At 38.3% G+C, this 144,179-nt stretch overlaps 1 protein-coding gene across 4 annotated transcripts; it reads right to left on the bottom strand.

Annotated features, from left to right (window-relative positions):
- Positions 1–38,049: 38,049 nt before the first annotated feature.
- On the bottom strand, positions 38,050–108,212 carry BARD1 (BRCA1 associated RING domain 1). Of its 4 annotated transcripts, XM_060106955.1 has the most exons (11): positions 107,926–108,148; positions 96,772–96,828; positions 92,771–92,919; positions 84,316–85,277; positions 75,311–75,391; positions 73,658–73,830; positions 59,197–59,305; positions 53,086–53,218; positions 52,416–52,508; positions 41,569–41,666; positions 38,050–40,514 (listed from the first exon to the last, which is right to left on the bottom strand). In XM_060106955.1, the coding sequence occupies exons 1-11, from the start codon at positions 108,066–108,068 to the stop codon at positions 40,182–40,184; spliced, it is 2,331 nt and encodes a 776-aa protein (XP_059962938.1). In that variant the 5' UTR covers positions 108,069–108,148; the 3' UTR covers positions 38,050–40,181. The 4 variants fall into 4 exon arrangements, with proteins under 4 accessions (XP_059962938.1, XP_059962941.1, XP_059962939.1 ...); XM_060106958.1 differs by lacking the exons at positions 92,771–92,919; positions 96,772–96,828 and having other exon boundaries at positions 107,926–108,212; XM_060106956.1 differs by lacking the exons at positions 92,771–92,919; positions 107,926–108,148.
- Positions 108,213–144,179: the final 35,967 nt, after the last annotated feature.

Here is a 144,179-nt window from a genome sequence, read left to right as displayed (position 1 = left end):
AAAATGCACATGCCACATGGGAGAGGAGCAAAAACACTCTTCCATTAATATTATGGCAGAAGTAAGGTGGGGGTGTTAATAAGGTTAACTTCCTTTTTTTTTTTTTTTTTTGCAAAAGGCACAAAGAGAAGAGAAAAAAACTAGAATAAAGACCAAGGTGGTTTTAACTGAAGTGCCATCAGGGGCAGTTGATTTAAAAATGAACAAGCAATGATAACGAAAACAAAACCACAAAAGTGGCTCACAACCTTAGCTGCATATGGGAATCATGTAGGGGACTTTTAAAAATCCTGTTGCCCAGAACACACCCTAGATCTATTACCTCAATGTCTTTAAGCACAAGAAGCAAGAATCATGTTATTTTTTTTGAATTTTATTTATTTTTTTATACAGCAAGTTATTAGTTATCCATTTTATACATATTAATGTATATACGTCAATCCCAATCTCCCAATTCATCCCACCACCACCACTCCCCCCTGCCACTTTCCCCTCTTGGTGTCCATATGTTTGTTCTCTACATCTGTGTCTCTATTTCTGCCCTGCAAACTGGTTCATCTGTACCATTTTTCTAGAGAACCATCTTATTTTTAAAAGCTCACTGGGTGATTCCTATAGGTAGCCAAGTTTCAGAAGCACTGAGCTGTGAGATACGAGACATCCAAGAAAAACAAAGAAGGAGCAAAGAGGCAAAGAAAAACAAATCACTGAATTCAGCAAATTTGTCCTGTCCCTTTCACGGGGATAACCTACGTGCTCTAGTTGCTGCTGTTTACTTGACAACATAAACTCATCAAGCTATCTCAGTATTTTAGTCCTCATTTTTCACAGCACCAAGCATGCTGTTGACATTCTATAAATGCTAAATAAAAACAATGGTTTGCTGTCAGGTTGTTTTATTTTAATAGTTGTCATTACTGTAAAGCTGGGTATCAGGGGAGAGGTTTTGTTCAGCAAGTTCCAATTATTTGAACACCGCAGTGCTAGTCAAATCAGAGTTTACCACAGACCCCAGGGCAGTGAATGTACAAGTGGAATGTCAACAGAAGCGGTTCTTGGAGTGTCACCTTATTTTTCCCACAACTGCATGGCTCCATTGGCTTTCCAGAAAATCTGGGTCTCTCTCCTCTCCTATCTTGCAGGCACCCTCTAACCCTCCTCAATGCTAACACATGCTGTGACCTGAACGAATAATCCAGCGGCCCAAAGAAATCGTCCTCTGGCTCTTCTCCCTCCTAACAAGACTTTTCTAAGATCACCTGCTCTGAACATTTTGGGTAGTTGTTGTAAAAGGAACACTCTGAAGTATGCAAGGTCTGGGGAACCCTCCAGGTGTTGATAAGGAAAAAACAATTAAGGATCAAAGCCTTAAGAAAATTACATTTCCAGTGTCCTACCAAATGACCTTTAATTGGGAGTAGTTTAGAATTATTCCCCATCTAGGCTCTCATGTGTCTATCTAGAATCTTTACATTACAAAATCCAACCTTCTGCTTTGTTTTAATAATGTCTTTAGGCTTCCACTGCGAATTTCTTCAATACACAAAGATATTAATTGGCGAACAAGAAATGTATTTGAAGGACTTCCAGGGAGAGAGTTATCACTAGCATACCTGTGTGCAAGAACACTAAAGGAAGTTCTTCAATTTGAAATAAAAGGATATCTCATGGAAATGCAAATGTACATAATGGAATGAAGAGAGCTAGACACAGTTAATGTGTAGATAATATATGACTTGTATTTTCCAAATTTTTGACTTATTAAAAATAATAATAATAAATTGTGGGATTTATAACACATCAAAAAATATAATGAAACAATGATAGCAAAAGGGACAATAGAGAGAAATGGACATAACTCTGTTTAAGACTCTTACATATGAAGAACTATAATATTATTTTAAGTTAGACTCTGATAAGTTAAAAATAGGTATTATAAATTCTATAATAGGGAGACTGGTTCAAGATGGAAGAGTAGAAGGATGTGCTCTCACTAGCCCTTGGGAGAGCACTGGAATCACAACTGACTGCTGAACAATCATGGACAGGAAGACACTGGAACTCACCAAAAAAGATACCCCACATCCAAAGACAAAGGAGAAGCCACAGTGAGATGGTAGGAGGGACACAATCACAACAAAATCAAATCCCATAACTGCTGGACGGGTAACTCACAAACTGAAGAACACTTACACCACAGAAGTCCACCCACTGGAGTGAAGGTTCTGAGTCCCACGTCAGGCTTCCCAAGCTGGGGGTCTGGCAACGGGAGGAGGAATTCCTAGAGAATCAGACTTTGGAGGCTAGCAGGATTTAATTGCAGAACTTCAACAGGACTGTGGGAAACAGAGACTCCACTCTTGGAGGGCACACACAAAGTAGTGTGTGCATCGGGACCCAGGGGAAGGAGCAGTGACCCCACAGGAGACTGAATCAGACCTACCTGCTAGTGTTGGAAGGTCTCCTGCAGAGGCGGGGGGTGGCTGTGTCTCATATTGAGGACAAGGACACTGGCAGCAGGAATTCTGGGAAGTACTCTTTGGTGTGAGCCCTCCCAGAGTCCGCCATTGGCTCCACCAAAGAGCCGGAGCAGGCTCCAATGCTGGGTTGCCTCAGGCCAAACAACCAACAGGGAAGGAACTCAGCCCCACCCATCAGCAGACAAGGGGATTAAAGTTTTACTGAGCTCTGCCCACCAGAGCAACACCCGGCTCTACCCACCACCAGTACCTCCCATCAGGAAACTTGCACAAGCCTCTTCGATAGCCTCATCCACCAGAGGGCAGACAGCAGAAGCAAGAAGAACTACAGTCCTGCACCTTGTGTAACAAAAACCACATTCACAGAAAGATAGACAATATGAAAAGGCAGAGGGCTATGTACCAGATGAAGGAACAAGATAAAATCCCAGAAAAACAACTAAATGAAGTGGATATAGGCAACCTTCCAGAAAAAGAATTCAGAATAATGATACTGAAGATGATCCAGGACCTTGGAAAAGCAATGGAGGCAAAGATCGAGAAGATGCAAGAAATGTTTAACAAAGACCTAGAAGAATTAAAGAACAAACAAACAGAGATGAACAATACAGTAACTGAAATGAAAAATACACTAGAGGACAGGTTTTTTTAAGAGCAATTGGTGGGACTTCCCTGGCGGTCCAGTGGTTAAAACTCTGTGATTCCACTGCAGGGGGCTCGGGTTCAACCCCTGGCTGAGGAATTAAGATCCCACATGCCATTCAGGTGTAGCCAAAAAGAGAGAGAGAGAGAGAGAGAGAGATTGGTGGAAAATGGCTTCAAATATGAAGAAAAATAAAGCAGAATTCCTACCTTACAACTTAGAGAGGAACTCCACATGAATTCAAGATATAAGTATAAAAAAAACTAGGAAGCTAATGAAAGAAAATATTGGGGAATAGTTGTGATATAGTGGTGAGGAAAGGCTAAAACCCCACATACCAAAAGGTTAGAAAATGTGATGAATTTAAGTATATCAAAATGAAGAATTTCTGCTCAATGCAGGACAGATTATAAACTTGAAAAACATAATTGAAATATTTAAAGTTGATAACAAAAAAACATACAAAAAATACACTAGAAGGAACCAATAGCAGAACAACTGAGGCAGAAGAATGGATAAGTGACCTGGAAGGCAGAGTGGTGGAATTCAATGTTGTGGAACAAAATAATCAAAAAAGAATGAAAAGAAATGAAGATAGCCTAAGAGACTTTTGGGACAACATTAAATACAACAACATTTACATTATAGGGGTCCCAGAAGGAGAAGAGAGAGAGAAAGCCCCCAAGAAAATATTTGAAGAGATTATAGTCAAATTGCCCTAACATGGGAAAGGAAATAGCCACCAAAGTCCACGAAGTGCAGAGAGTACCATACAGGATAAACATGAGGAGAAACATAGTAATCAAGTTGGCAAAAATTAAAGACAAAGAAAAATTACTGAAAGCAGCAAGGGAAAAATGACAAATAACATTGAAGGGAATCCCCATAAGGCTAACAGCTGATTTCTCAGCAGAAATTCTACAAGCCAGAAGGGGGTGGCATGACATATTTAAAGTGATGAAAGGGAAGAACCTAAAACCAAGATTACTCTACTCATCAAGGATCTCATTCAGATTTGATGTAGAGCTCGAAAGCTTTACACACAAGCAAAAGCTAAGAGAACTCAGCACCACCAAACCAGCTCTACAACAAATGCTATAGGAACTTCTCTAAGTGGGAAACACAAGAAAAGAAAAGGACCTACAAAAACAAACCCAAAACAATTAAGAAAATGATAATAGGAACATACATATTGATAATTACCTTAAACGTGAATGGATTAAATGCCCCAACCAAAAGACACAGGCTTGCTGAATGGATACAAAAACAAGACCCATATATATGCTGTCTACAAGAGACCCACTTCAGACCTAGGGACACATACAGACTAAAAGTGAGGGGATGGAAAAAGATATTCCATGCAAATGGAAATCAATAGAAAGATGGAGTAGCAATACACATATCAGAGAAAACAGACTTTAAAGTAAAGAATGTTACAAGAGACAAGGAAGGACACTACATAATGATCAAGGGATCAATCCAAGACAAAGATATAACAATTATAAATATATATACATCTAACATAGGAGCACCTCAATACATAAGGCAACTGCTAACAGCTACAAAATAGGAAATCAACAGTAACACAAAAATAGTGGGGGATTTTAACACCTCGCTTACACCAATGGACAGATCATCCAGACAGAAAATTAATAAGGAAACACAAGCTTTAAATGAAACAATAGATCAGATAGATTTAATTGATATTTATAGGACATTCCATCGAAAAACAGCAGATTACACTTTCTTCTCAAGTGCACACAGAACATTCTCCAGGATAGATCACATCATGGGTCACAAATCAAGCCTCAGTAAATTTAAGAAAACTGAAATTATATCAAGCATCTTTTCTGACCATGATGCTATGAGATTAGAAATCAATTACAGTGAAAAAAAATGTAAAAAACACAAACACATAGAGGCTAAACAATACATTACTAAATAACCAAGAGATCACTGAAGAAATCAAAGAGAAAATCAAAAAATACCTAGAGACAGATGACAATGAAAACACGACAATCCAAAACCTATGGGATGCAGCAAAAGCAGTTCTCAGAGGGAAGTTTATAGCAATACAATCCTACCTCAAGAAACAACAAACATCTCAAACAATCTAACCTTATACCTAAAGGAACTAGAGAAAGAAGAACAAACAAAACCCAAAGTTAGTAGAAGGAAAGAAATCATAAAGATCAGAGAAGAAATGAAATAGAAACAAAGAAAACAATAGCAAAGATCAATAAAACTAAAAGCTGGTTCTCTGAGAAGATAAAACAAAACTGATAAACCATTAGCCAGATTCATCAAGAAAAAGAGGGAGAGGACTCAAATCAATAAAATTAGAAATGAAAAGGGAGAAGTTATAACAGACACTGCAGAAATTCAAAGCATCCTAAGAGACTACTACAAGCAACTCTATACCAATAAAATGGACAACCTGGAAGAAATGGACAAATTCTCAGAAAGGCATAACCTTCCAAGACTGAACCAGGAAGAAATAGAAAATATGAACAGACCAATCACAAGTAATGAAATTGAAACTGTGATTAAAAATCTTCCAACAAACAAAAGTCCAGGACCAGATGGCTTCACAGGTGAATTCTATGAAACATTTAGAGAAGAGCTAACACTCATCCTTCGCCAACTCTTCCAAAAAATTGCAGAGGAAGGAACACTCCCAAACTCTTTCTATGAGGCCACCATCACCCTGATTCCAAAACCAGACAAAGATACTACAAAAAAAGAAAATTACAGACCAATATCACTGATGAATAGAGATGCAAAAAACCTCAACAAAATACTAGCAAACAGAATCCAACAACACATTAAAAGGATCATACACCATGATCAAGTGGGATTTATCCCAGGGATGCAAGTATTCTTCAATATACATAAATCAATGAATGTGATACACCATATTAACAAATTAAAGAATAAAAACCATATGATCATCTCAATAGATGCAGAGAAACTTTTGACAAAATTCAACACCCATTTATGATTAAAAACTCTCCAGAAAGTGGGCATAGAGGGAACCTACCTTAATATAATAAAGGCCATATATGACAAACCCACAGCAAACATCATTCTCAATGGTGAAAAACTGAAAGCATTTCCTCTAAGATCACAAACAAGACAAGGATGGTGTGATGAATTGGGAGATTGGGATTGACATATATACACTAATATGTATAAAATGGATAACTAATAAGAACCTGCTGTATTAAAATAAATAAATAAAATATTCAACAATTCAAAAATAAATAAGTAAATACATTCTATAATAGCCATTAAAGATTCAGCAGACATAAATCTAAAAAGTGAAATACTATTAATTTAAATAATTTATAATTTATATACTCACATAACATAAATTTATATATGAAGAAATGTCCAAAGAGTCCAGCAGGATATTATATTATTTGTCTGAATTTGTTACTTTTTGTGATATCTGTCAGGTCCACAAAAACTGAATAATTTTTTTGTGTGATTTCTTTTCTCTTTCTAAATATATACTTATTTTTAACTGTAGTTTTGAATTTAGAGTTTTGTACTATTTTTTTCTTAAAAAGCGCTCTCAGGGACTTCCCTGGTGAGGCAGTGGTTAAGAATCCCCCTGCCAATGCAGGGGACACAGGTCCGAGCCCTGGTCCAGGAGGATCCCACATGCTGCGGAGCAGCTAAGCCTGTGCACCACAACTGCTGAGCCTGCACTCTAGAGCCCGTGAGCCACAACTACTGAGCCCGTGTGCCACAACTACTGAAGCCCGTGTGCCTAGAAGCCTGTGTTCTGCAACAGCAGAAGCCACCACAATAAGAAGCCTACGCACCACAACAAAGAGTAGTCCCTGCTCGCAGCAAGTAGAGAAAGCTCACGCGCAGCAACGAAGACACAATGCAGCCAAAAATTAAATAGATAAATAAATTTGTAAAAAAGAGCTCTCAGAAATACTTAATCTTTGGCCCACACACGATCTTTAAGCAAGATGCTGCCCGAGGGCTTGTAAGAACAGAGATGGCTCTCGATCAAGCTTTCAGAACAGGCTGCATGACTGTTTTTGTGCCTGCTTGCTAATAGAAGTTTTTATATGTGACAGAATTGGGCCCAAGACTTGTTTCCAATATAATATACTACCTGGTAAGGAGATTGTTGGGGAGGAGACTAAAGCAGAGTAACCATATAATTTATCATCCAAGCAGGGCACTTTTAAGAGTGCTAAACTACTAAACTGAATGGGACACTAGAGTAACAGGCACTAGCGGAATCTGGTCCAAACAAACTGAACCAATAGCCCCTCACCTTCTTTTATCTACTGGATGCCACAGATAGCTTCCAAAAGGACTTTTGACAGATCAAGTGGGCTTAGGTCAGTTCACGACAGTTTGAGTGTATATATGTATGTGTAAATACAGATAAATGTACATATACTTATGTATGCATATGTGTATATACAGGTATATATGTATATATGCATATGCATCTATACGTGCATACATGTATGCATACGTGTATATATGTATACACATATACCTGTGTATATACACATGTATATATGCGGGGTTTTTTTAGTAACGATCATCATTTCAGATACTTAGTCTCTTTGGGAACAATTTAAGATGTGTTTTTAATGTCACTTTGTACTCAAAATACACAGCTATCCAAGAACAAAATGAGGGACTTTTTTAAGGGTGAATAATTCTGCTACTTGCGTTATTTGTCTTCCTTATGGAGTCAAGTTCTTCATTATGAGGGACAGTAAGAAAACCCCAGATGTCAATGCTTTCTCAGAACCCCATTAAGGCAGAGGTGAGAGTGCAGAATATTTAAAGGGCTCTGAAGGCAGGAGCTACACTAAGTGTTTCTGGGTGTCTGCTCTCTATGTATCTGGTCCCCAAACCTCCCTCTTTATATGTAACTATCCTTAAAAGAAATATGCTACAGGAGCTGTATGAAGTTCCTGTCATTATAATCTCATGAAATAAGTAAATATGACTAGAATTCTCACAGTCTTCTATTTTGGTCTGACTCCCTGAGACTCTAGAATTTGAAGCCAAACAACTGTGTAAAAAATCATCAGATTTTTGCCATGTTGTTTTGTTTTTGAAAATCTCAAATATTTCCAACTGATGCTCTTTGTCTATTTCCTATTTGGAAAGAAACCTACCATCTCACATTTCCCAAAACAGTCGCCAATAGGCTTTCACCAGAAGAGGTTCTGAGCACATGTCAGTCAATACCCAAGTTTTCAAATTCAAGGTGATGGCAGAGTTTTTAGGAGAAAATACACTTGGTGTGACTTCACACTCGAGTGACTTCAGTTTCTCATTTGATAGCACATTAAAGACAGTGAAAAGTGAAGATGGGCAACACAGAGAAAATAAAACACCTACTCTTGGTGCCCATGATTAAATCAACATTTAGATTAAGAACAGTTTTTAGAAAACAGATTCTTCTGCCTATGACTTTAATTTTAAAAAATTCAAAAACAGTGCACTTTTAATAGAAGTTGGAATATAGTCAGCAGAATTGTATGATTTTTTTAGAGGCTTTAGTAAAAAGGGTATTGTGTTTATTTCCTGTTTTATTTCTAATGTTGTTTGCACTAAGTGTAGCTGTTGTCATTGTCCCCAATTTCATCAACAACAAATTTGAAGGAAATTTCTTATGGATTGAATGAATTAATTAAAAGGACTGTAGAAGTTTAGGGAATTATAAACTGATGATTTGCTTGGCCAGTCAGTGCAGAATCTGGATTTTGACTCAAAGTCCCCACTCCACAAGGTCCCTTCATGCTGTTTCATTCTCTCTCCTGCTCTTCTTGTCTTTTCTCTTTATTTTCCTCTTTTTTTTTTTTTTTGGTCTTTATTTCCTTTATCTTGGGTACACACAATTAAGATAATTAGGCTCTCCTCATGGCCCACCGTCATCACTAGCTATTCACTTTGTTTCATTTTATTTTATTACATATCTGCTTTGTCTCTGTTCCCATTCTATTCCCTTTCTCGCCTCTAGTCACCTACTTTACTGTATTTAAAATATACCCCTAATATACCATCTTTATGTATATTAGATAAACAGGTACCCTTAAAATACTTTTGCATTTTATAAAATTTCATAAATAATATTAGATTTAAATCTTAGTATTTATTAAATTTTTCTGGTTACACTTTTCTTGAGTTCTAACCCACAATGTTGTTAATCTAGTTAATTAATTGTGATGGTAGTATAATATTGCACCGTGTGGTTTTACTACAGTTTGAGTCTGATTCCCCTAAAGACCATCATGTATCAAGGACCAAATTTTGCCCAATAAAAATGCAGCTGTGAGCTTCGTCAAACACATTCCTTCATGGGTCTGGGCCAGTTTTTCTGAGGTATATACACTGGAATGGGCTTGTGGGGTCTACAAGTACATCTGTATTTAATGTCACTAAGCACAGGCAGGACATTCCCCAATTGACTGTATGTGATGCTTCCCTTGAACAGGGCCTCCCCACTCTCATCATGACTTCCTCAATTTTGATGTTTGTCAAAGTAGTGTTATTCATAAATTTAAGTTGCATCTCTCTATTTACTGAAAAAAAGTGAACATCTTTTCATATACTTCTTAGCCATTTGGTTTCCCTTTCTCTGAATTACCTATTCACTGTCTTTGCCCAATTTTTGATTGGGTTTCCTTCCTTTTCCTTGTTAATTTGCAGACATTTCCTCTATGTTCTAGGTTTTAATCTCTTCTTATATTTTAGAAATTGAAAATGTCTTCTTTCAATCTACCATCATATTTTAACTTCATTATGGTAAACTTTGTTAAACAAAAAAAGTTGATTTATGATAAAAGTCAAACATGAAGTTTTACCTGATGGTTAATGCTATGAGGAATCTGATTTTTTCAAAATTCCTTCCATAATCCCAAGTCATAAAGATGTTCTCATATGTTTTGTTTTATTAACTTTAAAATTTTATCTTTACAGCTAAGGTAACTTTCAACAAAATGAAAAGGCTACCTACTGAACAGGAGAAGATATTTACAAATGATATATCCAATGGATTAATGTCCAAAATATACAAAAACTCATGCAACTCAACACTAGAAAAAATAAACAAACAACCTGATTAAAAACTGGCCAGAGGATCTGATTTTTTTTTTTTTTCAGTACGCGGGCCTCTCACTGTTGTGGCCTCTCCTGTTGCGGAGCACAGGCTCCGGACACGCAGGTTCAGGGGCCATGACTCACGGGCCCAGCCGCTCCGCGGCATGTGGGATCTTTCCGGACTGGGGCATGAAGCCATGTCCCCTGCATCGGCAGGCAGACTCTCAACCACTGCGCCACCAGGGAAGCCCTGAATATTTTTTTAAAAAGACATACAGATGGCCAACAGGCACATGTAAAGATGCTCAATATCGCTAATCATCAGGGAAATACAAATCATAACCACAATGAGATATCACTGCACACTTGTCAGAATGGCTATTATCAAAAAGATAACAAATAACAGGTGTTGGCAAGGATCTGGAGAAAAGGGAACACTCAGGCACTATTGGTGGGAATGTAAATTGGAAAGCCACTATGGAAAGCAGTATGGAGGTTCCTCAAAATATTAAAAATAGAACTACCATATGATCCAGCAATTCCACTCTTGGGTATTTATCCTAAGAAAATAAAAACACTAATTAGAAAAGATATATGCACCCCTATGTTCACTGCAGCATGATTTACAATAACCAAGATATGGAAGCAACCTAAGTGCCCATCAATAGGTGAATGGATAAAGATGTGTGTATACACACACACATACGTGCACGCATGCGCACTATGGAATATTACCCAGCCATAAAAAAAGAATGAAATCTTGTTGTTTTAGACAACATGGTTGGACCTAGAGGGTATTATGCTAAGTGAAATAATTCAGACAGACAAATACTGGATAATTTCACTTATATGTGGAATCTAAAAAACAAATGAACAATCATAACAAAACAGAAACAGAGTTATAGATACATGGAATAAACAGGTGGTTGCCAGAAGGGAGTGAGGTAGGAAGAAGAAAGAAATAGGTGAAATTAAAAATAGGAAATTAAGAGGTACAAACTTCCAGGTGCAAAATAAATGAGTCACAGATATGAAATGTACAGTGTGGGGAACACAGTCAACAATTATGTAATTATGTAATATCTTTGTATGGTGACATAATTAGACATATTGTGGTGATCATTTTGAAACCTATAGACATATGGAATCACTATGTTATGCACCAGGAATTAACATGGTGTTGTATGTCAATTATATTTCAAAAACAAACTTGAAGAAAAGGAGATCAGATTTGTGGTTACCAGAGGCAGGGGGTAGGAGGAGGGGAATTAGATGAAGGCAGTCAAAAGTTACAGACGCCCAGTTATAAGATAAATAAGTACTATGGAGGTAACATATAATATGATAAATACAATTAAAACTGCTCTATGTTATATATTAAAGTTGTCAAAAGAGTAAATCCTAAGAGTTCTCATCACAAGAAAAAATTGTTTTCTATTTCTTTAATTTTGTATCTCTGTGAGATGATGGATGTTCACTAAACTTATTGTGATAATCATTTCATGATGTATGTGAGCCAAATCATTATGCTGTATACCTTAAACTTATACAGTGCTGTATGTCAATTATATCTCAATAAAAATGGAAGAAAAAAATAAATACATTGAAAACAAAAACAAAAACAAAAAAGCTGGTGATTTCAATAATAAGGATTGGAAAAAAAATTATCTTTACCAGTTTAAATCTTTAACTCATCTGAGGTTCATATGGTATTAAGTAGTAATCCAATTTTATTTTTTCTCTCTATAGGAGAGTTTCTCCAAGATCATCTATTAATAATCCACCCTATACCTACTGTCATATACCAAATACCCATATATATGTGGATCTAACCCTGGGATCTTTACACTCTTCCATTAGTCAATTCTCTTTTCCTGAACCAGTGCCATCTTGTTTTTATTTCTTTGCACTAGATCCCAAGGGTTAATAGGACATAGTCCTCAATTTTGTTCTTAAAAAGAGTTTGTTTATTCGTAGGCTTATTTTTCCATATAAATTTTAGAAAGCCAGCTTCTCAAATTTCATAAAAGAGTCCTCTAGGAATTCTAATAAGAATTGCATTGAATTTAAGATTAATTTGGGGAGAAACTAGGTCTTCACTATATCATATAATCTCATCTTTGAATACATTATATCTATTGACTTATTTGTCTTCTTTTACTAACTTTACAAGCTTAAAAAAATTTTTTTACTGAAGATGTTGTGCATTCTGTTAGTTTTATTCCTCAGTATTTCAGAGTTTCTGTTGCTCTTATGAAAGGTATTTTGTTTTCTTATATTTTCTACTTAGTTTTTATTCTCTTTTGCAGAAGAAAGTTATTGACTTTTGTATGTGAAACTTGTATCCATCATTATTTACTTAGATATTTTCTCCCTTCCCTTTTTTTTTCTTTCTGAGATTAATATTAAAGAAGTGTTGGGAGTTTCCCTGGTGGTGCAGTGGTTGAGGATCTGCTTGCCAATGCAGGGGACACGGGTTCGAGCCCTGGTCTGGGAAGATCCCACATGCTGCAGAGCAACTAGGCCCGTGAGCCACAACTACTGAGCCTGCGCGTCTGGAGCCTGTGCTCCGCAACAAGAGAGGCCGCGATAGTGAGAGGCCCGTGCACCGCGATGAAGAGTGGCCCCCGCTTGCCACAGCTAGAGAAAGCCCTCGCACAGAAATGAAGACCCAACACAGCCAAAAGTAAATAAATTAATTAATTAAATAAATAAATAACTGTACCATTTAAAAAAAAAAAAAAGAAGTGTTGGCATTTCTACATCTAGCCTTCATATCTCTTTTCTTTCATTCTTTCCATTTTTTTAAAAACCTTTTCTGATGCCTTAAAACAAAGTCCCTCAATGGGATCTTCTAACTGACTATTTCCTACTTCGATTGCATTTTCTCTTCACTTCATCTCATTCATCGAGTTATTTCAACAGCTTTAATGTTAACTGAGGACCACTGATTCACCCTCACTGATGCCACATGGTGTAAAAGAATCACCTGGGTGAGCTCTGACCTAATCCCTGATGCACAAGATTGTGAGATATAATAAAATTTTTTCTTAAAGATGCCACTAATTTTGGCCCGGTTCACTACACAACTGATAACCAGATCGTCATGAGATGGTGGTAAGAGAGGATGCAGCTTTGAGAGACAGATGAATCAAATCCCAGTCTAGATTTTGAAAAGAAAACAAAAATAATCTAAAACTGGTTTAATCTAGGCTTTAAAATGAAAATAAAAGCTGCCCAGATTGGTCCCAGTGCAGAAGGTCTTTTCCCTGCTCTTACCTCTTAGTGGTGTCGTGGGAGTCCCGGCCTAGTAGAAATGTCGAGCTCTCAGGGGGCTTTCATATGACTAGATTCATCTGTGTGGACCGCTGTGGGGGCACTTCTATTCATAGTGCTGTGGCCTGTTTATTAACTGAAGTAGCTCACCTCATTATGAATACATCAAAATGTGCTTGTGTTTGCTCTTTGGATTCTCAGAGTGATTTTTAAAACAGCATTTTTATACACTGAGAGCCTCTAATGAGGAAACTATCAATTCCAAAAAACATTAGGCTTCAAAAGGAACAGCTAAACTATCCTTTCTGCTGTTAGTTTACAGCCCATGCATAGGGGTTGAACAATAGATTGTCATTCATCTAAAGAAGACAACCTACCACAGATCTTGAAAAAACATGTATTTGCCTTTAATTTGCCTCAAGTATGTAAAATTCAAAGGTCACTTGCCCAAGAGAGAAAACACTGAGTGGCTGTGTGAGGGGAGAAGAGTTGTTAGATATAATAAACCCAGTGTACCATGTGGAAAGTTGTTTTTTTTGTTCTTGTCTTTGTTTTTCCTACTTAGCCTCAGTTTCCTCACCCATAAAAGGAGGATAATACTACTCATTCTCAGGGCCAATGTGAGAATTTAGTGAGAATTTATATCTAAATTGCCTGAGAAGCACTCAATAAATGGTAGCTGTCACTTTTATTGTTATCATCATCATTATCATTAAAAAGGGAGGAATGAACCTCAGTAATTCAGAGCAGGGTTAAAACCTAGAGAGATCATGGAATGAAAGCATTTTGTCAAGATGTCACTCCAAAACCAGTGAAGCTTTAGATTAGCTAGAAAACCAGCAGAAGCACCACAATTAAGTCACTTGGGGATGCTGGACCAGAACCCAAAAAGTCAGTTTAGACAGAGTATTCAAATGGAATCAAGGGAATGAAGACCTTATGTAGAAAGAAAAATTTTGACCCATGTAGCCCATCCCACTCTCTATGCCATTTTTAAAGGGCAATATGCCTTGATCAATTCCCATCATAATGTTCAAGAGCAGGGAAGTCTTCTGGTGAAGGGCAACAAGGATAAAATAGGAGAGGAAGATGTCATCAAGAATTCCTCTTGGAAAGGGCCATCACTATGTGGAAAGAATACTTTGATAGGGTAGCAGACACCGTCGGTGTACAGCCTACATCTGCCTGGGTCCCTCATTCTGTTTCTTTGCGCACCTTCACCCCAGCTTCCACGTGCACTTGCCTCTCAAGGCCCATGGTAGTACCTCTTCTTTGAGGGACTGCACTTAGGCTCCTGGAGTCCTTTGCCTGCACATACAGAGAGCCTCAAAAACATGAGAATTTATTACCCTTAGGTTGGCCCTTGGCCAATGACCGATGGTGCCTGCACATGGAAGCCCAGTCTTCTTGCCTTAAGTCACAAACTATGAGGTGTAATTTGTATCACACAGCATCATGTCAAGGGTAAGGTTTCGCCTGAGGTTACACCTTTGCTTGACTTCTTCCTGTTCTATGTTCTGCTTCCTTCACTTCTTCTCCAATTTCTCCTGGGAGCATCTGAAATAAATCACTTGCACTTGACTTCTCATCTGAGGGTTTGCTTCTGAGAACCCAACCTAAGACAGTGAGTCACTTCAGTGTTGGCTGCAACAAGAAAAGGATGCATAGGTAACAAAAGGCAATCTGCCCTCTGAAACTGGCAGAGCCTATTAATTGGAGAGCCCTTTGTTTCAGTGGATTTGAGAATTTAAATTTTGCTGAGACAGAGCTGGTATTTGTGTGATAGAACCACTCCCCCACATACACACATATTCAACTTATCTCCTCTGTAAAATATCAAGTAATGTCTATGTCACACACTAAGAAGTTCACACACATGAGTGGATTCTTTTGAAGAACTGACCATGTGCTGAGTTCCTCATTAGGAAAGGCAAAAAACAAATGCCGAAATTGCTCTTGTGAACCTATACAGGTCCAGAGATTTAGGGTACATTTCACTCTGGTTACACATATAAAATACAAGATTTTAAGTTGTAACAAACAGATGGAATGGAAAAACAACAGCAATATATTAGTCTTATCCTAATCTATTTGTTCTCCTCTTTCCTTAACACTTTAGTTATATAAAATGCTTAACTCATCTGTGCCAAATTTCTCATTCTGTTATCAAAAGTCGAACATAATTATAACATTTGCTTCCCTCCTTCCTTCAGTGATCAAACACTACTCTTCACCCTCTCAACTCCTCAGCAGCTCTTTTCCCACCTTTCCCTGTCTCCTTCCTCTGGGTGTCCTCCCACCTTCCTATAATAGAAGAGTGATGTCATCTTGAAGGAACACGCAGTCTCTATTTTCAAGGGCTCTGTCATCATTGCAGCCGTCTGACATCCTGTCATTGTCCATCTCTGTCAGTTAATACAGAAACACAAAACTTCAGTGACATTATGCAAATGTGTCACCTTCCCTGGAGAAATTCTGCCTGGATGCCATTGTCTAGGTATAACTGAAATAACACTTTGTCTAATTAGACAGCTGTAACCTACTCTACTGTGTCAGAAAAACAAATAAAAATTATCTTGACCTCATTTGCTAAGGGAATCTACAATTTCTACCATGGAGTAGCCTTCTAGACCAAAGCTCCCACAAGGAGAAAACGCTTTAGCAATCCATAATCCATGTCATCTGGGAAGAGCCCTCGATAGAAGTCGAATTTAAAACTCACTGAGTAAAATTTCTTCTCCTGGGATCCAACAGGCAATGTAGGCTTTTCAGGATCCATACCACACCCAAACTGAAGGGGTAATCACTCCATTTTAATCATGTTCTCCTCTCCTTCAGGTTCATCAGGCCAATGCAAGTAACCTAGATGCACTAACCTTTCAAGACACTAAAGCATATAAACTCTTGTTATTTAAGCATCTTAATCGACTCGCTCACCGACAATTGCTTCTCATGACCATTTTAGCCATCGACATCCTTAGTCTTCCCTTTCACTCAACAAATAGTCCTTAACTGTGTTCACACACTCAGTAAGTCCTGGGAAAAACACAGCACTCAATCACCAACGGCCTGTTGTCAATGAGCTTGGAATCCAGAAGGGGAACTAAGAAATATATACACACAAAATCAATGAGAGATTGTGCATTGTTTTGAAAACCCAGAAGTACTTCAAGAAGGTAACATTTATAAGCAAATATAGAAAAGAAGGTTACAGTGATTTTCTAGTTGCAGCTGTAACAAATGACCACAAGGTTAGTGGCTTAACACAAAACAAATATTGTCTCATAGTAAATATTTCTGGAAGTCAGCAATCTACCGTAAGTATTAGAGAGCTAAAATCAAGTTTGTCGATAGGACTGGTTTCTTTTTGAGGCTCCAGAGGAGAATCCAGTCCTTGCCTCTTCCAGCTTTTACAGGCTACCTTGGCACTTTTTAACTCGTAGTAGCATCATTCCAATCTCTGCTTCTGTCTTCACATCACCTTCTCCCAATGTGATCTGCCGTGTCTCTCTTATAAGGACCCTGTGCATATATGGGGCACACCTGGATAATACAGAATGATCTTCCCAACCCAAAATTCTTAACTAAACCACATCTGCCAAGTTCCCTTTTCCATATAAGGTAACATATTCACAGGTTTCAGAGATCAGGATGTGGATATCTTTGGGGCAGGGGAGACATTACTCAGCCTACCACAAAAGTGTTCCAGGCCACAGAAGTTTTCCCGACGAAAGGCATGGAAGCAGGTGGGGATACCACCACTGGAAGAATGGTGAGGTAAGGGTTTATGCAATGGAGGTAGGAAATCTCCATTTAAGTGGTAGGACAAAATGCTACTAAGGAGGCTGAAAACTAAAGATAACTAGAAGAAATCAAAAGTGTAGAACAGAAGAGTGTTTTTAAAAATCAATATGACAGTATTGTACAGAATGATTTGGAATAGGAGTCTCAAATATAAATGGTCTAGGGGCCAATCAGTTACCTTAAGTGAATGAAATGCTCACAGTGTAAAGAGAACCCAGCTGTGGGAGGAAAGGAGACCACAGACTCCCTTCTAAAAAGGTCAGCACTGGGCAGCCCGAGCCAGTTGCGGCCCTGATGGATGCAGACCCAGTGGTGTCATAGCATCAGATCTTTCAAAAGAAGTGAGAAATCAGGATTTTATATAACTTCTCTCAATTTGTAAATATTAATAACTATTCAGAAAATTTTTTTTCAAAAACATTGTAATACTGAAACAAAGCATGTCTGTGAACTTGACACACCCACAGCTGGCAGTCTGCAGCCCCTGAATGAGAAGGCAAGAGGAGTCATTCAGTGCTCAGGGCCCATCTCTGCTCTGTACATGGAAGTGTGACTGGGATTAGGAACAAGGTCATAACCTTAAACCCTAAATTGTCCCTTTGCTGATTTCCACATGTCAAAATATTATCCACCACCATTATCTAGTTGGGGAAACAGAATGTAGACATGAGAAGATAATTAACTCCAAAAGTTCAGATATGCTAAGTGTCAGTGAGTATTATATCAAATGTTGCTTCAGAAATCAGAAGGACACTGGTGGTTTGGCCTGACAGAAAGACTTTTGGATAGAATATTTCCTCAAGTCTGATCTCAGTTATTTGATTCCAGTCATTACATGCTCAATCAAATATCTTCATTCCTAGAGCAGTTGTACTTGTGGCCTAATCAATAGCCAATCCCATCTCTGACTTCTTGCTAACAAAGTCTTGATTCTGCGCAAGAATCTGTATCCTCATCTTTAGTGGAAGCTGGGCCCCTCCCCAGATCTGTGGGGAAATCTTGTTTAGTATAAGTCTATCACGGCAATTCCATTCCTCTCCCAAGTGACTGGTTTCAGAATTGGTCCAACAATTCAGTTCTGACCACTGAGATGAGAAAGCAATTCTGTTGATGTAACTTGTAGGGGAGTCTTCTCTGCTCTTACAAAGGCACAGACACTCTTCTAAACACGGGAGATTGCTGTGTGATGTCTGGAGCTGCTGCAGACATCTTGTATCTATGCTGGGGCAAGCATGAAGTAAGATCCATCATGCTGAAAGTGGTATGGCCAAAAGATGAACCAGTATCATTGGTGATATTCGCTGCTAAAGTTAAACATGGGAACACCACAAAAGATGACATGTGGCTGGCTGGTTCAAGAACCATAAGGAAGGAAATCCACAAACACTTATAGCAATGGTTAAAATCAGGCCTTTTCAACACCAAAGCCAGATGGGTGGGAAGAAAAACATGAAAAGTAAGAAAGAAGAAAACAGATGAACACAGTAAAGGGTCAAGGGAGCAATTAAGAGCAGAGCTGACTGTAGAGATTCCAGGTGTAATAATACAGTGACAGCAGGAAGATACCAAGCAGGGCAGCAGGGGAAAGGGACAAGCTACACCCACTTCGGACCCTGCGGCCTTCACTAAGAGCATGGGTGTCCGGCCAGCCAAGCAATCTAGAGAGTGTTTAGTAAAAAAGAAATAATTTTTAAAGAAAAATTTCAATAACTGCATAAAAAACCTTAAATGGTACCACTCTGAAACCCTACTACACAGTAACAAAACTTGGGGGCAGGGAATGGGCAGTTTAATTTCTACTCATTTAGTAGCAAACTTAATTTTATCAACTCAAACTGAAATAACTGAGATTATAGGGGCTAATATGTGCAATATGATAAGTTAAATGATAAGGAAGTAAGAGCAAAACAATGGGGTGTATAAGTAAATGCACAAAGCAAAAGAAGCAAAAGAATGAAGACAGAAGCAGAAAAGGCTATAGTCATCCTAAGAGAGGAAACATGAGATTGTTATGCAATTTAAATAGAATAATGCAATTAGAAAAGAATTATCAATAAAATATAACTCTATGGAAGTATGACCTAAAGATCAGAAAACAAAAGCTAGTTAAACTTATGAAAATTATGAAAACTATGAAAATTAAGGCAATTATGGTCAAGTAGAGCTAATAAATTAGCTGTTAGAAACAATTTGAACATCTTGACATTTTTTGAATGAATCTCAGTAAAAAAGTAGAGAGTAATTCTCTATTCCTGCTTTTTGATAAATAAATACAAATTAATTTTTAGTAATAAATGTATTATTTCTGAGTCATATGTATTTTCTGAAGGTGCTGATATTGTTGGAAAACCCAATATAGCTTTAAGAAACTACATGTATTTTAAGAGGGAGAGTCAGCAAACTATACCTGTTAAACAATGTTCCAAATTCAAATATATTTATTAATATTTATAAACATTATTAATATTTAATACTGTTTCACAGGTTGGAATGAAATCCATTTCTTTTTTACATCTTTATTGGAGTATAATTGCTTTACAATGGTGTGTTACTTTCTGCTTTATAACAAAGTGAATCAGCTATACATATACGCATATCTCCTATCTCTTCCCTCTTGTGTCTCCCTCCCTCCCACCCTCCCTATCCCACCCCTCTAGGTGGTCACAAAGCATGGAGCTGATCTCCCTGTGCCATACAGCTGCTTCCCACTAACTATTTTACATTTGGTAGTATATATATGTCCATGCCACTCTCTTGCTTCATCCCAGCTTACCTTTCCCCCTCCCTGTGTCCTCAAGCCCACTCTGTACATCTGCGTCTTTATTCCTGTCCTGTCCCTAGGTTGTTCAGAACCATTTTCTTTTTTTTTTTAGATTCCATACATATTTGTTAGCATAGGGCATTTGCTTTTCTCTTTCTGACTTACTTCACTCTGTATGACAGTCTCTAGGTCCATCCACCTCACTACAAATAACTCAGTTTCATTTCCTTTTATGGCTGAGTAATATTCCATTGTATATATGTGCCACACCTTCTTTATCCATTCATCTGTCCATGGACACTAGGACAAGGTTGCTTCCATGTCCTGGCTATTGTAAATAGAGCTGCAATGAACATTGTGGTACATGACTCTTTTGGAATTATGATTTTCTCAGGGTATATGCCCAGTAGTGGGATTGCTGGGTCATACGGTAGTTCTATTTTTAGTTTTTTGAGGAACCTCTATACTGTTCTCCATAGTGGCTGTATCAATTTACATTCCCACCAACAGTGCAAGAGGGTTCCCTTTTCTCCACACCTCTCCAGCATTTGTTGTTTGTAAATTTTCTGATGATGCCCATTCTAACTGGTGTGAGGTGATACCTCATTGTAGTTTTGATTTGCATTTCTCTAATGATTAGTGATGTTGAGCATCCTTTCATGTGCTTCTTGGCCATCTGTATATCTTCTTTGGAGAAATGTCTATTTAGGTCTTCTGCCCATTTTTGGATTCGGTTGTTGTTTTTTTGATACTGAACTCTTAAATACCAATGTTTCGGGTGTCTCATAAAATATAGACTTATACATGTATATGTTTTTTTATAATGTAAAAATTATATTCGTGTCCCCAGATGTTTTTTAAAGTATAGCTAACTTACAGTGTTGTGTTAGTTTCAAGTATACAGCAAAGTGATTCAGTTATACCTATATATGTATATCCTATATATAAATATAGGATATACATGTATGTGTTTTATACTAATTGTGTACATTAGTGGTACTCAACACTTTTTTTTCAGCTTTAACATATGTAATGGACAATGTTAACAAGTTCCTTTCCCTTGGTTACACAGATTTTGCTGACACAAAGAAAGAAATAGCTGGGACCTCTGGATGTAATGCAGAGTTATAATTCACATTTTTATTCATACTTTCTTTATCCTTACGGACTTCCTTACTGGTAAGACTAAATAATAATAATAATTGCAACTTATTAGGATTTAAATGATTCATAATCTCTCACATATTATCAGTACATAAGTAGCAGCTGCATTTCAAGGACATTTCCCACTTAGCTAATGAATTATAACTCAACCCCTTTCCTCCCATATCAGAAAGAACGTAAGAGAGAGAGTCTTGGGTATATCTTAATTTTTAACAAAAGGTAACTAACTCATTTATAAACTTTGGTACTCTTATTAGTAACAAACGACCTATACCTGGGTTCACAACACATTTTTATCACAGGTGTGTAAGTGTGGCTTGACATCATTTTGGGGAACGGTTAGCCTGTTAAATGCAAACTAAAGTGTTTGTAAAGAAAAAATTCAATTTCATATGCTGTGTCTGCAGAGGGAAAAAAAAAGACATAGTAATTCTGGATCATTATAGAGCACGCATTTGGAGAACAGGGTCAGTGTATATTAATAATTTTTATTAATCTATCTCCCAAGGTCACAGCCTTCATTCTACCTATGGACCAAAGTTTAATGAAAATATGAAATGTTATTATAAAAGAAACAGCATAAGAAAATTCATCATCATGCAGATCCTATGCAGATTTTCTAAATCTCATTATGACCTTAATATGCAATTTCTAATGTTCCTTGTGCCTGGTGATATGATGGTGAGGGGGGAGCAGCAGGGAAGAAGTGGCTTAAAGTATTTAGGAGTCTGAGTTGATAGTAAAGCTCAGTATGAGTCAACAGTGGCAGGAGGCAATCAAAAACTCTCACACATTCTTTATTAGAAACATAATATTCAGAATGAGTTCCCTGCCTCACAGACTATGCCTAGATTAATATGTGCTATTTGGACCTCACCTTCTTGAATGGGATGTGAAAAAGAAGAGAAAATTAAAAGAAGAGTGACTGGGATGGGTTTGAAATCCTGTATAAAAGAACTGCCTTGGGCTTCCCTGGTGGCGCAGTGGTGGAGTCTGCCTGCCGATGCAGGGGACACGGGTTCGTGCCCCAGTCCGGGAAGATCCCACATGTCGCGGAGCGGCTGGGCCCGTGAGCCATGGCCACTGAGCCTGCACGTCTGGAGCCTGTGCTCCGCAACGGGAGAGGCCCGTGTACTGCAAAAAACAAAACAAAACAAAAAAACCCCAAAAGAACTTCCTCGAGGACACGCTAGGTAAGATAAGCCAGTCACAAAAAATTTATGATTCCACTTCTATGAGGGTCTTAGAGGAATCAAATTCATTGTGACAGGGACTCAGGGGAAGGTGGCATGTGGAGTTGCCATTTTATTTTATTTTATTTTTTGCCCACACTGCACGGCTTGTGGGATCTGAGTTCCCTGACCAGGAATTGAACCTGGGTCACGAAGTGAAAGCCCGGAATCCTAATCACTAGGCCACAGGGAACTCTGGAGCTGTCATTTTTAATGGGTATAGAGTTTCAGTTTTGTATGATGAAAAAGAGCTCTGGAGATTGGTTGCACAACAATGTGAATGTACTTAATACTATGGAACAGTTGACTTAAAAATAGTTAAGATGGTAAATGTTATGTGCTTTTTACCACAATTAAAAGCTTAAAAGAAAATCTGCTGAAAGAACAAAGATTGTTTAATCAGGAAAAGAGAAAGACTCGGGGTCAAAAGATAGAAGAGGTCAAATCTATTAATGAAGAGTCACTACACTACATGGGAAAAAAAGAAAAAGAAAACACAACTTATTCTTGTGACCTTAAGAAAAAGCCAGCACCAACTGGTACTAGCTACTGGGCTACAAATTTTAGCTCAACATACATAAGAACAATTCAACAGTCAGAATGTAGGACAGAAAGATAGAATAAATGATTGATACCTATGATTCATGATATTAGTGACCCTGAATAATTCATGCCCCAGGAACCAGTTAGGAGCAGTGATGTAGTATAAAGAGCATTGGGGAAGGAGTCAGATGATCTAAGTGTATGTAAGTCCACCTTTGTTACTAAATAGCTGTTACTATCTTAACATACTTTAATGTACCTTAATGTCCTTATCTGTAAATTAAGGTCTTGGAAAGGACTTCCAAGTCAAATGGCAACTGAGGTGGGCATTTAACTCCACACAACACCGATTTCTACTCAAATAATCAAAAGAGGAAAAAAAATTGTGTAGCTATGTCAGAAACGAGGAGATGTGGGGCAGATATAGTGCACATAGGTCAGACCAGAAGCAGACACCAAGATGCTATCTGCAACTCTTACCAGTGAGAGAGCATCTAAAGAGTAGAAAGGATCTTGGAGCATCATGTTACAAACCTGATTATCAATATAATTTAGAGGAGTCAGAAATCAATTCATGGCTGAGCCTGGGGAGAGATGAAAAACATCCCTTTGAATCACTTTGACACTGCAGAGCATCAACTGATCAGCTGTTCTAGACTGTGGTCTGACTTTGTCTCCTCTCTTTATTGAACCCCATTCAAAAGATAGTAAAGGATAAAAGTCCTCTAAGACTAGATGGAGGCCTTCAGCAGATGGGTTGTTTCAACATATTTCTAGAAGAGAAAAAGCAGATGGAATAGTGCTGACAAATGAGATAAAATTGTGGAAGCTGTAGTTTAGAGTTCAAACAAAGTAGGATTCAGGGAAGTAGAGAGATAATCAAGTCTCCAACTTAAGACCGAGAACAGGTAAGACAAAGGACAGGAGGGGAGAGGGAGCAGACAATAGGGTAGGTGATTGCCGGTCTGTGTGCACCACAGAGAAGTTGATTCACTGCCCACTCTACTTCCCCATCCCACACTTGCACGTAGAGTATAGGTAACTGGTATTTACCTCCAAGGGAAAAAAGTAAAAGCTGAGAAAATTCCTAGACAATTTTTTTTGAGATAGGATAACTAAGGTAGCTAGTGAGTGTGTTCGTGCCCTCCTGATTCTGACACTTGGCAATAATAGATTGCTCCCTCAGCACCCCCTTTGAAGACAAAAAAGGGAAGAAGTTCTTCTTCTCTTAGTTCTTCTCCATGTGGAGGAGAACTAAGACACAAGGAGGTTGCGCAACCAATAACAACTGCCTATCATGTGAGTGACCCATACTGAATGGTCCAACCCAGTCAAAGCTACAGATGTCTGCAGTCCCAGCTGATACCAGGTAGAACAGAACCATCCAGGTGAGTCCAATCAAGCCAGAGGTTCATGAAATATAACTTTTAAGCCACTAAGTCTTGTTATACAGTAATATATAACTGACACACACACCCTCCCATGTTAGATTGATGATAAATATACAATTTGTTTTCACCTGACTTAGACTTAAAATATTTGTTGTCTTTTTAAAATAATGACTCTTAAACTTGTTAAATCATCAGGAAAAGACAATTTCTCCTCATGAATCAAAAACTATGTCTTATCTTTAAGTCCATACTGTCTTGACCAGCCAATAACTTTGCCTGCCTGGATCAAGTACATCCATCAGCAAATTTCTTCCCTTGATAGAATAAACCCTGAATTTAGAAAGGCTAGTATGGTGTTAAAAGACTCTTAAATTATAATTTCTTATATCTATAAAGGACCTAACAATTTACACTCACATTATTACTTGATGTGCAAAGCAACCCCATGGGATAGCCAAAGATGATTATTCTTGTGGTACAGGTCAAAAAAAGGAGACTGTGAAAAGCCTTGTCCGAGTTGACAGTTAGTAAATGGCGCAATGGGGACTCAATCCAGGACATGCCTGGTTTAATGCACTCGCTACTGTATCATGCTGTTTCCAAACACACAATATACATTAACTTGAGGGATTGACAGCAGAACATACAACTGTTGACTTAAAAAGGAAAGTGTACATTTATTTTATGTTGTATTAGAAATTATAGAATATTGTAAAGGACAGGGACATAACGTGTGGTTATTGCCAAGAAGAGCCTTTGCAAAAACAGCACCTCAGCAGAACATATATTTCCTCCCCATGTGTCTTCTGATTCACATCTGCTTAGCTTACTCAGAAAAAATAAATTTTTTACTACCACCCCTTCTGAGGAAGCAATCTTGCTACAAAAGAGCAAAATGCATGCTATTCTGTACTCATAAATCAAAAATATAGCTGGCTAAATTCTGATTTCAGAGTCACCATTGTTGGCAATGATATATAAGCCAAAGGAAACTTTCTTTTTAAAAAAAAAAAAAGGTTTCAGTGCTATGTTCTTAATATATAAAATAAATATAAATATTTGGTAAAATGTTATATTTGAACCCTGTTTCAGAAATACTTGAATTTGCCCTGATAGAGGCAGAAATTCTTGACATCTTAATTTCTAGATGTGAGAGTGCGCTCTGATGCAAGGGTGGCAGTTGCAGATCTTATTATCAGGAGATGGTGATTTAATTTCATAAATCCTTGACTTTTGTGAGGCAGAAATAGGTAGCAAAGCACCAAGAAATTGAGAAACACTGTACTGGCCCAATCATGCCTAGCAGTGATTTGAAATTAGGTAAAGTAGAATCCTTCAAGCCAGAGTATATCGACATAAATAACAGGAGATTCTGTGTGATTGCATCAGCTCTTATCTTTACAATGGCAAACACGGAGCAGCTGAAGCCAGCAAACTCCATCAATGCCACAATGAAATGGGCTTGACTCATAACTGCAGGACACAAATATGCCTATCTTCCTCCAAGGGCGATGACGACTCTTAAACACTAAAGACTCAGTTCTGGATTTTCTGGTAAGATCCCAAGACAGCCCAGCACTTAAATACTCCTCCAATTTTTTAAATGTTTCTTTTTCACTGGATGGGACAAATTTTGCCTCTTTTCTGCATTCTTTTGTTACTAGTACATTTTGCCTAACAAGCAAGAATCTTCTCTGAAATAGCCTATCTTATGAAAGGGTAAAAATGAACTTTATCGGACCGGAGGCGAAAGAAATGTATACAGGTCACTGTCCTCTCTCAAATGCAGGCATATTAAAATCACATTACCTTCATATTTTAAAGCACATAGAGGAAAAATATCATAGTTATCTTTTTCAGCCAGGCTGTTTCCCAGCATTACTATATAAGAAATTCACCATTAACAGTGAACCTGGGCATTATTCTTCATGGGTTATATTTCTATCTGTTCCATCCATCTTGGCACTCTTGAAGATTCCTTTATTTAACCCATTACATATATGGCTAAAGAAATGTATGTACCTGTTGTTTATCATCTTAGCTATTAAATATTGCCAATTGAATTATTTGAGTGAAACTCAGTATCATTAAAATTATTACCCTGTTTTATAGTTACAATTTCCTTGTTTTAAATCAACCTCAGAAATGTGCTTGGCACAACTGTATCTGCATTTACCCTCAGATGAACTTAAGCCTCGTCAAACGAAAAGACACCAAAATGTCATCTAAATATAATCTGATCATGTATCCACGGTTAAATTAACCTTTGATTATATAATTGCTTGAGCAATGGAGCCTCAGCATTGAAAGTCTTTATTTTTCATTACAGATCAATAAGGCTAATGAAATCAACCATTTGCAGGGCAAATGTCAATCCACTGGACCATGTTGGTAAGGAGACCTCCAATGTGAAAATGTCACTCTAGAAAAGAATACAGTGTGCAGTGGGCTGATGACAAATGGGCCCCTTCTGATGGCCGCAAAGCCCCAAGCCAACCATGTGGCTTCTATCACCACAGACCACCTCTTGTCCTTTAGAGCAAAGATGATGCTATCAGTTCATTATCTACTGAGTGGATGTTTTGTGGTTTGGGTTTGCTTTCCCCATGGGAGAGAAGATAGGTTGAAAAAAATCTACATTCATTACTGTCTGGACTACACTCATTTATGAGGTTGGCCAAGGACGATGATAAGGGGACAGGTAATTAATCTCTGTGGAGTTCAAGCCCAATAGAGAGGCTTTGTGATAACTCTGCCTAACCAATTAAGGTAACTTCTTAATATGTGAATGTGACCTTTATATATATATAAAATGGCATCTGTACACCATTCTTTTGCAAGGGTCAAGCTCATTTTTTTCTGTCTTAATATTTTAATGTTTGTAGCAGGAACAACCTTTCATTCCCTCTCTAACTTATTTCCCCCGGCTTCTGTGAGGTGTTGCTGCTCCTTACATTTGCTGCTGGCTATAGCTGCTACTGCTCCAACTCTTCCCTAGTTTTGTGGTAGTTTGTTCTTTCTGCTATGGCTTCTGGTACATAACACACACATGTAATCGCCATGTATAAATAAACATGCACACTCACATACCTATATTGGTTAGCTCCTGCTTCATTGCTAACAGTTCCGTTTTCTTTTGTTGTTAAGGGTCAACACTTTGCAGATGGGGTGATCATGTGACTTTCTGATCAGTGAGACAGAAGAAGCAGATTTTAGGGGTGGTTGACAGAGCTGGTAGCTCTCCGGCTCTCTCCTTCATCTAAAATGCAGATGAGATGGCCAAAGCTATAGTGAATGCCTTTAACAATGCTGTAAGGTGGAGAATGGGACCCACTGTACCAGCCTTGGACCACTTGCCTCTAGGTTTTTTTGTTACGTAAGGTAAAAAGAATTCCCTACCTCATTTAGACCGCTGCCTTTCAGATCCATGTGACTGATCTATTCCTAAGACAGATTCCATGTATAATTATTACTCTATTCATGCCAAGCACTTTATATGTATTAATTTAATCTTCATGACCCTTCAAGACATTTTTGTCCCCATTTTACAGATGATGAAACTGAGTGTCAGACATGAATCATTTAACTTTATAATTTAAAGTTAGTCCATTATTAACTACTACACTATGTCCTCTTTCACACTGCTTTTCCAAGTTCATCCTCTTTAGAGTTGTTGCTTCAGTGAGCTTAGGGACTGATTCTTTGCACTAAAAACTCTTCTGGAGCTACATGTGGGTTCCAAGATGCTGTGGAGGGCTGAGGTAGTAAATAGTTCACGCCCTTGAGTGAGATTATCTGGATTCAAGTCTCAGCAGGACTAAAGCTATCTGTAAGGCTTTGGCCAAAGTACTTAAACTTTCAAAGCCTGTTTTCTTATCTTTAAAATGGGACAAAAATTGTACCAAGGAAATAAAAGCCGTTAAGAATTATTTAACACTTGTAAACCAATGAAAATGATGTCTAATCATGGTAGGCATGCAACAAGAAAGCATTCACTGCTTTGATTACTCTATAGTCCTGACTTTTAAGGAGCTTATACAAATGAGGTCATGGTTTCTTTAGTAAGAGCCAAAAGACCACTGACTTTCACCAGTAACTGGAAGTAAAAGTTTTGGTAATTTTCTGATAGCTACACTGAGTCAATGTTGAATTAAAACCCAAATTCTGGAGAGAAAAAAAGAGAGAAAGAAAAAAAGCTAATAATTCATAAGGCAAAAAACCCCAAAAAGTAGTGTTTTATTTACTGAAGTGGGTGAACCTCTGATGGCTTTATAAAAGTAGACAATTCCAAGAATCCTGTGGAACCTTGTTTCCTCTTGGATGACAAAGCTAGAAAATCACTGGGGAGCATGGAAACAGACTTTTTGAGACTGAATGCCATTGAACAGTCAATGAGAGGTAAAAATACAGAGAAAGCAGGAGAATGGTGATATGGGGGGAATGGAAGTCTAGCTGAAGCCAAAAAAAAAAAAAAAAAGTAAACCAGAGACAATGCAATCAGTCTTCTGTTCAAGATGTAGATGTAGGGCAGAGATAGAGGCAGAGACCTTTCTATTAAGGAATAATGTATTTAAAATATCTGGTGGTAGAACTGGCAATAAGAAAATGCTCAAATATAAAGTGGAGAAAAATGGGGGAAAAAAAAAACCCTTAGGTCCAATTCTGTATGTAGCCTTTTAGTTTATACGTGATGTAACATTTTAAACAAGACAACTGAAGCAACATGCTATATTTAGTGATCCTTAGATCATCTATAAATGGACATGATTTATAATGGAACAAAATTTTGGAAAAGGTTCAAAACAAGAGAAGAAAATGGCTCAGGATCGAGATTCTAATTCACAATTTCCTGAAACTCAACACAAGTTGACAGTGTTACTAAGGATGATCCCATCAAGGACGTGTTGAACTCTGAATTTTTTTTTTGTTGTTGTTCTATGGATTCCTTTCCTTCAAAAACTATTATATAATATTAAGATATTCTCCAGAGATAACAACCTGAATATGATATTTCTATGGATTATTTACCACTCATAGCAGGGTAAGAGGTTTATTGCCCTAAACTCCCACAATGTACAGATAGATTGAGAATTGAATGACTATATTTTCTTACAGATGAAAAGCCACAAAGCCACAAGCTTACCTTTGAATGAAGAGGTGTAGCTTACCTGCCAATTCTTAAGAAATTATAGTGTAATTTGTGTATTTATTAAAGCAATTATTATGTATGCTTCATTTTGTTTATTCTTTCTTCCTCTTTCCTCAACCATAGTTCTAGGAGATTGATAGACTTTCTACTTGGTATTCCACCCTCCAAAATGTCCAATTGGTCATCATCAATTGGCCTTATCTTTTTGTGTCATCATTACCTGATAGCTTTCTCTTCTTATGCCCCTTTAAAATCCCCATCACCTCCCCTACATCTAGATGACTTTCATTTCATTTCAGCAGATCTCCTGTGAATACTGCCTTTACTTTTAGGCTCTAAGATTTATAAATCTCAATAGTACTACCTAAAGAAAAACATGCCTGGTCAGGAAACATTAGGTGGGAAGGCTTGCTGCTAAAAAGATTAACCATGAATATCATGATAGTTTGTATACAGAATACTACAGATGGAATCAGTGGGCTTTTCTGGGCAAAGAATGATTCAGCCATTTAAAATCACCATTCAAGGGCTTCCCTGGTGGCGCAGTGGTTGAGAGTCCGCCTGCCAATGCAGGGGACACGGGTTCGTGCCCCGGTCTGGGAAGATACCACGTGCCGTGGAGCGGCTGGGCCTGTGAGCCATGGCCGCTGAGCCTGCGCTCCGCAACGGGAGAGGCCACAACAGTGAGAGGCCCGCGTACCGCAAAAAAAAAAAAAAAAAAGAAATCACCATTCAAGGGCCCAAATCTCATTTGGAACTGTTTAACTAAGTTCAGTTAGCAAGTTGCTCCAAGCCCCACATGACTAGCCTGCCTTATTTTGTCAAACGTTACTCTAAGAGGGCCAGAGAACACCATTTTAAACAAACTATGCCCAGTTATTTCCAAATGACAAAGTAGTCCAAAGCACCGTTTTATTAACTATATATAAAAGGTAAAAATTTCTGGTTTTCAGAAGAATGAGTACAGATATTAAAGGCATTGTTCCATTGCTTGCCCCTTTCTCTGCCTGGAAACCACACTGCAAAACCCAATATACGATGGATGAAAACAGTATACAGTAGATGAAAATGACTTCGTAGGTGGGAGGAAGGTCAAACCCCAGTGCCTGCAGAGGGAACACAGATGAGGAGAAAGAAGTTGACTCACCCCTTAAAACCCCACTCTGAGGGAAAACCATTACCACCTAAGAATTATTTACTAAGCCAAATGTCAGTGGTGATGGGAGAATAAAAACATTTTTCAGACAAAATACTTAGAGATTGTATTGCTTCTCATGAAGCTACTGGAGGATATCCTCCATCAAAATATCAGTGTAAAGCAGAAAACAGGGATCCCAACAGAGAAGAGAAGCAGAGGTTTCCAGGACCTGGGAGAGAACAGAAGTCGCAGGATGAAAGCTATGCAGCAGATATTACCAGTGAGCAGTCCACACTGGAGAGGGAAAACCAGAGGGCTTAGGAGGGGAGTGTCCAGAAAAACACTGAAACCAGTCTATTACCCAAACAGGTTCATCTTGGAGAAAAATCATTATTGTGAGACCTTTCTCAAAGATGTCAGGAAGTAGTGGAAGATGTAGACATAGGTTCGAACATTTGAATGTAAATTTAAAAACTAACAAAAATCAAGAAAAACAAAAAGGTGGGCTTCCCTGGTGGCGCAGTGGTTGAGAGTCCGCCTGCCGATGCAGGGGACACGGGTTCGTGCCCCCGATCCCGGAAGATCCCACATGCCGCGGAGCGGCTGGGCCCGCGAGCCATGGCCGCGGAGCCTGTGTGTCCGGAGCCTGTGCTCCGCAACGGGAGAGGCCACAGCAGTGAGAGGCCCGCGTACAGCAAAAAAAAAAAAAAAAAAAAAAAAAAAAGAAAAACAAAAAGGTTTGCAGAAAGGAAATGCTATCACTGCAAATAACTTGAAAGAGCAGGGAATATTTCCACAGTCATCACGGTGAAAACCCTGAAGAGAGATTTAAGTCACTTATTAGGAAGATTTGGAGAGGAAAGGAGACAGAATCTCAGACTGCCAAGATGACAATGTACCATAAGAGGAAATCAGTAGGTGTCTAGAATGGATGAATCAAGAGAATGCAGGGCACACATACATACTAATGAAGAAGGCAAATACCAAAGTAAACTGCTGAAAGGGTACAAAATGATTGTTTCTGGGGAGAGACTGAGAGAGAGATTCAGGAGACTGATGTTTTTTCATCTAAATCTTTTAGTATTATTTGACTTTTTAAACTATGTACACACATTACTTTGCTACAAAATGGAAATTATTTTAAATGCCAACAATCCATATAAAAAGCCTTTCTTACATTAAAAAAAAAACCTTCTTAATGACTACATCTGAATTCATAGAAAACCAGCATGAATATTAAAAACATGCATTTTTTTGGAAAAAAGGTAGATGACATAATCTGGATAGCTTTAACTACTGTTTAAATTATCTTGAGATTAAATGTGATAACTTAGCAAATTAAACACCAAAAAAAACCTCATTTCCTATTCATGGCTTCAGCAAGCTACATTTCCTATTTCTGACTTGACTTTCTAATTAAAAAAAAAACCTAATAACATATTGATAAAATGTCATTCTTAGAAATATCACTCAAGGGAAATCAAAAAATGTTTTACGGTGAATATTAATTCATCTGGTCCTAAGAATGAGTCCTAGAAATCTTTTCAAAACATACCTGTCTATCCAGAGCAAACGCTGGTTGGTCCTTCTGCCAAGTCAGTCACGTATGGCTGTGTGTGAGGAAGTCTTCTTGATGCCCCAACATAGAAATGCCCACTAGGGTACAGGTCTCCACCAAGGCATTCTTCCTGCACAGGTGACAGGCGCCAGCCTTGTCAGAAACAATACCACCTGTGCAGTCATCTCTCTACTTCCTGGCTCTCCTGCTGGAGTGTAAGCCCCTCGAGGGCTATGGCCATGTCTTATTCACCTTCGTTGCTCCAAGTGAGCAACAAAGCCTGATATCCAGCAGTTTCCACATAAATATTTGATGAATCAATGTACAAAGTAGTGAGGGAATCAGTATCAGACTCTTCTTCAACCTCCTTTGAAAATGTAAATCAGATCTATATTTTTCAAATGGAAAAGGATAAAATGCTATGTGTAATTACTAGTGAATCTTTGCATAGCACTTGAAGAGGATACTTACTGAAAAAGTCAATTGCCTGCCCTTTGTGCTTCTGTCATATCTGCAAAAAAAAAAGTCAATGAAAAATAGCTTCACACTTCATTTACTTTTCACAATGTATTAATTCCTTTTTAAAATAAACATGAGGGCTTCCCTGGTGGCGCAGTGGTTGAGAGTCTGCCTGCCGATGCAGGGGACACGGGTTCGTGCCCCGGTCCGGGAAGATCCCACATGCCACGGAGTGGCTGGGCCCGTGAGCCATGGTCGCTGAGCCTGCGCGTCCGGAGCCTGTGCTCTGCAACGGGAGAGGCCACAACAGTGAGAGGCTCACGTACGGCAAAAAATAAAATAAAATAAAATAAAATAAAATAAACATGATACTTACGAATCATTACTTCCACAGCCCAGAAAAATAATATGAATTTACCACCAGGTATCAGAACTCCAGCACACACAGAAAAAAGAAATGATTATTATAGTGAGAATGATGATTTTAAGGCACATGCATCAACCATTTCTATAGCAAAAGCCGCATACCTTAGCTTTAGAAATGCATGTCTTGAGGAATCAGATATATTACATACACAATATAGAGTTACATCTAGTCAAATATACACATGCACATTTTGCATTGCAATAGATGCATGAATCAGAATACAATCTCTAAATGGTGTGACCACATCACAAATAAATTCCAACAATAAATAGTACCAAAGATGTAACTTGCACTGTGGGAAGTGCAGGCATTAAAATCACCTAGAGAGCTTTTTCAAACCATGTTCCTCCTTCCCAATTTCTCCCTGTCTTTGAGCTTTTATCCCCCTTCAACCCTCAACTAGGAGGGCATGGCCTCCCATTTGAGAATCACTTCTGTACTGAGCCACAATTAGTGACTGGAATAGGTCCTATACTTCCCGTATGCTGTGGGGAAAGCAATGCACATATCAAGATTCCTTAAGTTTTTCAAGCATGGCTCAGTTTAGTGATGGTAAATACATCCAAACTGATAAACCAACTTGACCAGTTGGTTGTGGCTGCCTGAAGTAAGAGTTGCGAAAGATTTTAAGACCCTTTTTGGTCTCAAAAACAGAAGTAATGATTAGTAACGTCTGCTGAGGTAGAGGCAGGTGGGGGTCACAGCATGCAGGGGATGGATGCCATCTACTCTTCTAGATGCTCTACATCAGCTTAATAAGTTCTTTTAAGTACAAGTCAGATTATAGGCTCTATAACAGCGAGTGCTTTGGATTTCTTAAAGAAGCAATGTACCCTGGTAGGTGACATGGCATAAATAGAAAACTACATGCTTTTAATCTGGGCCCAGCCAATAACAAGGTATGTGATCTAAAGGTCTCCAGGCCTGTTTCCTCATCTTAACACAAGAGCTCCTCACTGGCAAGATGACCCGTAAGATCTCTACCAAACAGCCTAAAATTCCTTTTCTGCTTCTTTTTCTAATTAGCTTCTAACCCATAAGAGCAGGAGTGTTCTGAACCTTACATGTAAAGCCTCATCAACTCAAGAAAATCATAGCAATCAACGAAGGCTCATTTTCTAATTTTTATATTTTAAGCGTAACTATAGGTCTTAATTTAAATATGTAGGGTGTGCACTGCATTTTATAGAGATGGTAATGGTAGATACTGACTTGGCTTGACATATTAAAGAAAATCTCTCCCTTCCCCCAGGACCAAAATGTATTTTAAAGATGTTTATACAGCTTTATCTGTAATGGAAATAACCCAAATATTCAATAGCACAGATTTGATAAATTATACTACATGTTGTTGATAGGTTACTATACAACTACAGGAAATTACATTTAGGAATATTTAATTACATGGAAAAATATGGGAAGTATTTTCAGGGTTTAAATCCTTAGTTATAAAGGCTATATGTGTGTGTGCTTGCATAGAAGATAAGAATGTTAATAGTTGTTATTCTGAGTTGTGGATTAACTCAATATTTCCAAGGCCCAAGTAAGTGAATAAAGTGGAAGCGGGATAAGACAGTAAGGAGTGATGGGGACTGTGGAAAACTGAAGCATACATGACCTTTCAATGGCATTAAATCTATTTTTTTACATTATGAAAGCCAAAAACCAATTTGTCAGTTTATGGTCCCTGAATTTGGCTATGATTTTCTTCCTTGTGTTTTTGTATGTTGCAAATTTTCTACAGTAACTATGTAATACTCCTGTAAGAAGAGTTATTAAAAAACTTGAAGGTAGCCACATTGTTAAAATTTAGAAAAAGATCTATATATTTCACTGGTGGAAGAACATTTTGGCAATATTATTTTAGCCAGCAGGCAATGGGGAGTGGTTTTGAAAATTTTGTAGTATTAATAATGAAAACATGAGTTTCACAAGTTATAAACCAAAGGCAGCAAAAAAATCAATCTTTTTTTTTTTTTTTTTTAAGAGATGTGTAAAGTAAGTTTATCCCAAAGTCATACAGCAGAAGGGTTGAAGTGCCCAAAAGGGATTGTGACACAATGCTGACAGAAGTTTGGGCAGCGTCTTCTAAGGGGCATATATTAAGTATGGAAGGCAAGTAGTCTTGGTACCCAAAGTACATGCATTCAGGGGATGAAAGCCAAACAAAATCTTACCTGAATGGGTAGGAGAGGCTACATAGCTGGGGAAACTTCACTCATAGCTGGGGAGAGAAGTCAGACGTGAGAAATTAGCCAGACAAGCCAGGTCCTGGATGTTGTTAAGGCTAATGTCAGTAAAGTGAAGATAGGACAGCCAGCAGTTGAGCTGGGGATGGGGACAATGGCCAGGATGATTCAGGACCGAGATGAGCTGTGCTCCCCAAAGCCACTTTTCAAGAGTGGCTTTTAAAGATGTCTCTGATCCATCTCACTCACATAGGAATGAAAGGTGATCCTGTGAGTGTCTACAAGGTGCTCAGTGCTTTCATCCACCTTGACATCCAAGTGAGACAGACAGTATTATCCCAACTTTATAACTGTATACACAAGTTAACCAAACTAGTAAAGAGATGGTAAACAAACCCAAGTCCAGTTGACTTCAAACCTTGTGCAGGAGGCATGCCCTTCCTGGGTCTTTAATCCAATCTTCAAGCCTGATGTGAGGCTCACTGACCTTCTCAGAGTGGCTTGCGCAAGCAAACTGGAGCACTGGGACCAAAGGGATCCTTATAAGTGCTGGGGTGTTAATCGCAAACCCTTTAAGCCAGGTCAGAGTCAGGAAAGTTTAGGGTTTTCCTCACTTCTCCCATATCACCATTCTAATAGAAACTTTCAGGTATAGAAAGGTACACTCAGAGCCTTAGAAAGCTACACAAATAATCAACAATCCCTAATTCATAAGAGTATGCAGCTAAGTAGCCAAACATAATACATATCAGTTGACTGGGAAAAAAAATTAGAACTGCTTAGTTTTCATTTATTAGTTGCTTTGATGTGCATATTCTTGAAAAGGGCTGACTTACAAAGATATACATTAAGTTCACAATTTGTAGTTCACTCCGTCTTCAAATAAAATAGTGGCTTATCGTTATCAAATAAAATTATTTCCTGCCACATTTAGAGAATAGACATTTGTGGCTATGATGAGGTACACAAACCTTTAGAACATCATTGACTCTTTTTTCTACCCCAACTCATGGAGGCAGTAAGAGCTAACATGTAATGTGGTCCCCCTCTCTGCATCTTATTTCCACAGGAAACATCAAACCTTCCAAAACACAATCTTCATCTATGCAGGGGTCACTTAATTGCTGAATTCACAAAGAAGGCTTAAAAGAAATCAAGAAAGATGAAATAAATGATGTCTTACCTATGAAAATTTAAGTATCTAACTCTTAGGTGAATCATTAAAACTCTCACACATTGTTTATTTATCCTTATTTCATCCATAATTCTAATATGGTTCCTATCTGGTTTCCATTTCCCAGAAAGTCAAAAGAAAAAGAAATTAACAAATTAGATAGGGTAATGTATTCATGGAAATAGGTAAGTAGCTATAAAGTAGCAGATGTCAAGGGGGAAAACTGAAAAATACAGGTAGAACTAGAACTAGAAAAAAGCCATGTGTAACACTGTAGAAAAGCTCCCAACCTTCTGACTTCAGTAGAACCATAAGACTCTGACAGAGGTGATTCAAGATGGCAACATAGGAAGAGGCTGAACTTACCTCCTCCCACAAACACGACAAATACAAAACTACATTTGGATCAATTCCTTCTGAATAGAACCTGAGAACTAACTGAATACTTGCTCCACAAGAAAAGGTAAAAGGACATTGAGATGGGTAGGAGTGGCAGAGAAACACTCTTGCCAAAAATCCCACCCACACCTGGTGGCACACAATAAGGGATTTCACCAGGCAGGAGCTTCTCCTGGAGGAGCGTGGGGTTGGGGCCCCACATCAGGCACCCCAGCCCCTAGGATCTATACCAGAGAGACCAGCCTCAAAAATGTCTGGCTTAGAAAAGGTCCCAAAGTGCTATAAGAAACTAAGACTTCCCTCTTAAATGGCACACATGTGGTCTCTCTCGAATCAAGACCCAGCTAAATAACACCGGTTTGAAAAGTGCTAAGACTGTGTGAGAGAGAGATATTTGCAAATCTGAAAGCATCAGCTGGAGGGGCTGGGATGGTGGAAACACTACCCAGAGATTGAGCTGCTGGGAGAGGCCATTGGTGCACTCCCCACCTAACCTGCTAGCACAGGTGGGCCAACCCGCCCAACGGAACTACACAGAAAGCAGACTGAAACACAACCCATCTTCCTTGTGAAAAGCCTGTTTACACTGTTGGTGGGAACGTAATTCATGCAGCCACTATGGAAAACAATATGGAGGTTCCTCAAAAAGTTAAAAATAGAACTACCATATGATCCAGCAATCCTACTTCTGGGTATTTATCTGAAGAAAACAAAAACTCTTAACTTGAAAAGATATATGCACCCCAATGTTCACTGCAGCATTATTTACAATAGCCAAGATACAGAAACAACCTAAGAGCCCATCAAGAGAAAGTGGAAAAAGATGTGACTTATATGTACAATGTTTATATACAATATCAACAAATTCAGCCATAAAAAAGAATGAAATCTTGCCATTTGCGACAACATGGAGGGACATAAAGTCATGGGGATGTAATGCGAAGCATAGGAAATATAGTCAATAATATTGTAATAACGTTGTGTGGTGATAAATGGTAACTAGTTAACAAGGTGACCATTTTGAAATGTATATAAAATATTGAATCACTATGACGCACATATGAGACTGATACAGTACTACGCCTATTACATTTCAGTTTAAAAAAAATGAACCACAAGGAATCACTGTGTAATAAATGACAGTCTTTATGATGATTCCAAACTACCAAGGTTACACTGCATTCAAAAAAGTTTAAGTAATAAAGTACCTAATATACTTTAGAAATACAGTGCTCAAAAAGACAAGCTTTTGTCAGCTGAAAGATTTCCTCACAAGTCTTGCAGAGGCTCGTTCTTCAACAGTGCAGAGTGAGTCACCTCTATAGAAGAAACAGAGATGTGGAAGCACAAAGAACTTTAGTGATTTATGGTAAATAAAAAGGAAGCTTGAATCTATGACTGAAAAATGAAAATAATTACAAGTATATCTATACAGAAAATACAAGTTTCAAGAGCTTAACATCAATTAACTGCTGCCAAAATAAATATTTAAAGAAACCAAAAACAAAACTGCTTAATAGTGGGACACAAAGTACAACAAAGAGGGAGGACAAACCAAGAAATTGAATGAAGGAAAGCGAGTAGCAACTCCCCAAAGTGTTTTTACAAACGGGGATTCAGATCAGAGGAACAAACACAAAACTGTCTAGGAATATGACCAATGAGGAAATAGAAAGTGACTAAAAGTCAGTTATAAATCAAAAATGACAACCAAAATCCCAGAGTCTTAAATTATTTAATCCAGACATTACCTAACCCCTCAGATTTGCTTGGTGCTATGTTGTTTATCATTCTCCATTTGAATGAAATGTGGAGCAAACACAATACTGGTTGGAGAGAATGTTTCAGAGCTAATTCACCCTTGAAGGTCAGGGTCAGCAGTATTATTGTGTTCACATAATTTATTTCTTCATATAGAAAAATAACATGTCGAAGAAGGGATTAAAGTAAATTTTATTTTGAAATAATCAGCTGAATCTCAAACGTCAAATAAATGGATCTTGAAATATTCATGAACTTCAGAATCTCAGTATTCTAATCTAGTGGTTACCAAACTATTCCCTTTGGCCCCAAAGGGACCAAACTGGCAAGTCTCAACAGTAACACCCTTTCCATGTCTTTAATATTAAAGTACATTAAATTTCTAGAAAGACTTATTAAAGAATTCTACTTCTTAGAAAATGTTTTAAAATGATCTAATCTACCTTACTGATTCACAAATAAGAACACTCAGACCAGAGTAACCTTCCCAGGTCTCCCCATTCTCAGGTGACGTCCTGTCTACTATTCTGCAGCCTTGATGGTCCTGGTATTATGAATAAGTTCTTTTCACTACTACCATTAAACTTACTGTCATAGCCTTTTGTATCACCTGGACAAAAATCTGTTCTAAATCAAGTAATCACCAACTTCTGCCTCCCCAGCAATCCAAAAATGAAAGACAATTTATAAAGAAAGAAATTAAGACCTACAGAAAAATTATTTTAGCAATACGTAAGGTCTACCAGAAAGACTGCTCCCTAATTTATTTACACTTGACTAACAATGTCTCTAAAATGTGTTAGAGAAAATGTTCTACACACACACATATATATATATTATTAACACAGTTATAAGTTGATTAACAATAAGCAAATATATACAATAAAAATATATATCATGAGTCCAATGTTGACTTTCACCACCAGAGAACAGTAATGTTGAGATTCAAATCATGATTTCCTGATTAAGAGACAAGATTTTTTAAAAAAGGGAACAAAAATGTAGGAACAAGTAAATTATAAGTAGCAAAATAAATACAACTGTAGACAGAAGAATTTAACACCTATGGTGGCAAATTTAGACCAGGTAATCTATTTTCATTATAACAAAGCCAGAATAAATTATTTGACAATATTATTTGCTTACTAAACGAAGGCAAGTATTTTTGCTGGTGGCAGGTGTGGATTTTTTTCATCAAAGAACATTAAAAGGGTGAGACATAATGATACCACTTGTATGTTTAACCAACAGTTCTGATCCCCTCTCATTAATCTTTGACAGCTGATAATGTGAATAGAAAGACATGATGAATCAACACATATGCCAGTTTTAAAAAGAAAAATCCCTTAAAGCAATCTCCGCATCTAAATGGTAAACATAGAATGAATTTATAATCTGGCAATTTGTTTTTTTTTAATTCAGGGGAAAAAAATGTATGAATGAGTCTACCTATTTGTAAAAATGTGAATGATCAAAACAGTGCAGTCACTGGGCTCTCACACTGTGTAAGTTCAATTTGAAATGTACATCTGGTATAGGATTCAGCTGTCAAGAGGGAGCAACTCAAAGGACATCACACAATCTATAAACCAGCTGGAAGAAGCCATCCAGACTTTGCCCTGCCTAACTCTCTCTGGGCGATGATTAGACAAATCCTCATAGATGATATACTGTGTGCAGAAGTGCTGATCAGAATCAGGTTTGGCATGGTACGCGACTGTATTGATGGTTTGAGTCACGTCACTGTCTGGCTTGGGCTTTCTACTGAGGATCTGTCCCCCAGCTGCAGTGACAAGCTTAATAAGGTTGTCCTTTGGATGGTGTTTGAAGCTTCCCCCAAAATAGAAATAGCATCCATCAAACAGCTTTGGCAACTGAAAAAACAAAAAAAAAAAAGCTCATTAAAAGCAGACCAAAATATTTTAAAACACTGCATATGAATAGGGAAATAAAAAGAAAAGTCACAAGCAGTTAAGAAGCTACTTAATAAGGTGCTAGGACAAGTTGTATTTCAAATAAACCATTTAGGTAAAAAAAAAATACTCATGCAAATAAAGGTTTCCTATACAATTTTTTCCTTAAGACTCTGGTGCTTTTCACTGTTCTCACATTTTAGGTGTGCTCTGTGTGTGTGTCTCTCTGTGTGTGTGGTATACATCCACATAAAACCTGTTCATCAAGCATCTTATATCAGAATATTTATTCATATTTCGTGGGACTTAAAGCCCCAAGAATTCCTTCCTAGGGTATCTGAAACATGCCTCACGGATACCAAGCTAAACTGAATTGTAAGAGTAACAGCTTTTCTATGGAGTTTTCCAATTCTGCCCATCCATATTTAGGTTCCTATATACTACCAATCTAAGGTCCCCAGAGCAGTGACGTGGGAGTGTGGCCTCCAGGATTCTAGAGATGTTTTCCTTAGAACACAATACATTATAAGGCCATGGCTAGGGATCCAATTAGATATGAAACACACTTCTGTGAGCTTTACGGAAAAAGTTTCACAAGTCCCTTCTACAAAAACTTTTCTTTGGCATTTTTAATATACCTCTATGTCAACAGGGTAATGGAATTTTATCCATTAAAACTACAATATGTGGTAATAAAGACATGGTTAACAAAATCCGAGCAGTAGCTCTAAGTCTTCTCTCAAGCTACTTCCTATATCTGAGACTCACCTCAGATTCTGAAAGGTTTATGGAATGTTCAAGATGCCCAAAATCTAGTAACAGTATGAAATTATTACCTTCTGGTTTTTACTGCTCATTGTGATCATCTCTCAGAATCAAGTGCTTGAAATAAGCACAATTAAAATTTTAATCAGTCACCTGTACTTGTTGAAAGGGCAGGAGAAGTTTTGCCTGATGGTAATAATAGTATTAAGTTATAATAAGAACAATAAAAGTAGTATCAAAAGGAAAATACCAGCTGTTCTCTGTTGAGCCTGCTTCTATGTGGTCCTTCAGGAATTTCATACTTTTCTTCCTGTTCACATTCTTTTCTTTGTAGACATACTTTCACCCCTGGGGAAAAAACGAGGATAAAAGCAAAATAAATATCAAGTGAGCATTGTTTCTTTCACATTGAAATTATGCCATTTACCTAAGTGATTTTTCTTCTTCATGGTTAAAAATTGTTCTGAAACAGAAAAAGAAACCTTACTTATGCCAAAACAAAATGTAATAAAACTGGTTTTCCATATAAAGAAAATGTAAGAAATCTTTCCTTCAGAGAACTGAGCAATGAAGTAGTACTGAATACAAATTTTAGTTTTCTTTCTGAAAAACCTAAATCAGTACATTATTTCATGTACAAGAATAAAAATCTAAATTTTAATTTATAACTATTATCAAAATTAAAGTAATAAAAAGTTTCTCATTTAGTTCAGCCCACAGTGATCTGACCCTGAGGCCTTATCACCTGCCCCACTCATTCTGGCAGTCCTATGCCTAACCTCCTGTTAGACTGTAAGTGATCTGACATTAAGGAAAGTACTTGAGTCCAGAACACCTCGCTTATTAAGCTGGTCAAATAACAGGGGCTCTACGGCTCTTGTTAAAATAAACAGTAAAGCAGAGTCTGGGACATGTTTGGAATCGACAGGTACCCACTGAAGTCACCAGTCTAGAGATGACTTGGTGACTGACTGAATGACTGAATACATCTATCTTGCCAAAAGCAGAGCTTTGTCAAGGGACTGAATTTTTTCTTAACTTGGGACTATTAATGCATATTCCAGCTGAACACTCAACCCTGGCATATCTATAATTCCCTATCATGTGATTCTTAATTTTTTGCTAGTTTTGCCTGGGTTTTAGTCCCCAGTGTTTTCAATACAAGGAACATATTTAGCTAAGTTTGTTACGCTGAATTCTACTCTTCTCACTAACTTATCATAAATATGATGGTTTTTATAAAAAAATGTTGGTTTTTTGCATGTAGTAAAAATTATATTTTAAAAATAGAATTTTTAGTAACTATTCACAGGGTATAAAAAACTATCTTTCCGGGGCTTCCCTGGTGGCGCAGTGGTTGAGAGTCTGCCTGCTAATGCAGGGGACGTGGGTTCGAGCCCTGGTCTGGGAGGATCCCACATGCCGCAGAGCGACTGGGCCCGTGAGCCACAACTACTGAGCCTGCGCGTCTGGAGCCTGTGCTCCACGGCGGGAGAGGCCGCGACGGTGAGAGGCCCGCGCACTGCGATGAAGAGTGGCCCCCGCTTGCCACAGCTAGAGAAAGCCCTCGCACAGAAACGAAGATCCAGCACAGCCAAAAATAAATAAATTAATTAATAAACTCCTACCCCCTACATCTAAAATAAATAAATAAATAAAACAAAACAAAAAAACTATCTTTCCAATGAAGCTAATACTAAAATATTAACTTTACTGTATATTGAAAATGAGTCTCAAAATAAAAATTTTGACTAGGTCAAAATCATATGAGAAACACTGACAGTGTGCTTACATGACATCATATATTGGTTCTACATTAAACACCAATGCAAAAAAAATTACCAATCTAGCCAAATCACTGACTTACCTCAAACTCATTATTTTACATATAAATTACTACTTTTACTTTTTATCACTTAACCCCCTTCCTAAACCTCCTTTCCTGATGATATTTGAAGAGAATTTATACCAGTATCTTTAGATGAACTGTATATGCCAGCATATAAAGCCAAGGACTGAACACTGAATACTCCTATAATATCAAGTAACTGTAACAAGTAAAGAGCTAATGTTTAACTACAGAAGTAAATAAATGGGCTGTGCCTATGCTGGCTGCTTATCCATTTTATGGGTTTATTTGACTGGTTATTTAAACTGTCAAAAAAGCATACTAAAATGGTTTTAATTGATCCAGGCAATATGCCAGCGTTAGTCAATCAACAGAATGTAGTCTTAACAGATACTAGAATGAGATAAGCATGGCATCAAGAGAAATGAGATGGCAGACACCAAGAGGGCAGCATGGCACTACCAGAGGAAGATGCCAGTACTCTTTCAGTGAAAATATGCCTCAAGTCACAAAACTTTCAGCCTTATAGCAATTGTTCAGTAAATTTCTGTAAAGGCAGGCAGAAAAATCCAATGCTCTAATTACAATTACTGAGCTAAATGAAGAATGTGTTCCTCTGATATCCTTTTATTCCAAGTAACAATTTGCCAACTCTCTCTACCACTTAATATCAGCTAAAGAAGGAAAATATAGCTTCCCCCTGAAAACTAAGGAACAGTTTCTAGGTCTATAACAATCTGTTAGAATTGCCGTTGTAGAACAGAAAACATGGAGAATTTTTTGAAACTCGGGTGTGACATCTAGTCCAAAGACTGTAACTCGAACACCTACAAGGGCCATTCAAATTACATAATCATGTGGGGAACCTTGTGTTAAGTGGTAGGGAGTTATGGAGACTGTAACAAATAGGAAAATGTATATCATACCTAAAGACACAAAAATTAAATGATTATGCTGAACTAAACCACATAAATTTTATCTGTTTTGGACTTAGATTGCCAATTTGACTTGATGCTTGTCTAATCAACCTCTTCATTTCATAGATAAGGAAACTGAAATCCTAAGAGATTTAAGCAGCTTTCCCAGTGATATGAGAACTCAGATATCCTCCAGCTTCTAGATCAGTGTTTCTTTATCTTTATTTCATTAAAAAAATAAAGATCTTAGGAAATGCCAGGTACTCTCTCCTCAGATTTAATATACTGTATCTCAAAATAAATGACATAACCATTTAACAGATGACTAAATAGGAGGATCCTTATTTTTAAGAGATTAGCCAAAAAGTATACCAAAATGTCAAAAACTGCTGACTACCTGGGAGTCGGGGGTTGGAGGGGGGAGAACAATGCATTTGGCTTTGTCTTCAGTGAATCAATGAGTTTGTTTAAGCTGACTGATGCCAAAGCTGCCACTCTCTCATTTGTACCCTATGAGTTTCAGAACGTTCATACTTCTCAGTAGACATTTACAGTAATTACAATAATTACACTTCATATCAACTTCCTAGTAGATTTCTTTTGAGATAAACCAATTGAACTGATTTACCAAAACAAGAATGAAATGCTTTAAACTTTCAGCAACCTAAATGCTGATATATTAACATTATCAATGAAATGGAAGAATCTACAAGCCAAAATACTACCTAATTAACAAACCTAAATAATAGATAATATTTTAAGGTTTTAATTACTCAACATAAGTTAGTTAAGCAAACTGCAGCAAGAAGTGTTAAATCTATTTTCCATGTTAAAAAAACTATCAGAACTTTCACAACATTCCTAGTCATAAACTCATCTAAAGTATAATATATACTGTAATCCTTAATCTCTATAAAGATTTAAAACAGGTCTTTTTCCACCAATTTAAAGATACTTCCTAACTGTATAGCACACAAAACTATATCTAATATCCTATGATAAACTATAATGGTAAATATAAAAAAGAATGTATATATATGTATAACTGAATTGCTTTGCTGTACAGCACTAATTAATACATTGTAGATCAACTATACTTCAATAAAAAATACATCCTAAAAGTCAACCAAATTATATTTTGTATTTGTACTTAATAAAGTCCATATTATTCCATTATCTGCCAATAATAGTTCAGCAGAAATGGATTCTTGTGAAGAAATATGCATATGCAAGATCACTAGTTAACTTTCTCAGCTAAACAGGAGGATCTGAATCCAAACTGAAATGACTATACATGAATAATTTATATTGTTTATGTAAACACAGGAGATTTCTGAATATGACAGAACGATATATACTTTAAAATGTGTCAAGCCACTATCCTTGTAAAATGTATGCTTTATATCATCTTTCTTACTTTTCACATGTTATATTATATTTTAAGATTTTGACCAAAGCTATCATTTTTCAGAAGTACAGGAATCAACTACCTATCTTATTAAAACTAAGATTCTTTTCAGCACAGATGTATTCCGGATCATGTCTACCATTTCAGGTAATCTTTCCTTTTGCCCTGACTTTGTTACTTTTTTTTTTTTTTTTTTTTTTTTCTTTTTGCGGTATGTGGGCCTCTCACTGTTGTGGCCTCTCCCGTTGCGGAGCACAGGCTCCGGATGCGCAGGCCCAGCGGCCATGGCTCACGGGCCCAGCCGCTCCGCGGCATATGGGATCCTCCCAGACCGGGGCACGAACCCGTATCCCCTGCATCGGCAGGCGGACTCTTAACCACTGCGCCACCAGGGAGGCCCTACTTTTTTATATAGAGGTAAGCAGCCCAATTCCCAAAGTACTGCTTAACTCAAAGTCATTAACTCAAAGTCATTAAGGTAGCTCTGGCTACCTAAGCAAAGTCTAGAATCTGTATACTAATGCAGTTTATGAATTCTGGGATATGATTTTTTTTTAAAAGAAGCTTGTACCATCCAGAAATGTATTCCTTTATTCTGAATCTCTAGTAGCCACTCTTGCCTCCTACCTCATAAAAGCACATATATCCATGGATGTACATTTTCATTTCAGCTGCATGAACCACTGATGATGTTCACTAATCTATATTAAGCTTAGTCACTTTTCTTAGCTTTAGAAAGAATAAAAGGATTGCACAAATAGGAGGGAGTAGAAGAAAGGGCTTCTGAATCTACAGCTACATACAAATGATTATAGAATACAATGAAGACAGAATAAAGCATTAAAATGGAGATCTGTTAAATGTCCAAAGGGGAAAGTATCCCTCCATGAAGACCACAGAATGTGCTTACTCTCTTCAAAAGCTAGAGCAATAAATAAATTCCTAATTTAAAGAACTGTTATTCTTCTGAAGCCACTGGCTATTTGTAACTGAAATAGCACTGAAAATCATAATTAAATATTACTCTTAGCCAACACTAAATGTTATCCTAAAAAAAAAGAAAATACAGAATCAAATATTTCAGGTCAAAATCAAAAATCCTAATAAATATGTCATTAGATCCAAACTGGGCACTTATGTAACTCAAGAAAACTGCATATTAGTAAAATAAACACTGAAGAATTTCCTTTCTGATTGTATTGAAAATGAACACCCAAGGTGTAAAAATAAAAAAAAAAATTATTTTTAGATGCTTTTCTAGTAGGCTTTTTAGTCAAATAGGCTATGATATCACTAAACTTCAGACAGAAGGAAATGGTTTTTAAGAGGAAACTTTTTACAACAATGACAAAAATGGAAAAACAACGTTCACTCTCACTGTAATTTTTTTTTAAATAGGATGGCAAGTAAAAGAAGAGCTAAGCCCAATACTATGAAATTCCACAGTGAAGAGTGGAAGGACAGTAAAATGAAGGCTGAAAATGTAAAATAAAAGGTAAATGCTCCTCTCGTGCCATCACAAACATTTAGATTTAGGAAATCAACTGTCACAGATCGTTAGATTTTGTTTTCATATAAATACCATTGAAAAACTGTTTATTTTTGGCTACTTTTTAAGCCAATATTCTAATTATAAGCATATTTATACATAAAAATACATTTCCTCATAGGATAGTTTCCTAAATTTATTTATTTTACTTAATGCATATTGAGAAGCAGGTCAAATTCTATCACAAAAATATATTACTATATCATAAAGTTTGCTTGGGCAAAATCTGGGTATCAATTCTAAAACCCTGTATTATGAATAATAATATCAAAACAATCCTTCTCTTTATAAATGTGGTTACAGACCAAACTCAGCCTAATGTCCAAAATTTTTCTCAATAATTTAAAAACTCATACTTGGTGTTCTTTTTTAGTCATATATTTAAAACTGAAATATTTATGTAAGACTTCCATTTTTATTGGACAATAACCATATTAAAATTTATCTGCTAGGTCTGCACAACAGGTATCAACAATCTGGTGTACTAGATTGGAGCAATATACATACACAGGTTCTAATTTCCCTGATTAAGAATGAAACCCTCGGGCTTCCCTGGTGGCGCAGTGGTTCAGAGTCCGCCTGCCGATGCAGGGGACACAGGTTCGTGCCCCGGTCTGGGAGGATCCCACATGCTGCGGAGCGGCTAGGCCCGTGAGCCATGGCCGCTGAGCCTGTGCGTCCGGAGCCTGTGCTCCGCAACGGGAGAGGACACAACAGTGAGAGGCCCGCGTACCACAAAAAAAAAAAAAAAAAAAAGAACGAAACCCTTACCTACCCAATTAAGTTTTAGAAAAGATCAAAAAGAAGATCTAATTGTTATTAGAACTTGAGAATTTGAACTTCTTCATAAAAAACTTGAATTTAAGAAACATACATTGATTTTAAAACTGTTATAAACAGATCTCCACCTAGCAATCTACAACTGTTTTGATTGTTTCTTTCCCTGTACATATTCACACATTTATATATTGACAGTGAAGATATAATTGTTTTATGCTCTTTAAAAAATTTAAACAAATTTGTTTTTTCATATTTCAGTCCTACTAATTATCGTATAAAAATAAATTTTTTTTCAGAAAACACCTTTAAGCATTCCAGAATGCTCTTAATTTTCTCATATTCCGGTTATTCCCCCCTACTTCTTGTTATAAGAAATAACAATGCAAATAGGTTTTTTTCTTTCTTTTGTATCACTTGCTTGGAGTATATTCTCAGAAGTAGGACAATTATATCAACAGATGTTAATTTGTTTTTATTCTTAGACAATCTTTGTAAAATATTTCTCTAAGCATGAAGTTGCCTAATCAATCTTAGCTGACAGAAATGCTTTGGTATATTTATTTTTTGATAATTACCAAAATATGATTAGTAAAAACTACCTGTATTTTTAAAATTCCACAGCTCACTCAACATCCATTTGAAGAAATAAATTTTAATAGAAAAGTATAAGTTTATTAATCTGATTATGAAGTTATTTATAAAATGATGATATAATGATTGCCTCTTAGGCTCTATCTTCCTCATCTAAAACAAAAACAAAGAAACACTGTATCTGGCCCTTCCTCTCCTCACAGACACAAGTCCAGTGCAAAATGTCTGGCACATTCCCACAGCAATTCCCTGAGGTGCTAAGGCCTTTCAGAACTTCTATAGCAGCAATTTTATTTAAACTTAGATGAGAGTGGGGAAGAGGAAGAGATGATGAAAGAAAAGAGGACAACCATTTGCTCTCCCCTTCACAATGAGATGGGAAATGAAGAGGCAGAATTAATTTTTTTTTTTTTAAAAAAGGTTAGGCTAGAGGAGATTTTGAAAGCAGTGTACTGAAAGAACAGGTCAGTAAAATACATTTTCACTTTCTGAAGGCTAGTTTACATCCTTAGTATGCAATTCCACCTTTTTCATTCTCTAAGAGATGAATAAAATGGCATATTTATATATCTTCTAATCTTCATTCTAGTCACCTCTTTAATTACCAAAATTCACCCTGTACAGGGATGGTTATTAGTTGCCTATGAGGAATTAGCACCAAAACTAGGACTAAAGCAGAATCTCAGGCACAAATTTACTCTTGAAGAAGGAACTTTCCTAGCTGTATATCCCATTTCTGTAAAATAAAGATAAATACCATTTGATAAAATATCTGTAAAATAAATATGATGAGACAGAATGGCTAGTACAATAGTATAATTATGCCCTATTCTTAGAATGTTCATTCAAAGTTCATTAACTATGACACTGTAAGATGCTCTCTCTATATATATAGTATAAAAAAATAAGATACGAACCAATTAAGACAAAATAAGTTTCAACAGAAGACTTCCAATAGTTAAATTTGGATCCAATGGATCCAGACTGTTTTGTATAATTCTTTTTGTTAATTTGTTTAAATTTGCTTAAGTTTTTAAATAAGACAGTTCTCTACAGAGAAAGTTTAGATGAAATTTCCTCTTTAATTTACTTGGTTTGTGGAAAATGCCATAAAAAGTTGATACTAAACTTTCTATATAGTTCAGCCAGTAAAGCTTCTGTCTACCAGGCAAGCTGGTGGATATCCTCAAACACAAGATCTAGTTTTAATAAGTCATAAATCTTTATGATTAATTTTGAAAGCTTTGGTCCACCACATCTTTCCTTAATATAGATGGTTTTCAACTAGTTTAGAATAGCTGTGAACATATTTTTTTAAATCACACTAAGTTGCCTGACATTAAGAACACAGAAACCATAGAAAAATGTGTTAGGATAGAAAGTATTTGAGGGTTCTTGCTTTCTTTTTATAAACCCAGCGGCTATTTAAAGTAATTGTCTCAAACCCTAAGCCTATTTCTCAAACCTATTTGAACTTTATATTACACAATATGGGGATATGAACTTCAGTAAGAGATTCCATCCATCTTTTATCCTAAAAGAACGATTGATATTAGAGTATATTATTCACTACTGTGAAAATCACCAAGCAGCACGCTATTAGGCCAGCTTGAGTCCATCGGTGATTCTATAAAAATGACATGACCAAGCCATGAAAGTGACAAAACTTCCATTTCTTAAAGAAGGCAGATATTATGGAAATGAATCATGTAGTCTGTATATGTAACCAGATGCAAGTTTGGCAAATTCACAAGAACTAAACTTACTGGGTAAGTGGTAAATGCCTTAATAGTCAAAATTTCACATGGCTTCTTTATTACTGAGACCTTATTATTATGAAAATCCATTCCTTCCTATAACCACAGGCAAGGTTTCTGGCACAAGTTCAGCACAAAAACATCTATAATCATGGAACCATTTTAAGTCATTTTTTTAAATACTGAGGCCCAATAAGACTTGCCCCTTGATTAGAAAGGGAAATGAAAGTTCAAAAATAAGAGACATAAAGAGAAACTTTTTTTTCTATGTAAATGGCCAATCAGTCCAACTGTTTATCATACTTGTTTAACTGGTTGACTGGCAGAGTCTAGTAACAGATATTGATGAGAACAGATAGAGTAGCATTACTAGTCACAGCCGACTCAGACCAAATCAGTGGAGACTACCCTCACAAGAAAAGTGGTAGCTGTATTTTATAAAGATGTGAATATCAGTTGCTAAAAGGAAACTTTTTTACAAACCAAGTTAATTTCAAACAACAGATTAAATTAATAATATAGATTTTGGTTAAATCAAGCATCTCTGCCATAAAACCTTCAAAACACAAAGCTATAAAAAAGATTTTTCAAAACTAATCCATCATTTGCTTCTTAAAAGGAAAGTTTCATTAAAAATACTCACTATTCTTTTTTAACTTTTTAATTTGAAATAATTATAGATTCACAGGCAGTTGCAAAGAAACATACAGGGAGGTTCCATGCACCCTATCTCCAATGTTAACATCTTACACAACAATAGCACAATTATCAAAAGCAAGAATTTGAGGGCCTCCCTGGTGGCGCAGTGGTTGAGAGTCCGCCTGCCGATGCAGGGGATACGGGTTCGTGCCCCGGTCTGGGAGGATCCCATATGCCGCGGAGCGGCTGGGCCCGTGAGGCATGGCCGCTGGGCCTGCGCGTCCGGAGCCTGTGCTCCGCAACGGGAGAGGCCACAACAGTGAGAGGCCCGCATACTGCAAAAAGAAAAAAAAAAAAAAAAAAAAAAAAAAAAAAGAATTTGACACCAATACAATCCAAAGAACTTATTCAGATTTCATCAATTATACACGCTCTCTTTTGTGTGTATGTGTGCGCACATGCGCACGTACATCTGACATTTAATCACATGTGTAGACTGTGTAACATAACTACCACTAGGATCAAGATACTCAACTGCATCATAACAAGATTCCCTGTGTACCCCCTTTATAGCCACTATTCTTTTATAAACAGTTAGCAAAAAAAGGTCATTTCACTGTCCTATATTAGCCATCATATCACAAGTAGATACTTTAGTGATTGAGGAGTAGAAAATAACCTTGCATGAGCTTTGTTTTTATTTTGTTAAGTCCTAGGTGAATCCAAGGTTAAGAAAAATAAACAAGTGAGAGCTGGGAAGGTGAGAGGCAGCTCCAAAGGTAGTGGTGTTTGACTACATAACTAGAAAGGGGAATGGGGACACATTCTCATCAGAGGTTTAGAGACTACCTAGTGTATTCGCCCCAAACCAGGTATTACAGGGCAGTCTAAACTGCCAAACAGCTTCCTAAAATATACCATATTAGCTAAGAGAGCAAAAGAGAGTTATACAGTTAAGTTTTTAGGAATCAAAAAGGGAAAGCAATAAACTACTTTCATTTCATAGTTGTATATTTAAAACATGCATTTATTAAGTTAAATATATCATGTAATGGTAATACAGATTGTTTAAGCTTACAGGTCTATTACATAATCCATTTACTCTTGATTAAAATAGTTGGTACTGTAGAATAAAAGATTTTGAAACCAGGACATACTTGTGGATATTTACTAAGAACATCTAAATGATACCATTAAGGGCTTCCCTGGTGGTGCAGTGGTTGAGAGTCCGCCTGCCGATGCAGGGGACACGGGTTCGTGCCCTGGTCTGGGAGGATCCCACATGCTGCGGAGTGGCTGGGCCCGTGCGCCATGGCCGCTGAGCCTGCGCATCCGGAGCCTGTGCTCCACAACGGGAGAGGCCACAACAGTGAGAGGCCCGCGTACCACAAAAAAGAAAAATAAATAAATAAATAAATAAATAAATGATACCATTAATATGAGATGCTTTTTCAAAATGCAGTGACTAACCAGAGGTAAAAAAAAAAAATTAGCATAAGGTCCTTAAATAATTATTGGCAGTAGTGCATTGTAAAAATGAAATTAGTCAATTTCATTTTATTTCATTACTTAATTCCTTTTGTAATTCTCCCAAATCTAATACTTACATTCAAATTTTAGGATCCAGCAACCACTGAGAATCCCAAGCATACATTTCAGGGTGCTTTGAACTGTATCACCAGGAACAATGACATGAGTTACTAGAAAACAAAAAAAGCAATAAGAGAAACAGAAATATAAATCAAAATAGTTTTTAAACCAGTCTGCTTTTTATAAACAGTTAGTCTACATTTTATAAACTCATACCTGAATTTTCTTGAAAGGAAACAATTTTTATACTTAGGTATAAGACTTCTTTTATTTAGTTTCATTCTCTATTCTGGCTACCAACATGAAAAACCAGATCATAAACCATATATCTTAAAGCCACAGTAGCCAACACAAATTTTTCTTTTCTATTTCAAATTATAACTAAGGAATTAAAGCATTATGCTACATTACAATTTATTTGTCATTAGCAAACTCATAAAATTGCTCTGATGTATTGTTCTGTCTTAAAATAGGTGCAAAGCTTTAAACTTTATATTTCCTAACTAAATTAAGACTTGTAAGTAGTTTATAACTGCAAAAACATTTTAGAATTATTACCAGATTCAAAGTGTATAGTCAGATCCCAATGGTTAAAACATATAAATTATCAAAGGGAGCTCTACAATGGAATTACCCATTTAAAAATTTCTTCAACCAAAAATAAATAAATAAATAAATAATCCTCACCTGTACTGTCAAACTCAGCACATTTTTTAGCCTTAAGAATTGCTGCAAGCTCACTGAGCATTTTCTGTTGTTCTGAAGAAAGTCCACTGCCTATAAGTACAAGAGGCCCATCCCTGCGCTGACCAGTGTTTACCTGTCAATGGAAGAGGAGATGCCAGTGTTAAAAACATTTAAAGATTAGAGAAAAATTAAACTGACTTTCAATTGATACAAGCTTGGATTTCATTCCTTAGTTTATCTAGTAATTCCCCAAAATTTCCATTGAACCTTAATGCTCAATGCATCTGAATAACTGTTTTTCTATTTCTTTACCCCCTTCTCCCAATAAAACACTACTTGGGCTAGCTGTCTATACCGAGGATGTCATGTTTCCTTGATTCTATTTTTTTTAATACATTTATTTTATTTTTTATTTATTTATTTTTGGCTGCATTGGGTCTTTGTTGATGCACGGAGGCTTTCTCTAGTTGCGGCGAGTGGGGGGCTACTCTTTACTGCAGTATGCATGCTTGTCATTGCAGTGGCTTCTCTTGTGGTGGAGCACGGGCTCTAGGTGCACGGGCTTCAGTAGTTGTGGTGTGCGGGCTCAGTAATTGCGGCTCATGGGCTCTAGAACGCAGGCTCAGTAGCTGTGGCACACGAGCTCAGTTGCTCCGCACGGCATGTGGGATCTTCCCGGACCAGGGATCGAACCTGTGTCCTCTGCACTGGCAGGCGATTCTTAACCACTGTGCCACTAGGAAGTCCCTCCTTGATGCTAAATTGGGTCTCTCTAGGGTTTTACAACTTCATTCTATCACCAGTAAGCACTCCCCCCTTTTTTAAAAGTAACCCAAAATACCCACTTAAAATGATCAATTCTCTATCTCCCCCCCACTAACTTATTCCAATAGAGTTAAACTCAACTTGGTCTTTTTAATTTAAACTGAGATTACATAAAAAATTAAAGAAAACTAAGGCTTCTAGAACAGCACTGATCTCAAAGACAGAAAACAAAATTTTAACACTAAAACAGTTACCTCTCGAAACCAAGAAAGTGAAAACAGACAAAGGAATACCAAAGTTACATCAGATCCACCAACAGTAAGTCAATGCAGCTTATGAAAAGGGAAGTGATCTAACAAAGACTAATATTTTCATTTTAATAGAAAGACTTAGAACTTACAGAAGACAAAAAAGACAAGAATAAAAAGGAGGCACCAATGGATACCGTTAAAGATTAGATGTGAAAGATTCAAAGCAACGTGACAGTGTTTTCAATAGCAGCCAACAGAAATTTAATAAATGAAATTAGAGTGAGAGTTAGCCAAAAGCTACCTGATAAAAGAAAAGCAATGAGCCAGCAGATAAGAAAGAATGCGTAAATCAACACTACTGTATTACAAGATAAAAAGCCAAACACAATACTTTAATTTTCAAACACCGTACAAAGAGTCCTCCTAAAAGTATGAGTGTATATGTATTCTGGACATCTGGGCTCTCAAAAGTTCCACAGAACATGAGTGAAACACTGCAGGTATAATTACCAGTATAGTTCTGCAAGTAGATTGGAGAAAATTGATATTTAAATATTCACTTCACATATCTGAGTAGCGATAATTTAATTTATTCAGTCTGATGCCATACAATATTACACATAAATTGTTGGCTACAACTGTAAACAGACTGATCTCAATAAATCATTCACTCAAAATACATTAAGATTCTATTATGTATTTAAGTATGTATTCAAGACATTTTTAAAAAGATTTCTATAAAAAGTTTTTTTAATGGCAATATTCAACACTTAAAAGTTAGGCTTACTTAATTACTTCTTTCTCTAAGGTTCAAGTTGCAAAGATTTTCCTGGATATGCTGTGCACACACCACACACATACTGACATCACATTTCTGTCCACTTATCTTTCCTATTCACTAAATTATAAGATGAGGTAACCATGCCTAACCTAAACACTGTAAACATTCCATAAGATGAAAATAGTTCAGTCTGCTTAATCATTCAATTGCTATACAACGATAATATTAAAAAACAGCATTTCAAATATTCTTGTCAGTTATACAAATAAGTGTCATAAAATAGCTCTAAATGGAACACACTACTTTTCAATTTATATAACTCCACTTCAGCTAAAGTAGTTCTCTGCACGAAATAAAAAATGAAAAGATATCAGTTCTAAATACAGCATATGATACTATTTCCACCAACCTCAGGAAAGTACCAAAGTAGGTCAAGCATTTTCCTATCCAGTTTCTAAATTAGAATAAAAAATAGAAACTGGAACTAATTTTTCATAGTTAAGGAAAGCTCTTTAAAAAATGAATAAAATTGGGCTTCCCTGGTGGCGCAGTGGTTGAGGGTCCGCCTGCCAATGCAGGGGACACGGGTTCGTGTCCCAGTCCGGGAAGATCCCACATGCCGCAGAGCAGCTGGGCCCGTGAGCCACGGCCGCTGAGCCTGTGCATCCGGAGCCTGTGCTCCGCAACGGGAGAGACCACAACAGTGAGAGGCCCGCGTACCGCATAAAAAAAAAAAAAAGAATAAAATAAAGCAAACAGCTATCAAAGCCACATGTCTGATATGGGGTGGGAGGTGGGAGTGAGGAAGGCATCTGATTTGAGAGTAAGCAGAGGTCTCAGAACCGGGAGGTTCAAAAGATGTTCAGAAAATATCCAAAAGTTTCAATACTCTGATTTTAGAGAGATTAGATATTATGTATACTGGCATTAAATACACTCTTATTTAAGGAATAATTAGATATGAAACTTCTTCTTAGAAAAATTAGTTATTCTGAATTTATCCAAATTAATGAGTTTATCAATAATAGGACCTGAAAAACTATACAAAGAGTCGAAGGGAGTGAGGAAGCATGCCATGTGTACATCTGGCTCCCTGCATTTGTTCCTGGTGGAGAAAACAGCTCATGCTAAGGACCTGAAATGGGACCGTGTTTGGGGGGGCTTCAAGAAACAGCAAGGCAGCCTATGTGGCTGAAAAAGATGAGTGAAAGGGAGTCTGATAGTGGCTGGGGAAGCAGATCCCAGAGCTTGATTTTAATGAGTACACGTAAAGAAACAACCCTTTCAACTTAAGGACTTGTTACCATTCATTATCATTTCCTTAGCCAAGGATCTACCATTAAGATAGTAAATAACGACATTCACAGGCTATAACCTTGTGACATGAAGAAAGTATAGGTTTCTTACATTTAATAAAAACACGATAGTAATTGGATAGTTGAATTAAAAGGAAGATTGCCACTCTCAGATTCCGATAATACCATAAAGATATCTTTATTTTTGACATATCTAAAATAATTCTTTCCCAGCTTTTACATAAAAGAAACATTGGCAAATGACAACTTAGTTATGTTCTGCCAGCAGAGTAAAGTCTAAATGAATAAAGTAAGTGCCAATTTATAGTTAAGTATGATGGGACTGAATGAATACTGACCTAAGATTTAAGAAATTTAAGTTCTAACTGATCCATTAAAAAAGTTTTTTTTTCTATGGCTGGTTAACCCTGGGCAAATCACACTACATCTCAGTTTTCTCATTTATGAAATGAGGAAATTAAACTGCTAATTTCTAGGTTCTCTTCCAATTCTATAGATGGGGCACACTTAAAAGGCTTAAGTCTAGAGCAGGACATTAAGAGTTTTCCAAGTATAAGGGTAACCAGCCTGTGACAGCACCTATGACCACCTCAATTATAAACACTTTCGGTTACATCCTTATCTTAAACAATGGGGTCAATCACTACTCCACTGACCTCACTAGACAAGAAGTCTTCTCTGAACAGTTCTAGATCTCAGCTCATCCTTTTCTCTCATTTTCCCCCATCTGAGCAGTTGCTAGGATACAGTGCGTCCACCATCCCTCTCTCTCTAAAACCCCTCATCTCCTCTCCACACACCTCCTCCTTCCCCCACCACTTGTAGCTCCCGTCCTCACCACTTCACACCTGGACCCCACTTCAATAGCCTCCTAACCAGTCTTCAGTCCCGGCCTGCCCCCAACTATCCCCTGCGGAGTCCCATTCCACTTAGAGACACGCTGAAGGCGCCCCACTAACTGGGGAATAAAGTCTAAACTCCTCCACAGGGAACTCAAGGTCTTTCACAATCTCTTTACCTCCAATTCCTCTTTAACACACCTCATGCTCCTCTAACACTAAACTCTAGTTTCTCAAATTTCTAAGGTCCTTCGTGTCTCTGTTTCTCTGACCAGCTGTCCCTTAGATTGGCCTGCCATCCCTGCTTCGTACACCTGATTGCAGCAGGCAATCAAAATCCACTCCTCACTCCCTCCACACTAAGAGAATCCTAATTTTGTTCAGACACCCACTCTTCAAGGACTGACCCTATCTTCAACTGTGATGTATGCCAAAAACAATTGTGTGACCAGTTCTGACCAGTAAGACATAAAGGGGAAGTCCACTGGAAGGCTTCTGGGAAACGTTTTAGTCCTAACGCTGGACACTGTCACATCTGGAATTGTGGCAATTATCCTGAAGCCACTAGGAGGGAGATTAGTGAGGACAAAGCCACCAAGCGGAGGATGGCGAAGTAGAACAACAGAAAGAATTTGGGTCTTTGGTGCAGCCACGTAATTGCTAAACTAACCAAATTAAGAGCTATCCTATATTGGGATTATCTTTTTTTTTTTTTTTTTTCTTTTTGCGGTATGTGGGCCTCTCACTGTTGTGGCCTCTCCCGCTGCAGAGCACAGGCTCCGGACGCGCAGGCCCAGCGGCCATGGCTCACGGGCCCAGCCGCTCCGCGGCATATGGGATCCTCCCAGACCGGGGCACGAACCCGTATCCCCTGCATCGGCAGGCGGACTCTCAACCACTTGCGCCACCAGGGAGGCCCTGGGATTATCTTTATATAAGATAATATACTGTCTTTAAGCATTTGAGTGAACATTTTCTGTTATTTGCAGCCACTAGCACTGTTAGATACCTTGCTAAAAGTTGTACCTTTAAAGGCTTAAACACCTTGTCACCTTCTCTCCTGATTCCTCCTAAAGTCAGCTTCTTCCTTCATGACTCTACTGTACATTTTCTATGGCATGTATTACAAATTCACTGCAGTGTGTAATAATTTTTTTTACACCCATATTCCCCACTAAACTAGACGTTCCTAAGGAATAGGCATTCTTGCCACAAGGCAGTAAATGGCACCAGCATCTTCTCCGCTATTAATTCTACTTCTTCACACTTTGTATGTAATCCAACCAAAAGTTCTGGTGGCATTAATTCAAAAATACATACTAATCTCATTACTTCTCATAATCTCCATTGCTGTTACCTTAATCCAGGACGGTATCTTTCTCCTGTCACAAAGAAACAGTCCTAAGTGATCTCCCTGCTTCCACTCTTGCTGCCACCCCATGTCTCTTGATTAGAAAGCAGCTAGAGTGAACTTTCTAAAGCATAAATCAAATCATACCATTCCTTGCTTTAAATCCTATCAATGGTTTCCCATTACTCTTAGACATGACCTATTCACTAGCAATAATGACCTTCTCTCTAATCTTCAAATACACCAGGGTCATCCACTGAAGGGACTACATACTTGCTGTTCCCTCTGTTTGGACACTTGTCCTCCAGATATTCACCTGGATGCCCCCTCATCATCATTCAGGTTTCAGACCAAGTATGGGTTCTTTAAAGGCCCTCCTCGATGACCCAGCTAAAACAGTGTCTTTTTTGGAGCCCCCATTCTCCACTCTGTTACACTCTATAAAATCTTCTTCAAAGCACTCATTTATAAGTTTCCAAAATTATTTTATTTTATTAATTTACATATTTACAGTCTTTTTCTTTCCTAGCTCTCACTAGAATGTAAGCTTCTTGAGAATAAGAGTTCTATCAGTCATATTTATTGCTGTATGAGTGCTGCCTAAAATATAGAGGGGGCAGGTCAATAAATATTTGTTGATTTATTCTGATTATGTCTTTGAACTTGAATTCACAATAGCTACTACACAGAAGTGCTCAATAATTGGTGAATGAAAGCAGTTCGCTAACTGGAAATTTTGCCATTATGTTCATTTTATAGCTGATTTCAATAAAATACATAAATTTCCCAAAGCTAAAACCATACTCACTACTGAACAATGACTAGTTGATGATGATTCATTCTTCTCTGGTAGCAGCAACAGCGATTTCATATTTTCACTGTCTGTATAATCCACAGGCCTCAGACCAAATATGTTACTGGTAAAATAAGCGCAGATGGGTTTAAGTAAATAAAATGTGTGATTTGATTCTTAACTAAATGAATACACTAGTGGAACAACTTTTTCAATTTCCTTAATAATATACAATTTTTACTAAAATAAATGACTCAAGAATTCACATAAGGCATAAGGATCAGGTACCACAAGCTGCTGAATAGAAAAAAGATATAAAATTTCAATTTGACACCAGACCATTATAGGGAGTATTTCTAACTGAATATATTGTTACTTACACATGAATCTTTTTGACAACTCTATATTCTTGTGTATTCATATTCATATTTTAAAATATAGCTTCATAATCATTAATCACTATGGAGTGAGATGCTTTCAAATGCAAATAAAAATCATTTACTGTAGCTATTATAGGCTCCACAGTCTATATAAACAAATACAGAAATTAGATAAATTCATAAGATAGGAATTTAGATCCACTAGAAGGAAAACTATGCCACATGACAAACAATTTAATAAAGTAGTAAACAGGGCACTTTTAAAATTAATTTTACCATGTATGTACACTATAATCTATAATAATCACAGCCATCACAGAGCAAACTGACATGATGCAGAGAACATGCTGACGCAGAATTCCCAGCATGCACTAATTCACGAGTCACAGAATATTATACTGGAAGAGACCTAAGAAACATGGTACAATGGTTAATTCATAGATTAGAAAACAGACAGAAAGGTTCCAATGACTTAACAAAGGTCATTTTCCTTCCATTCATTCCAACAATATTCCATATTGCCCATGACTAGTCTTCTAATTATAAATAAATTGTTAAAATTACAGCACCTTGTCTATTATTCCACTTCTTTACATATGGTTTCAAAATGATTTTAACGTATTATACCACGGCAGAAAAATTTTCTAAAATGAACACTTCTTTTAAAATCTTCTATGGTTTTTTAAGATTACAGAATATCTATATAATGGTCATTAATGTTCATGTAAAAAAATGCAATGTGTTAAACAGGATATAAAATGATAAACTTGGTACAATACCAGTTTTTAAATTTGCATTAAATGTATAGACACAGATCTGGAAGGAAACAGGAGGGAAACATAAGGGGAAGAAGAAGGAAGAAGGTGTCAACTCTGATGCTGCCTGGAAGGCACAGAGATGAGCGATGAGAGCACCTACTGGGTTTAGAGATAAGGTCATTAATGACCTTGAAGAAAGCTGTTTTGATGGCAGAGTAGGAAAAGAAAGCTAACAGATTAAGAAATGAACCACAGCAAATGTTTCCCTAATGACTGCTATTCATGACTATCAGGTTCAGTCACTCTTTCTTCTTGGGAAAATGCTACGTAAACAGTGATCAATGCTTTGTGACCACCTAGAGGGGTGGGATAGGGAGGGCGGGAAGGAGGAAGACGCAAGAGGGAAGAGATATGGGGACATATGTATATGTATAACTGATTCACTTTGTTATAAAGCGGAAACTAACACACCATTGTAAAGCAATTATACTCCAATAAAGATGTTAAAAAAAAAAAAAAAAAACACTTATCAATGTGTATTCTCAGATTCACCTATATGCCCAGGTCCTATAACCTGTAATTTTCTTCTGGCAACAGTTTTTCTCGAACTGAAGTACAATACAATCAACTGTATTTCACCTTTCTGATTTACAGCAAAGTGATACAAGTTACTGTACTGGAAACTGGGTCTTCCCAAATTCCCATACATTAAAGCAGACAAGCTCACCTTATTTCAAAAGGTAGCTGATCTCATTCACTACACTTGATACTTCGCAATTTCATTCTCTATTATGCCCATGTACCAAATATAAAAACTCCTCACATACATATGCTGTAAGTATGTATCAAAAAGGAATCAATACTCTAGATCTTAAATCACCAAGTGCAAAAATGAATAAACAAACCAAAAAAAGGTCACTACATGCATCAAAAAAAAAAACCCAAACAATCAATGCACACATAAGGACTTCTTCACAAAGACAAATGTAGATTTCTCCAAGGAAATAAAATTTAAGAGCCCAATCAGTGTACTTTAATGCACAGTAACTACGGAATAGATATTTTACACAAATACAAATAAAAGTCCACTATGACATTTAAAAATGTTAAGTGAAACTACTTCCCAAAGAACGACCATCAGCTAACAAGGACTTTAAATCAAAAAATAACCAATGAGGGCTTCCCTGGTGGCGCAGTGGTTGAGAGTCCGCCTGCCGATGCAGGGGACGCGGGTTCGTGCCCCTGTCCGGGAGGATCCCACATGCCGCGGAGCGGCTGGGCCCGTGAGCCATGGCCGCTGGGCCTGCGCGTCCAGAGCCTGTGCTCCGCAACGGGAGAGGCCACAACAGTGAGAGGCCCGCGTAATGCAAAAAAAAAAAAAAAAAACCAATGAAACAATTGCCTTTAAACAAGTAAGATGCCTCCACCATCTAAAGAACTGCTTCATAAAATGACTAGCAAGATCCTAATTTACATTTAGAGTCCTTAATACAAAAGCTTACTATCTGATATGGCTTTTAACCATGTGGTTTCTCCACTTGGATTATGGATGGCTTCTGCTTATACACAATTTGCTAAACACTTAGCCCTCCTGCATTGCTAATGAAATGGAGAATGGCACATTAAAAATGCTACAGATTGAAATAATCAGTTAGCCCTTAGTCCTGCATCGTGAGAGATGGAGCCTATTAAATCCTGTCATGATTCTGCTTTGCCGTGGACCACTGAAATTTGGAATTAGACACAGTATCTTATGTGACACCTTCGAAAACCATAGCAAGAGAAGACAGAGCATACGTAAGACTTCTCCTTTATTATGTGGGCACAAGAAAGTCATTAAACTTTTTTTTTCATAATGCTATATTTGAATGGAATAATACTTTTGCTTACAGATTTATGTGAAAAATCAGTTTGAAATATATATAATTAGATTTATTCTTTTTAAAAAAATAGGTAATACATGGAGGACAAGTCACAAGGGACTATCAATGTGACTATATTTTTTTATTTATCTTTTATTTATTTATTTTTGGCTACGTTTGGTCTTCGTTGCTGCCCGTGGGCTTTCTCTAGTTGCGGCGAGAGGGGTCTACTCTTCGTCGCAGTGTGCAGGCTTCCCACACACCGCTGCGTACACGGTGTGCGGTGGTTTCTCTTGTTGCAGAGCGCAGGCTCTAGGCACATGGGCTTCAGTAGTTGTAGCACGTGGGCTCAGTAGTTGTGGCTTGTGGGCTCCAGAGCTCAGGCTCAGTAGTTGTGGCGCACAGGCTTAGTTGCTCCGCGCGGCATGTGGGATCTTCCCGGACCAGGGCTCGAACCCGTGTTCCCTGCATTGGCAGGTGGATTCTTAACCACTGTGCCACCAGGGAAGCCCTCAATGTGACTATTAATTGAAGACAGCGATAAATCAATTATTCCCCATCTCTACATAAGGAAGAAGCGTGTTTTGTTTGTTTTAGATTTATTGCAACACCATGGACTCAGGATAAACATCAATAATTTAATTTGCTATTTTATTTGAATTAGTTACTAAGGGAGCTTATAGAATGATTTTTTTCTAAATGTTCTTAAATAGAGCATGTTCCCTATTTTCTGACATACTTTAACCTAAAACCTTAACCTTAAACTAGGTATTTTGGAGGGATACATAAAACTTAGAAAACACTGTCTTTGCCCGTAATCCTACTGAGGACAAATACTCATTCAGGAGATAAGTATAAAACTGATAAGGTATAAACCAAGGCACAAGTAATGAGGCAAAATGTGAGATGGATTTCAAAGGAGGTAAAAAAAAAAAAAAAGATACACATTAGCAAATAAAATGACCTCAAACCCAGGACTAGAAACTAGAATTTGGTAGATGAATGTGAAAGGTCTGTAGAGGGAATAAGCGATGTGATTGTTGAAATGGATGGAATTAATGGAAGAAAGCCTTCTATCAAGGCTGAAGAGTTTAATTACTGTATGCTCATGTGTCTGAGCCAAACACAATATGGAGAATTGATGAAATAATCAGGCATAAGGCAACAGTCATTAGAGACAAAGATAGTATGTAGCTGTGAAAACAGAGAAGCATAATTGTCTACTGGCTAAACTATATGGGTCAATGCAACACCAATATAATTAAAACTATTTTCAGAACATAGGAAAACATCAACATCTTCACTGCTGAATTTACATATAGTACACAACAGTATATTAATAGCTTTCAAATGCACCACTTCTGACAATTCAGTTCTCTTAATGACCTTATCAAAAAAAGCCCTTTATAATTCTGTGAATTGCAAATGATTACAGATATATTTTATCAATCCTAAATCATAAAAATTGGTAATTGAAACATTTTATATAGTCACTAACCAAGAAGGTATCTCTGATTCCAAATATTTTTTTCTGTTCCTTCACAACACAGTACATTGGCAAATTTTACCAGTTTTTTTCCATCCGATATATTCGTGTTCTATTCCTTTAGCTGTGATTTTAAATCATAATTTTAAAAATACTTCATATAGGGCCTCCCTGGTGGCGCAGTGGTTAAGAGTCCGCCTGCCGATGCAGGGGATACGGGTTCGTGCCCCGGTCTGGGAGGATCCCATATGCCGCGGAGCGGCTGGGCCCGTGAGCCATGGCCGCTGGGCCTGCGCATCCAGAGCCTGTGCTCCGCAACGGGAGGGGCCACGGCAGTGAGAGGCCCGCATACCGCAAAAAGAAAAAAAAAAAAAAAAAATACTTCATATAAAATTTTTGAAGATACGACTTTTGAAGATCTAAGTGCCCATAAGTTATTGCTTTTTACTATCAAAAAGTTACTAAGAAATATTGAAGGATCATTGTTACTGATACAGGTTAGTGGATTCAACATAAAAATGCATGTATATATTAATATGCATAATATACATATATCACAGCTAGTAATAATCATTTATTTATTTAACACACACAGAATGAGTATATGTGTATACAGTCAGCCCTCCATTTCCATGAGTTCCATGTCCATGGATTCACCAAGAGCAGTCAAAACATTAAAAAAAAACTTTTTTTTTTTAGCAAGTTCCCAAAAAGCAAAACTTGAATTTGTCATGTGCCAGCAACTATTTACATAGCATTACATTGTATTAGATATTATAAGTAATCTAGAGGTGATTTAAAGTATATGGGAGGGGACTTCCCTGGTGGCGCAGTGGTTAAGAATCCGCCTGCCAATGTAGGGGACACAGGTTTGATCCCTGGTCCGGGAAGATCCCACATGCCGCGGAGCAACTAAGCATGTGTGCCACCACTGTTGAGCCTACACTCTAAAGCCCACGAGCCACAACTACTGAGCTCACGTGCCACAACTACTGAAGCCCGTGTGCCTAGAGCCCGTATTCCACAACGAGAAGCCACCACAATGAGAAGCCCACACACCACAACAAAGAGTAGCCCCCGCTCGCCACAATTAGAGAAAGCCCATGTACAGCAACGAAGACCCAATGCAGCCAAAAATAAATAAATAAAATATAAATAAATTTATTCAAAAAATAAATAAAGTATATGGGAGGATGTGCACAGGTTATACGCAAACACTATGCCATTTTATATAAGGGACTTGAGCATCCATAGATTTTGGTATCTGTGGGGGCCCTGGAACCAGTCCTCTGTGGGTACCAGGTGGTAATTGTGTACATATAGGGGAAAAGCTACAAACATCACTTTGTACTCAGTTTGACAAACAGTCGTTCATTCAAGTACTTCTAACGACTCTTTTAGTCACTAAAGAACCAATGAGATATAAGGTCTGCACAGAGCTCAGTGGGGCAAAAGCAGAGCAAAGAAAATAGGAAGAACTTAAAAGCCTGGTGAAGCTGCTTAGATGTGAAAGGAGAAAGAATAAAAGGAGGTACAGAAGTAGAATGAGTCTCACAGCAGAGAGAAAAGCTTGTGCAAAGGCACTGAAGTGAGCTAGTGTGGCAAATGAGAAACACCAAAAAATTTTAAAACAAAGAGAAGAACAAGAAAGACAGAAGAGAAGAAGGAGGAGAAATACACAGAGAGAAGAGAGAGAATGCACAGAAGAATGGGGTGTTCTGGAAATGTAAGCTGCGGCCAGAAACAAAAAGGATGGTACTGAAGAGGTGGACTGTCTCCTTAGTGCACAAGAAACCCTGAACAGCTCCCTAGACGGTTGTAAGCAGAAGGGATATCATCAACAGAGCAGGGTAGCTAAGAGCTAGGGTTACACAATCAGACGGCCTGAATTTAGATTCCAACTCTGCCACTCAATAGTTGTATGACTTTAGAGGTATTTAACATCCTATGCCTCTGTTTCCTCATCTGTAAAATGAGAATACAACCTACTTCGTAGGATTAATATATGTAAGGACCAAATGAATTAATGTATATGTAAGGACCAAATGAATTAATGTATCAAAAGCACTTAAAACTGTGCCTGGCAGATAAGTGCTCAATAATTGCTTGCTATTAATATGATCAGACTGGCATTTTTGGGGAGACAGATACAAAATGATGATATAGGAACATAAGTTACATCTCCAGTGTTGACCTCTTCTCTTCATTTTCTCCAATTTTATGACATACTGCATGTATGCTTTGTAATGACAATTTAGATGTACACTAAAGGGAAGGACAGAAGACTAGTTTCTTAGCAACATTAAAATAGGAGTAGATTTATGTTTTACTGTATGGTACAACATAAAAGATTAAAAGTATGAATGTACAATGTAAAGATAAAAAGTATAAACTAGATGACTGAAAATTCCTTTCCTCACTAGGATTCTTTTTAATCACTAAGGCTAATAAAAAGGAAGTTTAACACTTCAGGTTTTTTTTCAGGAGTTTAACATTTTGGCTTTACCCCAAAGGCAGAGTTCAGAATATAGTATAGCACTTCAATGTCCTCTTCCCCTCAAGAATGACAGAATAGACACCCACTTACAACTGTGCCCAAGATGAGTTTTACCACTAGTATAAGGGGAGCAGGAGAGATGGGCAAATTTAAATTTGCACTTGCACGTATAGATCATTCAATCCCAAACACACATGCAAAAAGGCTTTTTTACCAAGACGGTCCATGATGAAAACGTTTACGAACAACTATGAAATTGCAACATAAATTTTAAGTTTTCAAGTCACTTGAATTGCAGTGAAGCAAGAAAAAGCAGAGAAATTCAAAAGAGCAACATGTTTTTTTAAAAGCTATAAAACGTAAATTATCTGTTACAGATTAATTTTTTAAACATTAACTAGGGCAGTGGAATAATTAATAAGTCCAATGGTCTATATACTATTTTCTAATTAAGAATTCTACATCCTTGCAAGGAAAACTCTGTTAATAGCAGACCAAGTAACAAATCCTAAACTCTGTATTTCTGTTAAAAAAAAAAAAAAAAAAGCATATGATATTCTCCAAACACTCAAAATAGTTCTGATGTGACTGGAATAGCTTTGGTTTTAAGTTCACACTGGGATGCACAGAAGGCAGGGCAGATGGATAGCCAATGAGGTTTTGAACAGTTATCAATATAAATATTCTTGAGCAAAAAAGAAGTGTAGAAGATATGAACCTTATTCTCATATCTGAAGTTAATATAGAACGAATTTTCCTTCTTAGGTAATGGACTCTTATTTTAGTCCTTAAGAAGTAAATTTCTCATGCAAAACACAATAAATTCAGAGTTAAATGAAGTAACACTGTATTCAAATGTAAGAGGCATTTAAAAAATGCCAAAGTTTGCACAGCAAAAGCTCAAAGCACATAAGAAAGTACTCTAAGCAAAATGTGACTTTAAGAAAACAGTAAAGTATTAGAATACTAAAATTAAATCAAAATAAAAGATAAAGTCAAAAGTACATATATAGCCTCAAATAAAACTACAAAATAGGTAAACTTTGTATTATAGTCCACAGGGACGATTTCAGAATAAATTTAATGGGATAACAAAAGTCCGTTTCTCTTTAGTTCCTGTACTCTATTATTAATACATTAGTATTTCAGAGTGATAACAACTAGTAACCAAATTGAGAGAGATCTCCAAATATTATACAGTATGAAAGTTATCAAAATAAATAATGTTATATCAGGTTGGAGACAAGGGACAGGGGATGGAAAACAGGAGGTAGGGTGGGAATTATTTCTGTAAGATACTCCATTCACATCCCCCAGACCAGAGAAGGTGGAAAGCATCCTGATTATTTTTAAGAAGCTGTAAGTATGATTTTCATATCAAAATCTGAGGGCAAAAAATGAAACCTAAAACAACAAACCATTCTAACTTACACCTATAGACGCAAAAGTCTTAAATAAAACCCTAGCAAACTAATGTAAAGTATTTGTTTAAAGAATAACACAATAGGGCCTCCCTGGTGGCGCAAGTGGTTGGGAGTCCGCCTGCCGATGCAGGGGATGCGGGTTCGTGCCCCGGTCTGGGAGGATCCCATGTGCCGCGGAGCGGCTGGGCCCGTGAGCCATGGCCGCTGAGCCTGCGCGTCCGGAGCCTGTGCTCCGCAACGGGGGAGGCCACGGCAGTGAGAGGCCCGCATACCGCAAAAAAAAAAAAAAAAAAAGAATAACACAATACACTAAGTCAAGTTTATCCCAGGCATGCAACATGGTGTAATATTTTAAAATGTGTTAATGACATCAACAGGCAAAAAGTCTAAGTTCATCTCAAAATCATTTAATAAAATAAAATACAGTATTGTTTAAAAATGGTAAAATAACTGGGAGGAAGATCTTTTTTTTTTCTTTAATTGAAGCATAGTTGATTTACAATGTTGTGCTATTTTCTGGTATATAGCAAAGTGATTCAGTTATACAGACATATATACAAATATATATTTTTTTATATTGTTTTCCACCATGGTTTATTATAGGATATTGAATACAGTTCCCTGTGCTATACAGTAGGACCTTTTTGCTTATCTATTTTATTTATAGTAGCTTGTATCTGCTAATCCCAGACTCCTAATTTATCCCTCCCTCATCCCCTTTCCCCTTTGGTAACTATAAGTTTGTTTTCTATGTCTATGGGTCTGTTTCAGTTTTGTAAATAAGTTCATTTGTATCATATTTTAGATTCCATATAAAAGTGATATTATATGGTATTTGTCTTTCTCTGTCTGACTTACTTCACTTAGTATGATAATCTCTAGGTCCATCCATATTGCTGCAAATGGAATTAAATGGAATTATTTCATTCTTTTTCATGGCTGAGTAATATTCCATTGTAGTTATACGTATACCACCTCTTCTTTATCAATTCCTGTCAATGGACGTTTAGGTTGCTTCCATGTCTTGGCTATTGTAAGCAGTGCTGCAATGAACATCAGGGTGCATGCAGCCTTTCAAATTATGGTTTTCTCCAGGTGTATGCCCAGGAGTGGGATTCCTGGATCATATGGCAGCTCTATTTTTAGTTTTTTAAGGAGTCTCCATACTGTTTTCCATAGCAGCTGCACCAATTTACATTCCCATCAACAGTGTAGGAGGATTCCTTTTTCTCCACACCCTCTCCAGCATTTATTACTTGTAGACTTTTTGATGGTGGCCATTCTGACCAGTGTGAGGTGGTAGGTACCTCACTGAGGTTTTGATCTGCATTTCTCTAATAATTAGTGATATGAGTACCTTTTCATGTGCCTGTTGGCCATCTGTATGAGAAGATCTTTTTTTTTTTTTTTGCGGTACGTGGGCCTCTCACTGTTGTGGCCTCTCCCGTTGCGGAGCACAGGCTCTAGACGCGCAGGATCGGCGGCCATGGCTCACAGGCCCAGCCGCTCCGTGGCATGTGGGATCTTACCGACCAGGGCACGAACCCATGTCCCCTGCATCGGCAGGTGGACTCTCAACCACTGCGCCACCAGGGAAGCCCGAAGATCTTTATTTTTAATATTGATTTTAATAGTGACTTATAAACATACAGTCAATATTTTTTTTAAATGAAAATAAAACAAGCATGCCAACTATCAATATCCACTTCACCAGGGCAACAAAAGGCTCAAATACTTAGGAAAATCTCAATATATAGTTAGTTCCATGTGTATACAAACACACATATATAAAACAGATTAAAAACTTGACTAAGATGTATAACAGAAGATGTATAAGATGTATAACAGAAGACTTAAATAAACAGAGAAACATACCATGGTCCTGAGTGAGAAATCAACTTCATTAATCCACTATTATCTATACACTTACCCAATTTTAATCAAAATCATAATAGGATTTTTTTGAAACTTAACACAGTAAATCAAACTTCATGTGAAGGAATAAATTGATAAAAACAGCCAATTCCCCCTCCACCCCCCCACTGCTACTGTCACCACTTTAATTCAGACTCTCATCACTTGTCCCCTAGATTATTGGACACACCTCTTCACTGAACTTCCTGCCCAGTGTGGAGGTGAAAGTTTTCAACTTAAAATTTGAACTCTTTAGCACACAAGGCCTTTCACTGCTTCTGCCCACCTTCTCTGGCCTCTCATCTCCTCCTCCTCCCTCCCTTCATTCCAGTCTTGTATCAGCTCCTAGAAGTGAACCAACAAGCAGTCTGGCCATAGTACCTTAGCACCCATCATCCTCTTTCTGAAAAGCCCATCCTCCTATTCTTTTTCTTCAAATTCAGCTGAAGTGCTACTTCCTCTAGAAAGCCTTTCATGACGTCCTCTAGTCATATTTCTAGCCCCTACCCTGGATTTTCATAGAATCTTGGGGCACTGAGCTATAAAGGCCTGTATCATACTGTTCTGTAACCACTAATATAACTGTCTGTTCACTCCTACTAGAATACAAGTAGCAGATAAAACAACTGGGGAGGTGAAGAAGTAAAGGGAGTGATGGAGAAGAGAATGAGAAAACCTAACAGCATTTCATTGGAAACCCAGGAAAAGAAGGCATCTAAGTAGAAAGAAGACTTCAACTTTGAGATAATAAAGATTGCCAGAATGTCTGTTCTAGAGCTAAAGAATGCCATTTAGAAATTTAGAATAAGCAAAAGGACCCTACTTATCTACAACTTCAATTAGTCAAAGTACCAAGGCATAAAGAAGGAAAGATAAAAGAATAGTTTTTGCCCTTTCTTCTACTACTTTCTTCTACTCTAAGAGTAGGGAGAAGGTCCCTACTCTTCTCCCAGGGATGGGAAGAGTCTAGTCCTGGTTATTGAGAAAAGAGATACATTACAAGTAACAGAGGAAAAAAAGAAAAGCATGTTTGCCAACTCAGAGTCTGGAGTCTGAGATATTAATGGCTTAAAAGGAACAAGAACTTCAGGCAAAAAAGAGTAGTAGGAACCCTATATAGTCCCCATGCCCCGCTCCCCATGCTTTGCTTAAGGGATGGAGGAAGGCACAGGAACAAACTTCACCTATTCTCACCTGGAAGTACTTAACTCTAGAAAGACAATAGACAGAACACTGGCAGAAAGAAAAATAGACCTTAAAAATGCCAAGGCTGGAGGAATTACTTTGGGAAGTTATTTTGTGATCCCACAAAAGGTAACATGGATGCCTAATGGGCAAGAGGCTAACAATTCTGCTCAGGGAGCACACATCATTTCCTCTGACATCTACCAGGAATCCATTCTACCGGCCTAGACAAGGTGTAGCTTACGGAAACTTGGTTTTAGACATTCTCTTCACAATTATAGTCAAGTTGGGAGCAGAGGGAAGCATTTCCTATTTTCAGCTCATCAGCCCCTTTTATCGAGAGGAAAAAATATACCATCTTTTTATGCATTCGAACACTTACTAATTCACTCTACAAATAAATGTGGGTACCGACTACGTTAGGCACTCGGCAGGGCCTGGGAGAGCAGGCACGATCCCTGGTCCCTAGAGCATACTACCTAATGAGAAGATGGTGAGAGGCAGGTGCACTACCACCTCTGGTCTATGACTGGGAGGAAGCGTCACATACACACAAAGGATTCGGGAAAGCCAGCCAGAAAGAAATGATACCTAAGATGAAACCCAAAGAATGAGAAACTGACCACCAAAAACGAATACTCCAGACAAAGGGAAAGCATATTTAAAGGTTAGGAAGCAAAACAGCTTGGCACATTTTAAGGAAACAAAAATTTAGAAATGCTAGTGCAAAAACAGGCTGAAGGAAAACGGGGACAGGGGGAACTGTGGAGAGACGGGGCTGGAGGGATGAGGAAAGCCAGACCGTCTGGGGCCCTACAAACCACGTTCTGAAGTCTGACTTTTATTTTAAAAACATTAAGAGGTGCCAGTGAAGGGTTTTAAGCAAGTAAGTCATTTGACCAGAATTGCATATTTTTAAAGTTCTTGGGCTGCTTTATGAAAAGTAATCTGAAAAGGAAACCAGTAAGTAAATGGCAAAGCCAATCAGGTCAACAGCAACTACCACAAAATAAAACAGAAAGCAGAAAACACAGAAAATACTTAAGTATAATGACCAATAGTCCACAAAATAAGGATGTTTAAAAACAGCCCCCACCCTGTTATACCCTAGCCTAAATCGACTCTTGCATTTGCCCTATAGTTGCCTTACTATCCTCTATCCAACATCATTCCCAACTTCTGTCACCAAATAAACCTTCCTTCCCTACTATCCTAACTATATCAACCAGCTCTCTGGAATGCAGTAGCCACTTGGCATATGTGACTATTTAAATTAATTAAAATACATTTTAAAATTTATTTCCTCAGTAGCAATAGCCACATTTCAAGTGTTGAATAGTAACAGATGTCTAGTAGCTACTGAGTGCCCAGCCCAGACATGGAGCATTTTCATGAGTGCAGAAAGATCTACTGGACAGTGCTGGGCTATCGATGTACCTAAAACTGCCACTTCACCATGTAAGCCCATTGAGAACAACACAGCTATCTGAGAAGGCACCTGTGAAGGCAGACCCGCTCACTGTCTCAGGCCCTCACCTTGTGTATTAATGAGCTTCACAATGTAGTGAAGAATCATGGTGTACACACCATAAGACAGGCCCTGTGTTTTGGCTCATTAATCCTCACTATGCTCTGAAGAAATTGAAAAGCAGCCGGCATCACCCATGTTTTATAGGTAAGGACACCAAGGCACAGAAACTAACCTGCCTGAGGCTATAGAGTCAATAATGGCATCACAAATAAAAGCTGGAATCCCTAATGCCCTGACCAGTCCTCCATTCATTAGAGTAGTCATGGCTGATTTAAGAACCCATGAATAGAAACTATTCTGTTTCACCTGACCCAAGCAACCACTTGCTCTATCAAATGGATTGCTATGCCCACAGGAGGGTCATATCTGTTAGATATGTATATATATGTATACACACACACATACATGAACACATACCATGGACATGTATGTGTGTGTATGTAAAAAAACAGAAAAATATAAGATATGTATTCCCTGAGCTTACCCTATCTTATTACATGTGATGGGAAAGAAAGGATATTAAAAACACTTACCCAAACTAACAGCACCAAGGTATGGTACATTCCTGTGTTATTAACTTGTTTTTCAATTACATTATATGATTACCTATAAAAAAATTACAACCTAGAAGCTGTACGTTTTGTAATCCTTATTTGCCTCTGTAACCAGCGTTAAGTCCTGACTTTTGTGTGCTCCTTCCAAACCTGTAGAAGTAATGCTGGCACATAGAGGCAATTCTTGCATTTTCATTTCAACTACCTCATTAACTGAAAAGAGTAAAAGAATACATAGGGAGACATGAACCAAGTTAGAGATTAAAGATATAAAATCCACATACAGCATTTGCTTGTGACACTCTTGACAACAGCAATTTTAAAATGCAGCCGCTGGCATTCACTAATGTGTCTCTCTGCCCTAACACTGCAAAGTAATTTACCCAGAGCTCATCTGAATGATGGAAAAAAATCTAAGAAATAATTTGACTGCACTTGCCTAACATCTGAATTCTTACATATTTTAACTGTGGTTACACTAAATATGCAAAAAAAAAGGAGAAAAGGAATAGAATATTTAAAACAATTCTAAAGTATTGGGAAGCATACAAAGTAGTTATATGCTTCTAATTCTTGCCTTATTAATAAGTATGAATCACTTTATATAATATGAAAACTAAGTGAATTTTGCCAGAAAGTCAAAGCTTCCAAAGTTAACTTGACAACTGTCTCTGAATTAGAAGAGCAAATCTCCCTCAAATATGTAAGTATCATAAAGGAAAAGGGCATGAATGCTGATTTTAAATCCAGAATATAATGGCCACATCTAAATTTAGTTGTGAAAGAAAACGGAGCCATCAACTTGGGTAGTAAAGTCTCTGTTTCATCACAGACCTTGATTCAAGAATAAGTCAGCGAAAAAAGTTTTTAAGTTGAACTACTTACACCGCGTTCCTGGAGGCGCCATAGGAGAGTAACAGCTTGACTATATCCACATGCCCATTCTTGGCTGCATCGTGAAGAGGTGAGTCATTCTGATACCCAGTGGTGTTCACCAACGCCTTGTGCTGGAGCAGCAATTCCACCACCTTCAGGTGCCCATGATTGCAGGCTTCGTGCTAATTAAAGAAAAAGAAGAGTGAGAGGAAGAGCAATGAACAGTATCATAACAAAACCACACTTCAGAAAAATAAATGTGAACCGCAATCAGTAAATTGGTTCTTACCTAAATACTTGTACTAAACCATAAGTTGTTGACAGAGTAAAAGCCACTATTAATAGTCTTTATGGTAAGATGCATGGCGATTAAGATTTATGCAATTCATGGAAAAAGATTTTTTTCATTTGAGCCTTGGGTCAAGCTCTCTTAATTTGGAAGAAAATACAGCTTTGGGCCAATTATGGCTCCTAAATTGTTCTACAGTAAGAAATTTAAAACAAGAAAAAAAAAACATAGAAAATATTTAACAACCAGATCATGCATAAAATCTGAAATCCTCCAAGGCTGAATAGAACTCACCAAATCAGGGGCTTAGCCATAAGCTAAGCGGTGCACCTGCATGTATACATAAGCGCCCAACAAAGTGAATATACTAGAATGAGTATTTATAAGAAAAGCCTCTCCAACTGCTGAAGCTACAGATACTGTATGGCTGGTGCCAATGATAACAGAAAAAAAACACAGAGTAGGCACTCAAAAAGAGCTTACTGAATGAATGTTCAAAGATGCTTTACATGCACATCTTTCCTTATGTTTAATGATCTGCTAACAATGCCACTATGGTGTATTATTCTAATAAACCTCTGGCATGCCATATTTTTTAAGTACATACATTGAAATCTTAATAGGCAATACACCACATTAAATGTCTGTAGGTCTATTTCTAGGAGAAAGGGATCCAAATAAGGCATCAGGTCCTCTAAATCACTCACCAACTTCTACTACAGTTTGCCTTAGTGGCTTAAAAGAAAAAATAACCATTCTTTGAAAAGGTTAGCCAGCCTGTGGAGTCCAAACAACAAAGTGACTCTGATCCAGACTAAACACTCCCAGCTTAAAAACTTGGCAAGGAGAAGTCATTATATACAACTTTAAAACCTTATTTGCACCTGTTCTAATGAGACTCTCTCAATTTCTGTGAATTTACAGTTCACAGAATAAGGGCATCCACCTCATCTCTTAATACTTCTATGGCTGCATTCAAGCCACATGCTACTGTCCTAATGTAATTAGCCGATATAGCACTTGTTCCCATGTATTTGTACCATTCTTCTTCCAGACTATCCTTCACACTTTTTTTTAGTAATAATAAGCAAAGACTTTAAAAAATGTTTAACATGGGCTTCCCTGGTGGCACAGTGGTTGAGAGTCCGCCTGCCGATGCAGGGGACACGGGTTCGTGCCCTGGTCTGGGAAGATCCCACATGCTGCGGAGCGGCTGGGCCCGTGCGCCATGGCCGCTGAGCCTGCGCGTCCGGAGCCTGTGCTCCGCAACGGGAGAGGCCACAACAGTGAGAGGCCCGTGTACCAAAAAAATAAAAAATAAAAAAAAAAATAAACAGAATGATAATAAAAAAAACAAACAACTAGAAAACTACCAATGGTGTCCATCCAGCATGGTCTTTAACATTCGGGTCACTTCCATTTTGTAAGAGGTATTCAACAGAAGGTACGTCGCCCTAGTAGAAAAATGAAAAGGTAGAAAGAAATTAAAAATCATCAAGGACAGAAAATAAATATTAAGATTTAAGATTTTACCTTCTTCAAGATAAAATTTAAATCTTTTTCTCTTCTATGCCTATTGCTCGTGAGTCAATAAATAGTAAGCTATGTATGCAGATTGTTCTGAGGTGCCTACTCATCAAAGCCATGTGGTCCATCACTGAATACAGAGTAAAAAATCTCTGCTATTAACAACCTGTATCAAAATTCAAAATACCAAGGACACTAGCCAAAGATCACCTGATCAAAATGAGTTTTTAAAGTCACCATTTCGTTTGTGAAAAACATCCTTTCTGAGCACACATGAAAATGGTTTCTGATTTCTGTTTAAAACAAAATTAAAGCCAAGAGGGCTGCTCAGTGAAACCAATGTTAGAAAGCCAAAAACTGTTGTCTTATTGGCAGTTAATCTACTTATCCTCGAGATATTTAGTTTATATTCACCTTATTTGCTCAGAGATATTTTTTAGGCAAAAGCAAAGCTTATTTTCTCCAAAATAACTGAGAGCTTACTCTGAAAAAGGCTGAATAAATAAAAGTTACATATGACAAAAGTTATACGTGTCAATGTTGTGTTTTGAGAAGAGCTTCTTTAGGGAGGAGGACATCTCCTCTCTCCTACCACTCCCAGCCCCAGCACTCTTCTAAAATGAGTTTTTCTCTATTGGTTTGAAAATGTAGAAGTCACTAAGTCCCCTAAATACAGTAACATTTGCTTTTATTGGATTGTTTCGGACTACCTCTCAAATACAGCAAATCTTAAGATGGTAGCTTACTCAGGTTTCTAAAAAAAACAAACCTGCATACAACATATATTTTTAAGATCCTATATTAGCAAAATGACCTTAAATATTAAATGGGCCTAAAAAAACAAGTATTCTATGTTTCAAATCAATTGCCCCACTTCCAATAAAAAAATATTTCCCATAGTTCCTTAGAAGTACAAATTCTACACCTCTAGCACAAGTTAACATACACTTAGCACCTTTTGCACTATATTCAAGTCAGTTCCAAATGAGCTCAGGAAAATCTGTCAAGATACCAATTTGTTTTTTTTTTTTAAATGATCCCATGAATATTGGGGCAGATGAACTGCCAGAACCACACACATTCTTGACCTTCAAAATGAAAGTATCCACAAAAAAATACATGTAAACCTTCTCAAAAATGTCCTCAGTCTAATTCTACATGGTAATCACAAAAACATATTAACCTAAAGAAGCCTGTAAAATAATATAAACACAACTGTGGAATGGAAGAGTCCCATGGAAGAGTCACAGAGACAATTAGTGACACTTTAGAAGCTAAAAGCAGAATCTCTTTTCAGGTTGCTAGCCAGTGGTATTTTTCTTTCATGTCACCTCTTCATATTATCAAAGGTGCTTCTGTTAACATTTTACCCCTATACTTCCCTGAAATGTATAGCTGATTTGCGAATTGCTTGCTTTTTATACCCGATCTGCTTTTTCCTCCCTAGTACTTAAAAGTTCATCATATTTTCTCCTTATACTTTATGTAAATTTACTGTCATGCACATAAATAAAATTATGATAATTAGATAGGGTCCACGGTAACTGCATAAGCTTGAACCAATATAAAGTTTCCAGGAAACAAATTAACTTCTGCTTCTGATTTCTTTAAATTACTTTCTTCTCAAACAGAATATTTTCTGAGTAATAAGCACTCACTTTTAGGCTTCTCACAACTTAAAAGAATAATTGAGATTCTCTTAAAACCACAGGGGGGGAAAAATCCATCTAAGCAAAAAGTATTTACCAAGGCTTATAAAAAATTTTAAACAGACTTGGTGTTTTCAAATAAAACCTTAAAGGCTGAAAACAAGGGAACATGAGTGTCGCATTGAATTTTCTTATTGCTAACCTTTCATTCAAAGGAAATATTCTTCATACATGCATATGGCAGTAGTATAAGTTAACTTTCCAAAAACAAATACACACACACAAATAAAACTTTTTCCTTATAAAGGTTAGCTCTTCTAAAATACTATTAAGAATAAATATTTTTATAAAAATAGTACAGGACATTACAATTAAGTACAATAATGATGACTTACCCAAACGATCAAGCTTTTCCACATAAATGAACTAACCAGGTACCTAAAATTTCTCCTTTTAGCAACTAGGTGTTGTTAAAAAAAAAAAAAGTTTAGTCATCTGGAACAGAGCTCTAAAGTTTATTAAACATTTTCTGGGTGTCTTAGTTATTTACTGAATAAAATAATTTCACAGATGACTCGGGCAACCGAGCCATCATGACAGTAAGTTACTGGTATTACAAAGATGGTGGGTGACAAAGGGAAAAATGGAGACTGACTCCAAGAGGTGCTCTAGAAATTGAAATCTTGAAAATATCACAGATGCCAGTTTGCTTTTGAGTCCTTTGTTATTGTCTGAGGAAGCCAGTATGGAGGATAAGTAATAACATGATTTTACACACAATATAACATGACTGCCTTAAGGTATAATGAATGGTTACAAAGTCAAACCCTAAAGGAGATGCCTCACAAGGGATTTTCTCTCTACCTAAGAAATCCTCATCACCTTTGTTATGTTAGGCATACCATCCCTTGTAAGTTGCCTTCAAAATATTATCTATTATGTCTGTACCTTAAATATATCATGGCATGTCAACTTCAAGCCATTCTTCTATTTCTAATATATTCACTGCTATGGCATGGATTGAGTAATCATTACCATTTGAAGAATCTGTGCTAGAGAACTTTGGGGCGGTTTATTCCAGCATCAATGAATTCTCAAGCAAAGGTGAAAAAACAGAATAACAAATCAAATTTTTCTCTCTGTATAATGAAATGTCAAATGTTAAGATTTTTTTTATTAAATCAGAAGAATAAACAATGAGTGTATATCTTAGTTTCTAGTAGGCATAACGCTTCCTCATAAAATCTCTTGTTTATAACATAATGTTCTCAAAATCACTTTAGCCATCAGTGACATAGGTATTCAAGTACAAACATGGGGGCAGGAAGAGAGCACAGTGAATCTCAACTTTTGTTCTGGTTGAATAAGGATACTCACAACATCCCAGACACAGTATTAATAAATATTCTGCTTAAAATTCCATAGTGTAAGAAAATAAATGTATAAATAAAGAATTCAAGAATAATCCTGTCTAAGGTATGCATGCAAATGGCACTGAATGTCCAAAAACTAGTTGGCTGGCCTATAAGCCCATGATCCTGAGGAGAAAAGGATCTGAGAACTGAGAACATAAACATTATCTGCTGATGATATAGTAACTGCCTACATTGAGGCAGCCTGAATATTTAGGCAGTCTGGATATTTAATAAGAGCCTTCTACTACCAAGTATGGAGCGTTTCAAGATAAATAAGGTTAACAGATGCTTTACATTAACCCAAAAGTCCCACTTCTAGGAACTTATCCTAAGGATATACCTGCTCACATATGAAACAAAGATTGCTCACTGCAGCACAGTTTATAAAAGCAAAACAATGGAAACACAGGCATCCATCAGTAAGGGACCAGTAAAATAATAAAAATCCATGGAACGCTATGCTACAATAGAATGTACAGAAAAGTGTGTACTAATATGGAAAGCATTTACTTATATTTGTATAAAGAAATTCACAAAAGATACACAAGAAAGTAAGAAAGGGCTTGTCAGCAAAAGGGTGGCTGAGGACAGAAATGGGAGTGAGGCTTTCCACTGTAAATACTTTTATTCTTATTTTTGAAGCATGAAGTTACTACTCACATTTTGAAATTACATTTTAAATGGGGAATAAACTCCACATAACCACAAAGTCAAATTGAGGAGTCATATAATAAACAGAAAGCTAAAAACATATAAATGCAAACAAAACAATGTCACCATAGAGGAAAAACCAACTCTGGGAATTCTGTAAAAGACTGATTCAGAAGGCAGGCTATACGCTAGATTTTAAACGTTAGATACAAAGGACCATGAGGGAAAAGGGAAAGATGCAGAAGAAAGGATATAAGAGGCAGAAAAAAGAACATGTGCCAAGTATTGGTAGCATTAAAGTTCAGTGTCAGAAGAAGAGGGTTCAGATCATGGCTAAGAGGGAAAATCACTCAATTATTCAACAAATATCAATCTATTACATACCAGGCAATGTTCTAGACACTGAAGACAGAACACTGAACAAACAACTCTTGCTCTCATTCTAAAGAGAAAGACAGGAAACAAAGAGATCTACAATAATGATGTCAAGAAATAATAATAGGAAGAAAAACAAAACAAGCTAAGCATATGGCAGAGACTGCTATTTTATGTAAGTTCGGAAAAGTCTCTCTGAAGAGGTGGCGTCTGAGCAGAGGTCTGTAGAGGCCATAAGGAGGACTGTGGATTTTATTTTAAGTGAGCCGGGAAGTTATAGGTAGGGCAGCACAGAAAAGACAAGTTATGGCTTTGGTCAGATGACTTTGGCTGTTATACAAAGAACTGAGTGCACCAAGTACAGAGGAAAAGCAGAGAAGGTAGTTCAGTGATGTGGATGAAAACTGACAACACCCACACTGCCACCAACAATGTCCACGTTCTAATCCCCAGGGACGTGTGACTATGTTACCTTACACAACAAAAGGAACTCTGCAACATGATTAAGTGTACAGACCTGGAGGTGGGGAAGGTTATCCTGCACTGCCCGAGTGGCCCCCATCTAATCATGTGAGTCCTTAAAAGCAGTGAATTCTTCCTGGCCGGGGCAGACGGATGGAATACCAGGACTCCACCTGCTGCTGCCAGCTCTGAATACAGAGGAAGAGGTCCACACACCAAGGAATGTGACAGTCTCCAGAACCTGAGAAGGGGCCTCAGCTATAAGCCAGCAAGAAAACAGGATCTCAGTCCTACAACCAGAAGGAAGTACACAGTTCCTGCCAACAACCCAAGTAAGCAAGGAAACGGGTTCTCTCCTAGTGTCTCCAGAAAGTAGCATAGCCAACGAACTGATTTTAGTATGGTGAGACTCATACCAGACTTCTGGCCTACAAAACTGTAAGAAAATAAATTTGCCTTGTTTTAACTCACTAAATTTGTGGAAATTTGTTATGACAGCAATAGGAAACTATTTCAAGTGGTTAGGACAAGAAAATACAGGTAGCTTCCACTAGGGTGATAGCTATGGCCAACAAAGATGCCCAGAGGTAGGTCTGGGGCAAGATATTAAAGAATTTTATTAATGATGTGACCAAGTTCAAAGATCATTCTATAAAGCCATCACTGTAGCAAGGGAAGCTAACTAGCCCAACAGAAGAGTAAAACTACTGTGGGGTTCTCTGCCCTCAGCGCATCCACCAGGCACGCACAGTGCAACAGTGCACACTTAGGATCTGGGGGAAACGTGGAAAATGTGGACACTGCATGTCTATAAGATGTTTCAGGGGAAAATAACAACTACAATAACAACAACAAAATCTGTCTTTGACAGCAAAAAACCTCATTTGTTCTGGCGACCTGCAAAGTCATCAGGTCTGTATCCATGACTCAGCTGCAGGAACTCTTTCCTTTTCCCTGCTCCTCGTTCCATGTTATAATACAGTTGACCCTTGAACAACACAGAGTTGAACTGTGCGGGTCTGCTTATACACAGATTTTTTTCAATAAATACATTGGAAAGTTTTTGGAAGATTTGCGACAATTTGAAAAACCTTGCAGACAAGCCAGGTTGCACAGAACTATCAAAAAAATTAAGAAAAGTTAGGTATGTCATGAATGCATAAAATATATGTAGATAATAGTTTATCCTTACATAGACATAAGGTGAGATTTAATATAAAATTAATAATGTGTTAGTCTTCTTACTGTTTTATAACTTTGCTCTCAAAGAATTACATTACCATACAAGATGCCTCTCTCTACAGCATGCCTCTCTCTTGTAATTGGAGAAACTGCCCATTAGCCTATCATCACAGGTAAGTGGTTTTTAAAAAAAGTAACGATGTTTCCAATACTGTAATATGAATATGACTGTAATACTTAGGCCATAAAATTTTATGATTCATTTATAGTATATAGCTAGGCTACAGTGATACAACTCTATCAATTACACTAGTCTACCATAAAGCAATAATATTGCTGCTTCTTATCAATGCATGAATCATTATACAAGTAAATAAATATGAATTTCTTCTTCACAATATCTTTTCATTTTTGATGTCTAGTGTTAGTATTACATATACCAACTACAGTGTTTTGTATCATATAAGACAACGTTGATGCATGTACTGACAGATGATTCATCTTATAAACAGATGACGTAAACTTATGCTATCTAAATGCAGTACAGTACCATAAATGTATTTTCTCTTCCATATGATTTTCTTAATAACATTTTTCTCTAGCTTCCTTTACTGTAAGAATACAGTATATAATACATATAATATACAAAATATGTGTTAATTGACTTTGTTTTATCAATAATGCTTCCAGTCAACAGTAGGCTATTAGTAGTTAACTTTTTTAAGAGACAAAAGTTATACGAAGATTTCGACTATGTGGAGGTCAACCCTCCTGACCCCTGCCTTGTTCAAAGGCCAACTGTAGCTTTAACTTTAGAGCCACCTCAAATCCTTTTCTGAAGTAGGTGGATACAAAGCATAAACAAGACAGCAGGACTGCAGCATTTGGTTTTCAAGTATGCAGAGATTATTCACTCTCGGTTGCAAACAAAAAAATAGGATAGAAAATGAAATGAATACTATTTATAAAAGGATAAATATACTGATAAATCCTTGATTTTTCTTCAAGTATTTGTTTGATTATTAAAATCAAGCTGAGATGGGGACATGCATTCAACTTATAATAAATTTGTAAAAGAGAACATTATTGTTAAATAGGCATTTTAAAAAACAATAGAAATCAATTAACTTTTCTTAAATGTACTATATCAGAACCTGCCAATCAATGACAGTATAGTATTTGATAAGTTCAAGAGAATCAAAATGAGTAATTCTAACTCTGGCAAGACAATTGTTAAGTAAAATGACAATCTGACAAAACTTATATTGAAGCAATCTTGAACATATGAATAGAGAAAATTCACCAAGATGGCATCATGCCACCATTTTTCCTGTCTTAAGATTCCACTGGGCTTTTTTCCACAGCCTACGCCAAGCACAGATAAACTATGGCCTGGAGGCCCGACACCTAATTTCATGTGTAAAGTTTTACTGGTTTACATATTATCTATGACTACTTTTGCACTAAAACAGAGTTGAATAGTTAAGATTATATTCCTACAAAGCCAAAAATATTTACTCTAATTGCCCCTTTAAGAAAGATTTGCCAAACCATGGCCTAGACTCTAGGTCCTAGAGATCCTCACTAACAAAGATAAATGATTCTTACAACTGAGTGAAAAATTCTCTACCAATGAAAGCAGATGCTTAACTGCTGGTCTGCAAATAATTCCCAGTAAGCAAAATGTAGAAACTAAAGCAGTCTACATGTATGTATTAGCCAGAAAAATGAACAAAAAATATTTACTATTATGCTAGGTACTTATATCTATGAAGCATTAATAACATTATAATGTTAGGATTATTATACCTTATATATTATATAATACACAAACACATAGATATAAATAAAACAAAGAGGACAAAAAATATAGTCAGCTTTTTAAAATCATGCTTTGCAAAAATCAGACTAAAACGTAACCAGAGCCAACTCCAAAAATTCAAGTTGTTCATAGGATATGAAATGCCTAGAAAGTAGTCATGTTGCAGGTTCTCCCTTTACTGGCATCAGGCGTAGAGATCCTACATTCATCATTTATTGGAAGATAAAGGAAGAAAGAAAAAGCATGGAAGAAACTCACTTTTGTGCTTTTCCCTTTCTCCACAGAAAAATACAGGAATCCCTGGACTCAATGCCTACTCCATGTTCTTCCCAGACATTTTATGTTGCTCACCAGCTTCACATTCAGGGTCTCAAGGGGATCTTTCCAGACCTCCCATAGTTCCCTATCCATGCAAAGGACCCAAGGGTTTCCCAGTAAATTTACTGAAAGATCATAAAAGCTATGCTAATTTAGTACTAATCTCTCCCATATTGTATTTTCATAACACTTGCATGAATTCACAGACCAAAGTCTATAAAGCTATGATGCTAACTGCTCCCCCTCTACGTGCAGCACTTGCGTCAATTTCAAAGATTAACCACTACAAGTACATACACCACATGCTCAGCAAACTATCTAGGTTCCAAAAAATGAACACTGCCTCATCCCAGGTGTAGAGGCAATAAAGGTAACTCAGTGAATAGGCTAGTAAAAGGAATGGGCTGACTGTGGGCCCCAGAGAAGCCCCTTTGTGGTGAACCACAGGAGCCATTTCCAACAATCAAATTTTCAGGTCACTGGAGAAATGTACAGACCACGTCTCACAACCTCCCAGATCCCGGCAGTACCCACTAGGAGTGTCAACAATACAGAAGCTCATCCCCTCTCACACTGCCCCTGAGCTCTGAAGTTAGGTAATAAAGATGTGTTGCCAGCAGTAACTTGGCAATTGTCTGTCTATATCCATAAAGCATGAGAAGAATGGGTAAACAAAATGGTGAAAACTGAAAAAAACCATTATGGAATAGACAAAAATGAAAGCACTTGGCAAAGCTGAAGCTGAAATACGGAAATATTGGTTTTCTCCTGCAAGATCACGCTCCTCAGGACCAGGGGCCACTGCTCTGAGGTAGGGATACAGTCCCTATGAATTTTTGCTTCTCTGGTTCACAGGAAGTATCACATCTGGGTAGGTTAATTAGCCTAGTAATCTTATATCATTTTCCACAAACTCCAAAGATACTGCTTTATACTGGGTCTCATTCTGAAGTTGTATTTTCGAGTGAGCATCCTACCTTAATTGAAGCAATATGGAGCAAAGTCTCTCCTCGATGATTTCTTTTCATAGCCATAAGACTACTGGGCGATAGCTTCATTGCTGACGGACTACACATCATTCGTCTGTAGCTTGGACTATTCAGTGTAGAAGGGGGCGTACCTGGTGAAAGGCTAATGGATTCATCTAATATATTACTGCTTTTCCTCCTCAATGTGTCACCAACTTTAAGTTTCTTTGAAGGTGGTGAAGAACATCCAGGCAATGGCATGTTTTTTGAGAGCACTGTTTGCTTAATAGAATTTCCACTGGTGCTCAGACTGCTGCTTCTACATCTCTTAGAAACAGGACTGGAAAGTCTGTTGCGATGCCCACGTTTCCCATTATGACCTGATGGCAAGGATTTCTTAGATGTAAGATCGTTTTCACAGAGAGTCTTCTCAGGAGTCCCTACTTCATTCCTGCTCTCAATTTCTGGAGACTCTATTTGCTCAGCCAATGGTAAAGAGACTTCAGTTAAGCTTCTAAAACATTCAGATTCTGTTACAGAGCCACTTGCTAGTAAGTCTATTTTACCATTTATCTGAGGACTAGCAATAACAGATGGTTGGCTACAGCAGGATACTAGCTTTTCCTTAAATTCCTCTTTGGAGTCAAGTTTACCATCTTCTTTTTCTGCCTCTAAATTCCATTTTTGGTTGATTTCAGCCCAAGTTTTCTTTTTCTGTTTTTTTCCAGATTTTGTGGAAGTCTTCTTAGCCCTCTCAGAAACATCCACTGGAGGGCTTGCAGAGACAAATTCGTACGTGGAGGCCTGTGGAGCATTTTCATCGTTTACCACAGGAGGCTGAGTTTGCACTGAAACTTTACTCACCACATACCTGACCTTCTTACTTCGAGGACTAAACCACATTTTTATTGAATTCTTCTTACATTCTGCATCACTAAATAAACTTTTCCTAGATGTTTCTTCTTTCAAATCTGATAGGAAAAAGGAAAAGAAATCTGTTACACGACAATCTCTCCCATCTTGAGCTCCCAAAGAATTTTGTTGATAGTTCTCCTAAGGTGTATCACCTTTTATTTGTGTATTTCTTCCTTCCCTCCTAGATTCTGAACTCCTTGAAAGCAGATATCCTCATTCAACAAATATTTACAGAATCCTACTTTATTTCAGACAATGTTCTAGTAGCTGGAAATACAGCGGGAAACGAAACATGGGGAAGACAAAATATACAAATAAATAAGTAGAAAATACAGGCTGCTGTATGGTAGTGATAGGAGCCATGGAGAAAAGCTATACTAAATAAATAAACGGACTGATAGGCAGGTATGAGATTCAAAGTAGTCAAAAAAAATTAAGACTTATTAACTGATGGTTAATTTAAAAAAAAGACTTTTGAAAATCAATCAATATAATTCACTGTATCAACCAACTAAAAGAAAACCATGTGACTTTTCTCAACAGATACAGAAAAAAAAATCTGGCAAAATCCAACATCCATTCATTATTTTTAAAAAGGTTCAGCATTAGGGATAAAAGGAAACTTCTTCAACCTGATAAAGGACATCTACAAAACTACACACCGCTAGGGCTTCCCTGGTGGCGCAGTGGTTGAGAGTCCACCTGCCGATGCAGGGGATGCGGGTTCATGCCCCGGTCCGGGAGGATCCCACATACCGCAGAGCAGCTAGGCTGGTGAGCCATGGCCACTGAGCCTGTGCGTCCGGAGCCTGTGCTCCGCAACGGGAGAGGCCACAACAGTGAGAGGCCCACGTACCGAAAAAAAAAAAAAAAAACTACACACCGCTAGTACCATCCTTAATGAATAAAGACTGGAACTACTGTTTTGTTCCTATTATCTTGTTCCTGTCATCAAGAACAAGGTGAAGATGTCTGCTCTCACCATCCCTATTCAACGTCATACTGAAAGTCCTAGATAGCACACCAAGGTAAGAAAAAGATAATAAAAGGCACACAGATTGTAAAGGAAGATATAAAACTGTATCTATTCACAGCTGACTTGATTGGCTATATAGAATATCCCAGAGAATCTTTTTTAAAAAATTAATAAAACAGGTGACTGTAACAAGGTCATAGAATACAAGGTCAAGGTACCAAGTTCAACTGCAACTGTATTTCTGTATTCTAACAATAAACATGTAAACTGAAATTTTTTAAAAATCTGGTACTGTTTGTAATAGTACCAAAAAAAAATACTTAAGTACAAGTCTAACAAAATATGTACAAGCTCTGCTTGCTGAAAATTAACAATATGTATGAAAGAAATCCTATACAATTGGAAAGACATACCGTGATTCATGAACTGGAATACTCATTATTGTTAAGATGTCAATTCTCCCAGACAGATTTATAGACTGTAACATAATCCCAAGAAAATTCCAGTATGTTTTTTAAAAAAATAATAGACAAGCTAATCCTAAAACTTACATGGAAGAGCAAAGTAACTATAATGTGGAAAAGCAAAAGACCTGGATGGCCAACACAACACTGAAGAAGAACAAAGTTGAAAGGACTACACTACCTGATTTCAACTTCAGACAAAATGAATCTAGGGAATTAAAGGTAATAGTCACAACTCTTCAGGTACCATCTAATATAACCTCGAGCTATATAAACAAAAAACTAACGAGAATGAATGAACTATAACTATACACTCAAACATACTCTTTTTTTTTTTTTTTTTTTCTTTTTTTGTGGTACGTGGGCCTCTCACTGCCGTGGCCTCTCCCGCTGTGGAGCACGGGCTCCGGACGCGCAGGCTCAGCGGCCATGGCTCACGGGCCCAGCCGCTCCGCGGCATGTGGGATCCTCCCAGACCGGGGCACGAACCCATGTCCCCTGAACCAGCAGGCGGACTCTCAACCACTGCGCCACCAGGGAAGCCCAAAAGTCCTATCTTTATAAATAGATCTGCCAAGTAAAAGACAGCACTTTAAACAGACAAGAAAAAATGAAACAGTGGATTCTGAAAAACAATTAGCATTTATCTCTGTAGAAATTTCAGATATGATCCCTGCCAAGCAAAAGAATTCAGTCAAACTCCACTCCACTCCAAAGAAACTATCCCTTCCCTCCTGGAAATGGAAAAGGAAAGCACTGCACTGAAAAGTCAGTAAATGATAAACCCAGCTGGAAGGAGGAGTGGGTATCCGAATAAGAGCAGACCCTCTGACACCCTTTTACATCCGAACTGAACATCACCTGCTCAGAAAAGTATTGTTAGGACAGGATCTTGGAAATAAAAACAATCAGAATGAGGATCCATTCACACAGACTTTATGTCTAAATTCAACAAGGTCTTTTCTCTGCAGTGACAAGTAGATTTCAAAACCAAGTCCTTTCCGACATAATCTCGAGACTAGAGAAAAGGTCAAAATGAAATGTTATCAAGATTACTTTTTAAGAAAGACTCAGAATTACAAAGACTTAAAGGTTAATCCTCTGGTAGTCTGTAAAAACTCGTACTTGATTTTTTTAAATTTATTATTAAACATAGCTGATGACATTTTCAATTAAAAACAATGTCAAATTCTGAAGTCCTCAACACTTACAAAACTTCCAAAATGTAGAATTAGGCATTTTAAAGGAAAATTAAGGCTTGTAGGTAGTAACAACACACTCAATCAACTAAAAAATCTAAATCTAAAAAGACAACAAAACTTCAAACTCAGGAGCACACATTTCCTAACTTATAAAGGAGTAAGTGCAGAGAGCATATATTTATGTAGTTTACATTGTACACAATAAACTCACTAATCATCCTGTAATAAATTTACTTAAGAAGATTTTGATTATGCATCTTGTCCTAACTAAGCAAGAACCACTACAGCAAGCATGATTTTAAGTTCTGGATTTTACACAGTATAACTAAGTTAAGACTGTAAAAAGCAAAATCACCACCACTGCTGGAACATAAATCATACTACTAACAGCTACAACAGTTTTTACGGGTGAATGCTTCTAAGCATGATAAATTATCATACTCATTTCATGAAGAAAAATATTGGTCCTTCCTCTACATAGTAAATTTCCTAATGATGACATTTTTAAAAGAATTCTATTCTCTGAATTTAAATATTTCTGAGTACACCACAAAATATCGAGGAACAGACACACACATGTTGCTAAGGAGCTGCTTAGCCAAGTGTTTTTCTTAAAATTTAGTAATAAACTATGGAAAAGGGAGGCAATTAGAAAATGTGATTTAGCTATCATTAATCTACATCAAAGGATTATAATGATGTACACTGTGTGCCTTTCAAATTATTCTCTATTATAGGTTTCACAACAGAAGTTGAGAAAACTCTTTGACAAACTAGCCCCTTATTAAAAATCAAAGGAAAGTACTTTGCTACCATCTGTGAAACATTAACGCCTTCACTAAAGAATGATTATTTTGTAAGTTAAGAAGTATTCAGTTCTATTTAAAACAAAACAACAGCGACACAGCTATTTAAATGTTCATCTTCATCTATTATAAAAAAGTCATAGCATATATGAAACACTATGTAATTTGCTACAGAAAGACCAGGATCTCTCCCAAACCAGAAAACAGAAAGTTGGGATCCTATGAAAGCATAATCAAAGCATTTTTTTTAATGTCACCAACACCAACATATGCTTCACAAAACCTAACCAGCACCTGCAAGGTCTGATTTAATATGATAGGGGGCAAGAGAAAATAAAAACTTTTAAATTTAACACCACTGGTAGAAAGCAGACTACGTTTTAAAGAATAAGGTAAAATTATCCATAAATGGTTGTCAGAAAAATTTATGACAGACAACCTCTTCTCTTTAAAGTACACTGAACCAAGAAAAATGTCTTCAAGTATTTAGAAGTTCATTTGAGGAAGTATTACTGTAAATCAAGCTTCTTTATCTCCAGTATACTATATACCATGTCCACGACTTAACAAGGTCTTTCTAATTACCCATCTTAATTATAGTAATTATATATTTTATAGTAAATGAAAGTAACAAGGTTCATTTGGAAGATGAATTGTGAACTACAGGTTTAAAAAAATAAATATAGAAAATGTGGGAGATGTCCAACCATTCCGCTTAATTCATCATCTTCAGCACTTGACTATTTAACAGAACCGTATGATTTTGGAGCTAGAGCTCAGGAACCACTTAATCTAATACCTTTATTTTATAATGATATTATTTTCCAATTTCCTCATTATAAAGAGGATCAACCATTATTCGTCCCCAACTATTAGTTCCCTGTACGTATTCACCTAGTTTGCCTTATACTTTAGTTTTAGAAGTACTTGCTAGATAATAAACTAACATAGAGGTATATACACATGAAATATATTGAATAGATAAACTATAAGGAACCAAGGGATATACCCAAAGAAAACACCTCAAATGCCCTTCAAGGCTAAATTTGTTTTGGGGGACCTTAGGAGGAAAAGTTTATAACAATGCAACTTACAATAAGTAGAAAACGCTTTGTACCATGGAAATTACAGATCCAGATAGAAAAGTATATGTTTATACTCTAGACTTATTTCATCTTCTCTAAATGTAGCAAAGGAGGATGTCACCATTATAAAATGGATTATTGAAACCAAAACCTAAGAGTTTGTTTTAAAATTGTTTTAACTAAGTCTAGTCTCTAGGATATGAATTAGTCTTAACACTGCCAATTTTTCTCCAACACAATTCAACAAATAAAACAAATGCCCACACTTCTAACAAAAGCACCGTGTTAAATGATAAAACAATAAGCAAGAAACTGACAGCATGACCACCCTGCTTAAACTAGGCCCTCAATTTCCTCACCGACAGAATAAAGATCCTAAAATTCTGATTATAGGTTAGGCAATCAGTGAAATTTCAATTCATCTTAAAATAAGTAAACTATTAAAGCCAGCACAGCTAAAGTCTGGTAATGACTAATGTAATTATTAGTCATTATAATAAGGAAAATGAACACAAAATGGCCTTTGGAAAGTGAATCACCATAATTCTCTCCCCAAACTCCACCTCTCCTCTGAGAAAGACAGCATTCCAAAAGGCCTCAGGTCCCACACAAAAACTTGTTCTCAACTCAGCAATTTTCCTAAATATCTTTTTTAATGATGAAATATTAAGGCATTTCATATTCCATGGTCCACAAAATATGAAAACCATACTGATAATTCAAACATCACTAACTACAGTAAAATTTCTTGAGAAGTCATCTAATTCTTTGCACCACATGGTACGCAGTACCCCAGCATGCGATAACTGACTACAATCAACCCACTGAAGGTTATTCTGCTCCCCCATTATCACCATTAAAAATGTCACATTACTTGTTTATGGGTTAAACTGTTTCCCTCCCAAAATTCATATATTGAAGTCCTAATGCCATTACCTCAGAACATAACCTTATTTGGAAACAGGGTCATTGCAGATATAATTGGTAAAGATGAGGAAAGTGGGGCTCTATGCAATATGAATGGTGTCCCTACAAAAAAGGGAAATTTGACACAAACATGCATACGTGGAGAACACCATGTGAACATGAAGACCGCCTTCTACAAGTCAAGGAGAGGCCTGGAACACACGCCCCCCTCACAGACCTCAAAGTAACCAAACTCACCTAGTCCTTGATTTAGAACTTCTCGCCTTCAGAACTGTGAGACAATAAATTTCTGTTGATAAGCTACCCAGTCTGTGGTACTTTCTTACAGCAGCCCTAGCAAGCTAATATATTACTCTACAGCAACTGAAGAAGAATCAAACATCATGACAGCCACAGACAAAATATAGATAGCACCCAAATTTCAATGCATGGCCAACATTCCTAACAGACCACACATCTTTAAGAATCTGAGGAAAGCCACTTTCACATAGACATGAACATTTTTCATATTGTACAGTTAACTCAAGAGACTTGCTAATTCCTGCCACCCCCCACCCCCACCCCAAGCCCCAACACTGCTAAAAATGCATGGACTCTTAATTAACAACTCCTGTTTTAATCAATGGTAAGGGGGTGGGGGGAGGGGTAACAGATCATACACTAATCTGTTTTAAACAGAAAATAAAACACTGTCAGCACTATCTTTGATAAAGAAGGAAAACAGTACAGATGAACTAATAAAACTTTTCCTCACTGTGCTCTTAAAGAGGTTTACTACATATTATTTTTTTAAGGTACTTTTCAAAACATGTGCATATATAATTACATCTGAAAATCAGTAAAACTTTATCACCATAGCACATTTTGTCATGAAAGGATGGAGTCTAATACAAGAATCAGAAAACTAGACGAAGAAAACTTTTCTTAGGTAAACTGTGATTTAAATTCTTCTCAGAAATATGGACCTGGTCAATAAGACTCAAAGTAGTTGCGTTACTTCTTTATTTTGCCCAATCAACTTCACCTTTAGTAGCTGACAATAACACATCATGTTGGAAAACTAAGATCAAAAGTTTTCAAAACAGAAATTCAACCATTTTATATGAGCTTTATCAATCATTCATGGCATCCTGCCAGTCAAGAAAAGGTTCTCCCATAAACACAAGCTAAAATGATGTTATCTGGTCAATAAAAAGACAATTTCAATCTGATTATGAAGATTCAAAAACACTTTACTTGCTTTCCACAGCTAATTAGTTCTCAGTGGAAAGCACAATGGGAAAATATATAGTTAACACACAGAGTGTAAGAACAATTTGAAAAACATTAACCTCCATTTAAATAGAAAAGAAAATGGATGTTAGATTTTTGCTCTTTCAAAAATGTGCAAAATTGGGCTTCCCTGGTGGCGCAGTGGTTGAGAGTCCGCCTGCCGATGCAGGGGACATGGGTTCGTGCCCTGGTCTGGGAGGATCCCACATGCTGCGGAGTGGCTGGGCCCGTGAGCCATGGCCCGTGAGCCATGGCCGCGGAGCCTATGCGTCCGGAGCCTGCGCGTCCGGAGCCTGTGCTCTGCAATGGGAGAGGCCACAGCAGTGAAAGGCCCGCGTACCACAAAAAAAAAAAAAAAAAAAAAAAAAAAATGTGCAAAATTAATCTAACTAATTTGTAGAAAAGTGATACCCAAAAGGTTGTATTCTACCTTGTGAAATAATAGTTAACTGAGTTTAAGGACAAAAATCACTATTCCATATATATTATACAGAAATTATTATAACTGTAAAAAGCAGGTAGTATAGGTGGTAAAAAAGTCTCTGGACTGACCATCAGAAGAAACGGGCTCTATTTCTCCTGCTCCTGGTACTAACTGCATGTGTGACTTCAGGCAAGATCATTTAATCTCTCTGGACCCTGGTTTCTCATCTATAAAATAAGGGAGTCAGACCTAATTACCTCTGTCACCTCTCAAAATGATTCCTAACACTATAAATCTTAACATCTGAAATATGTCATTTATATTTTACATACTTTATAAAATCAATATGAATTTATCAGTTATTTAACTAAGAGAGACAGTGAAATTTCTCACCTGAAAAATCAGTGTCATGTAGCAAATTTCGAAGCTTACTACAAAGCTGGATCATGCTGTCCAACTGTCTATTTATCTTCACATCTTGTATCCAGGCTGGGGTGTAACACACTGGACATGCGGTTCCAATGCAGTCACTTACACAATTACTTAAAAAGGATCAAAAAATATATAGATATCAATACATTCAGCAGGATCTGAATTGAAAAAAATGAACAGTTTGAACTGAAGTAAATGAAGCAGAGGCTGTTCTAATAAACAATGGTCAATTATAAAATATTAGTTAAAACAGTGTTTTTGAAAGAGTATGACACTGACACACAAACACACACATACCCTATCTAAATCTAAAGTTGCTTATGTAATTTGCTATGTAGACTACACTTGGCCAGACAATAGTCTGCATGATTTTTCCCTGCAAATAAATCTATAGTTTCTAAAGAGAGTACAGAGGGAGATATTTAAAAAATATTTAGTACCTAATGCATGTAAGCCATGCATCTTAACCTTTCCTACTCTAAACCTAACACTGTGCTTCATGGAGATACCTAAAATTACTGCAAAGAAATGGGGAAAGGTGTTTTTTCTTTTATTTTTGTACAAGTGTCTAAAGGCTTTAGTTTTTGAGAAAAGATGTTTGGTTCCTTCAGGTACTTTTATAACCTGTAGACTCAATTAAATTACCTCGGGTCCAAGAGTTACAGTCTCAATAGTTAGAAAGGTTTTTCCTAACCTTGGGGGTTACAAACCCTTTGTGACTCTGATGAAGATGTGCACAAGCGTTTGTTCACAATCCCCCCTGAAGCCTATCTGTGAATCCTGAAATAAGAAAGCTCTAAATCCACACCTCCCTTAGCTTCACCAGATGGGCTCTAGCAGGACTGGGTAATATAATAGTCGTAAAAGCCACATCTCCTCCAAACACTACATCCCTTTTCATGTAACCCTCTCATTTGTAGGGCCAGAGGATTCTTACAATGGAGCCCTCTTCAAAATATGTAACCTGTCTTCTACTCAGCAAAATAAAGAAATCTGCAAAAATGTAAAAGCAGTGCCACTCTTCTATTTTTTCTTTAGTTTGCAAAATAGTTATTTCTCCTTAAAAAGTGTTATTTATGTTATTAGGTAATGGGTTTTTTATTGTTATTTTTAAATGAATTAGTATTTTTTTAATGTCTCAGTTTTATATGGGAAATACACACAAGTAAACAAAATCTCTTTGGGGTCATCAATTTTCAAGAGTGTAAAGTGGTCTGAGACCAAAAAGTTTGGGTCCCCCTGCCACATGACTTAAAGACTTCTTTTTTTTTTTTTTCTTTTTTTTTTAAAGACTTACGTCTTAAAGAGAGTTCATGGACTACTTTTATTCGGGATTGGCATGTAAGTATTCTGAAGCTAGCAGAACATGTCAACAAGATAAAACTCTGTGTTCCCTCCAACCTCCCCTTGACTCCAATGCTTCAGTTGCACTGCGACATATCAAAACCATCTTTTAAAACTGCATGGCAGGAGCTCCCTGGTGGCCTAGTGGTTAGGATTATGGGCTTTCACTGCCATGGCCCAGGTTCAATCCCTGGATGGGGAACTGAGATCCCGCAAGCCGCACAGCACAGCCCCCACCCCCCCCAAAAAAAGAATAAAAACAAAACTTCATGGCATTTACAGCACTGCTCAGCAGCTTCACATAACTCCAAATCTGCAGAGAATACAAACAGCTACCCTAATTCTTGGCATCATATAATGAAAATGAACCAAACTACACTGAACCAGTTCTTTCCTCTGTTCATATACAGATGACCATTTTCTCTTTTAAGATGTTCTCATGCCTCCCTTAATCTTTCATTGGCCATTTTAAGTCACAGACCCCTCTAGAATCCAATTAAATGTACGGAACACACACAAGCTTTACATACAATTTCATTACATACAATTTCAAGTTTGTTATGCTCCAGATTTGTCACTAATCTATTATATACAGTGAGTACAACCCCTGAAACAAATCTGCTTGCTCCAGAGTGGAGACAGGGAGTGGCCAAAATTTTATATAGGAATAATGGGAGGCCTCTTGGAGGAGGTAATATCTGAGCTGAAATGGAACTGATGAAAAGCTAGCCTCACAAAAATCTGGCAGAAGTACACTCTAGATGGAAGAAATAGTAAGCGCAAAAGTCCTGGGGCAGGAGTGAGTTTGATGTGTTTAATACACTAAAAGGAGAAGGTGGCTGAACAGTGTGAGCCAGAGGGATGTGCGGTCCGAGAGGCAGACAAGGACTGGGCCCTGCACAGGGTCTCGTGGGCCTCAGTGCAGAGTTTGGATTTCGTTCTAATTGTAATAGGAAGTCACTGAAGGACTTTAAGAGCCGTAATGATAAGAACGTGATTTACATTTTCAAAAGATCTCTTGTGAGATCACTAACAAGAACATAGAAAATGGGGAAGCGAACCAGCTATGAACTTTTGACAAAAGTCTGAGGAGAAATAATATGATGGTGGCTTGGACCAAAGTATAAACAGTAGTAAATATAGAGAAAAGTAGGAAAGTTCAAGATGTAGGGCACATTTTGAGGTGAAACTGACAGAACTTAATGACGTGGGATAAGGAAGAAAAACAACAACCAGGTATGACTACTGGTTTTTGCTTTGAGCAACTTTGATACCATTTATTCCAGTGGCACCAGTTACTGCTATGAAGATTACCGAGGCAGGAACAGGGTAAAAGGGAGGATGATCAACAGATCTGCTCAGAACATATCAAGTCTGAAATCCCATTTCATCACCCAGATGGAGACATCAGGTAGGCAATAGATACTGTTTCCTACCCCATCCTCCTGCTGGATATGCCTTATGTAACAGACCTATGTTTCTAGAAACAGAATTGGGACCCCAAGCATAGGTGCCCTCCACACATCCCCAGCCCACTGAAGCAGATTACTTCCACATGTGCTTAAACTTCATATTGCAGTCTGCGCATGCCAGATAATCACAGTCGTAACTTGAAATAATTAAAAGATTTATTCAAAGGAGGATACACTAACCCTGTCTCAGACAATTAAACTATGACATTCACTCCTTTAATTGATTCCTCCTGAATAAGAAATAAGATGAGATGAAAACCTAATATACTAACCTCTCAGCCAGGGCTTTAATGGATATAATTTTATAATAACTGTAATGGCTTAAATTGGTCCACCAAAAGATGCTGAAGTCTTAAACCCGAGGACCTGTGAATGGGATCTTATTTGAAAATAGGGTCTTTGTAAATGATCAAGTTAAGATGAGATCATCAGGGTAAGTACCCTAATCCAATATAATTGGTATTTTATAAAAAGAGGAAATTTGGACACAAAGACAAACATGCACACAAGGGAGACTGCCATGTGAACATGAAGGCTAAGATCAGAGTGATGTATCTATATAAGCCAAGGAAAGAATGCCAGAATCCAAAGATTCTCCACCAGAAGGTAGGAGGCATGGCACAGATTTTCCCTCATCGCCCTCAGAGGGAACCAACCTACCTGACACCTCGCTGTCACACTTCTAGCCTCCAGAACTGTGGGACAATAATTTCTGTTGCTCTAAGCCACCCAGTTTTTGGTACTTTGTTATGGCAGCCCTAGGAAACTAATCCAGTAACGATAAGAACTAAAGTTTCACAATTTGCAAAGTCTGGATTCAAAACTAACTGGAAAAATAAGAGAGACATATTTGAATTATACAACAGATATTAATTTTTCCCCAAAATGTAGCAAAGCCACTTACTAAGCTTTGTAACTGTCAACAAGTCACTCTCTTTGAGTTTTTAGTTTCTGATTTGTAAATTAAGACAGTTGAAAGGACCAAAATGAGATAATGTACAGTAAGTCACTTTGCAATCTATGAGTTACACAACATAAGGTAATACTAGTATCAACATGATTGCATGACTATTACCTAGTAAAAAACATAGTTACACTAAATTTGTGTGTATGTGTGTGTATCTATCATAAACCATAATTACTTACCTACAGAAGATGTGCTCACATCCTCCTAAACAAACAGGGTCCCTCAGAATATTAGTGCTGTTTGAAGAAAGAAAAATAATCAAGACTTAGGTCGTTGTTAGATAAACATTTTTTACTCAACATTTCACAAGTCCAAGGCCCAACACTACCATATTTCTTTCTCAAAACGGAAGATATTAAGGATTTATTCATTTGAAAGGTTGTTACTCCCTGATTAAATATTGTCTCATCACACACCTGCTGAATTCAAATAGCAACTACCAAACTCAGTACAACTTGCAACACTTTTTATAATGCATATACTGTGAAATCATAGAAAGAAGCAACTTTGTTCAATATCTCTGAACCTCTTACAGGCAAAACCAACCACTGGCTGCTTCTTTCAACTAATGATTCAAAGTGTAGACCATAAATCTCAAAATCAGACCCACAAGTAGAATGACTATGTAGTGCATTGTCCTAATGAGAACACTTCTGAGAGTGAAGGGGAGTGATAACTAGATAGAAGAGCAGGACTGCCACAGAAAAACAGGACATCTGGTCACTTTGACCATAAGAATTTATGGTTTCCCATTAAAAAAAAAAAAAATTTGGTTTCCGGTTGTTGTCAAGTACCCACCAATTTTTTACAGATGTCTTATCAAAAATGCAGCCATTCTTTCATTTTACAGGAAGTTGTTTGTTTTCTTTAAAGCAACTGCAAATGGGAATCATCAGGTTGGCTGTCTGCAGACAATTAAGTATTCCCAACGTTTCCATCAAAAAACACCTGCTAAGCTTCATAATCCTAAGAAGGTAATGCTACTTAACTAAGAAACACATATCAAGTCATTATAATCAGAGGGCGTAATGAGGCACGAGCAAACAGGAGAAGTAAAGCTTTTAAAGAACAAACATTTTTTGTGCTTGGTTTATTATACTAACCCTAGGACCTGTAGGTATTTACACCATTATTATCCAATTACCTCTGTACACGTACCATATATCAATAAAAATAGTTTTCCACACTTCTAGAAAGATCGAAAGTATCACACTGCACATTTTAATAGAAATGAACATTAAAGTGAAATTGAGCTTTCAGAAAGAGTGCTAAAAACAGAGCACACCCACAATGTTATACTCAAGATGTCGAAAATGGGGCTCCTGACATTATAAAACCCATCACTTTTTAAAAACTCAGAATATCTGATTTTTCTATCACGCTACACAGAACCTGGTGATAAGAATATGACTTGTGATGTGCCAGCCAATTCTGTGATTCTGGCAGCTCAGATGACCCTTACCACAATGCTCATGCTGCTCCTATAATTTCTGTTCATTACTTGACCTACCAAACCTAACCCCTGATCTCGAATCAAGTGTGCTGAATTCTACTCCATTACGAGCTCTGCCTCTAAGATCCCAAAAGCGGTGTGATCTCACTCCCTCCTACCATAATATCCCCCTTCTCTTTTATCCCATCACCCTGACCAAACCTCCATCTTCAGGTTGCTTTCCACATGGAAAGACTTCCATTCAGTATTAGCTCCTTGGATTCCCTACCAGCCCAGGCCACAGAGCTAACTTGTTCTGGGCCATCTTCACCACCACCCTAATTCTACTAACCTCTTAGACACTCAAGGATGCCAATCTATTGATAAAATGCTAGACAGGCTCCCCAGTCCTCTCCCATGCCTGCTCTCAGGCTCTGAATAACCATTACAAAAAGACAGGAAGATATACAAACTTGTCTCTATAAACTCATTTGGTAGTTTTCTCACCTTTGTATCTCTACCAAAGTGATGTAGTAGATGTTCTGTGGGTAAACAAACAAATGAATAGCCAGCTATACAAAATAATCCCCAGGCTCTAAATCCCATTAACCCTACTGAAGCCAAGCAGTGTGAGCTTTTCACCACTAGACTCATTCCTACCTCTCCACCCATAATCTTACCCCTCCTCCCTCCAGGCTCAGAGGAAAAGAACTCCTTCAGTCATTCTTCCTTCGTAAAATGTGCTGCTCTATTGTCCTTAGATCCCTTACCTTCTCTGCTTTCTAAGAGTCTATTCTCATCATTACAGTCACCTTTCATCTTCCATCTGTACCTAAACATGCAAAGGTAATCTCTCCTGCAAACTAAAACAAACAAAAAACGCTTTAGACCAGCAGTCCCCAACCTTTTTGGCACTAGGGACTGGTTTCATGGAAGACAATTTTTCCATGGACGGGGTGCAGGGTGGGCACGGCAGGACAGAATCAGGCAGTAATGCCAGGGATGGGGGGGTTGGTTCAGGTGGTAACGCAGGCGATGGGGAGCGAGGCAGATGAAGACTTGGTCCTGCTGTGCGGCCTGGTTCCTAACAGGCCATGGACCGGGGCTTGGGGACCCCTGCGTTATACCCTGCCCCGCACTCCACCGTCTGCCCCAGCTCCTCCCTTTCTTGCAGATGTAAGTTCTGGTAAGTTCTCTGTAGGTGCTCTGTACCAGCTAACTCCACCTCCTTTCCTTCCTAGCTTTAATTCCCACCACTCTGCTCAAACTGCTCACCAAAGCATCTTTGGGTCCTCTTTCTCCCTGACCCTCTGTGAAATAACATCGACCTCACCTTCTTTCCTGAAACCTTCCTTTCTATTGAGTTTTAATTTCCTTACAGCACATTTATGTGCTGATTTCAGCTCGTCCTTAGCTGCTTCTTTTCCCATCTCTCCATGTAGGTTTACCTCCCGGATGCAGTCCACAGCCTTCTGGTTTTCTCTGCCAATACCTGACTCAGTGCCTTGATTCTATTTCTAAACTTAAATTTCCATCCTAAGATGACTCTGTACCCCTTGATCTATAGTTCTTACCCTTCACCCTAGCAACAAGATGCTAACAGTGCAAGTAGCAATGAATCTAGTACTACAAATAATTGATCAACTGTACTAATTATTCTAATTAGTGACCTAGAAAATACTTTTTATTGCTGTTAATAGATGAGAAAAGACACTGGGAGAATGAATGAAAAGTATGTGCACGCATGTGCTGGGGGGAGGAGCAGAGAGAGGAGTGTTATAGCCAAAGCTGGGAGACGGTAGTGCCAAGTTCAAAAGAATTTTAATGGAAGAGCCCAAAGAATAGATACACTGCACAGAGGGTGGCACGGATCACTGTCAAAGCGAGACTTTCTGAAAATGTCTAGAGCTTAGCTGAGAAGACACTCTGGAATAAAAGAATTCTTATTACAACCAGACAGTATCTATCAAAATTTTAAATGTACCAAACTTTAACTCAACTATCCTATTGCAAGGAATTTACTCTTCAGATAATCTCAGATGCTTGAAAAATTGAAATTTCAAAACACTAAAGATATCTATCTAAACAAAATACCAAAAGCTTCCAGGAACTAAGAAATAATAAAATGTCAGATACATATGTGTGTGTGTATAAATACATATATATATATAAATATATATATATATTATTTTTAAAGGATTCAGAATAGCATAAGACATCTCACGGGTGACAAGGAACAAACATTTGGCCTTCACAGTAATGAATGAAAATTATTCTGTACTTTGAATTCTATATCCAGTCATCTTCCATAGTAGAAAGTTGATCATTGGTAATAAAAAAAAAACTCACCTTTCAGAGTAGGAAGTTAGGAAGTTAACAAAAAATGTCTAAAATGGAAAAAAAAATCTAGAACTAGCAATAGAAACACATTTCGTAATCTGGAAACTAAAGAATTAAAAGAGAAGAAAGAGGTTGTATCTGGAGTATGGAACTCAAGGGTGATAAGGGATCAGGCAAAATAATGTTTTCATTATACTCTTTGTCCTACTGACTTTGTCAACTGTGTTCACGTATAATTCTAATAAAAAATTTTTAATGTAAAGGCACATGGACAAGGATATTCACTCCAGAATAAGTCTTGTGTTTATTACAGCACAAGACTGGGAACAATCTAAATTTCTACCAAGGAAATGGTTAAATAAATCATGATACATCTACCTGATGACTGGTATCCTCTCATCTGAGGTACAAACATAGAGAACCTCTTAAAGGATACACAAGAAACTGATCAGAGTGGGTTCCTGAAGAAGATTCAGACTTACCTGTCATTCATTTAACAAATATTTAATAACCGTATACCATGTTATTTTAATTCTTTGGCATATACATGTATTACTTTCAATTTTTAAAAACTTAATAAGTTCTTCACAGTCTGCTTACTCCAAAGCCAGGCAACCTTTGTTCTCACTGCTCCTCAACAAAAACTGCTCTTATCAGGCCAGTCAGTGTCTGTAACATTTGTCAAACACCTTATGACCAATTCCAAGCCTAGTACTGCTCAGACTGTCCCCAGCCTAGAATATACTTCCTCCTCCCACAAAACTATTCAAGCCGAACACATTTTCCAAATACCATCCAGGATGATACAATAAAAATGACACTAAACAAAGAAGCACAGAATTTCTTGGAATTTAGTTTCCATGCCATCACTTGTGCAAAATCTGTACCCTGCAGCAGACACATACAAAGGACACAAAGTTGACTGCATTACACTCTTTCCTAAGGGGCTTACAATCTAGCTGGGTAGTTTTATAAGCCAGGTTAACATATGACTTAAGTACAAAATGCTCTAAAGTCCCAGAGATGGCATCAAGCTGGGGCTCTAGAAATCAATGTTGAAAACTAAGTATTTTGTATTTTATCTGTCTGATTCTTTCTTTTTTTTTTTTTTTTAAGTCTCCAAATAGATTGTAGTCCTACAGACAAGAGATCTTGACTTTCAATTCTTCAGAGCTCCCCAACACACCATTACCTACCTAGCATGGTGTTATGCAAACAGCAGGATTTCAATAAATCCTTAGTGAACGAACTAAGTGGAAGACTACATACAAAATGCATTTATATTAACAATTCTATTTTATCCTTACCCTATTTTTTGTTTGATATACATATATATTAGAAGGAAAAAATCCAGAAGAATAACAAAAGACATTTGCATGGTAACAGGACTTCTGTACCTTGAAAATTCAGCTACTTTATTTTTTTCCATCTGCAGTCATACTTCTGTTACTTTATATGTAGTTGATTTGGAAAGACCGGTACAGTCAGAAGATTATAACTTAGGGAAGAACTAAGTAGGGAAAAAAAACTTTTTTTTTTTCTTTTTAAAGGTCCTATTGAGAGAAAATTTTCTTTGCAAAGAAGAAAAGGAAAGTAAATTCAGTTGAGATTACAATACAGAGGCAGACCTATTTCTTAACTGAATGACTCCATGAGATATCAACTGCTATTTAATATTAGGCAAGATAGCTACTACAGTGCTCTTGTGTTTTAGAAAATTCCCATGCTATTTTTAGGTGTGGACCAACACATTTAACACCAAAATGCAGAGGCTCCCCAAGCCAATTAAACAACTGGCTTTATTTTTCTTGAGGAGAATAAATAAAATTGTTAACAAGTCAGGGATATGGATAATGACATGAAAGCATCTTATTTTGTATAGTTATTTTGTATGCCATATTAAAGTAAATCACGTGGGAAAAATAGTAACTCATGTCTAATTGTTCAGTGTCAATAAATACTGAATAAATCAATGAGTCAAATATCCCCCAAATCAAAGGGGTAATAGAATTCTATCTATTAACGACTATTTATAATAGAACCTACTATTAGGAGACAGATAAGCCACATAGAATATCATGTATACCCAGCTCAAACAGTTTTGGTTATTTTGTCTTCTATATTCCCTTTCCTCCAAAGGAAAACAGTATCTAAGTAATTGCTGATATTCCTGTCCTTAAAGCATCACTTCCTCCACCCGATGTTCAAATATTGAGTTTCCAGGCTCAGACATAGGCATTCACCCTTATACCCTCTTCCCAGCTCACTTCCAGAAGTATGCCTTCAATTGCCACATATACGCAGATAACTTTCAAATTTGTACTCTCAGCCTGAAAACTGTCCTCTGGGCCCCAGACCTGCGTAACAGTAACTTCACTTGTAATTCCATCTCCTCTGCTATGGAGGACAGTACTAAAGGGTGCTCAATGTGTCTGGTAAGTCTCCATGGCAGTCCCAAGCCCTATATAACACCAGGCATGTGTAGCCTGTAATGGGACTGTGCATGTCGTGGTTCTAGCTCTAAATCCCAGGGAGAAAGACCTGCACCTTCTACATCTCCCCTGAAACTTTAGTCACTGTTTACTACCAGGAACCTATGGAGGATTCTTGGCAATTCAAATGAATTAACCAGGTCCTCTGGTATTTCCACCTGCAATGTGATCCTAACTTAACCTAAATTTTCATGTCTTAATTTAACAAACACTAAGAAACTATGTGTCCAGCACTGTGACTGCAAATGTGAACCTGTCTTTATGAAATGTGCAGTATAACTGAAGGAGACAGGCGTCAATCAAAGAATCAAAATACCACAAAAGTAAATAAATCCCATAATTTGGAGGGACATATGATACGTGAACACTAATGATTTGTGCCCTTTTCTATGTGTATGTCAAACTTCACTAAAAAGTTTTAAACACTATTTTACATCCAAAAGACGCTAATAATTCCAGTCTGTGAATTGGAGAGCGCCTGAAAAATCAATTCATCCATTTTCCTCATTTTACAAATGAGGACACCAGGGTCCCAGGAAAGTTACACAAATTGCTCTCCTCAGGGAGTAACTATGTGAAACAATGTTAAGCTTCTAATCCCTAGGATCTGACCTTGTCTTTAACACTGCCCACCTGACTCACTTCCCCTCTGTTCTACATACTTTTTAGCATATTTTTATTTGCTATAATCCTCTACCCAGCTCACCTATAAAAATCTCTCCAAGCCCCAATTAAAAAGTCCAGGAATCTTTCCTCCACTGGTCCCACCCAAGTACTCTTCTCTGCATCCCCTTGGCCTTCATCCTAATTTACCCTGAACTGTGTGTACACTTCATCCCTCATAACTAAGGATAGCGCCTTAAGGGTGGAAAGCCTCACTGCATCACCACTTACACAATTTACAGTGCCTCAGGGATTGTTTCCTAACAATGAAGGGAGTAATCATCCCATCAAAGGATGAATGGCCTATAAGAATGCCTCTCAACATTCCAAACTAATGAATAAAGACAAAGGCTAATGTTGGAGTCAGGAAATCTACCCTTTATTTTACAAGCATTCATATAGCATTTAGAACATAACACACACTGCTCTGAGTACCTTACAAATTAACTCATTTAATTCCCCTAACAAACGTATAAAGTAGAAACTACTACTAACTCATCGGCAGGTCAAGAAAAGGAAGCACACAAAGATGAAATAATTTGTCCAAAATCACTGAGCCAGGATTTGAAGCCAAGGGTCCAAAATCCATTCTCTTAACCACTAAGCTATGCAGCCTCAAAATATAAGAGAAAACAATCTCAAGCACCTTTACTAAAACGACAAGAGATACTTTAGAAAAATAAAATCACCTATCTTAAAAATCACAAGACTGTTTTTTGACTTTTTACTAAAAGTTGATTAAAAAATCACCAGAACAACAAGGTCCTACAGTATAGCACAGAGAATATTCAATATCCTGTAATAAACCATAATGGAAAACAATATAAGAAAATGTACATATATGTATAACTGAATCACTTTGCTGTACACCAGAAGCTAACACAACATTGTAAATCAACTACAATTTTAAAAGTCACTAGAGGACTTCCCTGGTGGTGCAGTGGTTAAGAATCCGCCTGCCAATGCAGGGGACACAGGTTTGATCCCTGGTCCAGAAGATTCCACATGCCGCGAAGCAACTAAGCCCGTACGCCACAACTGCTGAGCCTGCGCGCCTAGAGCCCGTGCTCTGCAACAAGAGGCCACTGCAATGAGAAGCCCATGCACCACAACGAAGAGTAGCCCCCGCTCACCACAACTAGAGAAAGCCCACGCGCAGCAAGGAGGACCCAACGCAGCCAAAAATAAATAAATAAATAAAATGAAAAAAATTAAAAATAATAATAATAAATAAATAAAAGTCACCAGAACTCCGAATTAAAATTGTGGTAGATGCTAAACCCCAGCCCCCACCAAAAACAGATCAAGAGGTATCTAGTTATTTAAATTCCCAAAACAGTGTCATAAGACACCTGGGCTTTTTCACTACAGCTCCCATTTCCTGCTTCCTTTAGGAACCCATTATTCTCATGCTTCCCGTCTCATTTTCCCAAATCTTTAAATAGCTTCTATCTGGTTGTGAGGCTTGGACCTAACACATATGTCACATCTGGCCTCTTGAACAATTTCATCAGCTTCACCTTGGAGTCATACTTATGTTAAAGGTCAAGAAAAGATGCCCTGTAATGTAGGCAATCCACCCTCACTCACAAGTAATGCTTGCTGCAAAACAGATCCAATATGCTACACAGGACAGGTGACAGCTGGGAGCACGAGATATATGACGGCTGCAAGCTGAATGTGAGGGTAATTGGGGTAACCACTAGCCCACTGGGTAAAACTTTGAAGCTCTGTAAAAAGGACAGACACACTGACACACAATTTTAAATAATATGACACTGTTTTGAATGACGGGGAGCAAAAGCAAGAAGCAGGCCATCCTGAGTTGCTTCTTTGGAGTGATGTCAGGCAGCTACTAGGCAAAGCACAGGAGGGAAGAATGGGTTGGTTTTTTCCTATGCTTTACTCACTACAAGACAATGCCAAACGTGCAGTGACAGGGAGAGGAACGCTAATCATTTCTAAACACTAAACCCCATGTGACATTAAATTTTACACCAAAAAGGATTTTTAACCTTAAGATGTTTTACCTGTTAAAAGTTTTGCAAACTACTGTCTGTGCACCAAATCAAGCCAGTAGCCTGTTTTTGTACAGCCCTTGAGGTAAGAATTTTTTTTTTATGTTTTTAAGGGTCGTAAAAAAAAACAAGAACAGACACTGTTTGTGACAGCAAAGCCTAAAATATATACTATATGACCCTTAACAGAGAAAGTTTGCAGAGCCCTATGCTAAAATATGCACTAAAAGAAACGGCTGAGATTTAGTTAATCCATCAGTGGTTCGTATATTAATTTTTTTTCTTTTAATCACTGGAGGGAATTCCCTGGCAGGCCAGTGGTTAGCACTCCTCGCATTCACTGCCAAGGGCCCGGATTCAATCCCTGGTTGGGGAACTAAGATCCCACAAGCCGCATGGCGAGCTGCGGACCAAAAAAAAAAAATGTTTTTTCATAAATAAACAAATCACTGGAGTTCAGTATCATTAACCATCCACGACGGGTTGTATTAAAAGTCTGGACCTAGTTACTGATGTCTACTTTCAGGCTTTTGGCTCTTACTGTCTGCTCACTTCAGTTAGAAACTGGAAAAATACTGGTAGGGGATAAAAGTGAAACTGGCTTTATTAGATTTCAGGACAACCTATAGGTTATTCCTCTTTTACTTCTCTTTTGTCTCCCCCAAACCATTCAGCAAGCAGACTGTATTTCTGTATTTTCATAAAACACGTGCTGTTAATCACTGATTCTATAACAATCACCACATTCACTTTACATGTATAATTTCATTTAGTTTCTTCCCTCCCACAGAATGTTAGCTTCATAAGGGTTGGGGTTTCTGTCTGCTTTGCTTACTAATGAATCGCCAATGCCTAGAGTAGTCTGGCACTTGGTAGGTGTTCAATAATATATATATTTTTATTATTAATGAATCCTCACAGGAGGATGAGCTGAGCACCATCGTCACTCAGATAAGGAAACTGAGGCACAGAGATGTTGAATGACTAGGGTCATTCAGCAGTATCAAAGCTGGAACCTGACCCCAGAGGTCTGACTCTACGGTCTAAGTGAGGCATCACGCTGCCGCTCTAGTGCCTTCCATACAGAAATGTGCCGTCTGAATGTCTCACTTTCGTTGACCTATGAAGGTGTGACTACAATTGCTTCTATTATAGCAACCAACAGAGCCAGTTTTAAATTTCTTAGTCTCTGATGGATGACCCTTGTGCTATGCGAAAACACACACAACATCAGAATGTCTTCATTTACAAAAGTGCCACTTTTCTAAGGAGGGTAATGATGTCATTTGTCACAAGGTTTAAAGTGTGAAACTCTGACAGTTACGTCCTTTCCATTTTTAAAGAAAGAGTTGCTATGTTACTTATGCTTTACGTACAACAAAGTTCTGCAAGTTGGACATCGTGGGGGGGCGGGGATCAAAACAAAGTCCCAAAAAAGAAATAGGGTAGAACAGCTACGAGCAGAGAGAAAACCTGCCAGAGTGATACTGATGCAGAAATACTGAGCTGTGCACACAGCAGGCGCTCAATAAACGCTTTTGGAAGAAATGAAAAGTGAGATAAGCCCTTCTTGGGTTTTATAAACCTTCTTTATTTCTATACTAGGAGGAGCTACAGGAAAATAAGAAGCAAGGAGTACCAGTCAAGAAAGTGATGTCTTCAGATGAAATGAAAACTTTGAACTTAAAGGATTCCCATGGTGTAACAGCATGAAGGAAAATAAGAAGCAAAAAGTAATAATAAACAGCATCTCTTAAGAGCTGGAACTCCAAGCCATACAGTCTTTGATCAAACCAAGGAAATGTAATATTGTAAGAGAAACTGGCGGTGTCCATCACCCCGCCATCTTCAATCTACCCCTCAAAAAAGTCCCCAAAACTCTCCTCCCTCCCCAAATAAGGTTGCGACGTATAAAAGGTCAACGGGGCCAGCTCAGCAAATGGTGACAGCTGCTTCAAATTTAGTGGGCCTCTTCAAACCTAACAGCCCTCGGCCTAAGGTTCTGGAATTACCCTGGTCACAAGAATCACGGGCCCGGTGAACAGTGCAGATGCCTCAGCGCTACAGATTCAAACTCTGGAGGCGGGAACAGGGATCCGCATCTTTAGCCACGCCTCTAGACTCTTAAGCCCGCTAAAGTTCGAAAACTACCATCTTAGTTGGGTTTGGTGCAAGAAAGGCTAGAAACCCGCCCAGAAAGGGTTGAATGGGGGCCCGGAGTGGGGATAAATAACACCAAATCCCTGGGCAGATACTAACTCTGCTCGGCGGCCCAACTGCTGGGGGGAGGTGGGGAGACGGGAATGAACGGAGGAAACCGGAAGTTTGAAAAGACGCCTGCCCCCCGCCGAGGCCCTCCCGCCAGCCCCCTCGAGGGTCGATCTTTACCAACGCGAGCAGCGCAGCAGCTTCTCCAGCCGGTAGAGCGCGGCGCGGCTGTGCGCCCAGGTCCCGCGACCTGCCGGTTCCATGGCGGGCGCAGGATGAGGCTCGTTCCCGGAGCGGACCCTCGGCGGCCGGTTCCCCCGCATCGCCCCGCCCTCGCGGAGAAGGCTCCTGGGAGAGCGGGAGGCAGGGCGAACTCGGGCAACCACCCAGACAACGCAGGCCTGCGACCTGACCCCCGGCCCCCCGCCCCAGCTTTTCCCACTTCTATGCCTGTGGGACGCCTAATGGACCAGGAGCGCAGGGTGGGCGGGGCATGGCCAAAACGCGCCAAAAGTCCCGGCGCGCGGGGCGCGGGGCGGGGCCGAGGGGCGGGGCCTCGGCGCGGGGCGGGGCCGCGGTAGGACCCCGCTGTCGGCGGGAAAGGGGGCGGGGCCACAGGCTGCCCTGAGGCGTAAAGGCAAGAACGTGAGCAAGTCCTTGCTTTTACAGAGCGAGGATTCTAGGGACCTGTAGCCGAATTTAATCAATGGAAAGTCACAAACCGAGAAACTTTTTAGTTGAGCATGGTCTATAAGGAGTGCTGTTTCGACTGCTGCTGAGCTTGGAAACGCTTTGCTCGTAACATTGACACTCTTAATTCCTAAGAATGTAACTTTCTTTTCTCTCCCCACCCCCACCCCCGGCTTTTCATTGATGGCCATATATACAGATACACCTACTACGCACCCCTTCACCCTCCCCATCCAGTCCGCTGCCAAACCCTTGCATTTTTTTCCCCTTACTCTCAAATCTTCCCACTTCTCTCTGTCTTCACAGCAGGCCCAGTTGTATCATTTTCACCTGGAGTGTTCCCAGAGCCTTCTAGCTGATAACCCGGTGTCCACCCAAGTCCCGTTCAGTCTTTAAGCTACACGGCAGCCATCTAAAACATTTTCAGATAAACACGTGGTTAGTAGACGCAGAACGAGTAAAACTAAATAAGGTCTTATAGGGTGTTTTACCTGACCTAGGATAGCACATGAAATTAACCAAATATATATAAATATATATATTTAACCTCACAGGTAGCCAAGAAGTTAATCCTTGATTTTTTTAAGCCATTGCTTACCCTTTGCAGAGAAATCAAACCCTAGAGAACTTAAAATGTTAAATGAACTTGGAGAGATGCTATGGTGTATAATGGAGTTAGTTGGAGACTTCAGGAGCCGGGAAGTCCTACTTCTAATCCCACTTCCTCCACTGAATAATTGTGTGATTTAAGTCCAGCCTTAAGTTCTCTGAGCATTTGTTTCCTTATCTGCAAAACGGGGATAACAGTATTTATCCTGTAGATTTGTGGGATTACAGTAAATGTAAAAGCACCTACATCATAAGTACTCAAAACTAATGTGAAGATGATCAGTACTGTGAATGCTTTACTTACCACAGAATGACACTGAATATTTTTATCAGATGCTTTTTTTTATTAGGGCATAATTTAACTGTGATCAGAGTAAATGAAAATTTCACATTTTGGTCAAATGCTTTGAGGACCAAACAATTGTTACTGGCCTGTTCCTACAGTGCTGTTAAATGAATTATGATGCAGGTGCAATGACTTCTTTCTCCTATTAGTTTCCTCTTCCTTCTACCACTGCTCCATTACCTCTCCCCAAACTCACAGAATTCTTGGCAGCTGTTTCATGGTGGCCATAGTACACTGGTCAAGAGAATAAGCAAGGTTACTCTTCCATCTGCCACTTCCCCTTCCATTTGCTTCCTCCCAGCCCTGCAGTGCTACAGCTCAGGTGACTGATGCTTAGCTTTTAGTGGAGATGGGATATGTGTTTTTGAACCAACTCTTCCTCTCAGGCCTGGATCCTGAATTTCAAGAGCCAATTCTTTCTCCCATGTCCATTATGTGTGCAGGTGAAAGATGGGTGACCTACCCAGGATGAGGTACACCAACAGTGTGTGAAATCCTGAAATTCTGTTCCCAGAAAAAATTTCCCCAGGCAAATGCAGTCCAGCTATAGGGTCCTGGTAAAGCCTTAGCTTAGGGCGTTAACAATATCCCCTCTCCACTTTAAAAGGGGATAAATGGTATTTTATTTCCCTTTTCGTTTCCCTGCAAGGACCCCCTGAGTCCATCAAGTTTAGGTTTGTTGCTCCATTTCACTCCTAGTCTATCCTCCTCTCCTTCCAGTTAAGCAGTATTCCCCAGAACCTTAGAACCTTCAACCCTTCCAAAATTATTCATCCTACCCCAGTGTAACTCTCCGGTCCCAAGGGGGATTCTGAGGCATACAAATTGGCTTGCTTTAGCCTATTTACCCATTCTCTTTCCATGCCCTGCCCCCCATCACTTTGATTACCATCTGTAATTCTCCTGTACTCCAAAGGCATCTCCAGCCTGGATTTCTTTCCAATCTTCAGGCTCAATATAAAAGTTTGTTGAAAACAGTCTAAATGCTAATTTTTTTCTTCTGTTGTGTTGTGAAGTATTTTACAAATAGTAAATCTTCCTCATATTCACTTGGATAAACATATATAACAAGTAAAATGGGACAAGCGTAACATCCAGACTCTCAGCCCCGTGGAATGTGAAACTATCTCACAAATTCAGCACGTACACTAATTCTTCTCTGGCTTTGAATTATGGTGTCATGCAGTGAAATCAACCACCTCAATTCTTTTGAGTGCACTCTCTTTGACAGATATAAATTTTGTTTGCAAGGACCTCTATGAAACCTAGAGCTACCCCCAGAAAATGTAGTTTGACAACAATTGATAAAGAACAATTGAATGTGGTAATTGATGGAGTGGAACAAACCTCCACAGCATCTAGGAGTGTGGTGTCTGCTCTCTGCATTTGACTGAGCTAGACTTCCTACGTGAAAATGCCATTAACCTAAGTTAAAGTCATAAGCTCTGTGCCATTTTTTCTGGAATCCAATGTGGCATAATGATTAAGTGCCATAGAGCTCTGGAGTCAAGCAGAACTGGGTTATAAACCGACCCCTGCCATTTCCTAGAATTGTGCCCATGGGCCCATTGTTTAACCTGTCTTGGAACTTAGTTTCATCTTTTGTAAATGTCAGATTAACGTATACCGACCTCTCACAGGGTTGCTGTGAGCAAGGAATTACAAACTATGAAACTGTTCTAAACCAGGAATGCAGCACAACCAATGCAAATCCCTTCACAATGGACTGTCCTGAACTTTAATACATATATTGAAGCTTAAGTCACAGTGCACAACACATTTTCCCATCTTTAGAACTGGTTTTAGCATTGTTGAGTTGCACTAAGCCAGTTATGCTTGCTTTAAAATTCTCTTACGAAAGAGTACATCTTCTGAGATAGAGGGAGCCTCTCAATTCCGTGACTATGGAACAGAGATACTTGCCGTAGCAATTCCTTTGCAAATATGGTGCAATAACTCTGAAAGGAAGCTTGAATTTTGCTTAATGACCATAATCTCTCTTAGTATCATTGCAAATGAAGTTATCTACTGAATTCCTAACACCATCCTTGGCATGGTGTTAGGACCCGTTAACAAAAAGTCTTATAGTTTTGTTCAGTTAACTTGGAGATCTTTTATTTATTTTGTTCTTCCTTTAAGAGCAAGGAAACCTCAACAATTAAAAACAGTAATTTTGCCCTATGTACTATAGACGGCTTATATGAAGCAAACAAAACAGTATGGCCAAAACTAATCAGTACCTACCACCCACAGACACCATATGATGAATGTGGACCCCTACTTGGGCAGTACAGTTGTACATACATGTATTGATCAAGTTAGTGGCTACAGTCTCTCTGAGTTGCACATATAGACACAGTCTCAATGTCATGTAGACCTTGGCATTTACTGAAAAATTACCTAAGTCACTAGAAGCATCTAGATATTTTGAAATGGTTTTTGAAAGGATGTTAACCCCATTCTTGTGGGCGCCTGCCAAATTTCTGTTACAGAATCAAAAGTATGTAGTCTAAGGACATAGATATATTATTACGTCCCTTCAGCAATGGTTTTAAAGGTTTTGGTATCTTCTGTATTTCCTGATCATTTATCAAATTCAGTCTGACACAGATATTTCACTCGTCATTGTTTTTGGTTCAACAGACTTCAGAGTTCAGCTCATTCCACTGCCTTTGATTGCTTGCTGTTTTTAAGGAGAGATCTCAGTAGAAACCCCCTTTTTCTGTACAGTGTAATTACTGAAGCACATAAAGAGGTTATAGCAGGAATTTATCACTTTCAGGTGGAAATACTCCCAGCCAAATAAAAGATAGAGTAGGAATGCCAGAAGCAATTTATAACAGGCTCACTGACATTTTGTGTTGAGAAGCTCTACCACTGAATAAGTATTAAGTCATAAATCTCTGTAAACGTGATTAAAGTCAGCAAGTTATTCTTTGACGGGACACCATAATGAAAGAATGTTGTGATTCAAAGCAGGAAGATTCTGTTGACAAAATCACTAAAAACAGCTGTCTGTAAAATTTACAAACAGCTTGTTTTAAATTCTATTGAATTCCAGCAGCTGTTTGTTTGCACATAAAATGTTCATTTAGGAAATGAGCATCGACCCTAGTTTGGGTTCCATTGTGTTTCAAAATTTTGTAATCAGTGCAATCAAAATTCATACAATAATTTAAATTTCTTTCCAAGGACACGTAAGAGGTAACCAGTATATTTAAGTATGCCTTGGACACAGTATATGTTCGATAAATAGGGAAATGAGTGAATGACTGTATACCATTGTCCCTGAAAGCAGTGGCCAGTTACCAAGTACATTTCAGCTTTTTTTTTTTTCATTCACATATACTGTTTGGAAATTATGCCTTGTTCGTATTAGATTCATTTTGCTAGTATTGATAATAACCCTTAATAGGCCTTTAGAAATACATTTTGGAGTTTAGAACATTGAATTAAAATTTAGTTACTGTTGTAAAGTCACTCTCTGTGACAGAAAGTTTATTAAATCTCCCCTCAATAGTTTTGCATTGCCTTCATTTAGTTGCTTTTCTTGCTATCTCAAAAGATAGCTTATATATTTTTTCATCTGTGAAGTAGGGATAATAGAAAATACCTCATTACTGTTGCATGGATAAAATAAGCTAATAACCTTAGCAAAGTCCTTGACACACAGTAAGTTCTTAATAAATTCTGTCATTTATTACTCTATAAAAACTCTAGGTTCAAGAATAATAAAATGGGGCTTCCCTGGTGGTGCAGTGGTTAAGAATCTGCTTGCCAACGCAGGGGACACGGGTTCGAGCCCTAGTCCAGGAAGATCCCACATGCCACGGAGCAACTCAGCCCGTGCGCCACAACTACTGAGCCTGCGCTCTAGAGCCTGCGAGCCGCAACTACTGAGCCCGTGAGCCACAACTACTGAAGCCCGCGTGCCTAGAGCCCGTGCTCCACAACAAAAGAAGCCACCGCAGTGAGAAGCCTGCACACTGCAACGAAGAGTAGCCCCTGCTCACCGCAACTAGAGAAAGCCCACGTGCAGCAATGAAGACCCAACACAGCCAAAAATAAATAAATAAAATAAATTTTAAAAATAATAATAATAAAATAAGAAATTTATTCTTAGATAATAAGAACAATATCCTCTTGGATAGTCAGGTAGACTGCAATCCAGTATATTTCAACTTTTAAAAATATCTGTCCCCCCCAGCCTCAAAATAATATACATATATATAAATTGCATATATATATATATGCAATTTTTAGGTGTTAATTGGGAGATTGGGAAGTTACCTCAATGAATAAACCTTATCTTAAAAATAACTATAACAACACTTTGCATTGTTAAGCCAGACATACACAATGATAGTCTGTCCTTTATATGAATTAATCAAACCATTGAGAAAAATATACAGTCGTTCCTCAGAATGGGACAGGGGTCAGGGGGATAGGGAGGGGGTGTTGGTTCCATGACCTATCACGATACCAAAATCCAAGGTTGCTCAAGTCCCATGTAAGCCCTCTGTATCCGGGGTTCCATATCCAAGGGTTAAACCAACCTTAGCTCATGTATTAAGTTTGGGATCCATGGTTGGTTGAATCCGTGGATGCCGAAACTACAGATATGGAGGGCCAACTGTGTTTATTGAAAAAAGTCCACGTATAAGTGGACCTGTGCAGTTCAAACCCCTGCTGCTCATGGGTCAACAGTATCCTTTGGTTTTAAATTTCCACAAAGTCTATATAATTTAGACTTACCATATAATCCTAACAATCACCTGAAGGTAAAGAGGTCATTACCTATCCAATTGACAGAAGGGGGAAAGGGGCTTCAGGTTGTTTAGTAATCATCCCAAGGACACACAGGTTATAAGCGGCAGAGTAGGGAAATAGATTCAGGTCTGCCTGACTTCAAAGCCCAGATTTTAAGCACCTGCATAACCTAGTTTTAATTAACTTCCAAGGACTTTAAGTCCAAGTCAGTTTAAATATGAGGGTGCGTACTGATTTTCAGCACAATTATGCATTGTACGATTACAGAAGAAGTTTAACTTATAGTCTTTCCCCTCAGAGAATTTACTGTCTACAGACACGATTAATATAAGAAACAATACAAATAATATGATATGAGACGGGTTATGATTAAGTGTTCAATTATGTGGTGCACATGTAAGTATCACAAAAGGTCAGGGAAGAGAATGCTTAAAATTGCTTACAGGGTCCTGTTGGTCCAGTGGTTAGGACTCAGCGCTTTCACTGCTGTGGCCCAGGTTTGATCCCTGGTCGTCAGGGAACTAAGACTCTGCAAGCCTTGTGGCCCGGCCACACACACACACACAAATTGCTTACAGAAGACTGGGGAGGACTTCCCTGGTGGCACAGGGGTTAAGAATCCACCTGCCAATGCAGGGGACACAGTTTTGAGCCCTGTTCCGGGAAGATCCCACATGCCGTGGAGCAACTAAGCCTGCGTCCCACAACTACTGAGCCTGCGTGCTGCAACTACCGAAGCCCACACGCCTAGAGCCTGTGTTCCGCAACAAGACAAGCCACCACAATGAGAAGCCTGCGCGCCGCAATGAAGAGTAGCCCGCACACCGCGATGAAGAGTAGCCCCCTCTCACCAAAACTGGGCAAAGCCTGTGCGCAGCAACAAAGACCCAACAGATCCTAAAATAAATAAACTTATTTTAAAAAAAGAAAAAAAAAAAAAGACTGGGGTGATCGTGGATATCTTTGTGGAAGAAGTGAAAGCAGAAGTTAAGTCTTACAGATAGAGAGGTTTAAAGTAGTAGAACGGTGGAGGAAGATTATTTCAAATGGTCAAAATGATATAAACACAGACACAAATGATGGGGGAACATCGGCACCAGTTTGACTAGAGCAAAGACACTGGACTGAAGCATATGAAATTACGTTTTTGTAGGTCAGAAATGGTCAGATAACAGCAATTTCATCTGGCTCAACCTAATGCATATTAGATAGTAGTGATTACATATAGTACATAGCTGAACACTATAAGGAACTTCTGAAATTTGGGGAGGAATTAGTGAAAAGTCACCTTCTTGAGAGGGAAGCTAGCAGGAATCAACAAATAATGGTTGAGATTATTATTTGCTCATTTATACATTGTAAGAGAGATTTGGAAATCGGTTGCTTAGAGATTCAAAGAAAAGCCCCAGTCCAATCAAAGCAAATAGAGTAAAATTAAAGGACTGAATTTTTTTTTTTAACTTGCCCTTTCAGGACAACTTGAGCCTGAGAATAAAAATTGTCACATGATTAATAATAACAATCTACATTTATATAGTTTTGGCATCTACCAGTGATGTGTGCTAGCTGGTTTATACAGGCTCATAAGAGCCAACCTTATATTTGTAGGAATTTTACTAGCTATTTGTTAAACATAGCCATTATTAAAAACCATATTGTGTAAACTTAGAATTAAATAATTTCTTAAAACAAAAGTAATAAATATTTAAAACTCATCACTTCCTAAATGTTTTACTACATTTTTTTTTTATTATCTAACCTCTTAATGTGAATTACATTTTAAAAACATGTCTATGGGGCTTCCCTGGTGGCGCAGTGGTTGAGAGTCCGCCTGCCGATGCAGGGGACACGGGTTCGTGCCCCGGTCCGGGAAGATCCCACATGCCGCGGAGCGGCTGGACCTGTGAGCCATGGCCGCTGAGCCTGCGCGTCCGGAGCCTGTGCTCCGCAACGGGAGAGGCCACAATAGTGAGAGGCCCGTGTACTGCAAAAAAAAAAAAAAAAAAAAAAAAACATGTCTATGATGGACATGCCATAGTATATAATGGTATGCCCTTGCACATTTCTTGCCAGCTCCACATTCAGTAACATCACCTTGGTAGCTTGAAAGTTATGTTAATAATACAGATTAATATGTCATGTCTATAGCTCTTGTATCGTGAATAGGTACAAAAAATTGATGATTTATTTTTCCAGTGTTCAAAACTGAATGAGCAAACAATTCACTCACATCACTGACAAACAAGTTTCACTTTTATCTTACTCATGAATTGAACACAAATATCAGTGAACGGGTGTGGGAATTACTCTCAGAAAGCCAGTTGTTCAACATTTACCCGTACACCAGAGCATCTTCCTGCTGTGTTGGATCTGGTGTCTTCCCCGCACACCCCCACCCCCACACCCCCGCCCAGTGGAAGTCTTCAGGCTATATTTCACGTTTACTCACAAACACAGTGCTATTGGCTACAGTATTGGCATCTAGATTTTCCCTCTTCCTAGGCTTTGATTCTGAGCCCTGCAGTGATTTCTGCTGCCTTGGCTCAGAAGCCTGATATGCTCTGAGATGGTGAGATTCTTACTCCTTTGGATTCCACAACCCCTCCAGCTCAAAATCATCTCTAGCTGCTGCCTTTAGAAGGTACTCTGCATCAACACTGCTTTATTAGAATAGGGGGATTTCCTTTTCCCCAATCTTGTACCTACTCTGTGCTAATTATGTTGCCTAGTGCTTTCAGTATCTCCCAAACAGGATGTATGAAGTTGACGCTTCTGGTTTTGCTGTGCTTTTATGTTCACATCACATGCCTGTGAGGGGCTGGACTGGAGGAACACTTCCTACCCTATTTTATCTTCTCTGTGTGTTTCTGGTGGGTATTACTAGCTAATACATTATATATTTAACTTATATTTATCTAATTTAGTATCTGTGTTTCCTCATGGAATGTAAGCTCCAGGAAAGCAGGGATTTTTGTCTACTCATTGCTATAACCCCAGCACACAGAACAGCACCAGGAGCTTAGTAGGTATTTACATGAATGAGTGAGTGAATGAATGAGGACAAAGCGACAGATATGCTGTAGTCAGAATCAGCTTGGCCCTTTGATGCTGGGGGCATTATTTCTGGACCAAACTTGCTCTACTTTCTCTTTAATTAAGATAAGTTTGTTGTTGTTGTTGTTTTCTCTAGACATTCCTAAATCATTTGTGCCCTCCAAGTTCTCTAAAGATGATTAAATTATCCTTGGTGGGTGTTGCTTAGATTCCGCTCCCCACACCATTCCCTAGTCGTGCATGAAGTCGTAACTGGAACGTTATAATGTAATCTAACTGAATGAAGAGAAATAAAATCTATGAGTGTGTTGAATCAGAATGTTAAAAAAAAAAAAGCATTTTCTTAATGGTTCAGATCGGAATTTCTTTTGTGAGATGGTTTGGGAAAATTCTTGATAAGGTGCTTGGCTAAGAGGGATATTAGGAAAAACCAAAGCAGCAACAGGCGGTGTTTAAACTACTTGCCATGGACAAGAGAAATTAGGTTTGGGGCTTGGGAAGGAGCAAGGGGAAGAGAGGGAGAGGGACAGAGGAGGAAGCAACAAGATTGTCACGAGATGGGAACTGCAACAAGAAAAGGCAGCCAGTGAAGAGTGCCTGGAGTTGGGTGACTGAGAACCTTAAGAACAAGTCCTAAATTATGGAACTCTTTTAGCTGGATATAGGATTACTGTGGAAACAAACCAGATATCTATGAATTTATGGGGCCTGGCTCCCTGGAAAATGCTATGGATGCTCTCTGTGTACACTGAGTATAGAGGTGATAATATTTCATGTCTGAACAGGTAGGTCTCTTGTGCAAGTGAACTGGCTGAACACATTATTGCTTACAGATCAGAGTCAGAGCACATCATCATGTGGCCCCAAAAAAAGGTAGGAGCTGGCTGGCAATCTGGGACCTTGAAATGATGAGGAAAGTTTGAAATTGTTAGCAAAGACGGTGAGAGCTCAGATTTGCACCAGTCTGGTTTGAAATCTAATCTTTTGTTTTATCTCAGTAGGGCTGGGTAAGAAGCTTCTGGTTTTGGGTTTTTTTTTTTAAATATCAGATACTTCCTGCCCCCAAGGGGAAACGGTTTGCTACCAGAACAAGATGGACAAAGGCCGTGGTGCTGGAAGATGTTTCAGGCTTTTATCGTCTCACTCTCAAAACTGTCCGAACAGCCCAGCAAATGAAGGCTTATCCTGCCAGAGGCAAGAAACGACAGTCCGTGTGGGTAAAATATATTACCTGAAATTTTTTCTGATCATATTATCTTCTCAATAGAGTTCTATTTTCACACTCAGTGACTTGATGTCAAAGATTTTTCACATCTTTCTGGCTTATTACTTTAGGTGAATGTGGATGCTGTGATAGCAGTAATTATCAAAACCCAGAAAGAACAGGAAAAGGAAAAAGACCCTTTGTTTTCCAGCTCTTTTGAATGGTTAAGAGTATTTAAAACTAAAAGGAGAAATATACTTTAAAAGTATACATATTTTTAAGAGAATTCATGAGCATCTCTTGGGGCAGGAGCAGGCAGAAAAAAGCAGGAGAGGTGGGATAACAACTAATGAATAAGCAAAACAAAAACAAAGACAGGACATTGTTCTTGAAACTATAAGATACATGGTCAAGCCCTGGCCCTGCCATTTGCTAATTTTTTTACCCAAACCATTTAATGCATTCTTCCAATTATCTCATGCATCAGATGGTTCTTGGGTGCTTACATACCAGTCACTATCTTAGGTGTTGGAAGCCCAACCTGACCCCCTCATCACAGAGTTTACAATCTCTGCTTCCCTTTTACTGACTCTACAATGGGAAAAATAATAATTGCCTTCTCATAGTGTTTCTGTGACGATCAAATGAGAATACCTTACGTAAAAGCAGTTTGTAAACTATACACGTGAATGATTATCATTATATTTCTCTTTATCCAAACTCAAAATAAGAGGTACTCAGCCAACCCTACATTTGTTAAAATTAAAACAAATTTTTTAAACTTCAATCGTCAGTGCACAATGGCCTCTGCCGAAAAAAATACCTTCTTTTAAAAAAATCTATCAAGATTTTGTGCAACTCCCATTATGATCAATAGACAATGTGGCTTGCTTTGAAATGTCTCCATTTCATTTCTGAGTAGGAATTAAATTTCTTTTCTTGAATTATAGGGTGCCAGAATAAATGATTGAAGCATTGGAGGAGAATCACAAAATCGCACTCATTTTGTTCTGATATTTGAACCACAGCCAAAAAAACAATATCCTATAATTTGAATAGAGATATCCTCAGACTTAGGTAGTATTTAATTACACAACATTAGTACAACATAGTTTAAAAAAAAATCTAAAGATCATTTCTTAAAATACTGAATTAAAGTAACAATTTAATCTGCTTACTCAGAGAATAAATTTAATATCAAATCAAACAGAACCATAGCCCCACATCCTCTCTTATTCTCATTCATGTGCTATATCTCTTTAAATAAAATTACAGAACTAACATGGTCACAGGTCGAGCAATCTTGACAAGCTCAGCTCTGCTTAAGTGTGTTATAATTATTCAAAAATTGTTAAGTATTACTTGAAATGAGTATTTCTTGTATTTTAAGTATTACTTGCTGACAAGCATACCAGTTTTGAAATAGTGGTAATACCTATTTTAAACAGTATTTGATCCATTGATCTTCTAAATAAAGATGCCACTAACTTTTGAAAATAAAGGTTACCATAAGACAATAAAATAAATACATCACCTTCTTTCCTACAAACTGAACTACGTTTGCAGCCTTTGTCAATAAATCAGTATGTGTATTCATTTCTCTGTTGTGCTTTACTTAAATTTACAACCAAGTAAACATCGAACAAACCACTACATAATACAACTAAGATCAAATGCATATAAATGTAATAGTACATACATACAAATATATTATTGTAGTAGGATATAAGATTAAACTGACTCATTCTTAAATTCATAAGGTTAAAGAGTTGCAGACTCTAGAAATATAGGAAAGAGTTTTTTCTGCAGTAAATTACTGCAGACAGTTGGACATTCCAAAGTGCTAACAACTGGGCCCAAGCAAGCATAAAAAATAACCAGATCACTAAATTTGGTTTATGCAATGTTTAAGCACAAGCAATGCAGTTTTCGCCTTTATAAGGCAAATGTATTTTAAAATCAATTTGTAATGTGACAGAAAGACAATAAAATAGTTTCAGTAGTTGTGTGATATACTGTGATGGTTTAGTTCTGTGCAAACATGAATCAAGACATCCATATCCTGTCAAGGCAACAAAGGACCTAACCTTGCTAAGAGAGAGCAATATGAATTCCAAACAATGCGCTTCTTAAAGGAAACATTTAAGGAGAAAAATGGCACCAAGCTCTTTGGAAGAGAAGTACAACCTTATTCCAAGCTGATTGTACTGCAGCCTCTGTATTTTAAAGTAGCTTCACTTGTTATCTCTCTTTGTATACTACTTAATACATAGAGTATATTTATTAAAATGCCTAATGAAAATTTGAATACAAATACAGTACTCACTATTTTACAAGGTTTGACATGTTTTTTAATATAGTAAAAGTTAAAAATATTCATGTTTGTGAAAATCAATATTTTAACTCACTGAAATGAAGTATAGGAAATAAAACTTTACAATTGTGAATTTGTTTTCAAAATAATAAACTTTTTTGTGTAGTTTTCCAACATGACTTTGGAGGGGATAACAGCTCCTTTCTATGATATATTATTCATATTCTGCATAAATGAAATGAAGAATATCATGAAACAATTTATAAAAGTTTATAATCAGTCAATGAACTACATTTTACTTAATAACTATTTAAGTGAAATATAATAAAATCCTGTATAAATCATGTTTTTATAAGGCATAATGATTTCACATTTTATATTGGAGCTATGTCACTGGTGAGATTTTCTTTAAAATAATCTATTAAGATCAGTTGTAAGGTATCTGAAGAAAATAAATTGCAAATATGGACAGCCTCTTAAGATTCAAACTCAACCTAAAATTTATGCTTAATATTTTTATTGGGCATCTATACTAGAACTAGGGGTGACCGAAAGACCCAGTACTAATGACCTATGGTTCATTAGAAAGCACTGGGAGGGTAGGTACCCATAGTTCTTATTCCTCACTTGTATGGATGCTCTTGGCTGAATCATAATGAGCTGTTCAGTCATATCCCCTTTTTCAATTACTCAAGCCGGGGAGAGACTGAAAATTTATTCTGGTGATGGTATTCTCTGATACTTAGAATTAACAAAAAGAATACATTGAATAGAAAGAGATTCCTTTTCAAGTCCAGAATGAAAGGGAAGGATGTGAGAGATTTGTTTCCACACGTTGCAGAATAGTAATGCAACCAGAATGGCCTCCTCCTGAGATTGTGCATGTTGTACCTGTTCGATTTGTTGAAACTTGATTTTCATCAGAAAAAAATTTTTTTGCTCAGACAAGTATTTAGAAAGATCTCTAAAATGTCCCTGTTTACCACATGGTAAATAAAACCTGATTCTCGATATACAGGACATTCAAGGAGAAAGTATTGAGGAAGAGGGACAAGAACCTTAGGGAACTGACGACATTAGGAGGCAGGAGAAGCAAGATGATGCAGATTAAAAGAAAAACTTCAGGTACACAGGAAGCATCACTTAAGTTTGAAAAAACTTACTTTGAAGAAGAGTTTGGGACTGTACGCGAATAAGGTGGGTGCAGGGAGGAAGAGACTGAAAAACATCGCGATCGCATTCTTCATTTTAAAAAACTCTCCTCCAGGGCTTCTCTGGTGGTGCAGTGGTTGAGAGTCCGCCTGCCGATGCAAGGGACACGGGTTCGTGCCCCGGTCCGGGAAGATCCCACATGCCGCGGAGCGGCTGGGCCCGTGAGCCATGGCCGCTGAGCCTGCGTGTCCGGAGCCTGTGCTCCGCAACGGGAGGGGCCACAGCAGTGAGAGGCCCGTGTACTGTAACGCAAAAAAAAAAACCCAAAAAAACTCCTCCAGCGCTGAGAGGTCAAGGGTTGAGAACTGGGAAAAGGCCACCGATTTTGGATATTCTACCCCCAAAAGCTGATGGCATTCCAGAACAAGTGTTGTTACCTATGTCCCCAAATGCCTGCTCTTTCATCTTTTTCAGTATATTGAGATCTGAAATGGCTCTGGCTCATTCCTTTTTCTGGTTTTGCCCAGTAGGTCCCTGGGATCTGACACTATTTCGTACTAGGGAAGGTCCACTTGAGGTGGGTCCTCTAAACCCCAGGGCAAAATTTCATAACAAATACTAAAGTAGGAGAATGAAAAAGAAAAAGAGAAGGAAGAGGCGATGGAGAAGAACGAAGAGGAAGATAAAAGAGATTTGATGGATCTTTAGCTTAAAAAATGAAATTTAAATTGTGAAAATAAATTATCTTATTTAACATTTAGGTTATAACTGCAATTATGCGTTCATTTTTTAAAAAATTTATTTATTTATTTATTTTTGGTTTCGTTGGGTCTTTGTTGCTGCGTGCGGGCTTTCTCTAGTTGCCGCGAGCCGGGGCTGCTGTTCGTTGCAGTGCGCGGGCTTCTCAGCGTGGTGGTCTCTCCTGTTGCAGAGCACGGGGTCTAGGCGCACGGGCTTCAGTAGCTGTGGCTCGTGGGCTCCAGAGCACAGTCTCAGTAGCTGTGGCTCATGGGCTTAGCTGCTCCGCTAATGTGGGATCCTCCCGGACCACGGGTCGATCTCATGTCCCCTGCATTGGCAGGAGGACTCCCAAACACTGAGCCACCAGGGAAGCCCTTGTGTTCATTTTTAGAATGAACCAAGAATGAGCCAAAAGTTCATTGGTTTGTGTTGTAACATGGCAAAGAAATGTTTTCATAGTTGGACATGGCATTATTAATCCACTTTTTCCCAAGGGCCTCTCTTAATCCTTTGATAGTCAAATAATTCTCTTTTGAAGCTCCTACCGCGTCATTGCTACTGCTTTCTTTTCTCTTCTCCAGTGGTTGAGTGGTGAAATTCTCTTTGCTCAAGATTCTAGAAACTGTCCATTGTCACTTTCAGTGATTTCAAGAAAGTCTGCATCTTATGCAATATTTGTATTTTTACTTTGAATTTGATTTGCATTGTATTTATATCATATTGTCCAGATGCTGATGCTTTAAGCAACAGGGAGTATAGAATCTAGTGTTAGGCATAGAGAATTCTGTGTTGAGTGAGTACTAATTTTATAAATGGCCAGTTTTGTATTATGTATTTACAAGTATTTTGTATTTTCTTTCCTATACAATCTTGTATAAATCCAGGAATTTGATTATGAAAACTCAGAAGAAAGACCTCTCTGATCTCTAAATAATCAAGAATGGCCTGTCTTCCCAAACATCCTATAAATGACTTGATTTTTATATAAATGAAATGTAATCATTGAGAAATGATTTCTCAAATCACTGAAAAATAAATTGAGAAATATTATTTCACCCTCAGAAATCTTGTTATGCTATTCTCATGTCATAATAATATATTTTGGGAATATATGCCTAGTCTTTAACAAGTTAATCGTACATCTCAAAATTTAACTTAAAAAAAAAGCAGAAAAATAATTGCTTACCCACTGTCTGACTGGTGAGCTGTTAACAAACAAAAGATTCTCTATTTTAATTGCTTTTCTCTGTGGCAGTTTAAACTGGTAAAAAAAATGATTAGTCAGATTATTAGGTTTGCCTTTAACTTTGTTAAGTTGTTTGTATACGTAGGGAAAAGATAACTGTAAATTATGACAATTTGAAATACAATTATAATCTTATGATACAATGCATATTCACAGTCAGAAAAATACAACATTGGAATGAGACTTGTTGCTAGGAAATGAAGCTCTCTCTACCAATTAGCATTTCTGGAAATTTTCACTTAAAGTGATGTACTGATTCATTTTGAAAGTTTCTCTGGATAAATTTGAATTTTCAAATCAGGTTTACATAAGGAACTAAGATGATCAAAAATGTAACTCAAACTTAAATCTATCCAATCCTTTTCAAAAAATAATTAAGAGTGGGCATTCTGGCAAAATCCCACATGTAATTTTAAATCTCCACATTCTATCTGACTAGTGATTTAGGAAAAATCATCATAATGCATCATAAAGTTCACTTGTTTGGCTTTACAAAAAAAAAAATATATATTTGTTTCTGGAAGAAGCACTTTCAGTGCCCAAATTGTTTTGCCTTTCGTTGCATTAGAAACCAAGCCATTATTGGCCAACAGATATTCAGTAAATGCAAAGATTCAGTAGAGATGCACCTCCTTTCTGCCATCTTTAATGCTTTTCTATTCTAGTAATTTGGTCCATATCTTGCCCTTTTTGAAACATCCTTTTTTTCAGTCATTTCTTTATTTAGAATACTGTGAACCTTCTCATTGCTTTAAACGATGGGGACCACTTCTGACAATACACTGTTGATTCCACTTTTCCCCCATTGTCAGCCACAAACATGCTCTAGTAATTATTAGAAATGACCAAGCAATTTCCCTAGGACAATGGCCATAAGATTTGTTTTTAGAACTTGGTCCATGGCAGGAGCAAAAGAACTCTGTCTCATATACACTATTTCTCTCACTTTCAAATGAGTAACAAAGAAGTAGCATCCTATAAGAATAGGTCAGGGAAATAATATAAACAACAACGATGTCTTAGGATGATTCTCAATTATTGTTAGTCTTGTTTTGAATTAAATTCTTCAATAAACTCAATCACACAGTAATTTTAGTTCATGCATATCAAAACTTAGTAAGTTCCTAGAAACTTAGCAGGACATAAAAGTTACCAAATGATTTAAATTTCCCAAGGAGCTCTAAAGAAGTATATATTACTGTGAGAGGTGCATGAGAAAAAATAGATTATAAAAATGCTAGACCATGGTAACTGCCGTGCCTTTCTGCCCAACAATCTCTACGGAAACTATAAATATCATCTGTCATTTTACTCTACCTCTCTGAAGCTTTCAAATTCATGACAAAATAAATGACAGACATCAAATTATGATAGAAGAACCCTAAATTGTGGGTGTCTCACTCACTAGAGAAGTCATAATACCCATAAATTTAAGCTTCTATTGCATCCCCTTATCTGCTTTGCTCCAACTTAATTTGTCTGCTGAAGTCAAACAAATTGCACCTTGATCTTTCCTATGTGTTTCTCACACTTTTATTTTCTTCTGTATTTATTCCTGCACTGAAAGTATTTTTCCCTTCCTTTCTTCCAAAGAGAAGAACCTTTCTTCGTGCAAGAAAGCAATAAAGATATGACAACTCTTGGACAGTTTTCTCAAATTTAACCCACCTTCCTCTTCACCCTAAGCATTTAGCAATCCTTTTAGCCTTGTATATAGCTGTAACTGATAGTGAAAAGTGTAAGGCCAACTGGCCCGAGGCAGAGGAAAGCAATCAGATTCACAGGTTGCATCAGACCTAAACTCTCCGGACCACCCAGTTCCAGAAACTGACCTGGAGACATTCCGGACCACCCAGTTCCAGGAACTGACCTGGGGGCTTTCCACCCGGCCCAGCCTTCCCTCCTTTCGAGGGGCGGGACTAGCGGTCCCAAGACTGATGTAACCGGCAGCAGATATTGCCACCATACCCGAAGAGACCACCAAATAAGGAATACCCTGAGCCCTCCCAGATTCACCACACCCCTTTCCCTTCTTCCCCTATAAAATCTTGCCCAACCCTCACCCGGGCGCGACTTCTCTGGCCCCTTTCTCTCGGACCAGTGAACCTCACCCGGGAGTGCCCCCTAATAAAGCTCACTTAAAGCTTTCCTCTGTTTCGCGATGCCGTTTGTTAAGATCCGACCTTACAAAAAAGATTTCATAAATTTGGGTATTCTTCCTTGAATTTATCATATCTCCTCAACTGTAGCAATTTAGTGACCCTCATTACTGCATAGGCTCTAGAATCACGGAATCCATTCCAATTTTACTAAAGAAATTATGCAATTAAACTTGCATTTAGATTGCCCACTTCTGAGAAACTGCTTACCTTCCCCAGAGAAAGTGCTTTATGCATAACTGGACCTGCTGATGCTTATTCCATAATTGTTAGCCCAGGCTAGACAGCCTGGCACAAAAGCTCTGTCCAAAGGAGATAACCTATTATAAATGCTGCTGGGCAAACCAATTGAATCCTCACCCTGGGGAAGTCAAAACTCAGGCTCAGAGGAGCTAAATTGCCATGATGGTAGACAAACAGACCAGAGAGATTTTATGTGCTGAAAAATGTGATAGTCTGAAAAAATAAGCCGATTCATGCATGGATCACTGGGATGGCCACCAATCTCATGCTTGTGTCTACACTGCATTTACATTTTATGTACCAAGTAAAGGCCAACTAAAATCAGTGCGAGTTTCCCAGGAACGGAACTTGAGAAAAGTGTTGGAAATACTGAGTGATCACACAACATGCTGAGTTCAAAAAAGTCTTCACCACAGTACAACCACACTTGCAAGGAGATTGCGGCAGGCTTATAAGAGGGAGGTAGAGGGAGACTTGACTACAGAGACAGAAAAGGAGAAGGTGGTGTGATGGTGAAGCAAAGACAGATCTGAAGATGGAGGAAGGAGCCATTAGCCAAGGAACACAAGCAATGCAGCTCTAGAAGCTGGAAAAGGCAAGGTAACAAATTCTCCCCTAGAGCCTCCTGGGGGAGGTTGGCCCTGCCGACACTTTAGTCCAACCCAGTGAAACCGATTTTGGACTTTTGACTCCAAGAACTGCAAGATAATAAATACGTGTTGTTTTATGCCACCAGGTTTGTAGTAATTTGTGCATCAACTATAAGAAACTAATACAGAGATGTATGTGCATATTCCAGCTTTGTATTTGGTAAATAGAATCATAGATACACATTAGAAATTTTTTTTCTTTTCCTCATCACTAACTGGAGTTAGGTACCTATTTAATGCAAATTTCAATAAATTGACAATCAAGGGTTGCTCTGGACAAAATTTAGTTAATTACAAGATCTGATTATATTCAAATAGCAAGCAAATTCTTGAAATTATTAATACTAATGTGAATTAGCATTATTCATATTAGTATTATTGAGGTTAAAAAATGTACACATATTTTAACATATTATAAGATGGGGTTGAAATAATACTCTAAGAAGTGGCAGGTAAAGATGGTAGAAAGCAGAAAAATAGAATAAAGGTCCTTGATTGTCACAGTGGTTAAGAAAAAAAAAGTATACATAAATATAAGACCTGAGTCTGTATCTTTCAAATCTTCTATTATTTAATTATTTTATCCAGTCTTTTATTTAGTTTTCTATTTAATTGTACTGAAATAGTAGCATGAGACTTAGTTAATGTTTTCAATTTAAATTGCATTAGACTTATGCATTAGACATATATTTAATTTATTTTTTATTTATGTATTTATTTTAGTTTATAAGAGCTATTAGCTTAAGGAGTTTAGGATTAGTCTTACCTTTGTGTGTGTGTGTATATATATATATATATATATGTCAACCTCAGTATCAGAAACTTTTTTTTCCCTTTAAAAGCCACTGTTTTTAAAGCTATTTTAAAAGCTACTTGACTCAGAAACATTATCCAAACTTTCTGTGAGGCTTAGCTAGGCAATGGCTTTCTGTTCCTCCATACTTGCCCAACAAACTTCCAGGAATAGAGTAAATCTCTCAAAGCCTGAGAAACCTTACAGCACCCATACACATGTGCACCTTATTGTTAAAGATATTCCCAGATATCTTTGCTCTGGGATGTAATTTGCTAAATTCAATCTTTATAATGAATTCAACAATTAGGTGAGTTAAGCATAGTTTTCAGAATAACTACATACTCTGGTTGGAACTCTTGTAGTTTGAATATGCAAAGTTTCAGTTAAGATAATATTGTTCCTTAGATGACAGTTTACATGATATAAATTCCACAAGTAAGGAACAACGGACAGTTAATAGACAATGGTGATAGATGTTAGAAATGTGAACTCCTTAGATCTTACTCATCTCTGAAAACTCAGCTGCTTTGTCCTTCCCCTCCAGAAAGGCTTCCTGGGCCACCAGGCTCCAGCAATGAGCCTGCTGCTGCTCCTCTAGACTCTCAGGGTACCTGTCCTTGCTGTGCTGTTTCCCCACTAAACAGTGGAGAAAGGAAGGGGGTAGGTGTTGGTCTATTTAATCTCTGTATTAGATAGAAGGCCTGTCTCAAGGCCTCAGACCAGCATGCCTAGTGTATAGTAGACCCTCGATTAATGTTTGTTGAATGAGTCTAATTCCTACAAATGCTATGTGCCAAGAGGAAGAACACTTTTAATAAGAGGCCCTTTCTCTGGGGCTATTCAGCAAATGTCAAGCCTTTTAAACTGTTGCCTAGGAAAATCTGACACTGGAAACTTTATCCTTTAGAAGCCATATCAGCATTTCCTTGAAAGTTATGTTTTGCAACGAATAACAGGCTACACCTAAAGTCAGCTAACTTGTACTCCGATAACACAGACTTAATAAAAATGTAAAGTGGATAGTGAAATTATCAAAAACCATAAACTCCCAGCTTATTACTCTAAAGCAAAGAACATATTCTCTAGTTAATCTTCTATTTCCCAATGATCTATGGCCACTTAATCATCCCTAGAATCCAGCCAAATCAATTATAGCATTAGTTCTTACAGCTTCCAGGAAGGAATATCCTTCATCTGGCCACATCCTCACGTTTCCTTGTGGATACAGATTTCATCGTATCATCAGGTGAAAGCTGATTTTTAAAATGACATGTTCTTTGAGTGATTCTCCCTATTTGAAAAAAATGAAAAGATAGGAGCTGTGGAATCAGCAACAGTACAATTGCACTTAATCTGTGTCCACTCGGGCTTTCTCTATGCTCACCACTTTGCTGAATGCATCTATAAATAGTTTATGGTTCTTAGTCTAGTTTTTCATGAGCACACATACTCATAATTATTTTATATTTTATACATATTTGCATTTATTCAACAAATATTTCTTGAGTATATACTATATACCAGGCACTTTTCTAGTTCTATATGTATATTTCTGCTAGTAAAATATTTCTAGCTTATATGATGAAATTAAATATATCAATGTTTTGTAAAACTGTGAATCTATGTGTTCTGCAGCTAAATGCAATCACAGCCCTCCCAAGATAGAGCCCATTAAATTATTTGTGCCCATTGTTTAGTCTTTGAAGCAGAAAAAAAGATAAGTCTAGAAGAACCATGTTTCATGCCTCCCTAATTGAAGTTCTGCTACCAGTGATTGGTTTATTTTTTGTCTAACCTGATATAGTATTCTGGTATGTTAGCTTCTCCTGCCTGGTTTCATACTCTTCATGGAACTCTTGATTTATCAAAAACTTATCCCTCCCTTAGCCTTCCTATCTCAGTAAATGGCATGGCCATCAACACAGTGCCTCATTTCAAAAATTTAGGAGTTATCCTTGATTTCTCTCATCTCCTCCTCAGTATCTAATCTAGTATTTTGATAACTATTGGCTTTACCTTCAAAGGTACCACAAACCCATTAACTTATCTCCATCCCCTCTGCTCTCACCTGGTCCACCACCATCTCTCACCTAGTCTACTGCAATTACTTTGCTATTAGTTTTCCCATTTCTGCTCTTGCAGTTTTGCAATTCATTCCCTGTACAGCAGCCAGAGTGATGCTGTAAATGGAAACAGACCCTTTAACTCCAGTACTTAAAGCTCTTCTGTGGCTTCTTCTTCCACATGGAGTATAACTCAAACCCCTTTCTGTGATCTTCATAAGTTTGATGATGTGGGCCCCACTTCCATCTCTAACTTCCTGTCCTGTCACTTTCCACTCTGCTCACTAAGCTGCAGCCACTCTGGCTCCTTGCAGAAATATTAAAGAGGCCAAGTCTCTTCCTTCTTCAGGGCCTTTGCATTTCTATCCCCTGGGCCAAGAACATTCTTCCCTAGTTCTTTGTGGGTTTGGCTACCTCTTGTTCTTCAGATCTTCAAACAGATTTCATGTTCTCAGAAAGGGCTTCCTGGCCACACAATCTAAATGAGTCACTTTCCCTTTTTTTGCCAATCAGTCTCCCTCATTGCAGTGCTTCATGATCTTGTTTTATGTATTTGTTTATGGTCTGCTTCTACCCACTTGATCGTAATCTCCATGAAGGCAGGGGATCCTCTCTCTCTTACTCATCTGAATGCCTGGATCAGGCACTCGTTCACCTAAATGGTTGCCGGGCACATAGTTGGGCAAAAGTACTTGTTGCATGCATAAGTAAATGAATACTTGAATGAAAAAAAATTTATTTAATTTAATTAATTTATTTATTTATCGTTGTGTTGGCTCCTCATTTCTGTGCAAGGGCTTTCTCTAGTTGCGGCAAGTGGGGGCCACTCCTCATCGCCGCTGTGCGTGGGCCTCTCACTATCGCGGACTCTCTTGTTGTGGAGCACAGGCTCCAGATGCGCAGGCTCAGTAATTGTGGCTCACGGGGCTAGTTGCTCCGCGGCATGTGGGATCCTCCCAGACCAGGGCTCAAACCCGTGTCCCCTGCATTGGCAGGCAGATTCTCAACCACTGCGCCACAAGGGAAGCCCGAAAAAAAATTTTTTTGAAAAGGCCAACACATTCAGAGTTTCAATGAAACTCATGACCTTGCAGTTCGCTTTCCTGACACTCAGAGCTATGTATCTACATAAATGGCCCCATGACGTAGGTACTTGAGTTTGAGGATGGATAGATGGATTTATTTGTTTGTTTACTGTGCATCAGGGTCAGTAAAGCTCAGTGGCTCATTTGATTTGGGTTGAGAGGGCATTGCCTCTGATTTAGCAACATGAGCAGCCATACTCTTACCTAGTAGATATCACTTTAACAGAAAATAAACTAACAGATTCTTTTGTTTCTTTTTTCCTAGGATAACTCACTGCCTATTTTCTGAAACTATTTTCTGGCTTCAGAAAAAAACAGATTCACAAAGACCACTTTAAACAGAGACCAACCTTCACATGAACTTTCAATATGAATAGACAGTGATCATTTTTATTCATGCAAATTCAAAACATTTGATTAAAGGAAAAATTTAGTGGCTTAGTGATATACGGGAAATATGAAACACATGCTAATGTTTGAACTGCACACATTTGGTAGGCAGAAAAAAGTTTTTTAAAAGATACATTTCTATATCTCTGTAATTCGCTTAGAAGAAGTAATAAATATAATATCTTCTCCTAATTAACTAGGAGTTAATAGAGGATCTGATCCATTTTTATTGAAAATGAAAAAGTGAGTTATTTTAATAAATATTAAAGTTTAGCTCTTCGATCAGACAGAAAAAAAAAATCAAGTCATAGAGGAAAATAAAATGCTCTTCTGGGATAAAAGTAAGGAAGGCTGGAAGATTCCCACTGAGACAAAAGACAGAATTCAAAAAGATTAAAAAAATCATTGCAAGACACATGTATTTCTTTATTCTTAAAGAAAAATGCTTTCTTGCTTTATGACAATATTCAGAACCTCTCCCTAAATCTACATGGAATTACAAACTCTACTGAATGCAGAAGAGAATACAGCAACTTTGTCTGAGGTCTGGGAATTATGAATAAGGAATCTCTAGACTTGCTTTGAATGCCAATGAATGTCAAATTCATAACTTACTAATAATAGCACTAACATTTGTGTAGTACTTTATAGTTTATGGACACTTTCAAATACATTATCTCATTTGGTTTTCAAAATAACCCTTGGGAAAATCAGAATATGTTTGATATTTAACTGATAGGGAGAGTTTAGGGCAGGCCCAAAGTCACTTAATACCGTACTGAAATAAGCAAAATCCTCCCTGCAGCTTAACTTCATTTTCCTTGGGAACAAAGCCTCTCATTCCACCAAAGTACCTAGGTTTAAACTGCGGCTGCCCTGGGAGACTTAACACAGCAATTTACATTTCCATTAAGATGCAAATGACTGATTACAGATCCTTTTCTGTGGGAAGATTTTAGGAAAAGGTGAAAGAGTCTGGGAGCGCTCAGCTCCAGAAAATGTGGACGTCCTTTAGTGAGGAGGTTGCTGGAAGGAAGTAGGAGCCCTTGAAGAGAAACCTGGCCTTATTCACAGGTCATCTCAGGCCACCCTGTCCTCCCCTTAAGCTGTGCTAGTGAACATTGTGTGTGAAAGTGTATTACTGTTCTTGAAAATGTTCAGCTGTGCTGATTTTTTTAAATAATGAATCAAGGCATAGTTTAAATTGGCTAAGTGATGTTTAGACTAAGATGGGAAGAGTGAGTAGGAGTTAGTCAGGTAAGGAGGAAGGAAAAGCAGCAATATTCCAGGCAGAAAAAGTGACATGTGTGAAAGTCAGAGGCAAGAGGTGGTACAGTCCTCTTTACTACTATGTGCCAGAATCATTCACTGAGGAATTAATTTGTGTTTTGTTTGCACAGCTATAGATGGATCAGAAGCACAAGAATTTTTTCTCCTCCTCAAACCTGTTTGTCCCAGTTAGGCTTTTGGTTGAATGGAGAACTGGACCTTACCTTGCAGAGTTAAGAAAATTTTGTTTTGTGAAAGAAAATAGTCCAAGAAAGGGGATGGGCTTTGAGGTCCTAGGATCAGGAACTGGACATGACAAAACTGAAAGAGGTTCCTAGGAGGGTGGTGGTTAGGGGTCCTGGGAGTAGCAGACCTGCACTCTACCTCTTCAATGCATCCCAAGGAGGTGTTAGGAGCTTGAAGAATGGCTGGATCCAATCACCAAAGCTCCCAGCCTCTGCAAGGGTCTCAGTGCTCACGTTATCAATGATACCTCTTTACAAAGAAAAGTCCAGGCCTGGACAATAAATTGTGACCTATTTGGGCCAAAGACAAGACCTACTGAATCTGAGGTGGGGGGGAGTGGGTGGGCAGAGGGATAGGTGTGGTAGTTTTCTTAGAAGTATGTAATTGCTGTAAATACTCATTTAGGATATGTTGACTGCTTATCTCAGACTCAGAGACTTTCAGACTCTGAGGTCGGATCCAGGCCTTTGGAATATGAGTGGCTCATATTTACTCCTGTCTCCAGAGTTTGTGGGGTTTCTGAAGGTCTCGGGATCATCATTTCCAGCACATTCATACATTTAGAATTAGAGATATTCATTTTCACAATGATTTAATAAACTCTATATTTTACAATTGTCACGGTCACAAAGAACAGAAACCAATGTGAACATAGGCCCTGCAAAGGTAGAACATTTACCACATAAAGGTAAAAACAAGAGGAAACACTCATACACACAGCACAAGCTCTTTTCCAAGTACTGTTTTAAGTGAATGAGCTAGACTAAGTTGCATGATACCCTTAACAACCCTATAGATAGGTATTATTTTTATCCCAAGTGTGACTATTGCCATGAGAAGGATAGTGGATGAAGAAATGCAAACACTGACTAGGTAGGATTTTCCATCAGGAGAGAAGATGATATTGAGCACCAATGAAGTAAAGCTAAAGGTAATTCCTGGATCAAAATCAAATACGATCAAAAGAGAAAAATAATCTATTATTTTTACCAACGTTAAAACCAGACACAGAACGACTTTTGCCACATAGAGGATGGATGACGTGATTATGTGAACTTATTTTGCCCCTTCCTTTCTGGGAGTCAGTTATTTTTTGTATATAACACTTTTGGGCATTATCCCTCTTGAGTTTTCATTGAACAATGAAGGCTTACTGTTGGGTGATTTCCAGCATTATCATTAGGAGCGGGCACCATCCTGAATCCAGCCATCATTTCCAGGCATCTAGGGGCCTCCCATTGATTGTAATAAGCCAAAATACTCTGCAATTGAAAATTTTAGGTACTATTGCTCAATAGAATCTACTATCCAATTTATTTTACAACAAAATCTATCACAAAGCATTGAGTAAATTAATCTGGCTTGACGGCCAGGAGATTCTGATGTTCCAGTATTTTCCCCCACAGAGCACCAAGGGGAGTTTGTTCATCTGTGCTTCATATTATTCCCAGTGTTTTATTGTCAGTGACATGGCTGACCCTAGGCAAAATGGCAAAGCAGCCAAAGTACATTTTAAGAGTCCTTCCTTCTTTTCATGTGTACCCTCTTCATCTTCGTGAGAAAGCATGGATTGCATCTAGTCCCAGGAAGGCTCAGATACCCACTGAAGCTCACTGGATTTATGAAGTGTTTAGACAACCAAAATTTGTCATCAGGATTGAATTGACCTTCCCATTGCTAAATCCACTCATAAATGCTTAGTTCTTATTTGACCTAACTTAGCAGCAGCATTTGACACCTCTTCCTTGATATATCATTTTTCTTTGCCCCGTTGGCCTCCTGTTTGGACATTCCATTTCCTTGGGTTTTCTTCCTATTCCACTGCTAGCTTCTTTTTGATCTCCATTGCTCCTTCTCTTCCCTCTAGCCTTTTAACACTGGAGGGATGCAGTGCTCAGGCTTTGGTTGTCTTCTCTTTCCCTCTGTATTCACTCTCTTGATGATCTCATTGCTGGAAATATCATCTATAGACCAATGACTGCCATTGTATCCCTTTGGTGGAGCTTCCTCCTGAACTCTAGACTCAAGTTTCCAACTAACTACTTGAAAACCTCTCTGGAATATTTAGTAGTCATCTCAAAGTGCAGCTGACCAAAACTGAGCTCTGTATCTACTCCAGAAAAATTGCTCTTCTTGAAGTTTTTTCCATCTTAGTTGAAAGAAACTCAATCATTCCAGTTAATCCAGGCAAAATCTTTAGAAACGTCCTGGGCCCCTTCATTACCTCATATCATACATCCAACTATACACATCTAACTTCAAAATACATCCAGAATTCAATCTTTCCTGAGGACTCCAATTATCTCCAGTGCTACCACCCTGACTGAACCATCATCATCTCCTGTTGGATTATTGGCAATAACTTTGTAGCTATTTTCCCTGTCTCTACCCTTATAAACTGTCTTGGCTTGGGTGCCTCCAATAGCAGATCCTGAGCAAGAATTTGGGTGTAATGTATTTAGGAAGTGTTCCTGAGAAGCACTGTAGGATGTGGTGCTGAGAGAAGGATAAGGAGAAAAGCCAATAAAAGATTTAGTGTTAATGAGAAGGTCACCACTGTGGACAACTGGGGCTCAATCCTGCTGGGGATCTTCTGAGACACTGAGAAAAACGTATCTCTGAATTTTACCACGAAGGAGCAAGGAGTGTCAGATAGTTAACCCTACTGATAGGATATCTCCCAAATCCAAAGAGAACTAAAGTGCTGTGCCTCTTTCTTTGTGGTAAGGGTATAATAACTTGTTTTTCAGTATTGAAGGGATGTCCGGGCATTCCTCAAAACATTGGGCCATAAAAATATCACTAATGGGGCTTCCCTGGTGGCACAGTGGTTGGGAGTCCGCCTGCCGATGCAGGGGACACGGGTTCGTGTCCCGGTCCGGGAAGATCCCACATGCCGCGGAGCAGCTGGGCCCGTGGGCCATGGCCGCTGAGCCTGCGCATTCAGAGCCTGTGCTCCGCAACGGGAGAGACCGCAATGGTGAGAGGCCCGCTTAACGCAAACAAACAAACAAACAAACAAAAAAATCACTAATGTACTATGAATTTTTTTAGGGTTTATTTATTGCGGTATGCAGGCCTCTCACTGTTGTGGCCTCTCCCGTGGCGGAGTACAGGCTCCGGACGCACAGGCTCAGCAGCCATGGCTCACGGGCCCAGCCGCTCCGCGGCATGTGGGATCTTCCCAGACCGGGGCATGAACCCGTGTCCCCTGCATCAGCAGGTGGACTCTCAACCACTTGCGCCACCAGGGAAGCCCCATATTTATTTATTTTATAAATTTATTTATTTATTTATTTTTGGCTGCGTTGGGTCTTCGTTGCTGTGTGTGGTTTCTCCAGTTGCGGTGAGCAGGGGCTACTCTTCACTGTGGTGCACGGACTTCTCATTGCGGTGGCTTCTCTTATTGTGGAGCACGGACTCTAGGTGCGCACACTTCAGTAGCTGTGGCACGCAGGCTCAGTAGTTGTGGTGCACAGGCTTAATTGCTCTGTGGCATGTGGGATCTTCCTGGACCAGGGCTCGAACCCATGTCCCCTGCGTTGGTAGTCGGATTCTTAACCACTGCGCCACCAGGGATGTCCCTAGGGTTTATTTAATTTCCAGTTCACATATGACTTACCAGAGCATTTGCCACTTCATGCTCACTAGTTTGATTAATATGATGTTATTCACCTAGTGGACCAGCATGATGTTCTGTGGAGTGCTCCTTTAGCTTCTACTGCAAGAGAAAGCAAGAAAGTTTCCAAAGACCTGGGGCAGGACTCTAAATGTATACTGCTTTCCATCCAGATGGATGTAAATTGCTTTTGATTCTCTTTCCTGATAATGATTTTTAAAAATTCATTTTTCAGGTCAATAGCAGCTGTGTTTTGTTCTAGTAGCAATATCGCATATGACAGCAGCTGTGAATAAGGTCAGTTTTATGGTAGTCCACTATTATGTGCAGTCATCAACCTGATTTTTATAGGGGCTACACCAATGGATTAAATGAGAATGCAATGGAGTCTATCTTTTAAGACTTTGAGGATGACAAAAATCTCTGGCATTCCAACTGAGATATAGACTGACTTTGATTTACTATTTTGCAGGGCCAGTTTCCGAGACTTGTTGTTGGTTTTTCCTATCACCATGGCACTTATTTAGCAAGTCAAGGAACCAATGGGAGGTTTCTGCTAGCTGCAAGGGATATCCAATTTTGCATTTATAATGAAGAAATGATCAATTACCTGGGGACTCATTGGACTCAGTGTGAGATAGACATGGGACAGGACCCTTATTTGTCTTCTGGCATCCATGTATTCCCACTTGAACAGGGGCCATGATGACATTTTGTGTCCCTCAGCATCAGTGTCATCTTTGACTCTGTTTCAAGCAATCCTTTAAAGGTCTGGGTGTTACCCTTTCCCTAGTGGACAGTTAATATGATAAAAGGCCTGAGGTTCTTTTGGAGAAGATTTGGTGAAATATTTATTTTATATATTTGCTATGACATTGCAAGTCCCTTTTTGAAGGGAACTTGGCCGCCTCTTCTTAATTAATGAGTTGTGGGTCTAATAACTGACTCAGATGTGAACACAAGTTAAGTGATCATGATTTGCTATTGCAATGGCTGACATCAACCATTTGCTTTCCAGCTTTGATTGTTTTTGTTTATACAAATCAAGCAACCATTGTTATTGGTGGCCTCCTTATCTAGTTCCAAGGCACACTCTGGTCAATTAACCATCATCACAGATCCTTGTGGAACAAGTTTCCTTGGTTACCACTACAGTCTGTGCCTGTTATAGAAATAGTTAAGTGATGCCACCTGGCCTCTGTTATTCCAGAATCTTTTCATCTCCCTCATCACCGGGAAGCTCAGTTTCCTAGCAGTCTCCCCTATTGTCAACCCTGACCTAGAGATGACATCCATCACTTAGTTTTTCAATGAAGCCGGCACCCCCTCACTAGTGTATCCTTCAAGTTTTCTTGAAGAGTGCCTGCCCAGGCCCTTCTAGGTAACAGAGTCAGCTAGTGGGTTCCCTGGACTGAAGTAATAAATCCATCCCTTTGAGCATCAGGACCCCTTTCTCAAAATTTTGCCAAGGCAGTGCTGGCATCTCCATCTCCACTGTAGACGTCCTCATCTCCAAGTTCAAGGCGTCATTCTAGCTGTGCACTGAGACCGACTCCAGACATCCCTGTCAAGGCGTTGCACTCTAAGTCACAGCAGAGCACCCCATATTGATAAACTCTTCCCTAGTGTTAATATTCTGTCCCCACCTTACCCCCAGCCCCCATCCAACCCCTCAAAATTCATATCATACAAACCTCCTGGTTCTTGCTGATATATACTAGCCAGGTTCTGAAGAACTCTGGGGAAATTAGCTGTTTCCTACAAAACAGGGACAGTATGTCCCCCATTTGATCCATACTGAGACCTGACCCCAGGCACTGGTCTAGAAGCCAAGAGGGGAGGTGAAGGCAGATCTTGAGGAGAAGAAACATCATTTTGTGAGGCATCTGCCTCAGGAGAGGTCTTTGCATGAGCCCCAGGCAATGGGAAACTAGAGGGAAGGAGGTGCTCATGCCACCCAGAGATGCTGGAGGGTTAGTGCCAGTAGTAGCGACCCAACCCTCAACAAATAGTGGAAGGGGCTTGCCTGGGACTCACAACTCAGTGGCACAATTCTGAAGTGTATTCCACACATTCTCTTAAAAAGTCTGCAGCAAGATTGAGCTCTGGTCACCGACCGTGGTAACCTGTTCATCATAATGTTAAATAACAGATGCACAAATGCATAACAGGCCAGGCATCTGTGCTAATCATTTAACAAGAAGTACTCCTACTGTTCTTGTAAGAAAGGGAGGAAAGCCTATACAAAGTGCATTACTATCAGATGTTTGCTCCTAAAAACAGAAAATTAAGATGACTAAAACATGGCTTTTGGATTTATTTGAATTTATTTTTGAAAAAAAAACTCATAATCTTGGTTTTGGTTTTAATTGGAAAGTTTGAGTTAGTCTAGAGCTCCTAAAGGACTGTGTTCTATCAATCCTTGTCCTTGAAGCAGCTAGCCTTACACCTGGTTCATGGTGACATCACCACTGGCCAGAGAAATTAATCATTCTCCAAGATTTGGGAAGGTAACTATTAGAAGGACAAAACCATTTGTTTCAAATTATATGTGAAATTTTAAAATATTTTAATTGATCACATTAAAATCCTGTCAAATGAAATAAATTTTATACTTGTATGTGCTAGTATTTGAAAAATTATCAATTCAAAAATATTTATTGAGAATCTACTATTTGTCCCAAAGTGCTCTAGAGACAAGAAATTAATTCTCATAATTGCTGTCAGTGGAAGTTTCCAAGGTAGTTAATCCCATTCCTGGTTTTTCTTCTCAGCATCATTCTCGTAGGGAAACTGCCCATTCAGTGGATTACAGAAGGATCCTTCTAGAGAACTGTCACTGAGCTGTGATAGAAGTTCCAGGATGTAGAAAAGAGAATAGTCGGCTGTAAATCTTAGTTTTTCTTGCTGCATGTTTCAGAGCTGTGTTTCATCAGCTGGTTGTCCCCTGTGGCACAACACTGAGTTATACAGGAGAGCATTGATATTTCCCACCTCTGTACTCCATGAACAGCACAGAGACTGGCCCTACTCAGCCTCTGTAAAGAGAAAGATATTTTTGTAAACGACTCTACACACTAGCTCCCTTTATTGGTTTGGACCCTGAAAGTTGTACTTTAGCAAGGTAAACATGTCAGTGGCATGATTAAAATCAGTGAATCTGTCCAAAGAAAAGCCAAAAAGGTACAAGATTCCTCATGGAATGCTTTAAAAGAAGATGTAGCAATAATTTGTTTCTTGTCCTTGGATGTCCCTGGGGTTGTCCGTTGTGTCCTTACTGTAAAACACCGTGTGGTGTGCTGGAGCTGGTCTTCCCTGCTCTTGCTGATCATACCCATGTCTTCCCAGCTCTGCACTTGGTGACATCACCACTGGTAGTTTGAAACCAGCCATAAGTAAAATGTATTAACATCATGGAAATCTAGCAAATGCTACAAATCCTGGCCTTTTTTCCCCATGGAGAAATTTACCAGCATACCACTGACACCCTTTATTTAACAAGTATATGGTTCCTTGCACCCAAACTCACTGACAGGAATAAAAGTTCAAAGCCATGAAAAGACATGGAGGAACCAAAAATGCTTATTCCTAAGCAAAAGAAGCCAATCTAAAAAGGCTACATACTGTATGATTTCAATTATATGACATTCTGGAAAAGGTAAAACTATGGAAACAGTAAAAAGATCAGCAGTTATTTGGGGAGGGGGATGTATAGGAGGGCACAGAGGATTTATAGGGCAGTGAAAATGCTCTGTATGATATTGCTGACCTAAAGCAAATAGACTTCCAGATATTTCTCCAGCAAAAATGGGATTTATTCAGGACCAGCAGAGAACTGAAATTTGGGGTATACAACCATGATGAGCCATGTGCAAGTTTCCCCATGGCAAGGGAAGGAGAGCACTTTTATATAGAGAGAAGGATGGTGGGAGGGCTATAGTCAACAAAAAGTCCACAGCTTGTCACTGGCCAAGTCCTCGCCAGGAAAGAAGAGGCAAGTTCATGTGTCCAAAGCATGATGAGGCCATACAAATTGAAACGTTGGAGCTTGGAGCAGAGAAAGGTTTATTGCAGAGCCAAGCAAGGAGAACAGGTAGCTTGTGTTCAAAATCCCCTGAACTCCCTGATGATTTTCAGGGAGAAGTTTTTTTGGTTTTTTTCGGGGTTTTTTTGCGGTACGCAGGCCTCTCACTGTTGTGGCCTCTCCTGTTGCGGAGCACAGGCTCCGGACGCGCAGGCTCAGCGGCCATGGCTCACGGGCCTAGCCACTCCGCGGCATGTGGGATCTTCCTGGACCGGGGCACGAACCCATGTCCCCTGCATTGGCAGGCAGACTGTCAACCACTGCACCACCAGGGAAGGCCAGGGAGAAGTTTTTATAGGCAAAATTTGTGGTGAGGTCTGCAGGGTGATTGACTTTCTTCTGATTGGTTGGTAGTGAGGTAACAGGGTGGTACTCCAGGAATCTCAATCATCAGCCTTCAGGTTTTAACCAGTCTGGGGTCTGAGCATGTAGTTACCTTCTTCCATGTGGGTGGGGGCCTTAGTTCTTGCAGAAGAACTCAGAGATACTGTTATGTATGTTCCTTGAGGAGGAACCAGGACCCTGCCCCATCACTGCAGTATTGTCCCTTGACTGCTCCTCCTTTGTTTCTGCATTACCTCCCTTCCCTGATTAGCAACTGTTTGAATCTGCCCTTTGGTATTCCAGAAGGTCTAGGAGGCTAAAGTCTTTTTCCTGCAAATAAGAAATGGGAGATGGGGGCAATGTGTTTAGGGGGGTAGAATTTGCCACCCCAAAATGTGTCTCTTTGGAATATTATGTTAAGCTGGTTATTTTATTATTATTATTATTATTTTGTGTGTGTGGTACACGGGCCTCTCACTGTTGTGGCCTCTCCCGTTGCGGAGCACAGGCTCCGGACGCGCAGGCTCAGCGGCCATGGCTCACAGGCCCAACCGCTCCGCAGCATGTTGGATCTTCCCGGACCGGGGCATGAACCCATGTCCCCTGCATCGGCAGGCGGACTCTCAACCACTGCACCACCAGGGAAGCCCTGGTTATTTTTTAAGAAACAGCAGACATGGGAAAAACTCTGAAAACCAAGTAGAAGTTACCTTTTCCTTAGAAACATTTACATTTATAAGGGAAATCTCCCTTTGTAATGGTGTCTCTCTCCCTGTACCAGGAAAAGGAGGATGACCAATTCCCTACAAACTTATCAAAGGATGGTATTTAAGGTGAGGGCTTCAGCCCTTTTGGTGAATTACTCAGTTTTCCTTGGTCTCTCCCATGTATACATGTTACTAAACATTTGTTTGATTTTTTTCCTGTTAATCTGTCTCATGTCAATTTAATTCTTAGACCAGCCGAAAGAACCTAGAAGTGTAGAGGAAACTTTTTTCCTCCCCAACAGGGGTATATGGGAAATCTCTACCCTCCTCTCAGTTTTGCTGTGAACCTAAAACTGCTCTAAAAAATAAAGTCCTTAAAAAATATATCAGCGGATACCTTAAACAAGAAAAAAAAAAGGAATCAAATTTCAAGTTACTTTTCACTTGGACAAGTTACTTATTCTCTTTGAAGCCCAGTTCTTCATTCACAAAAATGGAAACTATGATACTGCCTTATTTACAGAAAATAATGATTTTATAAGAACATATTAAAACTACAAGTCATCCTATAAAAACCTGATGAAACAGGGATCAACGGCTGTATTTCAAAGCATTTTATTTCTCCTAGGATAACTCAAGTGTCTAGCAGACAACTTGTTGCTCTGAGCTACTCCCACAAAAAAAAAAAAAAAAAAAAAAAACGCCCCCCCATGAAGGTATCAGTAAGAAACATAGGATTTACAAATAATTTCAGAGGAGAAGCAGAGGAACTTTACTCCATATGTCACTTAGCCAATGATTTAATAATATCTTCTTAAAAATTTCTCTTTTCCTCTGAAACCTGTTAGGTTGGGCAACTGTGTCCTCTTCTGTTTTCCAGAAACTTGCCCCTCCCAGCCCTTATGTCCTCCCCTCCCCCTCTCCCTTCATATTATTCAAATTACCTTCCTTTTTCAAGAAACATAGGGGCCAACTGGAAGCTTCCTTAGACCCCACTACGGGCATCTCTTCAACAAGTCTGTGTCTTTTCCCACAAAGGAATTCTCCTACCAGCTGCAAAGAAAAAAGTGTTTTTCCCCAGGTACTACATATTCCTCTGAGAAAATATTTCCTCCCTGACAAATCATTTATAGAGACTCTGTCCCTTTAGGCTGAATGAACAGAAGAGAAACACAAGATTTATACGTGGTTCTCAAGCCTTGGGGTTCAGCCACTGGTGCTAGGATGGGTGAGGGTACAGGATATAGGAAATGTTTTCATCTCTTCCCGTAGAGCATCTTCCCCACGCTAGCCCACCTCCCACTCTGGAGGATTCTCCTGTTCTTCATGCAGAAGTGGATTTCATTGGTTCATTACAGGAGCTTGGGGATACAAATTTGCCTGGGAAAGTAGCTGGGAAGCCCACGCTGGGTCCTCAATTACCCCAGAGTCCAGGGCTCATCTATGGCCTTTCATCCCTGACCCCCACTCCCATTGTCTCTGAGGGCTATACCTGGCTTGTGTCAGCCTCACCTTCAGGCTCCCTGCCTCTGGTGGGAGGAAAGGGGGTTGAGAAGGTAGTAAGTCTAACAAGCTAGGATACCTTCACAAATACCTTACAAGCTGGAATACATCCCTGCCTTATTTTCTTGTCTCAGTTTCTGGAGGACCAGGGTAAAATTTGCCTCATAGATGTACTCCTTCAAGATGCCTATTCTTCTCAAAATAGAAAAAAAAAAAAAAGAAAAAGAAAAAGAAAGCTGATTGGTTCTCTCAACAGAGTTCCCAGCACTCCTTTGTCTTCCTCAGAATGAAACAGGAGGGAAGGGGTCAGAGCACTAACTTTAAAAGAATGACATAGCCATTGATGATATGACATCAACTGGTTAGAACCAATCAGGCCCAAGATGGCAGAAGATTCCACTTCCAGTAGACCTTGAGCCTCATTATGTGCTATTATAATACATTAGGATATGCTACATGACACACCCACAGGTGCTATGACAGTTTGAGGCTGACCATAAAAGGCCAAAAAGTGGGCAGTGGCCCAATTCCTGGAAATCCCCACCCCCTTCCCCAAAAGAGTTGGAATAATCCTCCCATTCACTAGCCTATAAAATTACCCAGCCCATAAAAACTAACCACCCCATATTTTAGGGCCTGCTCTCACCTTCTGAGATGGACCACATTCTGCCTATGGAATGCATATCTCTCTAAATAAACTCACTTTCACTTTACTATGGCTCGCTCTTGAATTCTTTCCTGTGCAAAGCCAACGATCCTCACTTGGCGGCCCGTCCCAGGGACTCACCTGAAACCTGGGACATGACCGTCCTCTCAGGCCCCATTTTTCCTGCAACAGGAATACCAGAGGACTGGTGCTCAGGTGGTCGTGCCTATCCTGTCAGGGAATAGGTAGCCTAAACCACCTGTACATTAGTGGGTGGAGCTTAACTAGGAGCTGAGCTTTTCTGTGCATCCTTCTGTGGAGGACTGCATTTTCCTCTTTTTGAGAAGTCTTCCTGTGGGGAACTGGACTGGAGCTGGGAGACTGAATCATAACAAGTAACTCTAGTTCCCCAAGTTTGAACTGGGACTTACCTGGGCAAACTCCCTTTTTGGTTTACCTGTAACCTGACAGCAGCCAGATCTCTCCTTTTCTTTCTTCTTCTAAATTATCTTCACTAATTTTGG

This window comes from Mesoplodon densirostris, chromosome 8 (genome assembly GCF_025265405.1).
Source record: "Mesoplodon densirostris isolate mMesDen1 chromosome 8, mMesDen1 primary haplotype, whole genome shotgun sequence".
Classification (NCBI taxonomy): domain Eukaryota; kingdom Metazoa; phylum Chordata; class Mammalia; order Artiodactyla; family Ziphiidae; genus Mesoplodon; species Mesoplodon densirostris.
The sequence above is the reverse complement of the archived record's forward strand: the minus strand, read 5'-3'. Positions and strand labels throughout refer to the sequence as shown.

Coding starts and splice junctions, on each gene's coding strand:
- BARD1 (XM_060106955.1), bottom strand. CDS start 108,068: ATGCGGGGGAACCGGCCGCCGAGGGTCCGCTCCGGGAACGAGCCTCAT. Junction 85,278..92,770: donor ACATGACACTGATTTTTCAG/GTGAGAAATTTC, acceptor TTTTCCTATCAG/ATTTGAAAGAAGAAACATCT. Junction 59,306..73,657: donor GGCGCCTCCAGGAACGCGGT/GTAAGTAGTTCA, acceptor TTATTTTACCAG/TAACATATTTGGTCTGAGGC.